The following is a 136,138-nucleotide window of genomic DNA, read 5'->3' as shown; positions in this document are numbered from 1 at the left end:
AACTCTTGAGTGCTGACAAAAAACAGGGGGGTTCTTTTTTTGTTTGGTTGGTTTTTTTTTTTTTTTTTGTTTTTTTTTTTTTTTTTTTTTTGTTTGTTTGTTTGGTTTCTTTTGTGTGTGTGTGTGTGTGGTTTTTTTGGGGGGGTTTGTTTGTTTGGTTTTTTTTTTTTGGTTTTTTTTGTTTTGTTTTGTTTTGTTTTTGGGTTTTTGGGGGGTTTTTTTGGGTTTTTTTGGGTTTTCTTAGTTTGGTTTGGCTTTGTTTCTTTCTTTTTTTTTTTTTTTTTTTTTTTCCTGTTGTTTGTTTGTTTGTTTGTTCATTTGGGGTTTTTTTTTTTGTGTGTGTGTGTAGAATGTCGAAAGTTCCAATAATTTAAAAAGTGTTAGGAAAAGCTGGTTGGTTTTCTTTTAGAAGAATGTCATTTTGATACAAAAGAGTAGCAATTGCTGCACACTTCATTATAATCCCTATGTGTAAGATTTTTCTATTTAGAAAGAAATGTCCACCTCAATTCACAAGCAGTGAGCTCTGAGAAAAGCAGAGAGAGCCTGAACTGGTAGCACAGCGTGCACTAACACCTGGAAAACCTCCCTGGTCCAGCATCTCAGCTGCTTCCTGAGGGGCATCCTCTGTGGGCAGGAATAGGCTGTCAGCGAGCAGGGCCTGCAGCCCCTGGTACCAAAAACGCCACTTCTGAGATAAACAGTGCTGATTTGTAAATACATTCCATGAGAAGTAAAGTGGAGCAGTTTTCCCGGCTGGGAGCGCTCAGAGCAGACTAAGATGGGAATGTGCAAAGATAAAAGGTGAGAAGATGCTGGTGTGGGCAGGGAGAGCTGCACACCCGTGCACGGAGGCACTTCCTCTCCTTCCCTGACATAAGCAATGCTGGATGGGACAGGAGGAGCCCTTATTGCTGGCTGCTGAAGCAGCATGGATATATGTATAACACAGCCATGGAAGGCTGTAATTAACAATAGTGTAGCCATAAATGGTGAGATACCACTCATTGATGCAGTTAAAGTAGCCCTCAGTGCAAGTTGGCTTCCTGAGCAGAGGCAGGTGCTGCAGGATTTAGCACAGGATCCCTGGCAGCACAGTGCCCAGCCTCCCTGGGCACATCCTCATCCTGCAATATAGAAAAGAAAGCTGCTCCTTCTTTCAATGATGTGTTCAGTACTCCATTTGAGTCCTTGCTTTAGTTTTCCCAACACAGGCACTGGGAAAAACAGATTCATCATGAAGCATGTAAAGTGATAAAAGTTATAAAAGTGATCCTTCCTGGCTAGTACCTTTCTGTTTTTAGGGATTATTTTTCTTATGTAGGAACCAAGTATTGCAAAGTGAGAGGGATTACACAGGTCATAGGAATACACAGCAAAACTCCCTTACTCTCACTTCTTACAACAAACAGCCGAGCCTGTCTTTTGAAAACCTGCTGCTGGTATATGCTTTTAGTCCCTTTTCCCTAAGGACATGCAAACTCCATGAGAAGTGGAGCTCTCTCTCATCTTCCATCAGCTTCTGGACTGTTGCCTAATTTCAACCAGAAAGCAAGTGGTTTCAAAGATATCCAAGTTCCTGCTGATCTCAAGGAAAGAGTCAAGAGTATGGCTGTGAGACAGCAGGGATCCTATGAATAAGCTTCCAGAGGAACCTGTAAAGCCCAAGGGACTAACCCTGCTGGTGAACAGGTTTTCCAGCCTAGGTGCTTGCTGTGCTACATGTTTGGGCTTTATATGACCTGTCCCTTGTGAGCTGAGGTAGACATTCCTTTCTAAACAGAAAAAACTTATATAGGAATTGCAGTGAAACATGTAACAATTGTTGCTCTTAAATCTCAAAATTACTTTCTAAAAAAGCCCCAACCAGCCTTTCATGACACTTTTTAGGTTATTTAAACTTTCAACATTCTGCTCAAAAAAAAAGCCATTCTTTTTATCAACACTAAGAGTTTCAACAACAATTGTGATGATTTTTCATTCAAAAAGCCGTGTAGATTTTGAACAAGGTGAAGATTTTCTCCTAAAGCTTTTGTTCTTTTCCATGCTGTTCAAATCAAGACTTCAATGTCATGAGCTAAGTCAGATGATTGACAAATGAGGAGTTGGAGCCCCTGATCTCATGGCTGGGTTTGTACATCAGAAAGCCTCTGTTAGCAAAGGCAGCTAGAAAAATTACCATCAAATTTATAGAAAGAGAATCAGTTTAAAACACTGCCACTTGAAATTCCAAGTATTTCATCCTTCAAAAAGGCCTTTTCAAATTAAAATCTTGTGAGGTTTCCATTGTCGGCAGTCTGTACTGAATACCAAGCCTATTCTCTTACCAAGAAACATGAACCAATATTTCCAGGAGCGTGGTTTTGGTATGCACAGTGTCTAGACGTAACATGATGCTAACTCAGGTGCTATTTGAACTGCCTAGGTAAACCTTAGATCTATGGTGATTATTTTTCTGAAACTGATTCAATTGATTTGCATTTCTGAAATCCATTTCTTCCCAGCTGGCCAGTCAGATGGCAAGGCAGCGTGGGAAGGAAGTGAATTTGCTCTGGAGTGAAAGCTTTTCAAGTCTTTCTGCTTATGTATGGCTAAATCATGACCAAATAGCTGTATGTGCATTGGGAAATACTTGGGCACTATGGGCAGACCTTACTTGGAAACCAAGTTTACAATGGCAAAAACAGGGAGGAGGACCTTTCCTGTAGGAATTTGAGTAGAAACCTGCCGGGCTTTGGTGGTGCTACCAAATTTCACACTTCTGCTGCTTCGTGACCTTTCAGGTGAAAAATAACTTCCCAAGAGAGGAGTTTATTAAATAAAATCCTGTTGTTTTTTTTTTTTTTAGTTCAGTCAGTTCTAGGTGATCTCCAGAGCAGCTGACACGAGACCTGTGTTAACCTGTTTGAAGCCCCAAACAATTTGGAAGCATTGTTTCCCCTTGCCTGTCGCTACAAAACTGGCGCAGAGTAAGCAGTCAGAGTACGCCTCCCGTTCGGGACCTTCCCAAACATGGGCGAAAGCTCTGGATACCCACAGTTATTTGTGCATTGTCTGTGGAGGAGATCAACAGGGTTATTTATGCAAAGGAAGCAGAAATTTGTTTCCATCAGGTTTTTTTTTTTTGCCTAGATGCAATATATTCCGGAGCATATCCTACTGTAGATTTTTATGGGGGAGAAAAAGGAAATTAGGGGAAAATAAGGAATTAGGGGGAAAATGAGATGTAGTGGGATAAGTTAAACCACCTGAAATGTCTGCCAGTCACTCAACGTGCCTCCCCATCACTCCCTTTACACCCCATGGTTGTCACAGCATGAGCCATAATTGATATTGAAGGAAGAAAGAGAACCTGGAGGAATAATAAGGACAACTGATGCAAATGAAGTGCGTATGCAGTCCTCCCCACAGCTTTTCACTCCTCCCTGAGGAGCCTTAGTAGGATGTGCTCTGCAATTAGTATTTCATCAAAATGATACCTTTTTGCTGTGAGATGGTTACAGCTGGTGGTAGCTTCTTAATATAGTGTGAAAGGTCTGGGGGTCTGCAGAGATTTCATGTTCATGCAAATGAATGCAAATGATTTGACAAGGTGTCATGATGTTGCTGTGCTTGTTCTTTCCCTACAATACAGGGACCATGCTGTCCTGCAGAAACTCAGCCTCTTTCCTTGCCCTGCTTGACAGAATAGCCATTAACCCATGCGTTTTGTGGCTTGGCCCCACTGATAACCAGAAGAAATATCCATCATTCATTTTGCAATTCTGTTCTCACATGTTTCCACAAATAGTGCAGTTATTTAGGAGAGGAACTATTAAAGTGGATGAGTCTGTGCATGTATCCACCTGCCTTTTTTTTTTTTTTTTTCTGGTTCTGCTGGATACCAGAGTGAGTTTTGGGCCTGTCCTGGGGTAGCCCTGAGCTCTCCCTGGCTGCTGCACACGCGGTGTGGTTCTGAGATATCACCATGTGGTTAGTGCTGTCTGAGGTCTACAGGTACTCTCATGTGTGACTTCAGCAACTGGTTAATAAATCTGGCCAAATACATTTTGTTTCAAAAGAAAAATGCTGCCTTGTACTGCAAAGACTGTACCTGGCACCCACTGTTTTTATCTCATGTATGAATGTACAGTGGGAACAACTCAATAGTGGGAACAACAAGAAAAATCCCTGTGTGTCAGAAAAAGAAGTTGACCCTAATCACCTTTGTGAAAGTACATTCTAAATTTGTCTTTTTTTTCCTAGGACCTAGTGTTTTACTTCCCTCATTGTAAAACTCTTCTGAATGATAGCAGTTCTCTACTGGTATGACACAAATGATTACAGGAGATTTTCTCAGTCCCTTGATAATGAAATCTCTTAGTTTGCTGTGTCAGGAGGATTTGTCAGTGTGATGTCTCTGTGTCCTGTTGTCTCAGGGTGCATTATCTTTTCCCACCACAGAAGTGATTGCTCCTTCTAGAGAGAAACAGTTCACATTGCCATCTGCCTCTGGCAGGGACTTGTGTCTCACCAAATACCAAACAGGTTTTCTCTCAACTCTGTCAAGTACTTGAGCCTTTTTTCCCATGAAAGTTATGAGTATCAAATACAAACCAGCAGATGAAAAGGGTCTATTCTGTAGCTCTGCTATTTAGTGCTATTTTTACAATATACTTCTGGGTTTGGCTTTTAAAAATTATCTTTAACACTTAGTATTATTTACAGGTTAATGTTAATTTGCTTTATTCCTGTCCTTTTACCTTCTGTAAGTTGAGGGCACTCTTGTTTATTTATTGTTTTATTCTCTTCCGACACAGAAAAATTATCAAATAAAGTCAGTTCCAGATGGTGTTTTCCAGTCCTATATTAACCCTATGGCTTTACAGTTGAACCCTGCAGTGTATTTCACACAAAGTTGATACTTCTCCTTTTGTACTGCCATGTCTGTAATCATTTCTGTGCTGCAAACCTCCAGCCTGCAGAAAACATCACATGGCACCAGCCACGATGCAGGAATGTGTCTCACAGCCACCTCCTTTCCCAGAAGCAACATCTCTGAACTTCTTGAACTCTCGGGGCAACTAGGAGATGTTGGGATGGAGAAAGGCAGTAGCATTTCCCTGTTTGTAAGAGCAGTGCTAGAACAGTTGCAGGAGCATGTGACAGGGCTGTCAAAACAGGCCCTGGTTGTACTGTTCCTCCTGGCTCTGCAAAGACCTCACAAAACACGGTACAGATCCCCAGCGAGTGATTCTGGGCAGAAAAGTAACAATTACTGGTAAATCCAATTCAGTTCTTCCACTGGGCTGGTGGCCTGTGTGGGTGCTTTTGTTGTGGAATAAAGGCAGCACTGTTTTTTCATTTGTTTTAAACTCATTTCAGCATGACATAAGCTAAACCAGAAAAATCCCTGTGTGTCAGAAAAAGACCCTGAGCATTGCATTGGTGGGACAACACAGTTTGAACTCACACTGTGGCTTGCCATTGCTCTGCTCCTCTATGTAAGCAGATTGTTGAACCAGTGACAAGACCTGGTCCAGCTCAGCTGCACAGAACTTGACTGGGGTCAGGGGGTTGGCACTATTCCTTCCCTTCCTCACTTGTTGGAGCAAGCCCGGAGAAGGACCATTAAGATGATTAGAGGAACAGAGCACCCCTTGTATGAGAAAATGCTAAAAGAATTGGGATTGTTCAGCCTGGAGATGAGAATAGTCTGGGGGGACCTTATTGTGGTCTTCCAGTACCTGAAGAAAGTTGACAAGCAAGATGGAGAGAAACTTTATACCAAGGACATGTAGTGACAGGACAAGGGGGATTTGGGTTAGAGTTAGGTTTAGATTAGAAATTAGTAAGAAATTCTTTACTGTTAGGGTGGTGAAACACTGGAGCAGGTTGCTTAGAGAAGTTGTGGATGCCCCATCTCTGGGATTGTTCAATGCCAGGTTGGATGGGGCTTGGAGCTACTTGGTGTAAAGGAAGGTGTCACTGCTCATGGCAAGGGATTGAAACTAGATGATCTTTTAGGTCCTGTCCAACCCAAGCCATTCTAGGATTTGATTATGATGATGATACAATGCAAAACCAAGAGTGGGAGAGAGCAGCAAGTTCTGTATCTCTGGAGACGTTGGGACAAGAATCTTAATGCCCCTCTGCCATCTGTGGGCACACCTCAAGGAGAAACAAGGAGGAGTAAATCCTTTGTCCCTCAAAGCTGTTTTTCTTTCTTTCTTGCACTTCTACATTGTTGCCTTTTAATGACCATATTCTTAGCACTAGTTCCCAGTGATGGAGTACTTTGCCTACCATCTCTCTCCCTTAATTTTGCTCTTTCTTGCACAACCTCTGCCCTTGCACCAGGGATGTAACCGCTGGAGTAGAACAGGAGAAAAAACTTGCTGGTGGGAAGGATGTTGGCACTTTGTTGTTTTCTTCACCAGAAGAACCTTCACCAGAAGAATCTGGGATACATCCAAGATACATTATGTACCATTTCTGTTACCTTGAGGGTCTTTCATGTTAAAAAAGCCATCCTCAGCCTGTACCTGCAGATCCCACTCTTCATTAAAATGGATAGCAGCGTTCACATAAAATCACCTTTTCTCCAGTTGCTGCCTGTGCTGGAGCAGTGCCAGACAGGTGGACATCCCTCTCTGAGTGCAGTTATGGTGCTTGGGAAGGTAACCCTGGCACAAAGGAAAGCCAGCCCTGGTGGCTTCTGTGCTCTGGTAGCAGCTGTAGAATTGCCTCATCTTTGCTATTTTAATTTCTTTGCAGAACAAAAGCTATGGAGAGATGGATTTTGTTTCATGCAGTCCCAGGCCTTGTAGTCTGTTTTCCTAAGGAAGTGCAGCTCATGCTGTCACACTGTGTGCTCACATCACTTTGTGCATCCTTCACTGCCCATTCTGGTGACTGCTGAACACATTGGGCAACTCCTACCAAGCCTGCACACAGGTACCAATCTCTGAGACCATGTGTTCCTATGAATTCCAGGAAAGCTGCAGCTGGGAAAAAAATAAGTCTCAAGCAGGGAAAGGCAGCAGTCTGAGCAAGCTGCTCTTAGACAGCAAATACACTGCCCAGGAGAGAGAGAAGGGCCCAGCTACATAAAAACTTCGAACAAGAGTTGGTTTGTCAGAAAATCCATCAGAATCTGATTTCTAATGAAGCACTCACCCTTCAGTCATACAAAAATCACTCGGCCACAAGATCTGAATACAATGGAAGCAGGTTGTCTTAGGTTTGGTGCTTTGTATGGGTTTGTTTTTCTGTTCATCTCTCAGAAAGATCCCCTCTGCACCAAATATTCAGCTTGCCAGACAAGTTAGCAATGTCAGGAGCAGCCTTGGCAGAAGTTCTGCCTCAGAGCACATCTATTATTCACAGGGTTTGCAGTGTGCAGGGATATACAGAAGTCATGTCCTGCCAAGGCACAGAATGTCTCAATGACAGACAGAAGGAGAATAACAATATTTTCTTCCAAGGCACATGTGGCCCTGAGCATCTCTAGGGATGTGCATTTGGTAGCTGATTGGAAACAGACTGATTTTATTTCTGCCTCCATAGAAAGTCCTCATTTTTTTTTTTTTTTTTTTTTTTTTTTTTTTTAAGAAGCCGGGAAAGAAAAAAAGAAAAACATGTTTTCAGCAAGCTAGGACAGGTCTTCATTCTTTCCTTTCCACTCACATGAACATAATGAGTGGGCAGGGAGGCTCGTGCAGTGGGTGTGTTGTGAAAACAGTTCTACTTGAATGACAAGGGACGTTGGAAAATAATGAGTAACAGGACTAATTGCAGCCAGCGGTTATCACTGATCTAGGTAATCACGACTACTTACCGAGTAGTCCTCCGTAATTTTCATTCTACCAAACATTCAAAAAAATAGTAATAAAAAAATCCGTCTGGCTAGTGAGAGGGCGATGTGACCACCAGGTGCCACTCTGGCTCCACGGGGAATACGAGGAGACTGTAAGGCAGGAAAAGCCAAATCGGGCAGCCATCACTCACTCTGTCTCTGGATTCTCCTACCGGCTGTACGTAGATGGGACAGCAGCTTCTCCCCATCCTTCAGTGAGGAGGATGCTGGAAAACCGTGAGTACCACTCACCCTGGTCTACATTTGTTTGCCAGCAGCGTTTTTGCACAGGGAGGCAGTGCTGGAGATGGAATGTTGAAAAGCTGCTGCTTGAGAAGGCTGCAGCCTCTTTGACCATCTCCTCAGTTTGCCATACATGGGAGAAGTTGGTGCTTCCTCCAGCCCACATCCTGATGAACACCCTGTGGTGTTATTCAGCACTGAAGAAAGATATTGTAGTTGCTTTAAGTGCACAAGTTGCCCCTTCAGTTTTGGCCATGGAATTCAAACCTGAGGTTTCCACCACATAGCTTTCCTAATTTTGCCCATCTTGTGGGCACATTTTTCTATGTCCTAGGGAACAGGGTCCTGCCATTTCCTAGTCCTCAAGTTCACTCCTGAATGAAATCAACCCCTCCTGGAGCTACAGCCACTGCCAGTCTCTTGGGCCCCAAGTACAACGGTTTTCATGGACAGAAGCAGATTTTCCTACCTACTTGGCCCCATGAGAATTGTCCTGAAGGCTAACTGGTTACCAGTGGCTCCAGGGGACATGTGTCTGATGGTGTGCCATAAACAACAACATTTTTCAAGGTGAAGAGGGTGGGAAAGCACAGTTTGCACTTCCACTCTTGATTTTTTTTTGTTTTTGTGATTGGGGCTGATGTTTGAGTTCAGCAGTGTTTGAGAGGCAAAGGGCTTTTAGAGCTCTTAGGATCAGATGGGCACCAAATCTACTCCTGATGTAACCCAAATTCACTTTAATAAGTTCTGTTTTGCCTTCTGCCTGTCTTGCTTCTATCTTTCTGCAGGTCTCCATTCTGTCCTGCCCTTAAATGACTCATTAGACTTGTTTTCTGAGGTAGCCTCTAACATCCCAATTCACTTCTCTAATCAGATCTCTTTCCATTTGAGTTCCCCATGGACTAAACAAGCCTGACATTGCCTTTCTTGTCTACTGGTTTATCCTTTATGTGTTTACCTTTTCTCTTCCTAGTTCATGAATAAAGATGTCAAATACAAGGTCACTGGGGGCTGCTGATTTCCCAACCCAGGAGCTAGTGATATTTCAAGATCAATTCCATTATGTGATTATGTTTCCCTTACTGAGTTTTCTCAGGGAAATCATTTGTCACAGAACAGCAGGCTCCAGCTTCCTGCAACCCTCTTAAATCAATCCCATCATATCGCAGAAACCTTATTTTAATATCTTCTATTGTAATCGTTTAATTGTTTACTTAAAGGACCCTTCCTGGTGTAATTAGTAGCAATCAGGTTTTTAAATAGATTGTTATTTTTAAACAAAAGAGCTAAAAATGCCACCCCCCCATCAGCAAAGAAACACCCAAACAAATCTAGGTTTTCTGGAAAAATGATGAACTGAAAAATCTGTTGAAAACTGTCAGTCTCATGTTGATGCTGGCCAGCTCTTTGGGGTCCTTCAAGTAGTGAGTGAGGTACCTCATTTAGGGTTAATAGGAGTTTACAATATTTTACAGGTTGAAAAGGGGAGAATCCAATGCCCTTATTAGAATCTAGGTTAGTTTTCCCCATGGAGACTTTTGCAAGCATATTTTCATGTTCTTATTCATGTTCTTTGGCAAGCATATTTTCATGTCCCTGGAGAAAACTGGATCAGCTGATCTGCAGAAACCTTAAAAAAGATTTTAATTTTCTGTCTTACATTTTACATGCATGTCCTGCAGAACCTATGCTTCTGTTAGGACAGGGTGATGTGTTTATTGAGTTCAAAGTGGTATTTCCATTGAGTATTGGGAAATAAAGAATCACAGTCTCAAGAAATCTTAGGATCCTGTGTCATATCTGATGTGAAGGATTCATGTCAGGATAGGAAAAAAGCAAGTATGCTGTGGCCTTTTTAACAATGTCCAACTACAGCTGTTTGTACAAGGAGGAGAAGATGCTGCTATTTCTAAAATAGTGGTATTTTGTTGGGCTTAGAGGCTGCTGTTATTCACACACCTGTGCCAGTGATAAGGACTCTATCCTGGCTGTGGCAGTTTTTGGTTAGCTAGATTTCACTCTGGAGTGAACACATCCTGTTAAGTATCTAGCATCAAAATCCTTCTACAGGCCAGCCTACTGGTGTGTCTCAGTGTAGAGAACAATCACCTATAGATCTGTCTGCACCTGCAGACAGACCTACCTGTTCTGCAGAACAAGTTCTTCCTGCAGTGATAAACATCCCAAAAAATTTGCCAAATGCAAAGCTGTTGCTCAAATAATCACACTGACTGATAAAATTTTGCACTGTTTTTCCCTCTCTCCTCTGTTCCCGAAAGAAATGTGCTTGTGCAACTGAGAAAGCAAATATCTCTGATTGTTTTCTGCATGCCTAGTCCAGCTTGCCTCTTTAGAAAAACTCTTTGCCCATTCTGAATCAGGAATCATCTATGGAATTAGTCTTGGATCTCCTGCTCCTTCAGAGGCTTCTGATCTCATCTTCCACCCCTGCTCCCTGCTTTAACAAGCTGGCTGAGCCTGGTATGTGCCATCCGTGTTGGTTTTTCACACATGATCCCTCAGTGTGACAGAAGAATGGCAGTAATGGAAAGAATTCCTCATGCCTCAGTGCTGGGAGAAATGCAGTGTGCCAGCACCAGAAAGACAGCTTGGGTGTTCTTTCTAGTTCTTTTGTCATATGGAGGCAATACAGGGTTGTCAAAAGTATCTTTTTTGTCCAGCTGTGAAACCTAGCTGTGATCACATCATGGGGAAAAACCACAGTGACTGTAACTCCTGAAAGGACAAACAAGCACTGTCTGTAAAAAAAACCAAACAAACCAAAACCAAAACAAACAAATAAACAAACCTGGTATATTTAAATGACCAGCTGTGCATCCAGTGATGCCTTGGCCTGTAGAGTTGAGTGCCTCTCCTAAAGCAGAGCTTTCCCTCATCTATTCTGAATTAACTGCAGCCATTGTTCTTTGCTCTCTTGAGGGCTATACCTATTCCTAGAGCTAATTCAAATTGGCTGTCCCAATTAATTAAAGCATCTTAATTAATGGAAAAATACAGAGTCTTTATCAGGCACTACATGGCTGGAACACAGCCTAAGATACCACAGCTGAGCAGAAGAGAGACATTTTCTTTTATGCTGTAAATAGCTTGCCAATATGAAAATGTGGTTATAACCAAACTCTTATGAGGATGAAGTTGTTTTCCCACAACTATAACCCAAATGTGGATTGTTACTCCATCATCTCCACTCAAACCTTCACTGAAGGCAGGGTGGTGTTGCCCAAGGAAGAGCTGGTTTTGTGTGGGATGACTCGCAGAGGAAATGCAAACAAAGATATAAGCAGGGGACAGTGTGGAAACACTCTTACTCATTCCCTGTGAGAGGGGAGAGGAGGTGACACACTGGAAGTGGCTGGTATTCTCCCCCTCTGCCCTCCCAGCCCTGTAGTCATCACCTGGGCCAAAGGTGGTAAAGAGGAGGACAGGGACAGGGCATGGTCCTCCCTGCTCAGATACCCTGCTCCAGACACAAAGTGTGACAGTCAGTGGAGCCATCCAAACAATCCCACATGCGCCCTGCAGCTGCATGGGCCAGGCAGCCAAAGCCACAAGCTCACCTTCCACCAGGACATACACAGTTGTCTCCTCATGGAGACAATATTCTTCTCTTGCTGTTTCCAGATTAATCAACTGAACAGGAGAATTTTATTTGGCCACTAAGTTCCTTCTCTTCAGGTTTTCTGGGAGTTTCTCCATTCCTGACTGGTGCTTGCAGCTTCTCTGGTCCCCAGGGTCATCTGGCTCCCAGCAGAAAAGGGTCTGAGCAGCAAAGGATGCGAATGTTGGAACCCCCAGGAGTTCCCTCTGAACAACAACAGCAAAAAAGAGAAGCATTTTATAAGCACTCACTAGTATGACAAATACAGTGGTACAATTTTAGAGGACACATTAAAACAAGCAAGGTAATTACTATGCAGTTTAATTAGCTTGGAATTTAATCACCCTTGCACGTGAGCAAAATGACCAAAGTCTGTTTCTAAATTAGGCAGTATAAAATTTCTCAGTGCCTGTCCTGGAACATCAAGTAGGTAAATCTATGTACCTTTTATCTCTCAGGCATGTGACACAATCATCTCTTTTATTCCCCATTCCATCAGTGATTCCAGTGATCCACTGGAACAATCAGTAATAAACAACAGTGATTGTGAAGCCTCCTAAGTTGCAGTTTGTGCAATACTTTTTCCAGTACTTTTTCTCCTGCCACAGATAAAAATGTACTTGGCCGATCAGGACAGGAGAATCCCATTTTTATTCTTGCAATGTTTGCAGGAGAATGCCCCATCCATTCTGGTTTAGAGAGGGAGAGGGATGAGAAGCATTCCCCTTGTGAACACTTTGCTGTGCAAAGGCCATGCGAGATGAATAGTTTCTGGTCTGTTACATCAACAAAGCAGATAATTTCTTCCATTCTTCTTCAAGCTGTTGTGAGCTCCTTTATGCTTGACTCAGACCAGATCCCTCTCTTCCAGTTTGCCTTCATTTTTCTTTCCTGTATTGACTTTTGCTGAGACTGGGAAACTGATAGTCAGATAGTGCCCTGCTCAGGTGCATCAGGAAAAGAGAGAGAAGATTTTTCCAAATAGCTAAAGACATTGTGTTTTGCTGTATTGGATAGAAGGTCCTGGAAGGTAGGAACACAACTGCACTAAGGTGTTGTAGGTCCAGCTACCCTTATGGATAGCTAGGCAAGAGGAGTGCACTGAATGGACCCCAGGGACATGAGAATAGAGGTAAGTTAGAATGCAGATCTGCAGAGTGTAACAGAGGTAGCTGAAGCTGCTCTGAATTAAAAACCACCAGCTGATGAAAGCCATTAATGTAAGGATAAAAAAGTTGTAAGTAGAAGGAAAGTGGACTTTAGCAAAATGCTAAGAAGAATTAAGGATGAAATCAAATCAAAGATGATTCAGTCCAAAGGAGCTGTATGCAATACTCAGCTTGTCAGTATCTGCTTCTCAGTATTGGCCATTGTTTAAGGTGCCTGTAGCTGTACTGTTAATATGTTAATTTGTCCAGTCACTACAATGAAGATTGATGTGCCATGCATGGAATCAAGCACAACACTGTCCTAGAAACCCTACTTGAAAAACGCAGGTGAGGGTACCTGATGTACACAGGAATATATATATATATGAATGTCTGTGAAGAATATACATATATATATAAATATACATATATAAATGTGTGTGTATATGTGCATATAGGTATAAGATATATATGAACTATTCCCTTATATTTCCAAGAAGTGTTGAGAATTGCCTTGTCTCAAGACCAAGTCAAACTGGCACAGCCACTCAGAACTAGTCAGTCTGTGTGAAGGAAGGAAGAACAGGAAATCTCCTTTTCCCAGGCTCTTCCCAGGAAGAATTAATCTTCTTTTCTCTCAATGAATTGTTAGAAGCTCCTTTTACCATCCTGGATTATCTAAAACTTGCTCAATTTTGCAGTGGATTCCCTGGGATTAATATTATAGGTGCTCCCGTAGTGAGCATTAACAAAATTTGGGAGAGGTCATTTCTGTCTTGTTGGATATTGATTTCTGTCTGATAAGGAAGCATTTTAACTGGGTTACACAGTGTTCTTCTCTAAGATGCTTAAAATAGGACCGAGGAACCATTATGATATAAACTAATCTGCTGGACATCAAATTCAGAGATCCTGAAATTGTTTAGACATCGATTCTTTGTTATCTTTTCCTGTGGAGCATATTGCTCAATTCTGTTACCATTGAACTGCTGTCAGAAGGAAATTTCAGTGAGCAGCAGCAATACAGAAAATTTAAAATTTAGCTGCTTTTCTTTTATTTTTTTTTTCTACAGAAGACTTTGGTCTTTCCACAATTTTAACAGTAGTGGTGTGTAATCAGAGAAATTGCAGCTTTTGTATACTTATACTGCCCCTCAATGGAACAAGGTTATTACTTATGGTTACTAAGCCAGTCGAGCATGGGAGAATGGATGTTTTAAATGTGTTACAGTGCTACTCTCAAAACTGTAAAAAAGACATCAAATTAAAGGATATCAGGAAATTACTTAGTCCTACAGAATTGGTCCATGAAAAAATAGGGAAAAACTGGGACCCTTCTTCCCCTTCTAAGTTCATACCTATTAGTTTACTACTTCTGAAAGCCTAGAATGAGAGGAACAATCCACAGCATGTGCAGTGTGGGCCATAGCCAGAACCCCTAGAAATCAATTGAAAAATATCTTTCTTGGGAGATGGACTTAGCTTGGTATTAATCACAAGCTGCCAAACCTTAAGTAGTTGTCTCTGTGCTAATGTAATGTTGTATTGCATAAAAGGCCCTGTTCTGATTTAAATCTCTTTCTTCCTGGAAGGGGTAGGTTTTACAGAGTGCCATTGGCATGAAGTTAACAGAAGCTTCCAAGAGCTGTGGGAAAATGTTTTGGGATCCTTTTTGTATCTGAATATGCCTTCATGAGTTTCTCAGTATTTGTGCATCTGAGAGCAGTTTTACTAGGTGAATTGGAGCCCACCAGTGGTTCAATGCAAGACATGGCAGATCTTTCACCTGTTGGGAATGTATGAAGGATTTTTTTTTTCAAACTGACTCCAACATCTCAGTCTAAATTACATTTTAAAACCAGCAAGGAAACTACCTGGGAAGAAGCAAAATCTTTGTGTTTGTTAGCTTGGCTCACCATCCTGCCTGTTTGTTCTTCCTCCCCTTGAATGCATTAACCTTTTTTGTCCCCCCATTTCCATCCCCAGCCTGGCAGGTCACAATGCAGGCAGTGTTGTGGGTAGCTTGGCTGTATTCTGAGCAAGCTGGAGCTACCATTTTAAAACTGGAGAAACATTTAAAGAATGGAAACAGTCATCAGATTCACAAAGACTATGAAATAACTGGTGCCTCAGGTGTTCACAGAGGCACAGTTCTGTCCTGGCTGCATCTAGTCTTGTATAGAAGGTCTAAATATAGAGCTACTGCATTCATAAAAAGACCCTGGGAAGAAATGCTTGTAATTTTTACGAGACAAAATCTTGCTCACTTTTCTTTTAAATAGGTGTTTTTTCCTCTTTGCTCAGACCACGTTATATTGCCTTTCAGGGTGGGATTAGCTGGGAAAACCAGTCCAACCCAGGAGCCTTGACCACAAACCCTGGGAAGGAAATGAGGTTTTGCCGTGGCTATTTCTTTGCTACCTGTATCCAGAGACAAGATACTGTGGTGAAACCTTTACTGTCTTTGCTCAGTTGGTGGTTAAGGGTAGCAGTCCAGACCTAGCAGAGAAAATAGGTATCTCCCACACATTTATCTCCAAATGAAGAGCACAGCCACCAGCTCGTCCCTGTGGTTCTCTAGATTGTGCATGGAGGCAGAGAAATGCCTCCAAACAGGCAACTCAATGACATCCTTCTCAGAAATGACAGCCACAGAAAACACAGAGGAAAATACAGAGGAGTAAGCCTTAGTTCCTGTTTGTCTCCAGGAGGGAAGAGCCCAAATTTGTGTCACAGAGAACCACCTTGCTCCATTCAGGATGGGTGGCTTGTCCTCCTTTCCTCCAAATGGGTATCAAGGTATTTTTTGCGAACTGGCAAAGGAAAATCACCCTTTGAAGCTAAGTAGATGGCAGGTGTTTTATCCTTTTTGCCAGAAATAATGTCTGTAAAAGGTTCTCTTCCGTGGCACGAGAGACCCAGATCTAGTTATTGTCTCCTTCAGTGAGGATTGACATAGACACTTTCCATTTCCCACAACAATCTTGGGACCAACAGACAATTAATTATTGTGAGGGGAGGGCTGGGTGTTGAGAAAGATGGGACAGGAAGGATTTATGGATATGATTGTCTGGTAAGAAATACTGGAGATGTAAAACCTGTGAGTGAAATAGAAATGAAGGCCAGCTTTGAGATGTAGGCATGCTAGGCAGGAAGACCGTGATTAGCTGGAGTCAGGACAGAAAACAAAAGCACTCAGGAATGTAGCCTCTCCCCACCCTGCCAAGGCATCAGGGAAAAAGTACATAAGAAAGTAGTCTTTAGAGTTTAGAATATAGGATGATATGGTAATATAGTAGCTCTCATAGGCTGCATGCAAAGTTTGTAGGTTTTGTATCTTGCACCGGTTGGTCACTGTAAATTAGAATATTCAACACAAAAAGAGATATAATGTATTGTAACAAGGTCCTCGCTCTCTTACTCTTGCTCCTAGCTCCTCTTCTACCTCTCTTCTACCTCCCTTGCTCCTACCTCTCTTACCCCTCTTACCTCTCTCTCTTGCTTTTACCTTTCTTCTATCTCTCTCTCTCTTACTGCTCAGACCCCTGCGCTCTTGCTTTTGCGCTTGCCCTCTCTCTCTTATCCCTCTTAGCTTTTTTACCTCCCTCACCCCATACTCTCTCTCCTCTCTTTGGGGCTTCCCTTCAGCCAAGGCTGGTGGCTGAAGGCAAAGCCCTCTTTACCCACGACCCTTGTAATAAAACCATGTATTCTAGAATATCTCAGTCTGCCGAGTTCCTTGTCCCTGCTGTCCACGGATGCTCCTACAGCTGGGGAAGCACTTTCAGTCTTTCCTGTTGAACTCAGCCCATTCTTGCATTTCTACCATTGTGTCTGTGGACTGATTTAATGTAATTTTTGCTGAAAAGGGTATTTTCGATTTGGAATGAAAATTTTGATCAAAAAATGTCAATTCTATTGACAAATTTTCACCTTCTAGCAGCAGACTGATTTCTAAAAACACTTATAGATGAAGAGGTTTTTAAAAGTCTCTGCAGACAGCAGAGTCAGTAGTCAGTAATGAAATTTTCATTTTATGAAGAGACATCAATGTCATTTTTATTATGAGTGAAAAGAAGAATACATAAGACTCTTTCTTTTGTGTCTCATTTCCAGCCTTAGAGAGAGAACGTATCCAGAAGCAACTTCAACTATCAGTAAAGAAAAAGAGTTATATGAATTTGTTGCATAAACTAATTACTTCACACTGTTACTTTCTGTGTATGAAAAAATCTGCAAAGAATGGGAGAATTTTGTCTGTGAAGTTTATCTTTGTAAAATTTATGACTACAGAATTCAATAGTCAGTAGAATTGAATCAATAGAGAATTCAACTTCAAAAGAATGAATAACCCATGGTCTCAACAGACCAGTTTGTCTGTGGGTTGTCAGTTCCTAAAAATCAACTGCATTTGCTCTGGAAAACAGGGATAACTGTAAACAATTCTAACAGAAGCTTTAGAAAATATTACATTCTTTCATGTCTGGGTTTTCTGTTTCATGTAGCCAGATCTAAATGAGGCTAAATTGCTACTGACTTGGAAAGTGTATTGGGATGTCTCCAGGTAAAAGGGATGAGACAGGTATTGTTGGGAAGTGGAGTGAAAAATAGCTGTAATAACTGAGAGCAACAAATTTGCTGTGCATTTTCTGTCATTTTTGTCTTTTGGAAATATGAGGCGCTTAATGAGAGCTGCTTCTCATAATACCATGCTTCCATGCCCTTGGCAGCAGTACAGAGGTCATATCTTCACAGAACAACTATTTGGTGATCTGTCTCCTGTGCTGAGCACAAACATGCTTTTCTTTGCCCTGGGCATGCTGTACTACTTCTATTGCCACTTGCTTCTTCAATAAACATGTGCATTGTGTCAGCAATGGAGAGCTGCCACTGGTCTCATTTCTGCAAGCTGCCTCTGAGTCTGACTCAATGTATTTCACTGGGACCCCGGCAATTCAGGAGAGCACTTCTCATTTGAGCAGTTCTTTAGTTTCCAGTCTGTCACCTTTGGTGAATAGTGTCATAAATGTGGATGATCACTGCAGGCACACATGACAGCAGTAGGTGTCATGTTTCTTCATATTTGACTCTTCCCAGGTGACAGCAGCAAGCTCCTTTTCTGAAGGAGACCAGAATGGAAACATTGTGTATGAATGTTTGAACTTCCTTTTTCTATTATTTTTTTTTTGGTTTGTCACTAGGATGAGGTGGCACTACCAGTCTACTTCTCCTGCTAGATTTTTCTTATAACTGTATTCAGGAACAGATGCAATTTCCCTGTAAGATCAGATTGTTCTAAAAGTCTGTGCAGAGTCATGCAAATGTATATAATTTAATGCAAAAGTGAATCTTATGTTTCTCAGAATGCATAGGCTGAGACTTTAACTCTTGTTGGTTGTTAAATTCTGGCCCTGGGAGCCCCTAATTCACACGGTTTTCTCATGTGTTTTATTGTCCAAAAGCTGCAAAATTATACCTCGTGTAAATTAAAGTCTGCTAGAAACATGAAGGAGTGGTCAGAGGTACCTGCAGGAGATGGCATGTCACAGATCAGGCAAAGGGCAAGTGCTGACAGTCAGACTCATAAAAAGATGTGAAGTTTGAAATTCACGTTTGGGTCAGAAAGCTCTGCCCAGGTACGGCTGTAAAAGTGATCCATGTAATTAAGCTGATTATGAGATAATTTAGTACTGATGAAATACAATTTGTGCAGGGAGCCAGCAAAAAGCCTCTTTACCCCACCACACTCCCAATAAGCTCTTTTGCTGCTGTATACACCCCATGAAAAGACATTTCACACACAGCAAAGGCCACATACACACACTGAGATTTTGTCTGTGATGCTGTTGGAGTCCAGTGTTCTCTGACCAGGCTCCTTCAGATAATCCATGAGGGCAGTTTAAAGTTCAATATCAAATTATTAATGTACAGACTTTCTTAGTCTTACTTGGGCTTTCACAAACAGACTTAAGAATTTCAATTTCAAGCAGTGATATTAGAGAAATTCATTATTTAATTTTTCATCTCTACACTAAAATTAATAACCCTTATCATAAGCAGTAGGCAAACACAATTATACCCTAAAAAAAAGCCCCAACATTTAAAAAAAGTGGATAAGCATCTAAGTTTATGAAAGAATTAAGCATGTCTCAGACAATTTAAAAAAATCAATTTTTGGATGTTTCTCTGAGCAAATCTGGAGAGAGAGCCAAGCTGATTAAACCAGATCCCTTCTGGCATTCAAGCTTCATTTGAACCTTTAAGAAATAGACAGGCACCTTGTGAATTTGCCTGCTGCACAAGCATTTGCTCAAAGAGCCATCAAATACATTCAGGGGCAGAGAGGTCCATGAGGTGCTATTAGACCAGATATAACATCTGGCTCAAGCAGTCTCTAAGGCCTAAGATGGCAGCAATTGAGAGGGTATTTCAGAGGAATTATCCACATGTGGTAGCCATGTCCCAATAGCCTTCTCATCAACATCTGCTCCTACTGATGCTTAAAAAGATGCACATCCACCTTCTGTCTGATCTTGTACATCTGTTAGTTCTTTTTGTCTTAGTGTTGGAAAGTGGGGTAAAATTACTGTGTTGAAGAAAGAGAAGCAAACTGAAAAATACAGTATTAAAGTAAGCAGAGACACACTCCTAGAATACAGCTAACCTTGCTCAGCAGATAGAAGTCAAAATGAAAATGCCCGTCTGGCAGCCTCTCACATGTAAAACCTTGCATATACATATTTATGTAAAAAGCTGTATATATAAAGCGTAAAATGAAGCTAATCTGTTCTTGGCAAATAAAATAGATTGGAAACCATAGAGAAGTGATTTGTTTTCCTGTGGGTGATAATTGTTTGCACTGATGTGAACCAACCCCAGGGAAGTCAGCTTTTATGCTTGTGGAGCTTAATCGAAGTCAGCTGGACTAAAAGCATGTGTGGTTTCATGGAGCCCCGTTTCAGGTTTATGATGATTAATTTGTTTTGTCACGGCTCAATCCTGTACCCTGGCCAAATGAGGGCTCCACTGTTCTTGGCACCATGCCTCTGCCACTTCAGAGATAATCCCTCCCTCAGAGAGCTCTCTGGATAGACCATGACTGGGGGAAGATCAGAGGAGAGTGCCCTGTCTGTTGGCACAGATTATTCATATATGTATGCATATGCTTTTTTAAGAAGATTTTTTTTAATCTTGAATTTATTTAAAAGAAACTGCTACCACTGGTAGGTAGGAACACTTTGGAGAGAGGTCTTACATGTGTGAGTCATCCAAGGAGGAAAACCAGAACAGCAAAACCAGTGGGAAGAGCTGAAGAAGCCTGAGCAAGGAGCAAAGGAAGCAAAGATGGTGCAGGATGACTGCCATGCTGAGGGGCCAAACAGTGGATTTGGCTTTGGAGGAAGAATGGTGGGATAAGATACCATCAGGAAACCTAACTGGGGAAGGCAAAGAGAACACCTGAGCAAACTGACACCAACTTTGAAAGCATCCATATGAAATTATCACCCTTCTTATTTTGTGCTTATAGGACTGATATGGCCAAGCAAGAAACTTCAGTGTTGACACTGAAGAGATAGAGACTCTCACGAGGGGCTGGGCAATGCAGCAACTGCCTTTAACGTGCCTGGCTTTACTGTGCATGCACAACAAATCCTGTGGCTGGCAGGGCTGACTGCTCAGGACCACCATAACAGACTGGAGCTGCAGGCAGGACCTCTGTCGTTTAGATGTCAGATTGTTTATGGCACTCACTTTTGCCCAGGGCTGAGTCAAGGCACAAACCCGCCTGAGGCGCTCCCTGGAAGGTTCATAAAGCCATCAGTCAGAGCTAAAATGGTGTGTGTGAAATGCCTTTCTGCCGGTCATAAACACTCAGGGCACCAGAAAGGAGACAAAAGGAATGAAAAAAAGAGAGATTTTCACAGATATACTAAAAACTGGATGCATTTTTCACATCATGTGCATTATTTACTATTAATACCATGAACTTGAGAGATGATACTGTCCTTGTGGCTGCAAAAGTGAATGAAGATAATGAAACACAGTCAAGGTTGTAGGAACATCTCAATAAATGCGCACTTCATGCCCTCCACCAAAGGCAGCCTTGCACTCCATTTAGCAAGACGCTCTCTTCCCCCATGCTGGATAAGAAAAAGCTTTTCAATCTGTTGGAATCAAACCAGGCATCTAATTAAGTGTCTCTGTATTTGTTCAGCTAGTGAGAAAATAAGCTGTTTAGTGCAGGCTATTTTCGAGCAGGAACCACACAAGGGTGAGTCTGCAAATTAGGAATGGTTGTTAGAATCAGTATTATAGGGATCATTCTACTCTTCCGTGTGCTGCTTGTTTTCTCCCACAGGCTTCTTGTTCCATATAACTGACTTTAATGGCTACAGTTGCATTTCTGAGCCTGTGAAGAGTCCCAAACAACTGCAGTTTAATGTTAGTGAATGGAAAGTGAAAAAAGAATTTGTTATATTAGCTTGGACTTAGGGAAACAAAGCAACATGTGAATAACGGTACTGGCAGATGAACTTGGAAAGAGCTGTAATAGAATTTTTTTCATCCACAGATCTACTCAAAGAGATAACCTGACCTGTATGGAGTTGCAGTGGAAAGGATTTTACATAGAATTTTTAGAATTATTCAGCTGATTTGATCCATTCCTGGAAGAGCACACAAAAACATGACAAAAATGTTGCCACAAGGACTACTTCATACTTTTTGAAAACATAGGGGGTGAATCTCTTCTCCTAAACCAGCAATTTGTCAGCAATTACTTCTGAGCCATGGAAAGTGAAACATTCCTTTAGACTTGTCAACTGCACAGAAATCTTCCATATTGAGCAGGTTTCCCCACAGCAATTTTTAAAGTATTAAACCTTAAGGGGTAGTTTCTGTAAATTTATCCCCATTCACTGGAGGGGGGTTCATGTCTTCGAGCCCAATAGTGAATTTCTTGTAAGAGAATGGCATTTCTTTGTCAGATTCCTGTGTCTGGTTTTATGACAATGGGATATATGAGTCGGGGCATAACATATTAATTCACAGGCATGGCTAAAAAAAACCGGGATGAGTTTGCTGAAAAGCTCCATGAGCTTGGCTTGCAGCTGCAGGGCAGGGAGGGAAGGAATGGGAGCAGCCCTGTTACTCCTGGAAAGCAGCACTCCTCTCAGCAGCACAGCCTGGCACACACCCTCCCCTGCCGCTGCAGCTCGTTTGGCTTGCTAAAACTCGGGCATAGCAAAACAGACAAAGGGGCTCTCTTTTTCTGCTGCCCCAGCAAGCTGCTGCCCTAATTACGTGCCTACAACTTGTGCTGGCTCATAACCATGTGATGAAGGCTGTTCCTGAGGGTTTTTAACTGATTGAAGCAGCTCTTGATTCTTAGGACAAGAGAGGCAAGGTATAAAGCTCTAAGCCTCAGGTAGGGAAATAAATGCATTAGAAAATATTTTGCTTCAGCCTCAGAATGAAATTTTTATTTGTTTCAAGGCCTCCCAAGATGATGTGGACCAGAAAACTGTTACTACAATACAGAGTCATACGTATGAGGCAGAAAATTCAGAAAATAAATCTAAGACACATCATTAGCTTTAGCACTCCAGAACAGGAATAAAAGCATAAACCAACGAATAGTTGTCTGAGATATTTCAAAGAAGCCATCAGTGAAATGCTGAAAGAGACAAGGCAATGTCTGTATCCAGCCATTACTCAAAACAATGAGAATATCTCAAGAGCAATGTATGAGAACGTATGAGCACTACACAAACTGAATTTCTCATGCCATAGCTATGAATTTACTTTATGGGATCTTTATGGGGGTATGGTCATGGTGTTTGTCAGTAATGATAGAAAACTATAGGGCAGCAGACACTTTAAGACTATTAAAAATTAGTTTTGCAATGGTGTAAAAAAAAAAAAAGTGTTCATGATCTCTGAAAAGAATTGCATCTAACATTGCATCTAAATGTAGAGTCCAACACGTCGTTTGTGACTTCCTTGCTTGAAAGTCTGGAGAGCTATCTTCCTAAATTTGACAATTCACATGGTATGCTGCTATAATCACAGAATCACTCAGATTGGAAACACCTTTAATATCATTGAGTCCTTCTGCTAACCCAGCACTGCCACATCCACCACTAAACCATGTCCCTAAGCACCACATCTACAGGTTTTTTAAATGCCTCCAGGGATGCTGACTCAACCACTTCCCTGTGCAACCTGTTCCAATGCTTCAATGAAGGAATTTTTCCTGTTATCCAATCTAAACATTCCCTGGCACAACTTGAGATCATTTCTTGTCCTACCACTTGTTCCTTGGGAGAAGAGACCAATCCCCACCTGGCTACATCCTCCTATTTCAGGTAGTTCTAGAGAGCAATAAGGTCTCACCCTCTTTTTCTCCAGGCTAAACAACCCCAGATCCCTCAGCTGCTCCTCACAGGTCTTGTGCTCCAGACCCTTCACCAGCTTTGTTTCAATGCTTTGGAAGCATAATATGTAGAATGTTTGTCTGAAACAAATAGAATAAGTGCTTTTTGGCTTGGAACGACATGTTAGTCACAAAAAAGTGCCTAATTTTAATGTCCTGACTTATGCTGGCCCAGAGGGCTCCAAATTCTTTAGACAGCTCTGCCTACATTGCCATTTGTCACAGATGATCCTGAGGTGAAGAGGTGAACATGAAGGTAGGAGGTCTTTGGGAGCAGAAATTAGGAATGAAGGCTCTTTGTCAACACTGAGGGAAAGTCCCAGGAGGCAATTATCCAGGAAGATTGATGGAAGTGATGAGCTGAGTTGAAGGGCATCACACCAACCTGCTGACAACAGAAATGGTGGAAAATGCTGAGCAAAAAGCAACACAAATGGTGCAAAAAGCTTAGGATGAAGAGGAGAAGCCTTCTGTTTACTGGACCTTGGAAAGAATGCACAGAAATGAGGGATGGATTTTATTCCTATGAACTGGCAAAGTACCATGCAAGAAAGCAAATTTCTCTTATTGGAGCCACCAGTGTCTTCTTACCTCCATTTTTTACATTAAGATTTCTCCCCATTTCACCCTTTGCTGTCTTGTCAGAGGATATTTTGATATTCCAGCATCCAGTGCTGTATGAGCATTACACAAGGAACAGATGCAGTTCCATGGTGTCTTGGGATATATAATCACCTATCCCCTCTCCCGATGTTGCTGATGTCACTCCATAGGGAAATGGGTCAGTATCTGCTGTGGGTCCTGTGTAAGCATAATACCATAAATGCATTGCAGAAATGTGTCTATAACAAATACTTTATTCATATCCATAGTGTTTTAGTTTCTAGAGACTTGCTATTGATCATAGACACTGGTATTCATGTATGAATCTGCCAATATCAGTCATTGTATTTTTACTCCACATATTCATGCTCAATGGCAGCAAAAGCAATAAATTTTTCTTTGACACTGTTGGCAATCCAGCTCATTTGTCATTTTTAAATGGACACCTGGGGTAGATTCTGTCCAAGCAAAACAAATCAATACAGTTAGTTACACTAAGTGCATTTGAACAAGGATATTTGAAGGGGGAGAAGGAAAAAGTGCTGCAGCAAAGAAAATTGTGGAGAGGTGTGTGTGTTGCAGGTTGAGAAAATGGCACCCAGCTTAATCTGTGCCTTGGGATTGGGGAAGGGATGGAGGATCAGGAGAAGAGAACTATAAAAGGGTGGATCAGGCTGAGGAAGAAACTGAAGAGAAGCCAAGGAAGAAGGCTTAGGAAAACAAGAAGACAAAGTAGTGGATCTAAGGTGGGTCCCCTGGGTTGAAGCAGAAGAACCAATGAAACACAGACACTGGGCATGCCTGGAGGGGAATCTTGTTTCTAGTCCATTTGATTTTGGAGCACTGTCCTGGACTTGGAACCAGCTGGGGGATTTTATGGCCCATATCACTTGTGCTGCTATCCTGATTTTAGAGTGGCAGTAATAGGACAAGAAGAGCAGCTTGTGCAACAGCCCAGTTCTTGGAAATGGTGCAGAAAGAAAACAATCTTGTATTTCTGTTTTTATAGAAGTAGATGATAAAGAAGGGAGGGTTTGCTGTCCTTGCAAGCGTTAAGTTTTAGTCACTGGTGTAGGACTGATTGACATTTTACTTTCTATTTCAAAATGTTCATGTTTGATTGTATAAAAATAATAAGCTTTGCCATGGGGTAAGTGATCCAGCTCACTTGTCCTTTTAAAATGACACTGGAGCAGATTCAGGTGACTGACCAATGCAGTCAGTTGGACCAAGGGCCTTAAATACATTTGGATGGAACAAGAAAAATATGGCACATGAATGGAAATAATACAAAAGAAATAAATTACATGCAACAGACAGGCAGTCAGCAGGGATGGGAGGCTTTGTCTTCATGTGCTAGAAATAACTGAACTGATCTCTCAAGATCATCATTAAATCAGCTTTAATAATGTGTTGTCATCAAAAAGAGAAAATTGCCTCCACTCCCAAAATGAGTAAATTATGAAAAGATGCTTACAGATGGTTCACAAGCCTGCAGCTGGTTTCTTGTTCTCCTTCATCCAAAAATCAAACATGCTGTAATTCTTCAAGATCTTTGTGAGAAAAAGAACCAAAGAGGTGCATTTGGGTTTTTACATTATGTGACTCTGAATCCTAGAACGGTGAGCAAACGGTGGCAAAGCAGCTGAAGTGTCTCACTGAGGTTCCTGAGCTCATGTCCCTGGCAGACCCATCCTGCAGGCTGGAGGATGATCCCGGGCTGTGGTTGATCACACAGGCTGGACAGGACAGATCTGTGACGCTGCTTCTAGGAAAGTGCTGGGGCCACTGAGCAACCGAGGTTTGGCAAAAACTCCAGTAAAACTACAAAATCAATGGTGCCTGTGCGCTAAAGCCTGGATGGAAAGGCAGCCCTAAGAGTGGAGGGGCTGCTGATTCCCGGGGTCTGAGGAATGCCTTCCTGAGACAGCCCCTGTTCCTGTTAGAAGACGCGGGGGTTCTTTCACCCACCTCCAGACGAGCCCCGTTCTGCGCTCGCCTTGGGAGGGAACTGAGGAATGTGATTCGGGGGCGCACAGCAACACCCCTGCCGCACCAGCTGCGAATCCCCAGCTGCGATTCCGGGCCAGGGGAGCCGCCGGAGGAGGGGAAGGGAGGGAAGGGGGGAGGCACGGCCGTGCCCGGGGCTTCTGCGGCAGGAACTCGGTGCCCTCCCAGCCCCGCTCCCGGTGCAGCTCCCGCCGCGGGCGCGTCCGCTCGCCGCAGGTCAGATCAGATCTCCTCCCTGCACCGCACTTCAATCAGCTCATCTGGATTTTTTTTTTTTTTTTTTTTTTTTTTTTTTTTTTTTTTTTTTTTTTTTTGCCGCCAACGTGCAAGTTGTGTTTTCGCTTGTTTGTTTTCCATCGATTCGGAAACAGGGGAGCAGAGGGCGGGCACGGAGCCGGTGACTCCCCACAAATCCAGCCGGGAGAGAGGCGCCCGCAGCCGCTCCCTGCACTGCTGCTCACCCCGGCACTGCTCCCATCCCGGCACTGCTGCTCACCCCAGCACTGCTCCCATCCCGGCACTGCTGCTCACCCCGGCACTGCTCCCATCCCGGCACTGCTCCCATCCCGGCACTGCTGCTCACCCCGGCACTGCTCCCATCCCGGCGCTGCTGCTCATCCCGGCGCTGCTGCTCATCCCTGCACTGCTGCTCACCCCGGCACTGCTGCTCACCTTATTTTGGGGGGATAATTGGCTGCTTTCTCGCAAATGGCGTTCATCGTGTGAAGCCGCCTCACCCAGGAGGGCGGTGAGCAGAGGGAAAGCTTCAGCCGCAATTTTGTGTCCATGTGATTGTTTTTACTTAATTTCTCCTGAGAAGGGAGGCGTGTGAAACCTCCTCGCAGGTTTTCATCGTGGGGTTTAAAGGGCTGTGCATGTTGGGGTTTTCCTGCTATGGGATTTGTTTTGCGGGCTTATTGTTTGCTTTTGTTTTTTATTTTTTTTGTTCCCCACAGCACTTTAAGACATTCACCCATGGACCTCGTCTGAAATAAATGGTAACGTGTTTGTATCGCTCAGGTTGTTGTGAGAAGAAAGGTGCATGCTTACCCACCCTTTGAACAAGCAGGTCAGTACCTGAAAGAAGTGGGTTTGGTGTTTCAGGTGACTTGGGAAAAGGAATTTCAGCACAGTCGTTTTTACTGGTGTGCATATAACTTAGTTAAAGTGTTGGCAGCATGAAGAAGTTGAGCGTGTTTTCCTTAGCAGGCAGGAATTCTTTTTGCTGGCAGGTGAGGTGAAGGAAGTGATGCTTCCCCTGTGCACACGTGTGGCCCAGCACGATTAATTTGGTGTGGAAAATATGTATTAATGCTCTTTCTTGCTTCAGGGATGATGTTGTTTTAATAATAGAAAAACTGGGGTTTGACACTCAGTTAACACCTTTTATTCGTCTCTGCCAACAAGTGCACAATGATAGCAAGAGCTCCTCACCTTACAACTGTGTGGAGTGAATGAGCTCCTCTCTGATATCTCTACAGATTTCACTGAATGGGCAAATGTCACTGTATTTCCTGGTGTGTGAGTCTTAGATCTGAGTGTAGCCATAGGTAAACACAGCCCTGTGCTTCTGATCCAGTTATGTGGCAGGACAGCAAAAGTGTCACCACAGCTGTGTGGTGACTTCAGGGGGTCACAGAGTGTAAGGTGCCCTTTGGACACAGAGGCTATTGTGTAAATCAGGATTTTCAGATTATCTCTGATGAGACTGTCCTGCTTGGTGATGGGACAAAATTGTATGAGGAATGTCTTAAGAGATCTGCCCTTACCTTACATGGTCCCTCTTAAAGATTTTTGAAAAGAGAAAGATCACCTTTGATGAAGACAAATCCCAAAAATCATTCAAGACTTAAGTGTTAAGAGTTTAATAGTCTTTATTGCTTTGGTTTTTAGTAATTCTTTGGTTTTTCAATGAGTAATTTGTCCTGCATGTCTTTTCTTTGATGATGACTTGTTTTTTTTTCCAGCACTGAACATCAGTGCTTTGATCCAGGAGTGACTGGTATATATTAGGTTGTGAGCAGATACTTCTCTTTCAGTCACTCTATAATATTATATAGATATATCTGTGTACAATTGAAGCTAAAGAAGATAACTTTTGGTCCCCCTAAAATATTTTATCCAGATGGTGATTCATAAATATGTAGTTAAGAATCTGCTCTCTCCTTTCAAAAAGGAATTGATCTGTATAAATACTTCTAATTAGTATGTCCTGACATTATCTTCAGGTTACAGTATAGGTGTTAACATATTTTGTAATTGTAAAATAAAGATTTCACTTTATCATTTGTGTACTATGTACATGATGTTTCAACATCTCAGGATAGTAAAGCAATGAAGAGAAGTAAATAGATCACCAATGTGGCTGGTAATTTTCTCTTTAAACTGACTGATGATTAAGATGATAACAGCTATTACCAAGCCAAGAAAGAAAGCATTGGAAGAGTAGATAGACAGTAAAAAAGGAGCCCATATGGATTTAGAAAAGGGAGTTGCTGAATGCAAAAAATTATATTTTGGAAGTAAGATTCACAAAAAGAGTTTTCAAAAGCCAATCTGAGATAGTTTTCACAAAGAAATAGCAAGACAAAGAAGGAAAGCAGTAGCCGTAGGCAAAGGTCAGTGTGAAGCTTGTCCCAGGACAAAACAAATTTCTTTCTTCTCTTTTGAATGTGAACGTAGATGTTGGACCATGGGTGCCCAGGCTGAAGAGCCCATGGGGTTTAGAAAAGGGAAACTGTATGAGAAGCATTTATTCTGCTTTCTCCCTCAGCCCTTGGGGTCTGGTTGGAGCTAAGGACTAGACCATGTGTTCCAGGTACAATGGGGCTGACACAGTGTGCTCTGGCACCTTTAAGCTTTAAGCACACTTAAGGTGCTCTGGAACCTTTAAGCTCCTGTCCTCAGCACAGGCTGGCACTGGTGTCTGCTGAAACAGCAGGACAGTCCTGAGCAGCCACTGCTGTGTTTCAACAATCAGTATGGAAGAATAAGGAGATGTGACTCAGGATAGATCATGCCAGGCTACGTGGGTATTTCTGTGCCAAAACAAATGGTTTCTGAAATAAGAAAGGCAGGCAGGTTCTCCCTGTTTTGTTCCTCTGACACTTCTAAGCTTGCCATATCCCTCCAGCTGCCTCTTTCCTCCTCAGCCCCTGGGGAGCACAAGGGTTTTTGATATGTGGATTGATATGTCAGTATTCAGAGGTAGTGAATGGCCTCTTGGGGCTAAGAGATGTCTGGACAGGGACATGGAAAAAGATGAGCAGAAGTTCCAGGAAACCTAAACCACATTTGAATTCTAGGAAACTTTTCTGGATGATATGAATATATAAATAGCCTTATTGTTAGTATGTATGTTTCATGCCACCTTGGGGTTTGTCCAACAAAACATAACATTGCTTAGATTATTAACTTTTCATTGCAAAATCCCTGAGTTAAAGTGTATATTTTGTATTTTATGTGCAGTGCAGAGTGATAATAATAGGAATACACACACACACATATTTCATCAGCAGTTAGTAAAAAGATGCCTACTTTAATGTTCTTAAAACCTCCTTTTTTATTTTTTCTTGCTGAAGAAGCCTGTATCTCTTGTAGACACCAACCTTGCACCTCTGGCAGAAACATCCAGCTGCACTCAGTGGAGCAGCCTCCCTCAGGTGTCTGCGTGGCTGTGGTTGTGTCTGTGTTGTAGGAGCACAGGGGAGCTCTGGGGAGCACCAGTCCCAGCCTGCCTGCCCACAGCCTGCCCTTCCTCAGCTGGGGGAGGTGGGGAGCAGGCACCTACATGTAGGGCACCGTGAGGGTGAACTCTGGCATCGTTAGCATGACAATACAAACACAGCCCTTCCAGACAATAAAGAGTTGGTGGTTGCAAAACACCAAGCAGTTCTTGAAGAGAAGATGGAATTTCCACTAGGTAATCCAGTTCATAAAATTAGATTTTATGAGCTTCACCTGATTCAGGGCTTCAGGCTTTAAGAGAGAATAGCCAAATCCTTTCAAATTCCTTAAGTGTTTCCCATTTTGTCATTTCAGGATGCTCCCCAGAACCTCGAGTGTTGTTGCCCAAGTGTTTCTTCTTCTAAGCATAGTTCTTGTTATTGCTATTGCAGTGATTCAAATAAATCAGCAACAGATCCTCTCCCCAGGGCTTAAGGTAAGTCATAGGATACCTCAGGAGGGAGAACAATGTTTTGAACTTTGATATTTAATAATATGTCTTTCTAAACTCATTTTTATGGGGTGATTCAAATAAGCTTACAGCCATAAATTAATGTTTAATCATATCATCGTGGGAAAACTGAAGCTGAGGGAAAAGGAGAATTAGTCAAGAGTCAGTGGCAAAGCAGGAAAAGTATTTCTTGATTCCCTCTCTGTGGTGGCTATTGCACAATGTCTATGTCTCCTTCAGGACTGAAAGGCCGAATGGAGAGAATATCTCATTCCTTTTTTCTTTTTTTTTTTTTTTTTTTTAGTTTTGCCAGAGATCGGAAGTAATTTTAAAATAATTTTGATGTGGGAAATACCCAGAGTTTAAATTCTGCCCCCAAGCACAGCTGGGAAGTTTATGCTGACATCTTTGCAAACTGTGTCTTGCAAATTGTGCATTCTGTGTATCAAAAGCATTTGGGCTCTAAGTATGCACTTGATCCTTTACCACATGTTGGGACTTGCTGGATATTAACAGAAGCAAACTGACTTCATTAAGAGGGGCAGAGCAAACCGCAAAATACAAACTTAAATACTCTGAAGATCAGGTTTTGCCTTCTGCTGTGGAATATGTGTGCAGGTTCTTCAATGAGAGATATACACAACTGAGAAAAGGCTGTAGAAAATACCCTTCTTAGAAGCTGTGCAGCCTGGCATGTAGAGTTCTAGTTTTTTCCCACGATCCTCTTGTCAGATTTTTCTTTTAAGTCCCTTCTGCCTTTCCACCTGCATGCGTATTTAACTGGATAGTTCACATGCTGATAACGATGTCTAATGCCTCGTTGCACTTCATGGGATTATAAACACCTTTGGCTTTGTCTGAATCATTTGGTGGCGTGTGAGTCAGATAATGGGGTAAAACTGTAATTCTGATACCCATTTGATGTGTTTGTGTGGTGTGCTTGCAGCAGCCTCACATCCCACCAATTTTCATGCAAGGCAAGACTGGACTGACACTATCTCAGCTGAAGCCAGGGCAAGGCTGAAGCCACTATCTAAAAGTCAGCCTACACACCTCTTGTCTTTGTCATTGATTCAGTTTCTCATTCAGAATGACAAAACTGTTTACCTTACTCTTTGAGGAAGCATTGAAACCACCTGGACCATCTGGAGCTGGTTTAAGTGGGGAGGTTTGCATACTGAATCACAGCAGCTTCACAGCTGCTTCTGTAGGAAGGCTGGTATTTCTTCTACTGGGTTGGCTTTGGATTTGAGTTTGGGCTGTAAGCCTGCTAATGCAGGTGATATGGAGGACCCTGAGTTTGATTCCTGAGACTCTGAGCCATCCTCAGTAATTTACATTCACAAGAAATTCACAGGTAGAAGGAGGACCTTGGTATGCCAGTGAAACCCTCCAGTATATGTGATGAAGCCTGAAAATGACAATGTCCTGAACTTAATGGTTGATTAAAATTAATTATGGCAACAACATGATGAAAGCAGATTTATTTTTTGTAAATTGCCTTGTTCTTCTGTTACTACTGTCTGTGTTACCTGTGGCATAAAAGCTCTTTCCCAAGATGTATGTTGAGAGCATCCATTGTGGCACAAGAGATAAATAAATTACATGCTACGCCACCGGTGTTTTAAGATGTTGTTGCAAAATTGAATATTTTGGATCTCTGATGGTTGGATTATCTGAAGATTGAGCCAGTGATTAGTGAAGGAAGGGCCTGCCCATTGCATGAGGTTGGGGCACTGAAAGATCTCATGACTCACTGATACACACCATGAAGTGAGAAGAGTGATGAAGAAAACACAAATGTCCTCAGTGGAGAACTCTGCAAATGTAAACAATGATAGTGTAATAAGCCTTTGTACCAGCTCCAAAAAATAAATCTGTTTGTCTATTGCAGCTTTGTGAGCCCTAGAGAAAAAAGCCTCTCACTTCATTATTGTATTTCTTTAATTTGCCCCTCGAGGTGTTACAGTTTTCAATACCTAAATTTTTCATGTCTCTTTTGGCTCTTAGGAAGTGTTTTGCATTGTTTGTGGATGTTGTACTTGATTAAAAATTGTTGAAGCCTATGTAGCTGAATTGAAGCATGCATCTAGCACAAATCCACTTTTGTGACCTCCATCTTCCCTGTAACTGGTTTAGCTTGCTAACTTCTCTTGGCAGTTTCCAAAGTGACTGGAAGGCAGGTAACCCATCATAACTGCCTGCTTTAAGGGTTTGTGCCTCTCTATGTCCTCCTATTGGAATGATACTCAAGCTGAAAAGGCGATTGATCCTGGGGCTTGTGCTTGCTTATCTGGTGGGATTACTACTCTTCAGGATGTACCTACAAAGCCATATTCCCATGATAAACATTTTCCTTCAAGTCACTTTTTTACCCCCCTTTCTTCTTTCTTTTTTCTTCTGGACAAGAAAACAGAACTCTGAAGCTCTTCTGGGTCAACGTTGTCTCCCTGCCTTGCCTGACTAATCTAGTCCACTGAGTAGATGTGCAGTTCTTGGGTATTAGGAAATTACCAGGCCTTTGAGATGATGGAAATACTCAGTGAGACAGTTGAAGTGGAAAGAAAAGAAGGGAGAAAAAGCAGTTCTGTTCTTTAATAGCTGCTACCCTGGGATAAGGGTTTGCCTTTTCAAAAATGAGCATATCTTTTAAGGAAGGAAGAGGCTGCATAGGAAACACAGAGGAGGAGGAGGGGAAGAAAAAGTAAAAAATTGTCAGTCACACATTGATTTAGATAAGTGTATTGCTACTCTTTGGAATGGAAATCTCTTACTTCCAGAAGGAGGCTGGGAGATGCAGGGGAAGAAGGAAGCAGCTCAAAAAGTCCACAGTTAACTGAGGTAAAAATGCTTCCATTATCCTCCAGCTCTCCTTAGGCATGATAGCTCTAAAAGTAGCCAAGTTAAAAGTTTATGTTTGGTACTTTAAGCTGACTGAGACTAGATTTAATTAGTAGTCCTTGAGAAGATTGACCATTACTGTGTTATGTACCCCTAGAGTACTCATCTCTTCCAAGGAGGAGAAATACACTCAAATTATCTTTGCTAAAGTAGTTACTGAAACAGAACCTGATGATGTAGTGGTTTGATAGTACCTGTGGAGCCTTTAATAGTATAGTGGATCAGGGTAAATATTGTCTACATAAATATAAATGAAATTTTCATTATCTAACACTCCTCTATGAAACAAACTAAACTGGTACTGCTGGTATTCTATGGGGGGTAGATGTTTTTAGGATTCCAGTAGAAGTTGGGAATAATCAGGTGTGGAAGCTGAATGTTTTGCCACCTGAAGCAGTGATCCTTCCCAGTCTGACTTGTTGGTCCTTCAGGGAGGCAGTGGGATGAAATTTACCAGCCTGCAACAGGGACTCTTACTGCTTTGCAGACAGATGAAAGTTCTCATTTTCAGTATTGTCAGGCTCCTGGGCATCTGTCTGTTTCAAAAGAAAAAAAGCTGACAGAAAAATGAACCCTATACTATGTGACTCCTACCAATTAGGTGATTTTGGAAGAGCTAAACATACTTTCAGGGATCATTAAGAGGATACCAAAATTGTATTTTGCTTCCCTTTATGAGATTGTCTTCCCAGTTACTACAGTTTTCTCCTGCCATAAAATATGGGAAAGGGGGAAAGACTGGTCTGGTGAGCAGTGGGGTGGGATGGAGAAACTGGTGCTTTAATGCCCGAGTCCAAGGGACTTGAGGCAAGTAATTTAAATATCTCTCATTTATTTTATAAATAATCATGGGCTAATATTGATTCTCTTTCCCTCTGTGTTGTCTCATACTCTGGCACAGCCTGTTCTCAGAGGCAAACTCTCAGGTGGACTAAACCACTCAGAGGGAGAGGTTTATGGGGCAATTAGGAAAGAACCAGACTTGTTTCATCATTCTTACTGTCGACCATTAGGTACTTTACCTCTTTGCTTATGGCTTTATGGATCCCTTGTGCATCCTTGAATCTAAAGCCTGTGCTTAGATATCAAACCCTTCAGTGTTCAGGGAACGGACTGGGATAAAGGGAAATGAACTTGCTCCAAAATCAGGTCCTAACACAGTGTTATCTATTTGTCAGTGTGGGTTTTGAGCCTGATGCTGAAAGGAGATGAGCATTCTCCATCCCCACTGAATTAATTATTGAAGATATGTAGGATGTTCCTTGGTTCGCAGCCAGATTCATTCTGTGCTTGGTTGTTGGATTCATGCCTAAGAGCCTAACACTCAAATTAATCTCTCTTGTAAATAATACACTGTGCATGCATTTTCTAAATGTCTGGTGGTGCAGTAAAGTGCAGCTGCATATGGGTATTTAAGCTGCCATTGTTTGTTCCTTCATCCAGTGTATTCTTTCTTAATCCTCAGTATGGAATAGTCCTTGATGCCGGATCCTCTCGGACTACAGTCTATGTCTATGAGTGGCCAGCAGAAAAAGAAAACAACACGGGAGTAGTGAGCCAAACCTTCAAGTGCAATGTGAAAGGTGAGCTCAAAGGAAAGTTCCTCAGTTGTTATTAGCCTTGCTTGTACTGCCCCTTCCCTTCCCTTCCCTTCCCATTGCTGTGGAGGCAAGACTGTCAAGACTATGTCTATATCTGTCAGCATTAGTTCTTTTCCTACTGATACAATAAGGTGCTCTAATCATTGCACCAGAGAAAGGAAATTGTAGCAAAATTTGATTTACTCTATGGCAGTGCATGATTGGTGCAGACAGAATTCAATCTAAAGAGAGACAGGACCTGCAAATGTTCAGTCCTTGTGTTTCTTTCAGAATAAAAGTATTCTGTATATTTTAAAATAGCTTGGAATAAAAAGAATTTTAGAAGAATGGGAATCTAGCTCTCGTTAGTTGTTAATTAAGCTTTTCTACACTACAGAACTAGGAAGTAGCTAATAAAATTATTGAGTAAAATAGCTAAATTGGCAGAACTGTTACTGACAGGATGTCATAATTTTATCAAATGGGTAGGTGTGGCCTCTGTGTCAGGAAGACCTGTGTTGTGCACAGCTAGAAGATGTCCCAAAGGTACCACTGGCTACCTGTCCTGCCTTTTGTCTGAGGTTTTGAATTAATTCCTCACAGACAGACAGACTAGGCTGACTTCTGATCCCACTCCAGTATGGTTAGGTGGTTGTGGATTCCTTCATAGAATCTCTTAGTCAACTTCAGTGACATCTGACTCCGCTTTCAAAGTTATGAAAATGCCACACATTTTGTAAAGACAGATGGCCAGGTGGGGGAGGGAAATCAGGTTTTTTGTTCTCTGATAATAACTGTGGTGTTCAAAGAGAATATTTTTCTTTTCTCTCAGCCATGATTTTGCAGAGTCTTGCTTCTCTCTTTGTGTCTGGAAATAGATGCTGGAGGTGTAGCCACAGAGGCCCATGAGTAACAGAGAGTAGAAGGCAATAGTTTCTTAACAGCACCAGCATTTCTATCTTCAGTGTTAAACATGTGTGGACATTCTTAGCAATTCTAGAACAAGGACAGGAAAGCAAGTGTAACATGAACAGAAGCGATGCATTGTCATGTCTCTAATGAAGAAATGTCCTTAAAAACTGCTGTAATGGTAGCCAGCCTGCCAAGGTGAGGGGTACACTCTGCTAATTCATGTCTGGACTCAGGGTCTTTGCCTTTAGGAATTCTTCTGAGAGAAACAGGCACAGAGAAACTGCATTATTCTTTGTCTTGGAAAAAACCAGCAGTGCTTTGTGAATTTGATTGAATTGGTTTAGAATTTGTTTTACCTCTGGGGAATACAAATAAATTACAAAACAGAGGAGTCCAAATTGCTGTGGACAGGGCCATATCCTTAGCCATGGTCAGCCAAGTACTCCTCATCCCTGAGTGTACCAAATCACCAGGGTACACTCTTCTAGTCTTGGATAACTCTGCATTGGAGGAGACAGAGGGCTGGTTCATGGGAGATGTCCCCAGCTAAGCTGTGGGTGACGGTGGTAAACACATCTGTCAGTGTTTCTTTAGTGACCCTTTAACCACAGTCTTAAGCATTTAAATTGGGGGATGGTTCTGGGCCATAATGGGAGGCAGATTTTCAGATTTCTGTTGAACTTGAAGGCCAAATGATCAACTCCTCTGTGAATTCTGTGGTGGTTTTATGATTTCATTTCCACCTTTATTAAGTACATCTGCCCTTGTGTGTAGGAACCAGGCCCAGATCCAGATCCTTTCTGTGTAGTGCAGTTAATCAGTCCTGGTAGAGCTGTAAGCATTGGCAAAACAGGCAGTTGTCCAGACGAAAATGGTCATTGCCTTGTGACCTGCTCTGTCTGAAAACTGGAAGATAGGAACTTGCAGCCACCAAAGGAATGTGAAGCAATGGCAGCTGCTGAGGATGTTGCTGCTCTGTTTTCCTCTGATAGCAGCTTTCCTTCCAGCTTCAGGCAGTTTGTGCTAGACTTAAGACTTTCAGAAAGTCTTATTTCAAAACCCGGGCTGTGAACATCTAATGATGACATGGTAATGTTTATGTTTAAATTCACACAGTCAGAAAAGGAGTTTTGGAGTGTGGAATCTGTAAAGGCTTACATACTTTTTCTTCTGTTTCTATCAGTGCAATGTGACTGAACATAAATGGTTTCTCATTTCAACTCAGTAAGAGCCACCTTTTGCTTAGCTTGGGACTGGGTTGTGCAAGACGTGGCTGTTACAGAGGTAGATGGAGTTCTGGCAGTTGTTCTCTGCGAGGCACTGGCTTCATGGCAGTGCCTGGATTGCTCCCTGTGCAACTTCCTCAGCTAGGGAATTTTAGTAGGGAATGTTTTATTTACACCCAAGTTGAGCCTGAACAAGTTGAGATCCTGATGGTCCTTGGAGTGCTGAGCAAGGCAGGACTTTGATGATAATTGTTCAAATAGCTATGCCTTATGCAGCATGGCGTAACTCTCATTCCTGCTCTTTGAAGACTTTGGAAATTTGGAAAGCTGTTTACTAGTTCATGCACCAGAGCAGACTTGTGCCTGTATGAAGTCAAGAACCATTTCTGTGCATCTTGAAATGCACAGGCACCACATTGTTTATTCCACAAGCACTCCTAGTTTTCAGCCGTCCTACCCTTGTTTGCAGTTATGGTGGTGGGGGGGAAAGGGGGAAATGTCTTTCTCTTAACACCTGTTTGCTAATTGGGCTAATTTGTAGTTGGCAAAGCAGGATGAAATCTATCTCCTTGTTCTTTTTTAGGCCCTGGCATATCCAGCTATGAGAGTAGCCCTGGAGCTCTTGCCAAACCTCTTGATGACTGTCTGAATAAAGTAAAGGAGAGAATACCAGTTCATCTGCATAAAAACACTTCTGTTTATCTGGGGGCTACAGCTGGCATGAGACTGCTGAGGTATGGCAGAAACTTGAACTACTCTGTATGCATACTAGCATAGCACTCTGTGAAAACAGAATGTGAAAAATGTACTGGATGCATTTTTACCCACTGGAAATTGGCCATCTCAAAGAAAATGGAGCCCAGCCAATTTAATTTAATTAACTTTTTTGATAGTGGAAGCGTGTCTGCATAAAACCCCTCTATTATGCTGTATTGAAAAGAAACTTGCTTTATTTTGGAGAAGGCAAGGGTTTGATTTTCTCTTTCACATCTGTCACAAAATACAGTGTTACGTAAACAGATAATGTTTGTGCACATCCATGGGCAGCAAAGGCAGATTGAAGCTAGACACTGCATTCTGAGTGTGGATGTGATCTGATGTGATGTGGCTTTTGCAGTGTGTCTATGGCTTTAGCCTTGGCACAAACTGGCTTTATTATATTTTTTCTGTGGCTAAACAGAGCTGGAAGAGAGATTCCAGGGCTGCTTTAACCAGAAGCTGTCATATATGTCAGTTCATTAAGAATAAAGGTGTATATAAGGAGAAAAAAACCCACCCATGAACTTGCATGATAAAGAGTGAAGTTGGTACATACTGAGGGAATTGTTTGCTGAAACGATGCTGGAACTGGCTGTTCCCTATCATAAGCTTCCCCTTTAGGGAAACAATGTCTATTTCATTTATTAGGTGATTGTAGGAGTTTTCTTGAATTGCTAGTCAGTGAACAATAAACATGAAATTGCCTTTTCAGATGCTCAGTGTCTCATGTTTTGTGAATTGCTTAGGTTGCAAAATGAATCGGCAGCCAATGAAGTCCTTGCAAGCATTCAAAACTACTTCAGAGCACAACCTTTTGAATTTAGGGGTGCGCAGATCATAACTGGGCCAGAGGAAGGGGTGTATGGATGGATAACAGCCAACTATTTAATGGGCAATTTCTTAGAGGTGTGTGGAAAAAACTGCATGATTTTCTTTTCACTGTTTCTCTCTTATAAATGAGAAGTTTGAGAGGACATACCTCTTAAAGTGTCATAGTTGCAACTTCTGTTTTCCTCTAAAGTCTCTAAGAGGGTCTTTTTGTGGCAGTAATAGAGCAAACATAAATCAAAGAATATGTTTTTATGGGAATGGGATATGGCAAAGGTAAAATTGTTGATTCACAAAAAAGAGCTCTTCTCTAAACGACATTGGGTGCCTTACCTTAAACCAAAAAGTTAGATCACTCTTAAAAGCATTGGTATGTTAAGTGTGACAGGTGTTGATTGTCTGGACAGTGGTGCCAACTAAAGATCTTTTCTTCTGCTTATTTGCTGTCCCTGCCACCCTACTGGCAAAGCACCTGCCTGGCTTAGGGGTTTCCAAATTATTTGGCAGCGTTGCTCCCTTGTCTTAAGCAGACAAGACTGTTTGAAGCACTGAAGGTGGTCAAATATGCCTTAGCTGAGCAGAAGTCATTCATACACAGCTCATTCCAAGACTGTTGAAAAGCTGCAGGCTACGAGCAGTAGGCTGTGACACCAACTGTCTTGTGCAGACCAAGTGATACCAATATAGACAAACTCATGCTGTTCTCTAACTTGGAATAGGGTCAGGCAGGAACCTTATAGCAGAGAAGGAGCCAGATGTGTTGGAAGATCCCTTTTTTAGGCACAGGTATTCAATGTGATTTCATTCAGAGTAAAAGCTGAACCAAGATGATCCGCAATCACTAATCTGCATTTGTAGTAGGAGTGTGCTGCACTCAGCATCGACAGCACTTCTGCCAGATTGTCTAACTAGGCTGAAATCAATTTCAGTCTGTACTGCTGAATATTGCTAGCTGTCCTGACTGAGTGGTTCTTATCAGATCATGGCCATTAAATAAGAAGGAATTACTTGTTGGTACTGTGAGTGATAGCTCATGGTGAATGTGTTGATGACTTACAACGTTAAGAAAACAAGTACTGGAATCACCCATTCTGTAGGAGTTTCTCTCATTGTGTGCATTTCATGCAACAAAAATGGCAACATGAACTTCAAAGTGGTGTCAGTCTTCTACCAGATGAATTTTAATAATCCCAATATCAAATTCCATATGGCAAATTCATAAAAATAGACTTCAAGAGGCTGTGAAACCACTTTAGTCTAGAGAGTTCTGTGAAGAAATATGTGTGGAATATCACTAGTAGAAGAGAGAAATTCTGACCTTTCTTGTGACAACAGTCTCAGAGTCACATTCTGTGAGGGATTGTTTATGGGAATTTTTCACTGTAGAATTTTATGGTGAGTGTATTTGCTAGCCTACAAACCCCATCGTTTCCCTCATTGTGTATACATTCATCTCATCATGCTCATTGGGTAAATATTGACATAGATAATCATAGAAAACCTCTATTTGGCACTGTGACTACGTAGATCAAATACAGAATTTGGGGAATATTTTGGGTAATAGGGAAAAATGCCATCTGAATGGATCAGACTGCAGTTTCAGTGGAGAAAATGTGCAGATTAAGGGTCCTTGTTTTTTTGACTTTGATGGAGCTTTCATCTGACTTTTTTTGCATTTTTCACTTTCTTTTCACTCTATCTGTGTGATCTCTTAGTATTCTATTCCTTTAATATTTCTTCTAGCCTTGAAACAAGCAAATCTTGATACCATTTCCATCCAGATTTGTTCAAGTTCTCATGCATATCTGAACTTCAATTCCCTGCATTCTAGGATAGACATTGCTCTGGCTAATCCCATGCTTTGGACATTGTGCTGTACTATTGAGTTGAACACTATGCTTCATTTGTTTTCCCATCTTTAAAGATCTTTTCACTCTCTGAAAGTACATCCCTCTTACATAAAAACATCTGTATGTTTTCCTCATAGTTACTTTTTTTTTTTTTTTAAAGAGTGCAGGACAAAGAAGTGGGAGGGAGGTTTCAATAAGCAAAGAGTAGAAAAGCTTGAGGGGAGAAGAAGCAGATGATATTTCTAATTTGCCTTGTTTTTAATTTTACATGTAGAAAAACCTTTGGAGGACATGGGTCCATCCTTACAGAAAAGAGACTATGGGTGCACTGGACCTTGGAGGAGCTTCCACTCAAATTTCATTTATCCCTGAGGATCCTGAGGAGCACTTCAATAGCACCTTGCAAGTGAAGTTGTATGGTTACAACTACAATGTCTACACTCACAGCTACCAGTGCTATGGGAGAGATGAAGCTGAGAAAAGGCTTTTAGCATTGCTGCTCCAGGTCTGTTTAAGACCCTTTGCTATGTTGCTCTTGCAAGCGTTCAGTAATTGAGCAGGGTCTTAGGCTCATGTTCTCTTCCCTTTGCTGGAATCTGGGGACCCCAGTAAGAGCTCAGTTGTGCTTTGTTGTGGCCAAACACACTTAGGTTTCATACAAAGGACTTCATATTTGTTAAAAATTAGTAAGAGTACTGTGCCATTTGACAAAAAGAGCTTGAAAATATTTTGCTGATCTTGCCAATGAATTCTGGAGAAAGGAGTTTCTATGAATTATAGTGATCAGCAGTGTTGTGCTGACCAGTTATGTCAGTGAACAAAAATACATGCATCTGCAGTTTAAAAATACTCCTGTAGTTCATGCCAAATTTGGTCTTTCTTGCTTTTGACTAGTATTTATTGTTTGGGGTTTCTTGTTTGTTTTCGTTTGTTTCTTTTTCCTCCCAGAAATCAAATGCCAGTGCCAATGTGGATAATCCCTGTTACCCTCAGAACTATAACACAGCATTAACGATGAAGTACTTCTTTGGCAGCCTTTGTACACAGTCTCTGAGACCAGCAAATTACCACCCAAACCAGCTTGTGAATTTCCATGGAACAGGAGACCCAGGTCTGTGCCAGGAGATGGTTTCTTTATTGTTTAACTTCACTGCTTGCAGAGACAGAGAGGACTGTCCATTTAATGGAATACATCAGCCAAAAGCCAAAGGGAATTTTGTGGTAGGTTTGCAAACACAGTGCCTTTCTTTTTGAGATTGCTTGCTTTTGATTTCTGTAGTTCTGAAAGTAACCTGTCATCCACTCCTTTTCTATAGGCTTTTTCTGGATTCTACTATACAATGAATGCTTTGAATTTATCTGGGCACTTTTCCCTAGATGACTTCAATTCAAGTATGTGGTTTTTCTGTTCACAGAGCTGGGCACAGGTAAGTGGGTTGGTTGGTTATTGGTTGGTTGGTTGGTTGTTGGTGTTGTTGTGATTTTTCTTTTCCATTTTAAACCTCTAAAAGAGGGGTATAAAAATAATATGGACGGGTTATGTGTTCAGAACCTTTCAGAAGGTCTGTATGAACCTAGCAATTGTTTTTCCACTGTGCTTCAAACCATGTAGTATTTCTGTCACCCTTAACACTTGGAATAGGTTTCAAAATTTCATTTCACAGTTCTAACCATGCTGTAGAGATGACAGGGAAACTTTAGAAACCATAACATCCTCAATCTTCAATGTGCAGTTTTGTGTTTCTTTTCATTGTGTACTACATAAGCTATGTCACTTTTAGAGTCTTTCTCTTTCTGAATTCCTGTATCTAGTTGTCTACGCCTTTACTTGGCATTTCTGAAAAATGTTACTAACTTCTAATTAGAACCCAAATATTCTCTAGTTATGAAACCCCAAAGCATTTGCTTTTTCTATAATTAACATGTTTTTTTAAAAAAAACCCTTTTGTTTCCAGCTCCCATTTATGCTGCCTAAATTTGAAGAAATATATGCTAGATCCTACTGTTTCTCAGCCAATTTCATTTATTACTTGCTTGTTCATGGTTACAACTTCAATGCAGAAACTTGGCCACAGATACATTTTCAAAAGGAGGTGAGTAATAATAATTTTCTCTTACTGTCATTTTAATCCAAAGAGGTTGAGGAGGAGACAGAAAATGCAGCAGCCTGCAAAAACAGAATGGTTGTGAACAGCCCTAGTAAATGACTGTCAAATGTTTGGCATAAGAAAAAGCCACTTTTCAAACCTCAGGAGCAATCTCAGCCTGTTTTCAGGGGTTGCAGCATTACTTGGAGATGCTACATAGATTCTTTTAAAGAGCTTTAAGCAAAGATCAAACACTTGTGTTTTAAACATTTCCCCAGTATTTTGCTCTAGGCAGTGATCTGCCTAAAACACCTCACCAGTCAAGGTCAGTTTGAGCTAACCCTGCTCAGCCAGAGAGCAGAACTCTGCTTTGCTGTCTCCTGGCAGAGCCTTGGAGGAACTGGCAAAGCAGTCTGTAGTCAGTGAGTGGTGATGAAGCAACTAGGACAGTTTTCATCCTCACCCAGCTCATCCATCTGTACCATAATCTGGCTTTCTGGAATAAGAATGCATTTTGATGGGGTATTGCCTTTCAGTTGACAGAGAGAGAAGGCTTATAATATCTGTGTAAAAGATGCATTTATTTTCCTCTCTGCTACTGCACAAAGCCTTACTCTAAAACCCTATCCCAGACTGTCTCCTAATGTCCATATAGCTTGGAAATGCTTCAGCACTTGCATGCAAAACAAACAAAAAAAAAGGTTGTAGATGTTCATGGTGTATTCTTAAATCCCCTTAGATGCAGGGGATGCTGCCAAGCTGTGAATGAGAAATCAAAAGCAATGTTTTCTGAACAGTCATATCTATTACTCATGCACTAAGGAATCAAGTAGGATTTTCTTGCCTTATTCTGGCAGACAATCACTAGCAGCTCTGAAGGAGTGTCCAAATTTTAGCTGTCCCACCAGGAAAACTGCATAGAGTTTACCTTGAGATCTTAAATCTCCACTGGGCAGGGGGATGGGTGTGGATTTTTCTTGACATTAAATATATATTGTATTGTCCCCAGCAGATAGGAGAAGCCAGAAACAGCAAAATTTTCTTGCATTTATAGGCAGGACTATAAAAATACTGAGCAAAACAAAACCCCAAAAGGCTTATTTAAAATTAATACCTTTGTTGCCTAGATCTTACACTAGGGTAATCATGAAACTCCAAAAGGAAAAACTACATTCCTTTAATTAGATCTGCCCCTACTAAAATAGTAAGGTCTAATGTTGGCTGATCAGCTAAGCTGTCCCAGAGATAACAATCTCACTATGACTGGTGGGTGGGTTTTTTGTCTATGCTAGGAGTATATATTTCCTTTTAATTAGTGAACACGAGCAATGAAAAGAACCTTGGCCTAATGCTAAGATCTGAGCGAGATCCAGAGCTAGATGATTTGCAAAAATGAGAAGTTTTAAACCTAATGATGAGAGAGACAAAGGATAACTTAATGAAAAGAGTGGAAAAATGGTAAACTCTGTTGCTCAAACTAGAAGTAGGCTAAGACAGCAAAGCAGGAGGACCATGGAGCAAATATAAACATACTCCCTTTGCCACTGTCTCACCCATTCTGAAGTAGTTTCTCATTTATGTTTATTTTTTAAATGGAGGAGCCTAGTTTTGGTTCATTTGCTGGCACAAATACGGAACAAAAGATGATAAATAGAGTTCCTGCTTTGGGGACTTTATCTTGGCTTCCTCTTTGTCCATGTTGGTGAGATTCTGTGGGGGTTTTTTGTTTGCTTGAACTCAAATGGCACCTTGGGATTTGGCTAAGGTGAGGGGCTAATTTTAGGAATTAGCATAGTAGTCATGGGGTTTTTTATTTGTTTGTTTAAAATGTGTTTCCTGCACAGAAAATTGCATAAATGGCTGTCTGCATATAGACCACACATCTGTCTACCCATGCAATACCTGTGTATCACTTCTTTAAGCCCAGTGACCAATTTTATTACCATCCTCTAGAATGACAGAAAAAGGGTATTTTAAAATGGTTCTGTATCTCCTTTGTATATTTCACTAAAGATTTCTCCTTGCTAATTTAAAGGACAGGTGCCATTAACAGCAGTTGAGGTTTTGGAGTCTATTCCCTCTGACTGAAAATTCCATGGGAAAAGGACTCTTCTGTCTTTATTTCAGGTTGGTAACAGCAGCATAGCGTGGTCACTCGGTTACATGCTAAGCCTCACAAACATGATTCCAGCAGAAGGCAAGCTGATCCAGTTACCTCTGAAACCTTCTCTATTTGCTGGGCTCCTCGTGTTCCTCACAGCTACGGCACTGCTGTGTCTCCTCTTCCTCGTCTACCTGTGTGTTGTGTCGTATCGTCGGAAGAACATCCCTCACATTGAACACGTGTTTATTCCAGAATGAATGAACTCTGCTGAAGACAAAACAAAAAATTTATAGTGCTGTTAATCAGAACTTTAGTTTGTGCCCCATTTTTCAAAAATAAAGACAGCAAAAATTACTTCTGGGCCAGAAGCATAAATAGAGAAGATGCACAAAGGAATCCGTGATATGGTGAATTGGAATGCTTTTGAAATATTTTGGTAATTGTTTCTGTAAACCTAATTTGTCCAGTGTGCGGTAGAGAAAACATGGGCAGATACGTCACTTTGCTTTATAAGGGATTACTTGCATTTTCCTGCCAGGTATGGTGGAGGTTTTTTTTTCTTTCTTTTTTGTTCATTAACTCTGTGCTAACTGGTAAGCTCAAGTTTGGATGTAGTGATGGATTTGATCACAGTGGCAGTTGTTTAAGATAAAATTAAACAAGCCAGTAGCACCTGTGGGAGGTGGGAAGATGATAGCTGTCCTTGTGTGCAGTGCTGACACTAAAAGCCCTGAAGTAATCTAATTTCTGAAACTGAAACAAGCACTGGATAATGACAAGAACTGAAAGGAAGAGCTGTGATAGAATTGTTTCTATTGCTGTTCCAAATGGATTGATCCCCACCACAAAAAAGTGTGATAAACTGTCAACACCTCTCAGGACTCTCGTGCCTGTCTTAAACAGAGCTGTATCTTTTGGTACCATGGAGAGCCCAAAATGCCTCTGGTCTGGTACATTTGCTTTGGAGGTGGAACACAATGCTTTCATACTTCAGTGACTGAATCTAAATTTAAATATCTCATAGTTGCCTCCAGAAGATACTGGAGTTTTCAGTGTCCTTTTCTAACTTTCAGAGGAATGCTTTTTGTAGGCTCTCATACTGAAACCCTGACCTCTATACCCCACATATTGTTGGTCTCAGACAGTGGCAGTCTGTACTGATTTGACATGTATGTATTATTTCAGCTGTCTGCATAGAGTCTCAGATCTGAATATTCCATTAACATGTTAAGCCCTTCTTTCAAGGCCAAGAGGAACAGGAGCCAGTCTCCAGGCCAGCAAAACACCTTTTCTCTGTGGGTTCAGGAACGTATTGCTGGAGTTGCACTCATGGCTCTAGTGCCTTGGTCAGCCTTTCCACTGTCCTTCAGCAGCACTGGGATCCACCTGGCAGATGCTTCTGTCAAACATTTTGACTCCAGAGCTTTCCTACAAGTGCTGCTGCCTTCATGCAACAAACAGCTGGCTTCCTTGAAAGCCTAGGCATTCTTCACCAAACCTCACACTCCTTTAAATCATAGGACTATCTCAGCTTCATCTATTCCCAGTACTGATTAGGGGATAGATAGCAGAACAGTGGCCAGTATTTTTACCTATAAATAATGTTTTTAATTTCAGTCTTTTGTTTCTCTATCACCTTCTTACTTATGTTTGGTTGTGGGGTTGGTGTTTCATTTTCTTTTGTGTTTTTTTCATAGGTTGACAGGTGATTTGAAGGGAGCTAAATATCTTTTTAAATGAAAAAAAGAAAAAAGTGATTTTTCAAGCAGATCAATAGGGCTTTGTTCCTTCTCTATTGATACACTGCTAAGTCTTGTCAGTCTTACTGGAGCACAATAAAGTATAAGATATTATAAGATGATGAAGAGTTCTGTGCCATCAAAGTTATATCTGATAAAGTATAAAATTACTTCAGAGTGCATGGATATTACAGAGGCTGGCATGAGATGTTTTGTGTGATGGATCTGTAATTGCAGTTATGGGTGGAAAAAAACCCAGACAGCTGGATGAGAGCATTAAAATGTTTTCTTTAGTTGCCAAATTTCTGTGGAAAATTGTATTCTGGAATATTTACTTGCCCTACAAAACACTTGTTTTGTGAGTGGCAGAGCCATTCTGATGTGGTTTTACACAAATGGAACACACTCAGTCTCTACAGAACTGGCAGCTAAAGAACAAGTAAATTTGTTCAAAAACCATTTGGACTTCCAGATGTACTGGAACAGTATCTGTTCAAAGAATCAAATTCTCCCTGTGAATCATGTGTTTTGCTTTTTAGTGGTTCCCTCTTGTCCTTATGTATATAGTCTCCCACAGTGTCACCAGGACACCCCCCTGCTCAGCCGTACCTCTCCTGGCAGTTTCAGATGGGAAAGGTGAGGGTGTTGAACTTCCAGCCAAGCAGCTCCAGTGACCACAGCCAACTCCTCCCCAAAGTGTGAGCTGGAAACAGATCAACAGGCCAGATCCCTGTCCTGCTGTCTAGAACCAGAAAGGATCTCTGGGAGAGACAGGGAAGATGACAACACTTGGGAATATGTACAAACCAGAGGTTATTTCTCTTTTTATACTCTTCAGTGCCTGCTCATGAAGATTAATAAAATTATGAAAAGTTAAGCCAAGTGTACTTTTTATTTTTAGCGTGTTTTTTCCCCCTCTACCAGTATTTTCATGCTGGTAGAAAAGCTATTGCTAATAGAGGAGTAAGAGATCTCTGAAATGCTGTTCTAGGGGGTGGAAATTTGCAAGCTGCAAAACTGATCCAGGTTCTGAAGTGGACAGGACTCATTATCTCTTGAATGCCACATTCTCAGCAAGGAAATCCTGATGGTTAAAAGCAAGCCATTATTTTTTTTTTCTTTATATATATATATATATATACACATATATATATATAAAAGCTACTTGTTCACTGATAAGGTCTCCTTTCCTGCTGATTAGGCTTGAAAGTTGTGGTAGTGTCACCCCAGCCAGCAACCAAGCCCCAGGCAGCTGCCTGCTCACTCCCCCACCACAGGATCAGGGTGAGAATGGATGGGTAAGAGCTGGAAAACTCATGAGTTAAGATGACAACAATTTAGTAGGAAAAGTAAAAACCACACACACAAATAAATAAAAACAATTAATTCATTGTTCCTCATGGGCAGGCTGCTGTTCAGCCATCTCCAGGAGAGCAGGGCTCCATCATAGGTAGTGGCGACTTGGGAACACAAACATCATCACTCCAAATGTCACCCCGCTTCCTCCTTCTCCCACCTTATAAACTTATGGTGTTGTAAAGTCTGGAATATGCCTTAGGTCAGTTTGGGTCACCTGTCCCAGCGGTGTCTCCTCTCACCCTCCCATGCACTCCCCAATTCCTTGCCAGTGTGGCAGTGCGGAGAGCAGAGGCGGCCTTGGCTCTCTGCGAGCCCTGCTCAGCAACAACAAACACATCTCCGTATTAACAACTGTGTTCAGCACAAATGCAAAACACAGCCCCACACAAGCCACTGTGAAGAAAGTTAACTCTACCAGCCGATTGCGGCACTAAATATAACTGTAACCTCTTACATCAAAGACGATTCTGACTTAAGCCAGTCTCGGGGTATTCCAGGCCCTGCAGGACAGGGCGGGCTCCTGGCGGGCACTGGAGGACCGCAGAGAGGGACAGGATAATGCAGTGCTTATGGAGGAGGGTGGGACCTGCAGGTTGTTAGAGAAGAACTGATCCTTATGGAAAAGGCCTCCTGCCGCCGGGGAGCCCGACAGGGGGATACAGGGAGAGCAAAGCACGAGCAGGATTGCGCGGGACACCACAGCGCATGCGCGCGGCGGAGCCACGGCCACGGCGCGCGTTCCCGCGGCCGCCCCGCCCCGCGCAGGCGCAGCGGCGGGGCCGAGGCGATTTCCGGGGCCCGGCGGGGCCACCCCGCCCTCTCTGCTGCCGCCGCCATCATGGTACGTGCGGCCGGGCCCCGCTCCGCCGGCCCGCCGGGCCCGCCGCGCTCCCGCCGCCTCCCGCCCGCCGCCACGGCGCTCCCGACCGCGCCTCCCTGCCCCGGCACCCGCGGCGGCGGCGGGGAGGCCGCGCCCGCCTCACCCATGCCCTCCTCACCCGCGCCCGCCTCACCCGCGCCGGGCCGCGGCCGCGCTCCGCGTGTTGTGCGGGCTCGGGCAGGGCTCGGCCCGGAGCGCGGCGGGACCGTGGCCCCTTTGCTCGAGTGTAGGGGTTTCGTGCAGTTGGAAAGCTTTCCAGGAGCTATGGGGAACTTATAGGAAAGATGGGGTAGGACTGTTCACAGGAGCATGTGGTGGCGGGGTAGGGGGAATGGCTTCAAAGCGAAAGAGTAGGTTTAGATTAGATAGTAGGAAAAAATGCTTTACTGAGGGGGTGTTGAGGCACTAGAACAGGTTGTCCAGAGAAGTTGTGGATGCCCCATCCCTGGAAGTGTTAAAGACTTGTTTGGATGGGGCTCTGAGCAGGCTGCTGAAGTGGGAGATGTCCCTGCCTGCGGCGGGGCAGTCGGGACTGGGCGATCTTTTAAGATTTCTGTCCGACCCAAACCATTCTGTGATTTTTTGGGGGAGCTCTTTTAAAGGTTCTCAGAGCCACGAATCTGAAAATGGCCTTGAGTGCGTTCTTGCCTAACTCTGTCCATTCCTGCTTGCTCTCTCAGGTGTTCAAGCGCTTTGTGGAGATCGGCAGAGTTGCCTTCATCTCCTTCGGGCCACATGCTGGCAAACTGGTGGCCATCGTGGATGTTATTGACCAAAACAGGGTAAGTCGTGAGTGCTCCACCTGTATCTCCTCCTTTCTGCCTTAACAGAAGCTTGTGTTTTCAAATGAGTAACTGATAAAGGGATAGGATCTAACAGCTATTGTATTTGAAACGTTTAGGAGCATGATTTTTCCTGCCAGCAAGTGATACATCCCCCTCTTTGCTGTGTTTCCTTGGTGTAGAAGTGGACAAGGGATGTCATTTGGAGTCTAAAGTTTATGAATGGAATGGCATTATTGTATGTGTAAAGTGAATATTTGGCCTAGGGGACTCTTCCTGTGCACATCTTAGTTTTGTGGGCCTTTTTTTTTAATTCAGTTTGATTTTATGTCAGAGGCAGGCCTTTAAAATTCTTTCTGTAAAGCTTTGGTTGTGCAGGCAAGACTTAACAATCTGCACTTTTGTCTGCATAATATGCGTTTCAATTTTGGATCCGGGTTGTCAAGATACTGTTCACACATTATTAGAAAGCACCTGTCCAAATCAAATGCAGTGGTAAACCTGCTGCAAACCCCCACCTTTGTTTCCCTTTTTCAGGCACTGGTGGATGGCCCCTGCAGTGGTGTCAGGAGGCAGGCCATGCCCTTCAAGTGCATGCAGCTGACTGACTTTGTCCTCAAGTTCCCACACAGGTGAGTTGGCATTTTTCTTGACCTCTATACAAAACACTAGTGCTGTCACTTGATGACTGATCCTTGCTAAGTCTAGAAAGTTCAAACAGTAGTGGAGTAACAGCAAAAATTTGGCAGACTGTGATATCACTAAGTTTTCATTGCCAGTGTTGGCTGATAGCTGCTGTTCAGGAGCAAAGGAAGTCTCACAGCATCTCACAGGTAGTTCTGTGGTGGATTGTGTGGAAAAAGCAAAGAAGTGCTGCTGCAGCTTTGCTTTTGCTACTGTTTAAGTCACCTTCAGGCATTAAATAGATTGACTGCCTACAGAACTACACTGGAATTGCAGGAGGCTGAACTCATTCTGTTCTTTTAGCTCAGTTAGTGTATGAATTTCTGTAATTTAGAATCAAAAGGACAATGATTCTGATGCTGAAGCAATGCTAGAAAGAGCTGCTCATTTGAGCAGTGAGGTGGATTGGGAGCAGGTCCCAGAGATCCATGATCAGTGGCACAGGGTCTGGTTGGAGGCCTGTCACTTGTGGTGTCCCCCAAGGTTCAGTACTGGGCCCAGTGTTGTTTAACTTACTCATCAGTGCTTGGATGAAGGGGCAGATTGCTCAGCAAGTTCATTGATGACACAAATTTGGGAGGAGTGGCTGATATCCCAGAGTGCTGTGCTGCCATTCAGAAGGATCTTGGGCTGGAGAGACAGCCAAAGAGGAAACTTTAGAAGTTAAACAAGGGCAGGTGCAGGGTCCTGCAGCTGGAACAATAATCCTGAGCACCTGTACAGGCTTGAGGCCACTTGCTGGAAAGCAGCTCTGCAGAGAAGAGCCTGAGGGTCCTGGAGGACAACAGGCTGTCCCTGACCCAGCAGTGTCCTTGTGGCCAAGAAGTCCAGTAGTATCCTGGGGGCATTAGGAAGAGTGCAGCCAGCAGGGTGAGGGAGGTGATCCTGCCCTGGTGAGGCCACACCTGGAGTGCTGTGTCCAGTTCTGGGCTCCTCAGGACAGGAGAGATGTGGATCTCCTGGAGCTCAGGTGACCGAGCACTGGAAGAGGTTGCCCAGAGAGGTGGTGGAGTCTCCCTTGCTGTAAATACTCCAGAACCCGCTGGACAATCCTGTGCCATGTGCTCTGGGATGGCCCTGCTTGAGCAGGGAGGTTGGACCTGGTGACCCCAGTGTGGTCCCTTCCAACCTGACCTATTCTGGGATTCTGTCAGTTCTAGCAAAGCATTTATTCAACAGAACGTTAATTAGGCCACAGAGATGTATGTGACATTGACTTGAAGTAAGGTGTCTGAAGTAACATGGTACAGTCATCTCCCCTTGAATGAAATTTGGGAGGCCAGCATCAGGGAGAACCTTTTTTTAATAAAGACTGTGAATATGATTTCGTGACTGTTCCAATGCAGCGCCCGTCAGAAGTGTGTGAGACTTGCCTGGGAGAAGGAAAATATAAATGAAAAATGGTCAGCGACAAGATGGGCAAAGAAGATTGAAGCCCGAGAAAAGGTAACAGTGTTTCACTGGATGAGGAGTACGTGTCCTGCTCCCGCTTTGTAAAATTAGGTGCAGTCTGAAGGCTGCATGTTTTCAATAGTAAGCTAGGATTAAAGATAGACAAGGCATAGGCTTTTAACTTACCAGCTTAAACTAATTGTATTTTAACAATGAATGTCGTTTTGTTCAGTTATTTCTGTAAGAGTCTCTTTCCCTGCTCCTCTGTTCCTGCATCCTGGGATGGCGCAAAGGCCTTAACTTGTGAGCTACTTCCAGAAATGCAGCTAAACCTCATTTGGAGATGATCAGTTACTTTTGGAATGCTGGGTTTTATTACCTGTATATATCAGAGTTTCATGACTGATTCCTTTCACACAGAAAGCCAAAATGACTGACTTTGATCGCTACAAGGTGATGAAAGCGAAGAAAATGGTAAGTGTTTGAGTGCTGCTTCTTTATGGGGTTAATGCTTGTAGCGTTCACTTCAGAGTCACTTTCTAACACATCCAGTGCTAGTAGCCTTACTTTCACAACTGGCTTGGGTTATGGGTGACACCATGGGTGTGAATGCCTTGAATTTTCCCTGCTTCTTTGTGTGTCACCACTTTCTCGTCTGTAATTGGTCAGACTTGAACTTGTATAATCCATCTGTGAATCCTCCCAAGTTGCAGCTGAGGAAGGAATTGCCTTGCTGATAAAATCAAATATTCTGGATGGGTTGCTGTTAATATTTCACTCTCTAATGAAAATCATTACACATGAAATATTGAGATGTCTTAGCTACCAGCCAGAATGATAATGTCCACTTGGTAGATTGGAACAGTTTTAGGTGGAATTTGACATTTCAAATATTATGCATGGTAAAGAATGATAATGAAGAGGCAGAATCTGAAAGCTTAGAATTTGAATTAAGGCACAGTATTTGAACTCATGCTCTTTTCATTCTGATAAATTTGTAAACATTTTCTTTTTTTTTAACAGAGGAACAGAATCATCAAGCATGAAATGAAGAAGCTCCAGAGGTTGGCTTCTAAAAAAGGCAAGAAGCCAGGGAAGCCAGTGAAGGCGACAAAGGGCAAAAAGCCAGAGAAGGCACCCAAGGCTAAGAAGCCCGAGAAGGCACCGGCCCCGAAGGCACAGAAGGCACAGAAATAAAATGAACTTCTCATTATGTGTAACTCTGTGTCCTTGTTCTGATTTTAAAATTACAAACATTTGATTTAAATTGTCATCATACGTTTGTTTTTATTTCTGACCAAGAGTTGCTGTCTGTCTCATTTTTTTATGTCCAGGTGTTGGATTCTAGTATTCCCCAGGAACATGCAGAAATGGTTTTGCCATGCTATGCCCATTACACTATACCCAGTGGCAGCTGAAATAATTGCATTCCCAGTTATTTGAAGTAGGTCAGATCCTGACATTTAAAAGCAGTCCATTATTGGAATTGGTTGGGAATGTACAAAGTTACTTGCACAGTCTTGAGTGTAAAATACTTGAAAAAATTACACTAATAGTTCTGTATAAATTCAGGCATATGCTGAAAGGATGTGTTCTGTTTAGAAAACAAGAATGTCAGTATTTGAAAGACTTGACAAATTGTTCAAATACTAAATTATTTTCTAAAAAACTTCCACAATTTTTTAAGTAGTGACCTGGAATACTTGGATGCTTCATATATTAGACACCATCATTGTCCTGTAAGCAGTTACAGTAATTTGTGGTGTATTAAGATGGAAATTGTTGGCATGTATTTCAGTATGTTTTCTTTTTGGAAAGTTAAAGGGTAAGGTTTTGTGTCAAGACCTGAGATTAACTCCCAATTCCTTAAACTATGCAGCATATAATTTCCACTAATCAAACCCATCAAGTATAAGGGACCTAAAAATGAGTTTGTCTGAAACACCGAACTGCTCAATTTATCTTTGCATTATAAAATAATGTTTACAAATCTCAGTGTCGGCATCCATGTAATTTCCTGTGTTTCCTCCTGTAGTTTCTTGGCAGGAGATACATTTTCTTCACATTGAATGGAGAAATCTTGTAAGTCTGAAGTATCCAGTAATTTGAAAGCAAATTACTTTTTCAGTCAAATATAAATTGGAGGAGGAAGTCTGTATTTTAAAGAATGAGGGTTGTGAGACCTTCATATTGTCATCTACATACTCAAATCTATGTTGCCAAATACACTGATAAGCAGATGTTGTTAAAAAGTTGTGCTTTAACTCTACATGGTTAGTGCTGCTTATTTCAGCCAGCATTAGGCATACCCAAGCACTTAGAAGTACACAGTGTTGTCTTGAGCTATTTATGTACTCTTGGAAATGAGTTGAAACACATGGTTGATAGGAAGGGATATAACTGCTAAAGGAAAAAAAATCAGAAATTATGCAAATTGGGACTAAGCGCCATGTTCAAGTGTCTGGAGACCTTGATTTTAAATTGGATTTTGAAGTGATAAAATCCACCTACTCTGAAACTCTTGAAAGTAGCTTCAAAGTTCTGTCAACCTGGAGGTCCTTTAAGGTGAAAGATGTGTCCCTTACTGATTTTTTTATGTACTATACTGTTAAGCTTAGTTATATAAGAGTGAGGGGAAAAGATGGTAAAAGTGCCTGTAGAGAAAATAGACGTGCCTTCGATCATAAGGAGCTCAGAAACATTTTTTTCTACACCATTTACTCATTTTTAAAGGTACTGTCTTCCCCAGAACATCTTGGCTATGACTGCAGTTTAACCAGTGTTTTTACTCCTACCACTCGGATTGTCCTGAAGAGGTTTTATATGTGGTGTATAAAACACGTGTAGAGGGTTGTGTCTGCCTTAGCACTGTGCCACAAGAGCAGGGCTTTAAAGATGTCGGCACTGATGGGGGCAGAGAGTGTCCTGTGCCTTAAAAGAAAGCTGGGCTCTGTAACACCACACCTGACAAGCAGGACTTCTGCCAAAGTACTGTATTTACTATTTGGCCAAGAGGGGAAAAGAGCAATAACAGAATATATTGGAGTTTGGTGCCTGCACTGAGCATTTTCTGCCCTGGTGTTCCATCTCAGCGGCATTTGGTGCTCCTTTCAGCAACTCATGAAACCTCTCTGAAACCTGCAGGTCTGTACTGTGGGCAGGCAGTACACCTTCCTTTTAGTCCACGGGCATTGTCCAGGCTGGTTCTTCCTTTTTGTAAAGCTATGGGGAGAACGAAAAGCTACAGGAGTGCAGTTTATTTCTGAGGGTTACCACACGATGGCAACGTTTGCTCTTCAGAAGGTTCTTCCTAAGGCCAGGCAGTTGTGCCGCCTTCCCGTGCGAGGAATGGTGCCAAACAAAAGGGATGGCACAAACACTTGAGAGCAGTGGACGTTTTTAGCCAATTCTTTATTTTGCCTTTATAGTTGACTAAGGTGTGCTTTGCTGGACTATGGATATGCTTTTTAACTTGGTGGAGCTGAGCATAAAGAAATGGGGTCTGCTGTTTAGAAAGAGCTTGAGGTGAAGTCCCCTGTGTTTGTTGTCTCACATCACTTCATGCAGAATGTGTAGTGGGCTTGCTGGGGGCAGAGCAGGACATTTACCCCAGCCTTGAGATCAGCAGGTAACTGCTGTATTTCCTAAACTGATACCAGTAGTTGGCAAACCCAGTCCTGATCTCTGTGCTGCAAAGTCTGGAAGGCATGAGCAATTCTAGGAGTAGGATTGGACTCCTTGGCGTGATCTGTAGTTAAAAGGTGTTAAATCTGCTATTACCATAGATCAGACACAGTTCTGGGCCAACTGATTTGCTGGTGATGCATATTTCTTCTTGGAAAATGCTGTATTTGCATGATTTTGGCTCTTGACTAGCATGCCTGTTACTGGGTTTGGCATCTGAATGTGTTTCAATTTTTTCATTGAGATGTAATAGACTTGAAAGAGAAATCTCTGCATTTACTGATGGACTTGTGACAAATCTGGTCTAATTTATAGCTCTATTTTATCTTGCTTCAATTATAGTGCCCCTTAAATGTTTCCAGCCCCTTAAGGTTTATCTGCTTTTCTCCTGCACACACTGATAAAGTGTCTCTGAAAGCTCCACGTGCCTGCCTTTTATCAAGATGAAGGGGTGCTAATTTCTATTCACAGCATTATTGGTATATAAGTAAGTACAGCTTGCAAGGAAGTGGTAAGTGGAGCAAATTACAGGGATGACTGTGCGGTCTACTCATTTCAGGTCGTCAGCTTTTTGTTATTTCATTCTATAATTCTGGGGGGACAGAGGGGGGCTGGGTTGGTTTGTTTGGGGATTTAATTTGGGAATTTTTTATGTTGTTTTGAGTTTGAAGTTGCATATACTATTGTCACAAGTATTGATACACTTGAGTTTGTACTGGCATTTCCTTCACTGAAGCAAAAAGATCATCTTTCACGAGTTTAGACAACCCCTGGTTGTCCTGCAGTCCTTGTCCCTGCCTTGACACAGGTTCTGTGGGTACTGGTTATGTACCCACATGCTTTTCCCTGCACAAGCTTCATTCCTGGGGGGTGTGCAACTTTCATGGTGTCCTTAAGTGGGAATGTGTCCCAACCTTCACTTTGTGTAACTGTCCCTGTATTATATTCTTGTTTTTAATAAACAATGAGTTGGTCATCTCTTCCTCACCTCCCTTTAAGTAATGATAAAACTGAGTGGGCTCCAGGCAAACTCTTCACCTTTCTGACAAACTCTCCACCTCCTCCATAAACTTTCAGACCACTATATGCATCCAAATTAGAGAAGTCTTCCACCTGCAGTCAGCTATTTGTGCTGGTCACCAACATAAAAATTATGCCATTGCCACCAGCACAGAGCCACCTCCTCCTTCCTAAAGTGCATTGAGCCAGTTCTTGTTACAGAGGAAGTACTTTTTAACATTTCCCTGGTGATCCCTGGTTGGAGGGTATTTTTCAAGATTATTTAGTTCTGGAAGTGTTCCTCACACATAGTGAGGAGAGGCCCTGACCTGCTCATCACAGCCCTCAGCAGAGCCGAGCTCTTCCCTCACATCTGTTTTGGGCTGCTGGGGGAGCCACAGGTGATGTTTCAGAGCACTGTGCCGTGATAAAGGTTTATGTGGCAGGATCTTATTAGGAAGCTCTGATGAAGATGAGAGATGCTTCAAAAAAGTCATGGTGTGCATATTTAAATAGCATGAAAGAATATTATCTTTGAGATCTGCTGGAGCTTTACCTAAGGACACAGTGGGAGAGCACAACATCTGAGTATTTTTCACAGTAACTCACCAGTCAAGACTTTTTATAGCCACTGTTTGAGCCTCCTATTTACAAAAGAAGGGGCCACTTCTAGCTGTGTTATTGCCACAGTCAGGTGCTATGTAAAAATGTTTAAAGAAGAGATGGAAAATAGGCTTGAGGGCTTTTTCCTTCTTCCTTCTTTTCCTCCCTGGAATCCTTGAATAACTTTACAGGGAGGGGTTTCTTCTTTGTTTATCTTTTATTTCTACTGCTTGTCTCATTCACATTGCACATGTGAGTCTTAGCTCATCCTGAAAGTCTCTGTGGATAATGCAAAAATAATCAAAGTTCACGGCATAATGAAATAAATTAAGTCTGACTAGCTGAAAGTGGCATCATTTTTGCTTGCTTAAAGCATTTTTCAAGGTCCAGGGAGAGGCTGACAAGCTGCTGCTATTGGTGATGCATGCAGATCCTCATCCCAGATGTGAACAGGCTTCCTCAACTCCTAGACACCTGAATGTGACCTTGGAAGGAAGGGTGTTCACACTGAACATGCCAGCTCTCTGCTGGCAGTGCAGCAGGTCTAGATGGGAGGCAGAGTTGCATTTAAATGTCAATGCAGGCAATTGTGGCACAGGACAATTATTCCAACAGGAGACTGAAAAGCATCCACATAGTCCATAGTGCAAAATAATTTCTAGCATCCTATAGAAAATTTGAGGTTGTGGTCAGAAGAACGTCCTGGTGCCATGCCACAGGATGAGAATGCTCAGGGTCACAGGCACTGCCTAACAGCCCTGGGTGGTCACTGCTCAGACAGGAAATTCAGTGTCTTCATGGTCCTTGGAAGGAGAATATGCCCAACAAGCTGGACCCTGATAATCTGACCTTTATTTCTGGCCACTCTACTCAAAACTTTCAACAGATTTGGCTCCAGGGCTATTGCTTTGTGCCATTAGCAGTTGATACGATGCCATCCCTGAGGTCAAGGACAGGATGAATTCTCCATGGGTTCAGTTCCCTCCTCTCTTCTCCTGTGCTGCTCTACTGAGAGTGACAAAGGTTCACTGCCTACTCACTCTCCTGTCTGAAAGTTTCCAGAACCTAATCCTCTAATTATTAGAAACCTTCCAATTGTCAACCTAAATTTATTCATGACCAATTTATAACCAGGAGGCTCCACTTCTTGCTTCTGTAACTGCAGGGCTGTCAGGAAAGATTCATGAGCCCATATGTTGGTCAGACCCTATTTTCAGCAGCCACAATTCAAAGCTCTCAGATTAAATACTGCCTGATTGCTCCATGTGTTAATGCATACGCTTTCCCCCATCCTGGCATCACAGTGACAGAGGACTTTCCCTAGTGCAAAGGTATGTACACAGCCAATAGAGTGTCTTTGTGGTCCCAACTCAAGCATATGCCAAGAACTCCTTCCAGGAAAAGAAACAGATTGCTTCTGTCTTGTTTTCTCTCTTTTTTGGGGGGTGGAAATGTTCCATGCATCAGTCTGTATTCATTTTCCCTTGTTTCTGTGTGATCCTGTAGGTTAGAGCTGGAGGTTTGCTGAGGAAAACAAGGTTATGCTCTAAGGAAAACAAAGTCATATGCTAGCTTGATATCCCCTGGGCTTGGGACACTGGCACACAGCCAACCCAGGAGGGCAGGCTCTGCCCTCAGGATCTGGCCTGTTCACATGCAGAGGTAGGAATTGACCTCTGGCCGGGTCTGGGAGAGCCACAGTCACACTCTGTGGGGAGGCAGAGCATGCAGCACCCATAGCTGCTAACATGAATCTCAGGCAGCAATGCTCTGTGCTCCCACCTGGCATTGTCTGTGCTCTCTTTCAGGCTTCCTGCAGCTGCCTGCAGATTTAAGCCATGCAGGGAGCTCTGGATGGTGCAGGAGAACTTGTGTCCACATTGGCCCTGTCTGTGAGGTATAAGAGCAGGCAGGGATGAGCTGAGCTACTCCCTGCAGAGCCCCACCACACCTCCTTTTCTCTCCCCAGGCGCCTCCAGAGTAAGATGAGCTTGAACAATTCCTATTCAGGAGGCCAAGGGAATCAGCCATGCAGCTCTCTGAATCCCCAATACTAAATCTTAGCCCCTCTAAGCCCAAATAACTTGTGCACTAATTTTGCAACTCTTCAGGAATTATTTTCTGTGGTGATACAGAGTTTCCAGTGACTTTTCCTGAGCACCAGGAAAACACCTGAGCACCATAAGTGTGGTAGCACTGATGCCTTAAGTTTTAGCTTTCATATTTTCCAGATTCCGTACTGCATTAGTTTGTAACTCTGAACTTCTTATAAAGTGTTAGCAACTTCTCTTCACAGTTTAGTTAAACAAAACAATCCCTTTCCAGCCTGAGAACCAATGACACCATTGCGACTTCAGGCCCAAAATGTGTAAACAACAGTGAATTGAGGAGAGCAAACTGTAAGCATGGAACTTCATAACCTGAAGCTGTAATTGGACAATTAACTCCAATATGTAAATGGACTAAAGCTTATAAAAGTGTGAAAATGTGTGACCCATTGTCCATCTTGTGTATAGCCTCAGCCAGGCTCTTGCATTGCCCAAGGTATATTCTTTGAAGGCCTTTTTAATAAATACCTACTTTATCCCTTTAATACTGTTCTAAGTAGCCTCTCAAGGCATCAGCACAAGTGGATGGCTAGGCAAAGCCTTTGTTAAGACGAAGTGAGGAGCTGTAAGTGTAAGGATTGCCAGCTAATGTGGTTTCATGGTCAGTCACACTCATCACCTTCCCGAGGAGACCATGGCATCTGTGCTGGCAGGGCACATCTGCCTTTGGGTGTCTCCAAAGCAACGGACACAGCACCATACACCCTGTTTATTTTGCAAGCAATATAATTTACAGGGACTGCTTTACATATTAAATGAGAAACTGTCTCAACAACAGATCTCAAAATGAGACATCAGTGCTAAAGCTTTTGTCTGCAGTGGGGTGGAATTGTTCTTCATCCAACAGCCTGTATTTTCAAACAGTGATCAAGTTAAGGATACACAGACACACACGCATTTATTTGCTAGTGAAGACTGCAGATGGTGCAGGATTAGTGGGATACTAAATAACAGAGATCTGAATCTCTTGATTTACATGGTGACAGTCCAAAAAAACCCCAAACCTGGTGTTTCAGAGTCATTGGAGTGCTGGGGTTTGTATCTAGAAAGGAGAAAGAGAGAGGATGAAAAGATAAGGCTTAAGAAAGGGGGATCCCTGCCTTGGGAAGGACTGAGTGAAGAGGACAGAGGAGTCTGGGTTGAAATACAGGTAGAAAGTCAGTGTTGAAGTTCAAGTTGTTACATCAGCTGCCAGGAGCAATGGAACACAGTGGGATGGAACCCTGTTGGGACACCCATGTTGTGCCACCTGGAAGGTTCACCCTCTCCCATGGACTTGGGATGCCACAACATGGCTGGACTGTCAGTGACTATTTTCTCATGGGGCTGAAGTTCAATTGTTTTCAAAAGCTGGTGGAGGGTGGAGGCTGAGACCCTTGGTGATGCAGAGTGGTTGGCTTTTCTTGCAGGAACAGGCTAGGAAAAAGTTTCTTCTCTAATAACACAGCAAATGTCTTTGACACAGAGGTGGTAAGATTTTTCTTCTAGCTGAACACAGGAGAGCTTTAAAAGTAGCCCTTAGAAATTAAAAAATGAAAAGAGAACTCTAACTCATTTGACCTCATGTTCTGTAAAAACAATACTGTGTTCTGAGAAGCGATTCAGAGTTTGTAGCATTTATCTAAAATGTTAAGTTGGAGGAATGAGTAATCACCTCTGAAGGACTTAATAACTCTTTGTCCCTTCTTCCATGTGCTTGTGCTTGAGTCATGACAACAAGGAGGATACAATAGGTATTTGTGGGAAGTATAAAGCCTGTGCACTGAGGGAACGTGTGGTTCTCCACAGATGTTATTGTTTTCTCTGGCATCTTAAACACTGCTTATAAAGGATTACTCTCCCTTCAGGATGTGACCTCTCTGCCTTTTGTCTTGAGTCAGACAAATGGTGACAAAGGCATCCCAGCAGCATTAATTTACTCTAATTACTGCATTGGGGGTGTGCAGCTTCTTCAGCATATTTATGAAAATTCAGTGCATTCCATAAATGACTTGGGTGGGCTTATTTCCATGTGAACAATGAGGAAAACCTGAGATGCACGAGTCGTTCCCACACACAGTGAACTGAAAGAAATCAGCCACATCCAGGTTTTTCCTCTGAATTAGGGATTCTGTAGGGATACTGATTGGGGAAGTGGGGCGTGGGTTCATGTCACACTTTGAAACCAGATGCAAAACTCACTTTTGCATCTTGCACGTTTCTCAGCATCTTCTGTGTCCCAGTGCCAGACCCAGTCTGAGCCCAAATATTTCTTCACTCTGCTTGATCCCTATAGCCTTAATTTCCCATCTCTTTCACACCTCCTGCAAAGAAAGGGTGAAGTGCTAGGGTTTCCTCTACAGTTCCTTAGTAAAGCACTGAGACCCATTATCAACAGATACAGGAGACAGTGGGGTGGGAAGGGAAGAGAAATTTGAAGGCTTTCTGAATAGCTTGTTTTTAATCAGTGCTTGATAGGTATGATTTATCTGGACAGGGTTTGGGTATCAGAAATTCATTCAAGCTTATAATTATCTTGGCAGATGTGAAAAGTCATATTCATAGCCCCTCAAACCCATTAGAGCCTCACACTTTTCTAAAAGGAAGAAAAAAACCCTTCAGCTTTACTTTCTGAGAGGCAGAATAACTTTCCTTGACAGCTCTTGAAATCTGTCCCCTTTCCACTGCCTGTGTTTAGTTCTCAAGGGAGAAATGAATGCAGGTCCACTGGGACAGAAAGGGAAAGAAAGAAATATTTCTGGGAAAGAAGAAGAAGAAGAAATCAGCCTATTTTCATCCCTCTGCAGCAGACATTTCTTTATGAGGACAAGCAAGTGGAAAGGCAAGTCAGTCTGTATGAAATGGAGTCAGGGTTATACTAGAAGATTTTGCTAGTGCCTACAGTCATCTGAGGGAGCACAGAGATGCTGCTGTGGGTGCAGTAGCACCCATGGCCTTCTTTGCTCTCCATTGGTTTCCTGGGGTTTTGGCCTGCTTAAAGAACCTTAGGGAAAAGTCTCAGCTTTCCTGTTTCAAAGTACTTGCTCCTGGCTAAGCTGGTGGTCAGGGGATAGCAAAGAAAAAGGAGAGAAGAAAAGCAGTTTCCACTATTCAGATAGTCACTGTTTTTCCAGAATGCAGTAGCAGAAATGCTATATATGGGATCTGGGGGCTGCAGTGGTGGGCTTAGGACTACCCAGCTCAGGTACAAGGCGGTCACAGTCCTATGGATTTGGGGAGTCCTCCTCAGGAAACTGGTTTACAATGCACTTGATTCTTTGGTCTGCTTTTAAAATCTGATTTTTGCATGGTGAATGTCATTAAAAAGCAGAGGAAGGAGGGGGAAAATAAATTTCTGAAATTTCATAATGCCAAGATTGGAGGGTTTGTTTCAAGGCCCACTAGGCTTACCTTACTGGTTTGGCCACTAAAGTCTGTCTGTTACAGGAGCCATCCAAGCCTGTTTGTGATGTCAAATTCCTCAAATGTCAGGGGTGCATTTTGAGCAGTTATTTGCAGGGAGAGGCAATCCGGGGAGACCAGCCGGAGCGCTCGGCACGTCAGTCAAGGTTCGCAGTGCCGCCGCGCTGACAGGAATCATTTTGACAGAAAATTGCATATAAATTGAATCATTTCAAAATTAAGAAAGGGAGATGAAAGCAAATGCTTCCGAAATGAGGTGCCACCGATGAGTTGTGATGCACAGGGTTCAGCCCCTGGAGCCCTGCAGATCCCTTTCCTGGCACTCACTCTGTCTTCGGACAGGCCATCTCTGTGCCAAGGCCAATAGTAGGTTATTGCTAATTACTGCGTTTTACTAATTGTATTAGAAGTATTAGGCTATTCTCTGCCCCAGGGAACTGCCCTCAAGGGAAGTGTTTCAGGATGTTCAATGCTGCAGTGTCCAGGACAGGTGGGGTCAGTAAGGTTGGTGGTGGCAGCAAGGAGGGGATGCAGAGCTTGGTTTCTGCACCTCCTCCTCATGCCCAAGGATGGCATGGAGTGGGGTGTGCTGAAGCCAAAAGTGGGCACACTGCTTTGGTGTGTAACCTTCAAACCACTTCTTTTCTTAGCTATAGTTTTGAGTAGCAGTGGAAGTAGTGGGGAGATGTACCATATTAAAATAAGATGTATTCAGTGAACCAAGAGGGCATGAAGGTCCTGGGGCACTGGGACTGGCACAAGAGCACACTGGGCAAGAGCCTGAGTTGCCATCATTGTTTACACCCAATGTGTTGCACCACCTTGTGAAATGAATGTGTAATGTGGACTGTGCATGATTAGTGAGCTAGGATGGGGCTTGGGGACACAGGAGACTTCTCCTGGTTCTGTCACCATCCTCCTGTGCTACCTTGGTCAATTAACTTGGCATAGTTTCCCTCAGCCTCATCCTCTTCTCTTTTTAGACCACCATATCTTCATTATACCTCACAAAAGCTTGTACTGTGCCTGTATCAGATTTTTAAAACTACAAATACCAGTAAAGAACAAAGCTGATCAACCTGGTTTGTTTTATGGTTTCCTAGAGGAGGTAGTTACACAGGTCAGGGATCTGGAAAGCCCCCCACTGGAGACAGAGGGTTTCCTCCTGTGCCCAAGCTGGGCTCACAGGCTGAAGCCTGTGCAGGGCTGGAGCAGTTGGCAGAGTCACCTGCCATGGTGAGGGACTTGCTTGGCCACAGCCCAAGGCTGGAAGGGGAAAGTTACATGAAACAAAAATGGCTTGCAGCCTGGCAGCTGCCAGTGTATCCTGCTTGGCCATGGAGGGCTCTTGAAACAACACTCTGCTTTCCAAAGCAAAGCCTCCAGAAGCTCTTCTCCCAGAGGCCTGAGGAAATGGCACCTGGGATGCAGCCACCCTACCCCAGGTGCTGGGTGGGGGAGCAGCACTGGGCACTGCAGGGCTCAGCATGCTGCAGTCTGCACTGCTGGGTGTGGTGAGGGTCCTCTTCCCCTGTGCCCCTCTCCTGGCTGCCTGCAGGCATTGTGTTCCCCAGAAAAACAGGTGCCTGAGCACCCTAAAAGTAGGTTTAATGCATTAATACCTTTTAGGCAGATAAGAAATCTCGTACATCTGTATCCACTCCAGGCACTGATGTGGCACAGCTTTTTGCTGGACCATTACTGAAAGGCAAATAAATGCTAAAAAGACCTACAAAGAGCATTTTCTTGGGCACTCATGAACAGACATCTGCTTTGCTTTCCTGGCTCTGGGCTGCAGCCCCTGGGGCTGTAGTGGTCCCTCTACTTGGCTGGTACTGGGGTCACTGGGAACAAATGGGCTTGGGAGGAGCATGTGTAACTTCATCTCCTTCTGGCTCAAATTGGCCCCTGGTACTGAAAAAAAAAAAAAAAAAAAAGAAAAAAAAAGAAAAAACAAGCCAGAAAAAAAGCATCAAGAAGGGCTTTTATTGTGAAAAAGAGACTTTTCAAATGCCCGTTCCCCCTTCCCAGCCTCTCCACTCCCCTCCCCACAGGGAGGTGGGTCTGGGATGAGGCAGAGTTTGAAAACTCGCAGCTGAAGTTTGAAGGGTGTCCTCCCGCCCAGGGGGAAGCGCAGGCACCCGCTGGCGTGTGGTGACAGGAGCCCTGCAGCCCCTGGAATGCAGAGCCAGGCAGCGGGGACTGTGCATAGCCCGGAGGGGACCCCTGGGTGACAGCCCCCGGCCGTGATTGATGTCCTGGGGAGAGGAAGCGGGACGATTAGTTGCTGGATTTTTTTTTTTTTTTTTTTTTTTTTTTTTTTTTTTTTTGTGATCTGTGTGGGTTCCTGGCGTCGCAGGGAAGTGCCAGAGGCGGCCGGCACCGGGCTGAGGAGGTGACCGTGTGCCGTGTCCCGCACAGGGAGTGAAGCACACGAGGAGCGCGCCAGCTGCTGCTGCTGCTGCTGCTGCTGCGAGACATGGTAGGATTTAGTTTTCTTGCTGTGCTGATGGTGGGAAGCAATGCTGGGTTTGCCCCATGGGATGAGGTCCAACGGCGTGTCCTGGGTGTCTCCATCCTGGGGGCAGCTTGTGTGGGACCCCTCGGAGGGTCAGAGCATGGTCAGGCAAGCAAGGCAGGGAACACTACAGTGCTTTTCTGTCCTTAAAAGCATTAGGGATGGAGCAAGCAGATTGTAAGAATGCCCTAGGGATGGACCGAGCAGATTGTCAGGGTGCCCCCGAAGGCAGTTCCTGGGGCTGCTGTAGTCAAAGTGCTGCTGTCAGCCAGGGGGTGATTACACTCCCTCAGCCAAAACCCACCTCTTTTAAGTGGCCAGGTGGCTTCACTGCTTCAGGCAGAACAGCCAGGGGTGCAGGCAGCAAAGTGCACATAGAGATCACGGAGAGCCGCTCTGTGCTTTCTCTTTAGTCCAGACAAAACACAGCACTTCCATCAAAAAGCCACAAAATCGGCCAGTTTGGCAAGGGAGAACTTCACGTCCCTCCCAAGAAATGTGCTTCCTCAGCATCAGAAGGTTTATCCACGTATGTAGCGTATTCCAAACCCTTAGGGTGGTGTTTCATGTCATCTAGTTTTAGTGCTCCAGTTTGGAACAGCCCTTGGCAGACCCATCTGAGCAAGTACACATCAGCTGAGCTGGGATGGGCCCCCATGCCCCATTACCTCTGTCCCACTGGGGGGAAGGGGATGTCATACCAGGGAGTTTGCACTGGGGCGGGGGGATCTGTCCCTGCTTCACCACCTCAGCCCTTGCCAAGTTTGTGTTGGGCAGGGGTTGCAAATCTGTGATGGATGAGCTGAGGAGATACCTGGTGTTGCTGCCAGAAACTGGTTTTTTTGTGTTACTGAAGCATTTTTATGTCCTCGAGAGTGTGCTGATGACTCAGAGCTTCTCTGGGGACAATGGTGCTGTGCCAGCCTTTGCTGGAGTGTGTGTTTGTGTACGTGGGACGCTAGTGTCATGCTTTACACTTTCCATCCTTCTGTTTGGATAGGCTGCTTTGGGTTTCTTAATGAACTTCAGCAGCAGGAAAAAATTACAAGACTGGGGCTCATGTTACCCATTTTGGGTTTGGAGATAACTCTTCCCTGTAAAAGGGAAAAGCAAGGCTACTCTCCCCATAGCAGCCTTTTGTCTGCAGTAACATTTTTCTGTACAAGCCTTCACTGTGAAGCCTTTCAAAGCCTGTACAGCCTGAGCCAGCTACCTGGTGTAGTCTCCCATGTGAGAGTGGGGTATTCACTTTTTGCCAGGATTTACATTTTGCCTTGGCAAGGGAAGGTCTGCTTCTGCAATTGCTTCCCCTTTGTGAGCTCTTGCATTGACTGCTTTGATTTTGCCCATAACCTGGGTTTGCTCTGGGTACCTGTAGGCAGGGCAGTAGTGATCATGAGGAATAGATCCAGGCTAGGCCCTCAGCCGATAATCTTGTTGCTTCATTTGCAACAAAACCTCTAACAAAATGCTCAAGATGATTTTTGCCTCCTTTCGAAATCACCAGGAGGATGACCCCTTGCAGGAAGGCAGAGGGATGCCAGCTGTGAGCTCCCCTGTTGGTATGGAGAGCACGCCTGCAGCGGCTCCTTGTTGGATCCGGCCGCTGCACATGCCCGACCTGCCGCAGCAGAGTGTGCTGGGGATGACTGCATCACAGAAACATCTTCTTTCTTCTGCCTTCAAAGTCTGCCAGCGAGTAGTTTCCAGTTGCTGTTGTTTGCCTAGTATGAGGCACTCTAAATACAAGGGGTTGATTACACTGTATTAATCCTCTGGCATAGATTCCAGATGCCTCAATTACCTCTTCCATTTCCAGTGCTCAGTAACTCCAGTCCACCTGCAGCTACTTGCCTTGCCCTGAAGGAAAAGCCCCTTTTCTGTGAGCCTGGCTGCAGCAGTTCTTATACCACATTTGCTTTTCTTGCTCACCCCATGGATTTTGCTAGGAGAAGAAGTGGGATGGGGGTGGCTGCCAGCAGGTTTTGCCCACGTTGGGGTCTGCAGGACACAGGCAGCACTCAGAGCCAAGTGGCAAGCAGTTTTCCTCCCCTTTTTTTCTCTTTCAGAGGTAATGGCTTAACAGGAGGAAAATAGGGTTACCTTTCTGCAGCTGAGGCCAGGCTTGGTATGAACAATTCTGTTTTGAAGAAAGCCCACAGGGCTGAAAGGCCCCGCTGTCCTCCTCCTTCTCCCTCCCCTTTGGAATCCCACGAATGCACTTTTCTGCTCTCCAGGAAGGGAAAAACCTGACAGTCAGTTCAGGGAAACCCAACTGTCTGACTTGGGCAACCTACACTGAAACTCCCACAAGGGAATCCAGTGCAACTCCTTGCCAACACCCCAAAGAGGGTTTTGTCAGCCCCCAGTGGGCACCAAGCAAGCATTCCTGTTCCCTGGTGCTGGTCCACCAGTTAGAAATGAAAACTGAAAATATGTGGATCAAAATCCCTCCTCCCCAAAATGCAGAAAAAACATGACCCCTGGTAAAATAAATAAAACTGAACCAAATGCCAAAATGTGTGAGAGTTTTAGCAGCATTCCAGGCATTCACAAGCAGGATTGGCAAACTCATCAAGAGCAGGAGGAAATAAGATATGATTTTATTGTAATGTGTTCCTCTCCATATTAAATACAGTGCAGAACATATGCAAGAGGGACACGGCTTTCTAGAACCTCTGCTCCTTGCCTCTGTTATGTACAGAGGAACTGCAGCAGCACAGCCTCTTTGGGGATGCCAAACCAGAGCTGGTGAGCAGCCCTGAGGTGCAGCAAGAGAAGCTACCAGGGTGAGGGGAGTTGTGAGGAAGGGGGTCCAGGGCTCCCAGATTCCAGTTCTTATGTCCCTGGGTTTGGAAATCCCAAAGGAGTCAGCTCTGAAGCTATAGTCTGTGGCTGGAACCTGCTGAGGAGCAGGACTGTCAGTTCCAGAATGCCACAGGAACAAAGCATATTCTTCTTCCCCAGAAGAAGCTCAGGGTTGGAGGCAGTTTGTGTGTGGGACTTGAGGGGAAGGAGTCCAGCCCACGGGCCACAGGCTGCTGCCCTCCTCCAAAGCATCCCCTGTACAACCCCTCAGAAACAAAGGCAAGACTGTTCAAAATGAGCAGGGCATGAGGCGCAGATGTTGCACAAAGGCAAGCCACATCTGTTTCACTGGGGAAGGGGCCCCCTACTTGCTGGTTCAGCAGGCAGATGGGAAAGCTGCTCTGAAAACTTACGGAACTGAGTCCAACAGGCTGGCCGGGAAACTGGGACGAGGGGAGGGGGAAAAGGGAAACCTGGCAGGAGCCTGCACGGCAGTGGTGGAGTGACGGAGCTACAGCCTCCCAAAAGTGCTGCCTTCCCTCCTTGACATCCCTGCCAGGAATTTCTAGGTTGTGCTGCTCTCATGTAAGTGTGAGGGTTATGTTAGGGGAATGAGCAGAGGGAGAGGAGGGAAGATGAGGAGGACCTCCCTTCTCCTGTGAGGACAGCAGGACAGTCGTGCATTCAGGGCTGCCCAGGTCCTCACTATGAACACGGGATGCTGTTTCAGGTCCTCAGAGATCTGGATGATTTGGGTGCAGGTCAATATCACTTTTAGTGGTGAAAAGAAAGGGAGGTGTTTGCACATGGGAATGACAGCAGACCTGTGCATCTCAGTGACGTGTCCTGAAAGACTGCCATCAATCTCTTGGGAGATGTGTCTCCAAGAAGTAGAAGATCCAGCTAAGCGCAAGAATCTGCAGTAACAGCCCTGACTGAACTTAAATAGGAGAAAGATAAGGCATCTGAAAGCTTTTAGTTTGCTTACTTTAAGCAGAAGTGTGGCATCCTGGACACTGTTTATTTTTGTGGTGCTTCATGTTGACTTCTGGGATTAAACCAGAGTGGTCCTGAGCTGCAGTGTACATAGCACCGGGATGAAAAACTCCCTGTCCATCCCACACAGAGCTGAGTATTAACTGTCTGCACACCGAGATTTACACAGTGAGTGTGAGGAGAATTACAAATCTTTCCTTTTGCTCAGTGAAAATCACATGATTTTGGGGCAAGGACAGTGTCATCACAGGACAAGCAAGTCCTTGCTGGTACCCTGCAGGGCTTTAGTCCACACCAGGTGCAGGACAAGGTGTGTGTCCCCTCTGGGTCCCCCCAAGCAGCAGCCCTGACCTTGACTGCATCAGCTGTACCCCATGGTATGGTGTCCTCCAGCCAGGTGCCAGCCATCTGTTTCCTTCAAGGTGTGTCCTCTGTCTCCTGCTCCAGGTATTCCTTCTTCAGAGATAATGAACAGGATATTTGAGGTGGTGGGAGTCTTGCTACTCTTGTAAACTACTCCTGGAGAGGGCAAGGAGTTTACAAGCCTGTGTTTCTGCTGTACTCCTTTGGCACATAACTCAGCTGAGGGCAGACAGTGCAATGGGAATAGCACTGTTAAACAGAACATTTTACAGCTATGGCTGAAGATTTTGTTCAAAATGGGCCTTTAGAAGATGGATGTGTGAGAAGGGGCTGTGCTCAGCCTATGGCTGTGCAGAGAAGAATCTCCAGGGAAAGGCACCTCCCAAAAACCAGAAACGGTCAGTCTGGGTGGGAGGTTAAGAGGAAAAAACAGGACATTTCATCCCTGGGAAGCAAAAAGCTGCAGGGGCTGATGTAGGGCCTGGAGCCAAGGATATGCCAGGTTATCACTAGAGAGAGGCTGTGGAGCTTGAAGGTTCCCAGGTTTTTATAATTCACTGCCCCAAGGCCGTAGTGATAACTGGGAAGAACTGTGAAGGCAACATTTTTTGAGTTAAAGGTGGTGTGTTGGCACCATCTCTTCAATGTCAGTGCTTAGACTGAATGGTGGCAACACTGTTCCATCTGTTTATGCTGCTGCCAGAGTGCTGCCCTCTGCTAGTGCAAAGCACGCTTGTCTCCCACTTAGGTGATAAATGATCCCAGAAACTTTGCAGACTGTCCAAAATTTAGCAAAGTACAGCGTGCTTTAAGGTTTCATCCCAGGCAATTTAACTCAGTCATTTTCTGGTTTGGTTTTGGACATGTTGGTGGGGAAGATTGTGTGCCAGCTCTGAGGACTTTGCTGATTCTGCAGGGAAGGTCCCAGCACCATGTGGTGATGTGTCACATTTCCATGTCCCCAGCTTCAGCTGACCCAATGTTTGCTGTGACTCGGTTTCATAGGATTTATGGAAGCAATCCTCTTTCCCATCTTCTGAGTGCCTGGCTTGGCTGGGGCTGGAGGAGTGGGGCTGAAGGAGCACCTTGAGCAGACAGACACGGTCTACCTGCAACATCCCTGTCCTGGAACCAAGAGGGATGGTTTTCAGGATGTCTGCAGAGTGCCAAAGTAATAGTGGGGTCATGGTTCTCCCCTCTGGAAGGGCATTTTTGAGGAAAAAAACTCTTCATCTCTGGAGGGAAAAAAGCCCAGACACAAAGCTGGTGTGGGTCTGCTAGGAATTTCAGCCACTGTAATGGATCATGAGGCCAGATGAAGGGCTGTCTTATTCTTCATGCCCCATGGCAATGTGAGTGTTGGTGGAGCTGTCCCCATGTGCTGGGGAAACACAGCAGACCTGCCCTCCTGGGGAGCCGCTCTGAGCCAGAGCTACCTTTGGGACTGACAATCATCATTTAATAGCTGTCTTTAGTAAATTCCCACTCTGCCAGCCATCTATCTTCCCTGAGCAGGATAATATAGGAAGGCACTTAAGTACTTGAATGATGGGCAATGGACCCTGCCAAGCATTTCCCTCTGCTCAGACTTGCCCCAGAGTCACTCCGGGGATGGAGAGGTTTTGTCTCCTTCCATGTCCTCAGCATGATTATGGGTCTCCAGCCCACACACCATGCCCTTAACAAACCAAGAAAACTTCCTGCACAATATGAAAAAGAGAAGGCTGATCCAATCCTGGATCTGATTGACATGCCCGCTCTCCCAATCCACCAGGAGCTGCTGCAAGCACTGTGTGTGGGTGCAAGGCTCTGGAGACATTCCCAGAGGTGGGGGGCAGGCAGAGAAGGTTTCCCACTTGTTTTCCAAGCAGTCTTTGTTAAAACTGGTCACGGCAGGCTGCACCTCCTGCTGCCCAGGCGGTTTTGCGGTTCATTGGGCGGGCAGGGAGCACGGAGCTGGGAGGGTGAGCACAGCCCTGTGCGTTGCACCCCCCATGCAGAATGCACCCAGATAAATCATGAGCCTGCCTCTAACCTGCTCATCAGCATCAGCAGGTTGCCTTTGGCAAAGTCCTCTGAGCTTGAGAGTTTAGGGCAGGCAGGTGGCCAAGAGTGACATGGCCATGGCTGAGCCATCCTGGCTCCTTTGGGCACCTCTTTGGGATAGTGGGATTTACTGCTGAAGGGATCTTGCAGTGCCGGTGCAGGGGTGGGAGGACTCTTTTGAAAGCCAGAGGAAAGCAGGAATCAATCCAGTTTTCAACAGCCACGTATTTCCGTGGCATCTTTCTAGTCTCAGGGCTGTTTCTTACATTCTTGGATAATGAAGTTTGGGGTTTGTTTTTCTTTTCTTTCAAGCTCCACAAAGCCAATTTGATGGACTTTGAAAAGAAATTGAAAACAGGCTTCTCTGCTTCAAATTCTGCCAAGGTTCAAGCATCCTGGGAATACAATGTCAAGGATAACCCTCCCCCACCTCACCCCCAACTAGACTATAGAAAGTTTTATCTCCTAGCATCAAAGCTACACAGCTCTCCACTGTGCCTTCAGAGCCTGGGCTGTGCTGTGTGTCCCTCTGATGAGTGAGAATATATATTATTTACTTATTGGCATCCTGAAACAAGTATTATCTTTCTTAAGCCTTTTTATGGGTTTTGCCTGCTGGGAAAAGGACCTAATTTCTGGCAAAGACATGCTGTACTGTCAGTATGTCAGCCTGGCAAAGCAGAGCTGTACGTATGGTTTGCATTTTGGGCTGAATTGAAGCCATAGCTTAAACTGCAGCATTTTTTTACAGCATGGGCTCAGAGAAGGACTCTTTGGAAAAGTACTTACCCAGGGCTTGTAAATACAGTATTATTTCTGCAATGTTTTATCACCTAGGTTATTATTAAATCTGTAATATCCACTGCCAGAAATAACACAGAGGCTGTACTTACACATTTTTTGTTTCTTTTTGTTGTTGATGTGGCAGGGAGACCCTGAACGGTTCTGGGAAAGGGAGCCTGAACTGGCCCTTGCCCAACTTCACAGCCCAGGGTTTCAAGTTCAGGGTGGGAAAGCGATGGGGCTCTAACTTGTGATGCCCAAACCTGAGCTCACTGACAAGGAAGACAAAGTAGGTTTGGACAATAGTGATTCCTTAACCACTTGGACTGTAAACTGACTTGACATTAAAAACCCAGCAGTTGTTGGCATCCATTTGGCATACTCTGTTCTCTGGCTGTGGGTTAAAAAGTATTTTTCCTGCAGTGTTTTGAAGATTCTCCATGTGGCTCCCACATGCATTCTCCCCCCAGGATACTGGAAGTTTTGGCAGACAGGCTTTTTAGATACCCAGAGATGGTATAAGCAACCAGAGGGTTATTATCAGCTGGATAACAAAAACAATCACCCTGAAAATCCTCTGTGCTGAAGAAAAGGCTTACGGGGGTTTTTGGTCAGAGTGGGATGGGCTGTGTCTCTCCAGAAGGGTGGGACAGGGGAGGTGCTAGGAAAACATGCCCAAGAAAGCACAGATTGGGAAGGGACTTGGCTGGATGCAGATGGGAATACTGAGATTTACAGTTAGCCCTATAGTTTGGGATTGATTCTATAGATATCACTGCTGCTAATTCAGCATACTTTGAGGCCAGAGGAACAGATTGTTAGGCACTTGCAGTGATGATTTGAAATGAATGTGGGTATCAGGATACCAGGATCAGCCCTTTATATGCCACAGAGTTATTTTACTACGGTTTAACTAGGATTTAGACATTGCAATTCCCCTAAACTCTTGCTCAGGAGGTCAGACATGGATTGCAGGTGTTTGGGACAGAATGTGTGTCTGCACTCTACAGAATTTGCAGAATTTGAAATCCAGGGCGTGGAGGTTTTGAGTAGCTGAGTTTGGGTGTTGTCTGTGTCACTTGGCGTTGGCTGTGGTTCTAACAGCAATTCATTATCCCATCCAAGTGGGAGAGAGCTGGGGAGGCATCACAACCAGCCTCTTGACAGAACTCCTGCTGCACCTCAAGGTGCTTAGAAGTGCTCATACTCATGCCCTCCCCAAAAAGGCACCTAAGACAATGATTTAGCCATGTAGTTTCATGCCTGGGACAGTTAATGCCAAGCCTTGAATAACCCTGCTGGTGATCTAGGACAGGACATCCCTCTCTGAACAATCTCACCCTGGACTAGGTCCTTTCCACTCTGGGAAGAGATAAAGCAGCAGGTCCCAAAGCCTTGTACCAGACAGGCCCTGGTTCCTGGCAGAGGCTGGTGTAAACCTCTGCCAGGTTGTGCAACCCTGTCTGAAAAAAGGATTCGGCCTAGCAGATATATTTTGCTGCACTACATTGTATTTCTGGGAGAGAAGCAATTAAGTGAGAGCTATAAAGCTGAATCACTCCAAGTGCACCATCAATAGCTCTTATAAACAGCATTAAATCTGCTCAGTCCTTGAAAGGGAGGCATGGAAGGAACACCCCTATGGTTGAGGCCAGTGAGTTGGTGGCTCCTCTTACCCACCTCAACTGATATAGTGTCTTTGCAAGGGATGTGGCTCCTCACCAGGGGGCTGTCTGAAGCAGTCTCCCCAAGCTGAGGACATGAAACCTGGTAGATTTCAGGACAGGGCTGTGTAAGCTCGTAAGCTCATGCACTGGGGTCGCCTGGGCCAGCTGCTCGTGGGGCTGGAGTTGTGCTGGTGGTGGGTCCCTGTGGTCAGTGGGAGCCTGTGGTCCTAAAAGCCCTGGGGCTGGAAATGCTTTTGCTTGTCCAACTGCTTTCTGGAAGTAATTCTGGCTTCTGGCTCTCACCTCCCCAGCTTTTTAGCTCTTTTTTTCAAACTTTTCCTTTTATAAACAGTCTTTTATCCCTTCTTTGGCAATATATTGTCCTGCTGTGTCTGCCATGGATATGCTTGTGCTTCCAAAATAAATAATTGGAAAAAAATGTATCCACTTGACCATCGCCTCGACTTCCGGTGTGGGTTTGAGCTGCTTGGAAATGCCTGCTGAAAGCAGAGAAACAGTGCCAAGGTGCTTTTTGTGGCTCTGGCCTCCTGAAGTGTGTGAGGCTGCCCAGACCCAAGTGAATGAGGCACGGGTGCAGTGTGATCCAGGGACTGGATTGGCTTGGAGAGTGTCACAGTGCTGCCCCACCACTGCCCTCTACCTCAGCCTAAAGGGGAATGTCCTGTGCTTAGGGCAGCCCCAGGTGTTTAAAGAAGTTCCTTAGTGCTGGGAATCAGAATACTTTAGGTTTCACATATAGCATAGATTGTATCATGGACTCATAGACAGGTTTGGGTTGGAGTGAACCTTAAAGATATCTAATTTGAACCCACCTGTCATGGGCAAGGACACTTTCCACTAGACCAGGTTGCTCTGAATTTCATCCAATCTGGCCTTGAACACTGCACAGATGGGGCCTCCACAGCTTATCTGAGCAACCTGTTCCAATGCCTTAGCACTCTCACAGTTAAGAATTTTTTCCTAATATACAATCCAAACCTCTCTTTCAGTTTAAAGTCCTTTTCCCTTGTCCTGTTACTCCACATCCTTGTAAAAAATCCCTCTCCAGCTCTCTGGTAGGTACAGCTCCCTTTAGGCACAGGAAGGTGCTGTAAATTCTCCCAGAGCCTTCTCCAGTCTTAACAACCCCAATTCTTTCAGCCTGTCTTCACAGGGGAGGTGTTCCTGCCCTCCAGGAGTTTGCACCCTTTTTAAACATAGCCAGTCGCAGGTCTTTACTGACACTTGGAGCTGCCTTGCTTTTGCCAGATACAGCGATGGGCAGAGCTCCAGAGTCCTTGTCTCAGCAGACATTGAGATATCCAAGTTATGGGTTCAGTGTGCAACCAGAATAGGAACCAGTGAGGGTGCCCAGAGTTATGTCTGAAAAATAAAACCTCTTAGGAACTGGAAAGTGCTCACATCTAGACAGAAATTTGCTCTGGTTTGGTCTCTCTTTTTTTTTTTTTTTTCGTTTCTTGAGTCTTTAAAGCAAAATATTTGACCATGAAAAGTTCATTGCCCATAAGGTCATCCTGTACCTCAGCACTGCAGATATGGCAACCTCTGTGTGGGGAGTGAACCCTTGCTCTGGTCTGCTTCTGAAGGGACTGCAGCTAATTTCTGGCATAAATCATGGCACCAGCCATAACCCTCCTGCTGCAGTGCTGTGGAACACTCTTGCAGGGATCACACAATCAGAGAGGCTGCTCCTCTGAAGCAAACCCTACCGAGGGCTCTGCCTGCAGTAACCCTCCAGCATCATTCCACCTTTCTGTCCCCGCAGACGCAGCGACCATGGCGAAGGACGGGGATGAAGCCGCCAGCCCCAGCAGCTGTCGGGGTGCTGCTGGCCCTGGCCCTGCTGGCTCTCATCCACCTGCCCCCAGCACCGCACCGCTCCCTGCTCCTGCTGCCGGCCTCATCCCCGCCAGGGGCCTCCAGGGAGGTGGCTGTACCCCTGTCCAGAGGACAGCCCTACAGAAGAAGGGTCCTTCACCCTCACCTGCGGCAGGAGCAGGCCCCTGGCCGGAGCAGGAGGCGGCGGGGGGTGGACAGGGACGCTCCCCCATGGCTCTCTGCTGACGACCTCCAGAAGATGTGGCTGCTGTCCAGGGGTCAGGTGGTCTCCAAAACCCGTGTCCCTGCCCATGGGCAAGTCATGCGAGTGGGGCTGCGTGCCGTGGGGGATGCCAAGGGGGATGTCTCCCCAGCCAGCCCAGAAGGAGACTGCCAGGATGGGCGCTGTGGGCTCATCAAGCGCCCTGGGGACCTGTATGAGGTGCTGGCCTTCCACCTGGACAGGGTGCTGGGGCTGAACCGCAGCCTGCCCGCCGTGGCCCGGCGCTTCTCCAGCCGCCTCCTGCCCTACAGCTACACCAACGGCGCCCCGCGCCCCATCATCTGGTGGGCTCCTGACCTCCAGCACCTGGAGGATGCCAACAATGACCAGAACTCCTGTGCCCTGGGATGGCTGCAGTACCAGGAGATGCTGCAGCAACACAGACCGATGCTGGTGGCCAGGGATGCTCCCTGCTCCAGCATCCCACACAGCGAATGGAGCCGCCTGGCCCTCTTTGACTTTCTTCTCCAGGTAGGGTTGTGATGATTGAGGCCACCTGTCCCATCAGCTGTGGCACTCGGGTTCCCCTGCACCTGCAGCTGTATGGTCTGACCATGGTCTCCTTCTGAGGGTTCACATAGGCTGTGGTTTCTTGGGATGTATTTTCACTCATCAGCTGATGGGGAGCAGCAGAACTTTGTGCAAGAAGCACTTTGGCCTGAGTATGGTCCATGTTTGGGACTTGCAGGGGAACCACAGGCGGGTTGTGGTGAGTCTGTCCTCATGTGAGCGAGCTTTCTGCTGTTCATTTTGTGCTGGCAGAGGCTTGGAACATCCCTAGAGACATCCCTAGGGCACACCTAGGGATAAGCAGCATGTCTTGCATCAGCCCCATCGCATCCAACTCAGGGATGTGCTGCTGGCATTGGAAATAAGGAGCCCTGCCTTGGACAGCACCGCCTTCCTCCTCCTCAGCATTAATAGCACTTAATCTTCTGTCTGGAAAATCATACCCTGCTGCTACAAGGGATTACAACAATATCCCAGAGAGTTATCAGGTCTTGGAGGGCAGCTGTGAGGAGGCAAAAGTGATTTCTGTGGAGAAAAAGAAAGCCTGTTTAGGCACCTGGGGGCTAGTTATCAGACAGGAGAAAACTGCCTGAAAGGACAAGTATTAATACAAAAAAAAAAAAAAAAAAAAAGGAGAAGAAAGAAAAAAATCCCAAACTACTAAAATATGTTTTCCTTATTCTTGCTCTTTTTTTACAATTATGGCTGGCAGAGGTGGAGCAGTTCTGGCTGCATTTGGAAATATTTTAGCTGAAACAACCAGAGAAATGAGAAGATTAACCAGTCCCCTTCCCTTCCCCAGGCCAAAATACCACTAAATGCAGTGGAAAGGCTGAGACTGCAGGAGAAAGTATCTAGTTCTAAGGAGAGTTCCTCCTCAAGGGCTGAAGCAATGGTAAACGCAATGATAAATTCAAGGGCAATCCACAGGTTCTCCTTAATAATTCTAATGGAATCCTCCCATGCAGAATAGTGAAATAAAGGTAAAAAGGATATTACAGAAGTGGAGTAGCATCTTTCAAAAATGGCTTTAGCATCACACACCTTTGCTGGGGAAGAAGAAGTTGTGAGATTTGAGCCCTGTTGTACATTAGCATTGAAATCTTGGTAGTTTTCTTCAATTGCTCTAAAAAGTTGGCTTCTTCTATGTTGATTTATCTTGGTATTTGCCATAAGGGAACCCCCCACTACCCCTGAGTTTTTACTGAGGGCAAAATGCAGAACCTGGTAGAAAAGGAGCAGCTGCTGATGGCTTTGTCCTGCACTTTAAAGAGGGCCAAAATCAAATCAACTCTGGGACACCCAGAGGTGTCCCTGCCCTGGGACACCCTCTTCCCAGCTAGAGGGAGAGCAAGGAAACTTAGGGGAAGCCATCTCAGGCTGAATAAGAACTGGAAAAACCTATCAGATGCAAGGGGATGCCCCAGGATGGGCATAAGAGGGGCTGAAGGTGAGCTTCTGGTAGGGTTTGAGCTTAGATGGGAGGTGTGGCTCATGTATTTGTGTTCTAGCAATAATACCAAAATTCCCATGAATTAGAGCTCTTTAAGCTCTGGAAACAAGAAATTAATACCAAAAAATCAGGAGAGGGCCAGGAGAGGGAGGGCTTGTCAGCGTGTCAGGGCACTCTCAGCATCTCCACAGCCATCTGGTCCCTCTCCTGGGGCTCTGCTTGGACACCTCACACCTCTGCGGGTTTAGCACCAATCCACCTTGGTTTCACAGGTGCTTGTGGGCGGGTGAGTGGAGGGCTGAGCCTATTTAATGTCTCTGTAAGTTCTCTCAGGATGTCTTCACCTTCTGTACAGTCTGCAAAATAACATAGCAGGTGACAGAAACTGGCATGCTGAGCTCTCCAGTAGGCAGACCGAGGAGATTTGTGAAGGAAATGTGATATTTCATTCTGTTTCCATGTGTTTTGTGACAAGATGCTCAAGCACTTTTAACCAGAGTGTCTCCCAATGGAGAAATAGTGACCTGAGTGCTCCATTAAACCTCAGGAAACAGAGAGGTTTAAGGGGCTCCAGTGTGGGATTAATCCTTCTTCTCAAAGAGTTATTAATGGAAGGGCCAGGGAGATCACAATTCATGTTTCCCCTGTAGCATCTTCTCCAGTGTTTGGTCAGTCTTTGGGTTCAGACTGAACTCTCTGTCAAAGCACAGCCTGTAAGTGGTAACTTGTGCTAATTACCAGCATGAAGGGAGCCACTGTGGGTCACTTGGCTTCTGTCTTGTCACCTCTAGATCCCTTCTGGCTCACCTGAGATCTGTTCCAGCCCTCCCAGTGGCTCCAGGAGCCTCTCTGTACCCTGAGCGCTGCCTCCAGGGCTGGCGCTAGCAATGCCAAGCAAATCAGCGAGTCAGACATTTTCATGCTGCAACCAGAAAATGTATTTATTTTATATTTTATATATATTTCATATATATTCAAAGGAGCATATATATATGGGGTTTTTTTGTAAACAGGCCTGGAGATCAGGAGGAGGTGAGGTGGCTCCCCTGCAGGGTCATGTCAACACTCAGGCATGGGAGGTCTGTTGACAACCAATGAGGTCCTTGTCTGCCCCACAAATCACCCTAGAGGATGTACCAGCTGCTCCTGACAAAGCTGAGGAAGCTCCATAAATACTGAGGCTGAGTCTGACAGAGATTTATGTATTTTAGAAGTCCTTCATTCCTCCAAGGGTGTGGAAACACTGGAAGTTGTCAAGCAGCTCCAGGATTTCTGCAGGGAACTGGGATGGGAAGCAGGAGGTTTGACAGCCTGGATGACATGGAGCCTTAGCAGCACCTGCAAATGATTAAACACAAATGTAGCTAAAAGAAGTCACCATGGCCCAACTTAAATGTCAGGCATGCTCTGCATATGCACAGACTGCTTTTTCCCTTGCCAATACTTTTCCATTAATCTTTCCATTGAGAGCTGCTCAGGTTACCGTAGGGATGGATGAAAGGTTGCATATGTGACAGGAACCAGATGAAACCATCATACAGAACACCAGGACTCGGAAAAATAAATTCTTTTTGAGGTTTCAAAGTCTAGGTTTCCTTGGATGCTTTGTTGGGTTTTTTTATTCATTCATCATCGTGTGCGTCTTCCCTTCATTTCAGCTGGAAGCACAACCCTTTGTCTCTGGGCAGATTCAGAATGTGGAGGTACCAGGTATCTGAACTCTATCAGAAAAGCCTGTCACCATCACCTTTGTCGTCACCTTCTTCATGCCAAAGGGGTTTTGCATGTGTGCTTCTATTCCTCTCACTCACCAGCGTATGCAGCTTTTCCATTGCACGTCTCCTGAGGATCCTTAGATACGTTTTATTTTCCTCTGTACAAGAACAGCTCACAACAGGACTTCCCTATCCCAGGCACATGTCACTGCTAAGGTCCCCAACTGTCTCCTGCAGGTTCATGACCGTCTGGACCGCTACTGCTGTGGGTTTCAGCCTGATCCCTCTGAGCCCTGCGTGGAGGAGATGCTTCACGAGAAGTGCCGGAATCCAGCAGAGCTGGTCCTGGTCCACATCCTGGTATGTCTCCCTGCTGTCCAAGGGCTGCTCTGGGGCTAACATGAGGGTGCCTGGGAGGCACTTGCAGGGCTAAGGTGGTAGCAAAGGGAATGTAGGTCCCATGGTGATGCTGGGTCCCTGGTGGGAAGTATGCCCAGGCATGGAGGGACACAGACAATGGCATCTGCTTTCCCCCAAATACTCTCAGGTTTTCTCTATGCATTAAAAATCAGCCTAAACCCCCACGGTGGTGACTCTGCACTGAATGAACTTCTCCCTCCCATCCTGCTGGCAGGTCCGGAGGAGCGCTCCGTCCCGCCTGGTGTTCATCGACAACGCGGGCAGGCCACAGCACCCTGAGGAGAACCTCAACTTCAGGCTCCTGCAAGGCATAGGCAGGTAGGAATGTGCTCGTGCTGGGTGAGGGCTGAGCTGGCACACTGGGGATGTCCAGCAGCCCTGTGTGCGCCCACCTTCCTGCTGCTCCTGGCCTCCCTGATGGGGCATCCCTCTGAATCAGGGCCATCTCCCACCCAGAAGAGGGCAGGCAGCTAGGCTCATAAAAACATCATCTCACGTGCCCCTGCCCTGAAACTAACTCTTTATTCTGCTCTGGGTGGCTGATGGCAGGCTCCAAAGCCTATTTCCCCTCTTTAATTGGCAGCTGCACAAAAATAATGAATAATCAGGTATTTCAGCATTTCTTGCGCCATTACCCATGAGGCATTTTGGCATGCCAGAGGCCTCTTGATTTGGAATTTGTTTGGGTCTGTGTCTGATGGAGCTGTCCCGCATGCTCACCGTGGGGAGAGTTTTAAGTAGAAGGCTCCTCGTCCTGTCTTTCTCTGGGTAGATGTGCATTTCCGCTTGAAACTTGAGTGTGCTCCAGTTTGCCCTGCTGCTCCCTTGCTCTCTGCTCAGCCTTCCCTGGACAAGCCCTTTCCTCCCTGTCTCTTCTGCTCCTCTCCTGCAGCTTCCCGGCAGCAGCGGTGGCCCGGCTGCGGTCGGGCAGGTGGCAGGGCCTGCTGCTGGAGTCCCTGCGCCTGGACCAGGAGCTCTGGGAGAGCCAGGGCGGTGCTGAGGGGCTCAGACCCCTGCTCCAGACCATCGACAGGCGGGCACAAATCCTGCTCCGCCACATCCAGCAGCACAACCTGACGGTGTTTGAGGACTCGCCGCGCTGAAGTGACCTCCGGCAGTGCCTGCCCTGCACATCCCAGCAGCCATGGAGGTTCCTCCTGCCCTCGGCATGGACAGCGTGAGGCTCTGCGCTGGTGCTGGGCTCTCCACCAGGTGTTTCCCCTCGTCTTGTAGGATGATCCGGAGAAGCAGATGGAACCACAGGGAGTAGGAAAGACGGGGAGGAGATGTCTCCTTAGACAACCCACAGCTGTTTGGGAAAGCCAACAGCCATCAAGTTATGGTCTCAGCATGGGTTTGCAAAGGAAGGGCACGTCCATGAGGATTTTTGGGTGCCTTTACTCACATGCACACAAACACACACACAGCAACTATGAAAACTGGAGGCTTGGACAGTTGAACAGTTGACAGGGACCCTGGAAAGAGTTAAAGAAGCAATGGAAGAAGTCACTGACAGCCTTTCCATGGCTTATACTGGGCTTTTTGATGATGCCTTCACTATTGCCAAAAATTCTGGACAGAGAGTCAGGGGAAAGCAGGGGGGAGCTTTCTAAGTAGATTAAACAAAGACAAGAAATTAGAGGTAAGCTCTGCCTTTTCCCCTGCAGAAGAGGTGACACCTGTGCCTGGGAGTGAATGTGAGCCTCTGCCTGAAGCTGAGACTAGGCAGGACCTTGGAGTTCAGCAGCACTGGGCAGCAGCTGCCCTCACATAGCCCATGGTACCATCCCCAGTGAGAGCCACGTGCTGTGTGCCATGTGCCATGATCCATGCATGTGCCTTGGTGGGCCTGGGCTGCTGCCAATGCTCTCAATGACAGATCTGAAGATGTAAATCTCTCGTTCACTCTTTTCCTTCACTGTCAGGGAAATAAAGGCAAAAGTAAGGCTTCTGAAAAGCACTCCTGGCTGCTCTCTTGGGCATGACTACATGTAACTCTTCCCCAGGCTTGCAGAAATATGTTTTAACAAAAATGCCAGGCTATTTTAGCAGAAGGCAGTCGAGCGCAAAATGCTTTCTGAACATGCTGGCACCTCCGGCAGAGCCCATCCTGTTCCTGTCACCCCTCAGGCTCTTGCCCAGCAGCCCACCCTGATGAAGAACAGCAGCATCCCAGCTAGGCAAGTCCTCAAGTGTCAGGGTTGAGAGATAATTCAAAATCAAAATGAACAGGAGGAAAAAAGATGCAGGGATGGGCTCCATCTTTCCCTGCAGTGTGTTTCCCAGCCGAGGCATGCAGTCAGTGTTTGCCTGGACCAGTCAGTTCCTGGCCTGTGGGTTTATGATTCACCACCAGAAGGCTTTTTAAAGGCCTCCATTTCTCCAGTGTTACGGGCAGAGCATCCATGCTTCAGGCACTCCATTTGTGCCTTGGAAAAGCTCAGTGAGACTGGCATGGGTACCCAGCTGCACCATGGTGCCACTGTCCCATTGCAATAGCTTTGGAGAACTGGCCACCCATGCAGTGGGAAAAGAAAAGCTGGGTATGGATACTTTCCCTGGTCCATCCTTCTCAGCATAATGTCAGTTTGAGAGCCTGCAAGGGGATGCTTTAACACCCATGCTGATAAGCACAGGCAATTACCTTTTTTCCCCTTTTCCCTCTTGCTGAAGAGAGGATAAAGCGAGACGTGGGTGACATGAATCAACAAGCAAGCATGAGTGCTCTCAGGAAGCCTCAGCACTCAGCATCTCAGGCACAGCAGCATCCAAAGTGCCATCAGCTTGTTCCTGGAGTCCTGCCCTCCAATTAGCCAGGGAGAGCCTTTCCCCCAGCACTCTCTCCACCCTGTGAATTATCACCCCGTTTGCTGTGCCATGAGATGGATGACAGTCATGGAAACCCTGCTAAAGCCTGAATCATGGGGATTTATTACTGGGAGGTGAGCTTAGCTTGTGAGCTTGAAAGAACAAAATAACTCATCCTGGGTCCTATGAAAAGTCATACCCAGGCATGGCTGTGTAAGAGTAAAGGATACTAAATGTAACATAATTAATCCAAAAAGTATACTGGGAAAAACTATGAGGTAACAAGAGAATAAGTTATGATGTACAGCATCAATCAGAGTCTTGCTTTTTCTCATTAAAGTGAGAAATTTCATTAAAGGAGAGGTTTTCTTCCCACGTAAGCCAATTCTCAGTAAGAATCAAGAGACAGGTGGGGGCTCTGTGCAAGTGGCCCAATGTCGACATTGCTGAGCTGGACCAGCAGCTTTTGCCTTGCCTCTGGTTGCATCTGCTAGACCTTAACATTGCATAAGGTAGTGGGGTTTTTTTGCATTTCTTTGGTTGTAATGTGAGTTTGCTGGCTAAACACATGTGGGAACATCTGTAAGCAGTTATACACGTGAATAAAAATCCCTCATGATTTAACAAAGAGCCATGTGTGGATAAATGAGAGAAGCAAAAGCCAAGATCTTGCTGAGACTGATCATTAATCTTCTCTAATTAGTCCGTTTTTCCATGGGCTTGCCTATGTAGCCAGCACAGGCTCTGAGCTGTGGTCACGGCTGTTCAGAGGAATCCTGTGGACTGCTTGCGTCAGCCTTTACCATGTTGTGTTGGGTTTGGTTTGCTCCAGCTATCAATGTCGTATTTCCTATCATAAACTATGTTTTATGGTTATAACTACTATACAGTTATAAATATTCATGTGGGGCCATGCTTGACAAACTAGGTTTCATCTGAGCAGGGATGCTATTTTACCAGATTTTACTGCACATCACCAGCACTGCAGATCGTGTTGCGGTGTGGTCACAAAAAAAGATGGTCCAAGCTGGCTGCAGATGGCTTTGTCTAAGAAAGCAGTAGCAACAGCTAAGCAAAGGGAAAAAACAAAACAAAACAAAAAAACCAACCAACCAACCAAACAAAAAACAACAGTGGAGAGACAAGGGCTCCTTGACTGGGGGAATCCCTGCGGCCCCCTCCTGCTCACCCTTAGCACCTTGGAATGTGCTCCGAGAACAGCACGGAGCATGCAGCTCCACGGAGCTCCACCAGGAGGGAGCTGCTTCATTCCGCAGTGATTCCAGTGATATGATCCGTGTTTAACAGCTCTGGCTGTGCACAGCCTTCCAGCTGGCAGAAAATAGGACTAGGGATTGGAAGGCAGGAGCCAGAGTGGACACAGGACACTAAGTAGTCTTTTCTGCAGCCCCATATGGACCTCGCAGGGCAGCCCCAACACTCACTGCACCCACCCAGTGGCCAGGGGTGACACCAGTGGGGTGGCACTCAGGCATAACATGATGACCCACCTTTGTGCTCCCTTCCCCTTAGGAGTGGGTTGTCACAGATGCCCCTCAGAGACCCCACAGGGTGCTCTGCAAAACCCACCCAAGCATCCCCATGCAGCACAGGGGAAGCGTGGGCTGACTGCTGCCTGAAAGGCAAGAGCTAGCAAGTAAATCCAAATTCATTGTTAAATCTCTGGATATAAAAATAATCTGGCTTTTAGAAAGCAATTTATTAATGCTTTCAGTACTTACTTAAATATTTATGCGAAAAAGGGGAAAAAAGTCTGCTCTGACATAGGACTATTGTTGTAGCAATGGTCTTTGAGATTAATGGAAGTAAATTAGCCTGATGTTTTATTTACATCCAGAAAAGCAATAGATAAACTCTCCTTGTGATGGATTTTCTTCATTAGCTGGGCGAACGCCTAAGGTACAGCTCTTGACATTGTTTCTTCCATGCAGTTAGACAAACAGTTTATCAAAAGAGTATAAAATTGTCAGGAAAAGAAGCAGATTAATGGCCAGTAAAGTGAAGATCATTGAATTTATGATATAAGTAGCAGTATCAGTGGAGCTCAAGAAATGGCTTATTAGATAACCACCATGTACACACACAAGGAAGTGCTTGAGCCCCCCCGGATCTGCTGCATTGTTGGCGGCTGGTTCTCAAATCCCAGTGGAGTGGTCACACTGAAGCATCACCTCCCTTCTCCTTCCCTCCAAACCCCTTCAGGTCTGTGTTTATTATGTAACTCATTTGAGCTTGTGAACATGTGATTTCCTCCCAATTAAAAACCCCTAAGACTTCAGAGAGAGTAACCTTGTCTTCCTGTCTGTGCTGCTGTAACCATTTCTGCAACCTGTTTTGTCAATTTCGGCTGCTTTAACACTAGGAGTAATCATGCCAATATCAACAACAATAATGTACAGGTCTTATGATTCTTTGTAAAAAATCCCCCAGCATTAGCAGCTTATGGATCCCATATGGCTCTTGCAGCAATTATCTCTGGAAGGATAATTACCTGCCAGATAAGGCAAATGGAAGAAAGGAGACGGGGAACCTGGGAGAAACTAAACATTCCTGGGGATGGCACAGGGGCCATGTTTGTGGGTTCCCGAGGTCTCTGCCCTGCCAGACATGGGCCCAGGTTTTCAAGCTTCAGAAAAGGGATTTTGTGTACAAGGACAACTAAAACCCATGAATTTAACTGGTGCCATGAATCTTGGTGTCCGAGTGCTGTCTCCAGCAGGTGGCATTGGCTTGACAGGCTGTCCTTTCCCAGAGCTTGCCAAGAGCGTCTTAAAAGTTTCATCTCTGAACTGGTAGATTTCAAGCTGCTAAAGCATCATTAAGTCCCTAATTCTTTTGCAGCCTAATCCGCCCAGCTGTACTTTATATCTCTTCACCAGCACCACCTTCCTCCCTCCCTATTACTCTCTTTCTAACAAAAATCTAGATTTATGGGAGCAGAGAATTGCTCCATGCTGGGAGCAAGACAGAGCAAGTGGCTGCTTGAAGAACAAAATGCCACAGCACCCAGGGCTCCTCCCACCCTAGTGTGGACCCAAATGTGGACCCAGGTGCAACAGCACCCACAGGATTTTTGGACTGAAGATCTCAAATGGCAGTCAAGTTCAGGAGTTCTTCCCTAGAGCTGTTTTGGATAGCTGTTGCTTTGGTAGGATTGTCTCTGTTCCAGAGAACTCATAAAGTTCAGGACATTTTGAACAGGCCCAGCAGCTGTCCCTGGGATAGATTTTAAAAAGATGCATCTCTTAGAGCTACATGCATCCAACCTGCAGATATCACAAATCCAGCCATGCTCTGGGGCTTTGAAATCCAGTTTGTATGAAATGTGTGTCCAGTTTGCACAAATGAATTTTGTAAGCAAGGCAAGCCAAAGATGGGAACAGCCTCTCCCAAACAGGAGTAGTTTTCTACCCCCAGACTATCACCATGTGGTCCTTGGGAATTTCCCTGGGTTTTTGCTTCACTCCTGACTGAAGGACCTGCCTTGCTCTCCTCCTCTTCTGAGCTGAGCCAGTTTTTATTCCCCTGGGCCACACCCACCATCACTAATCCAAGAGATGATGTGGGTGCAAAGGGATTTCTTGCATCTGGCACCTTGGGGGCCCTCCTGGGACCCCCTGCTGCCAGCCACAGGCAGGGTGCTGCTTGTGCCCCCATGCAAGGAGTGGTGAGGCAGTGCATGTCCCTCCAACTTTTGACTGGGTCTTAGGCTTGGATACCACATGAGCTTTTTTCCCCTCCTCAGTCCCTGTTCAAGTTCCAGGTTAGGCAATCAGACTCACCATTTTACTTCCTTTTGGGATGGGAGGATGTAGTTGGTGGTAGAAGGGAGACTCATTTGCCAGGAGAGGTGAGGAGAGGCAAGGACTGAGACATCAGCACTTTTCTTTCAATCTGTGAGATGTCTTGCCAATGCCAGGAACTAATATGTCAGTCTGCAGAGGTATTAACACCGCAAATGGGCTGCCTGGCCTTTCCCCAGCTGTCTGGAGGATGCAGCTTGTGGTGATGCCTTCAGGAAGCACCTGAAAGGGGTGGGTGAACATTTTTTCCCACTAGGTTCTCAGTGCTGGGAAAGCAAACAGAAATTCTCCAGGGACAGTGGTTCAATCCTGTCTCCAGTCAAGCCAGATGAATATGGTGGTATTCATCTTCATTGATGTTTCAAACCAGGTACAGGGAAGAGCCCAAGGAAAACCTGAGCCCTGACTCTGCATAGAAATGGAACAGGATGTGCCCATGCAGGGGTATTTCCCTGGCAAGAGGTGAGCATGACTCCATGGTGCTGCTGGCCAGGCTCTGTGCTTGAGCAGGTATGGTACCACCTCTTCCAGTCCTGCTTTTGAGTGAGTTTTGCTCCCTTGGATTTAATGTTTGGCTGTATCTAAGCAGGGATGGAGTTTTTATTGAGGATGGGGTGAGTGGATAGAGTGGCGCAGGCTACACTGTAAATGTTGCTGTATTTTTGCATGTGTTTGGTTTTAATTGCCCATTCTGGGCATTTGGGAAAGCTTGGAGTAAGCAGAGCATGTTACATCCCAGGGCTCTTTATGTACATAAACACTTGGAGGTTTATTGCCTTGACCTTCCCTGAAACAAGTTCTTGGCTCCTCTGAGTTAAATCTTGGGGAAAAAAACAGGATCTAATAAGCTGAGCTGCAGATTTGGGCTTCTAGGAAGCATGTCTAGGTGCCAAGAAGATACCAGGAGGCTGAGATTTGCCACAATTGGGACAAATCTTTTTTAATGGCTTTTGTTCAGTTCACTGGGGTCTGCCAGCTCTGCTCCTTGCCAACAGTAAATAGTCTGAGAGCAGGGAATTGGTGATTATATTAAATTTAAGGCAATTCAAGATGGTTTTACTTGATTTGGAGTGTGGGAGAGAGGTGGCACAACATCTATGCACAGAATGGACAGGTTAGGTCAGACACTTCCTGCTCTATTATCTGAGCATGAAACATGGCATCACATGGAAAGAGCCACAATTAGGTGCTCAGGAAGAGCCCATCCTACCCATTTGAGTTGAAGTTGTAAACTAAGAGAGCAGAGATCAAAGGCTTCTACCCAAGGCCAGAGCAATTTGTTGAGGAGCTTAACTGGAGGGTAGCACTCAGTGCCCATGTGGGGGCATCATGTCAGCTGCAGCCTCTTCCTTGCCTTTATTTTTACTCCTCTTCCAGAAATGGGAAACAACCAAAGTGTGGGAGATATCTCTACTTCTGCTGGGCATGTCCTTTTCAAGCCTGATCACAGTTCAAGAGGTGGGGGGAAAAAAGCTCCAAAAAGGCACAGACATGGTTCTGTGGTGACAGCCCCTGGGTGGACTATGTGGCTTCACATCCTGGGGCTCCACTCCACTCCACTCTCTCCAGTGCAAAGAGAAAATCTGCTCAGCCCTTTCCTGCCTCTCCCACCTGGTGATGCTTTTGCACTTACCCTTCTAAAAAAACTCATCTTCCTGGGGCATTTTGATTGCTTTAGGTAGACCTGCCCTTTTTATGCCTGCAGCATTATCCCTTCCCTGCCCATGCCTGCTGGAGCTGCCTCTTCCATGCTCCACAAAGCAGCCAGGCACTGTCTTCTGTTTTAATTGTTTTTGCCCATAGCTTGCCCTCACATTAGCTTTAGGGGATGGGGGGCAGGGGAAGGGCTTGGAAATAGGGAACTGAGAGGCAGGGGAAAGAGGGTAAGCAGGTACCTGCTGGCTTGGTGGATTCAAGCCCTGGCATGGTGGGAGCAGATGTGTCAGTGCAGGCACCTGCATGGATATGGGCAATAATTTCTCTGTCTTTGCAGAGCTACAGCCTTGAAGTTTGCCTCTTTTATTCTGTAGGGACCACTGACTGCAGAAAACAGATGCCATCTGTCCACCGTGCCTTGTAAATCAGATTTTAATCATCTCAGGGAGAGGTCTGTCTCCAGCTGAGTGCTGCAAACCAGGTCTGCAGGAGTTACTCTGCAAAATTTACATTTCTGAGATAGGTTAGTGATTAGGGCCCCAGCTTCATACCAGGGAGGCTGAAATCCAATTTCTCCCCCTCTCACAGATTTCCTGGCTGATGGTGGAAAATAGCTTAGGCCATGCCTGAATTGATCAGGTAAGTGCAGATCTGTTTCTCACCTTCCAGCTGACCTCCTTCCCCAGCATGCTCACTCTGCAGCATATCTGCATCCAGCCTGGGCAGAGAGGCTCCCAAAATGAAGGACACCACTGAGTCAGGATCAAGAGAGGCACCTCTAAGATGCAGTTTTGCTCCATGAAAACTGAAGCCACAGATTGCAGAGATGCTGGTGTTGGAGTTCTGTCTCCTCCAGTGCTGCCAGTGCCTGATTCACTGCAGCTACAGGCTTGCCTGGTGGATAAGAAATTTGTTCCAAGAGCTGCTGCAATAGGTTGCAGTGGGCAGCCAGGGAGAGAGCCAGGGGGGGAAATGGCACAAGATCTGACTGTCTGGTCTTGTACAGCCCTTACACAGGTCTGTAAGGCAAATGGTGTATTCTTACAACAATAATAATGTGCTGCTGAGGATGGCCACAAGCACAGGTGAATTGTCCTTGTCCCTTTTTTCAAATCATTATATATTGCAAAATCATTGCAAGTATTACAGGGAGGCTGCAAAGCAACCTCTTTGTGAGTTAAGAATCAATAATTTATTTTCTTCTTCCTTATATGAAAACAATACCATAAAATCATCTTGGTTTATTAAAAAGGCAATACCCTCCAAGCACAAATGGCGAAGCTGATCACAGCCTGTCTGTGGGGTGATACAGCTCTTTTATCCACAGCCCCTGTGGACTTATTTTTCAAAAAAGAGCTTAGCAAAGCCTCTAAAAACATGGTTATTTGTCAGTTGGCATTGCCAAATTTTGACCTCCATCAGAGGAACTTGCAGGGGCAGAGCAGATGAAGCCTAGCATTACCTGCTGGAAGCTTTGAAACAAATCTCCTCTCCTTCTCCTCCATCCTCAGAAAGGAGATTTGCCAGTCAGAATGGCTCCTCACAGCTGTCCCAGGTCACTCACCTCTGCCATTTTACACAAAAGAAGTGCATCCTCCCAGACTGCATATCTTCACATCACAAGAGGGTGGTTACAGCAGTCATATCCTGGGACAAGTCAAGTCCTGTCAGCTCATCAAAACCCAAATCTAATGATTATAATGATCATACCATTAATATTTTGAATGGGATGCCATTAGAGTTTAAGCTCTTGCAAGGGTACAGGAGAAGAAAGGGGCCTGCTGTCAACATCTTCTGACACACTGCAGAAGAAAACCTGCATCCTTGGTTCACACGAGTTGGGGCAGCCATCATTCATTCTGCACAAAGTCTTTTTCCCCCACGTCTGCAGTGCAGTGGAGATTGCAGCTGGGCCACACAGTCATGAACTGGATGGGGTGAGAGCACAAAGGCAGCATGGCTTGTGTGGAAACCATTTAATGGGGACTCAGTAAAGGAAATGTCTCCTTGTCCCCCACCTTCCTGCCCCTTACACACCCTCAGGGAGTGCCTCTGTACCATATCTCCATGGAGGTGCTTAGGCTGGAGCTCTCTTAAAATTTGGGTAGGGCTCATGAGGCTGGTATGAGGTGTCTGATGAGGAAATTTTAGAACTAAGGGCATAAAAGCTTATTTTTAAAAATGGGCTAATAAGGGGTAGTTTGGTACCCAGCTAATGGGCAGAGCCCAGACTCCACTGCATAAGCCCCCCCACAGTGCTGGGATTCATTTTAATCAGCACTTAGACAGGAAGAGAAAATATTCCCCATCTTTTTTCCTTAAAGATTAAATCATTCATTCAACCAACACCCTAATGAGGCACCAACAGACGTGTAATGAATAAATATTTTAAAAACAGTTAACTTAAACATTAAAAAACACCCTCATCACTGTTCTGTAGGTAGTGTTTGGGGAACTAGGCTGGGGTGGGGAGAAGATGGAACAGCCCCTTTCCAGAAAAGCAAGGGAGACTGCAGATTAAACCAATTCTTGAGCTGGTTTCTAATGAGGCTGCTGCAGCTTTTCCATGTGAATCAAAGAAATGAAAATCCTTGGGTGAAACAAATATTTCCATTCAAATCCTGTTGTCTTGCTATTCCCTAATCTTCTCTCCAAATCCTTATTGCTGACCCAGATGCTCAGCCCAGTCTCAGTTATGAGGATGCTGGGACTGGAGGGGTCACCCCTATTTCCAGGTGAGGCTGTGTTGTCTGGAGGCTGTTGGAACCATCACCTTACTAGAGCCCAGGGAGCCCTCACCAAGGCTGGCTTTGTCTTATATCCCTCCAAGAGATCCTTCACTCGTGGTCCCTCTCACAAGCACCATGATTTCTCCTTTCTTTCTTCCTCTGCAAAGGAAGAGAATTTAAAGATTAAATCCTGCTGAGAAATTAAAAAAACATAGGTCCCTTGAGACACAAAGTACAGCTAAACCAAACTGCATGAGCAGAGAAACAGCTTTTCTACATGTTGTGGAAGTTTGGCAGGTAGGAAAATATTTCTCAGCGGAACACTCTCCCTCTGGTTTGGATTAATAGCTGGGGTCCAACTTCACTACTCCCATAAAAAATAATCTTAAACCGTAACTAGCCCAAGAGAAGAAGTATCTGCTGGATGTCTTTTCAATGCCATAATTTTTCCTCTGTAAAACATTCCTCTTTTAAAAGCTCTCTGGCTCTTCACAGGTTATTTTTCTTGGATTTTATAGAGATGTCGGTACCAAACACATGCAGACAACTAAGCTTCCAGGTAGCAACATAAGATACACGTGACAAAAAGTGCAAGGCAAGATGTTTCCTGCAAAACAATGTTTAATTTACTACTTGTGAATTATCCATGAGGAGACCCAGACATATATATATATATATATATATTTTTACATATTCAGCTATTAGTCAACATTATTTGACACTCTGCAAGACCCCACCACCAGTGCCCACAGCTCCTCTGCAACCATCTCTGTCACAGACCTCTCCTGCCCAAGGGGATGGAGGTTTACATGGTTGTTTCCCATGGTTTAGGAATCTTCTCCGGCTCCAGAGAGGATCCTGTGCTGAGATTAAGTTGCCATTGTGTTGGAGCACTGGGGGAAGTTATTCAAGAAGAACTCAATGTGTTGCTTGTACTTCTCTTAAACTAATAAACAATAGATGTTCTCTTCAAAGGTAAAGGAACAGCTAATTAAACACTCAAAAGCTCTTTTAACCCCAATAAAATCCTAGTCAGATGCCAAAGAAATCCTTAAACCCAAGTATTGAACTCAATGTTGAAATGTCACTCCTCCAGACAAACATGAGTTGAGTATGTCCATTTCTGCAGTGTGCCTGGGAAGAGCCACAGTTTGGAGGCCTTAACCTTTCACTTTTGCCATCAGGTGGAACAAAATATTTCACCTAAAACCTGGTAGTCATAAATAATTTGAATGCCTGCAGAGAAGTCCTCGAGTAGTTCTCAGGTGCAGGCGTGGAATGAGTTTGGATAGACTTTTATCTCCATTTTAGCAAAACAGAGTAAAATGTTCTACTCCGCAAGTTTTTTTACAGTCCTCTCAAATGAAACCCTTAATCAGGTGTCTTTTTTTATTCATTGCACTGTTTCTGAAGATGGGAGGAAGAAAGTAAATGTGGAGAATAAAGAACATAAGTGTCTGCACTGAGATAACCTTCTTGCATGGCAGAGGTCCTCTGTCTGGGTAGAGAGCTTGAAACACCTCAAGGAGGAAACAATTCTGATAAATGATGGGGAGCAAGGCCAACACACCCACAAGTTCTCCACAGTCCTTTGACTTGGCCAGGAAACAGTGGAAGAGGACAGGGAAACTGCCACCAAATGCAGAGAGGCTTTAATCCCACTTTTGCAAAGAGTCCAAGAGTAAATTCTGAAGTGGGAGGTGACGCACCAGTCCCATCCAGACCTGGCAAAGCCTGGCCTTGCACCACTGGTGCAAGCCCACTTAGTCCTTTCCCTGGCTTGCTGCTACTCTGCTGGCACCAGGGGAATGGCTGATGAGAGCTGGCAGGAGCCTGGGCACGTGTTGGAAAGCCAGAGAGAAACAGGAAACATGTGGCATTAATTACGATGGCTTGGGACCAGCTGGAACTGTCAAACTGAGTTAACTGAGGAGAAAATGGCCCACAGCTCAGAGACAAGGAGACCTGGGGGGCTTGGCAGGGGCCACCAGATGAAAACCACCACTATGTGCCAACCCCCTGCTCTTTCCCAGTCTTGGCCCTGGAGCATCACCCTGGTGTCACCACGGATGCAGCTTGGATAATGGGAAAACAGGATGAGCCCGCTGTCAGCATTATTTTTGTTTTGAAGCCCTGCCATCACATGTGGGATCTCACTCTGGCAGAGTTTGAGCTGCCTTCTTAGCTGAACTGGGAAATTATTTACCCCGAGCCACACCTCCAAGTGAACAATGGCAACTTGGTCTTGGGGATGCCTGGTCTCAAGCAACTAAATCAAGCTCAGTGAAGCAGTTCCAAGCTTCATGACTTGGTGTGCTGTAGGACCACGGCTTCCAGTAGGCAGGATGTTGAGAGAAATGCTGTACATCAAGGTCTGAAATATCTGGAGCTCTTGCCAGCTGGAGAGCTGGGCTGGGGTAGCAGCAGGTGCACATCAGGTGGGCATAGAGGTACCAGTGTGGTTATTTAAATGCTTTAAATGAAAATGGACAAAACCTATTAAAATGTATTACACTGGGTTATGCTTCTTGTTGCCTCTGCTTCAAGCTGTAGATTTGCAATTAGTTGGCATTTATGGATAGTTTTACATTTTTAAAGTGTTTCAAAACACTTCAGCCTAAAAACATGCATTTCCAATCTGTTTAGATTTCATGGAAAGAAACAGAGGTTCCCCTATGAGCCAGGCAGCTTCAGAGTTAAACAATAAACAGATCCCTTTTACAGTCACTGTCAGATTTCCCCTCCTGCTGTGCATCCATGCAAAGGGAAGTAGGATCCCAAGGCAGTGCGGGTGGCTGGAACCCCCCACTACAGCAGAGCCCCAGCAAAGGTGTCTGTGCCTGCAGCACTGCACACATGTTTCATAGAGCTCCACATTGGTCTCTTTCTTGGGAAGCAATGACATTCAAGGGTCTGATTTTTGTTTATTCCACTGCAACTCGTGTGGTTGTTTAAATAACAGCAAAGAGTATGGAAAAAACTATCAGACTAGAACAGGGATAAAAAGGGAAAAGCTCCACACAGCTACAGCTGGATGCACTGACTGCACCTGGCTGTGTTCAGGCATGTTTGCTTGCTCCTGAAGTTGTTGATCACCTAATGGTGATCTGATTTTCCTACAGATTATGTGAGATTGGCTGTAAGACACTCTAATTCCAGAAAGGGTTTCCAGATAAATGGCTTGTCTGGCCTTGAGTAGCACAAACCAAGGTGCACTACTGCTCCACATGGGTCATTTTGTGGGTCTCTTTTCCCCCTGAAATGTTACTGTTTTGAAACAGAACTGAGAAAGCAGAGCCAAAATCCTTGCCTAGAACTGTGCAGCTTACTTGTGTGTGATGCTCTTGTAGGTGGCCCTCACCTGAGCTACTGGTGAGGACGCATCAAACTGGCCACCAATATGCTCTTGCTTTTTATGGGATAAGGATTAACTCAGCAGGAGCAGGGTAAGGGCAGCGGTGCTCACCCTGGGACAAACCACATCAGCAGCTGTGTCCATCACAGCCTGGGGTTACATACCTGCCACCCTTCCCCACAGCACTGCTGTGGTAAGTGTACTCTGCTGGTCAGAGATTTCCCAAACCTCGCCTGTAAGAAATACGGGTTTTTTTTCTGAGAATGCTCAAATTAGGTACTTGCTCAGAAAGGTGATGACACCTAGAAGGGAAATGTGCAATATAGAGAATGAAGCTAATTGCTCTTTGGTAGTTTTCTTTCTGCCTATCAGCTTTACAGCACAGTTTTGAGAGAAAAAGGCTGCCCTGAGACTTCCACTGAAAATTCTGCACTGCAGACAGGCACTATCAGGTCAGCCCCACCAATTTCCCATCCCTTCCTCTAGCCTGGAAAAAGGAAAATGGTATAAATAAACCACTGTTTAATCAGAACCGCCCTCCCCAGACCCTAATGAGTTGTTGAAAATTGTTTCAAAACCAGTTTTGAGTGGAAAGATAGCTCTGGAATTTAGGTATTTCATCAAAAATTCTTCCCAATAGAGTTTGGTTCTTTTGTTTTGCTTGGTTTGGTTTTATTTGTTCGGGGTTTTTTTGTGGAGGAAGGAAAAGTTGTCAGAGAAACGAAATGTTTCTCACAGGAGCAGCTGGGACATGTGACTGGTGTTTGACCCTTTGGAGCTGCAGCAGCAATGTCTCTTTGTCACCTTTCTCCAAGGACACAGCATCTTCCAGGGATCAGCATTAACCAGAGGATGTCCTACAGAGTCACCTCCTGCCCAAAATCTAGCAAGTGAGAGGTGGGAAAAGAACAAGAATCCAAAGCATCTGAAGCCCTCTCTCCCAGACACCTGAATCCCCTTAAGCAAAGGCATTAAGAAATTCTTCCCCTTAAGCAAAAGACATTTCAAATTGCTCCTCTGAAGCACCATCACCATCCTGAGAATTTGGAGGAAGAAGAAAGGAAAGAGATTTTTCACAGCTGTCTGGCTCTGAAACTGAAAAGTATTCATGTGTGGAGGAAACCACCTTTCTCTGTCAGAAGGAAATTAAAAAAAAATTCATTACATATGGAGGGCAGCACTCATCTTCCATTGTCCTGCAGAAGCGCTGCTGTCAGGGGCTTCCTGGCCACAGCTGGAGATACAGGTATCTTCTCATGGAGCTCTTCCCCTGCTCCTCTCTGCCTAAAGTCCAGCTCAAATTTTTCATCTTCTAATGGCAAAACAGAAGATAGAATCTGGAGAAGAGCAAACAAAAAGGACAAACTAATAGAGAATGATATAAATCTTGAAACAGAGGAGCAGGATTGGGATGAGGACTTGTACAAACAGCATGGGTGAAATCACCCCAAAGCAGGAGATCCATTGGAGCCCACACAGCATCTGCTGCTCCATCACCTATTCATGGATAGCAACAGGGACCTGGCAGGTTTTTGCCAGGCAGACTGAAGAAGCAGGAGGAATTGACTCATCACAGAAACATCACACCACTAAGAACATCCACAGGATAATACTGCTGGAAACCCACAGCGGGAAAACAACATCGCTGCTGGGGATGGAGTGCCTGCAGACTGTCCCACCTCCATCCACCTTAGCCACAGGCTGGCTGGCTATTGCTAGAGTCCAGGATAATATTAAAGCAAGGAGGGCCAAAGGAGCAGGGAGTCTCCAGGGCATGAAACAGAGATGTTACCCTGAGTGGATCTCTCAGTGAGTGCTACATTATGCATACAGGGACACGGCTAACCCAGAAGGTAAATCAGGCAATTGGAGCGAGCTGTTTGAATACACACCCAACCAAGGGAAACTCAATTAAATTTTAAAGGCAAGACATTTGGAAGTGGCAGGACTAAGCGGCATTTAAAGGTGGCAATCGCTGCCAAGTTATTTCGAGCAAACAGGAGGCTATTCCATGCATCTGTTTGAATGTGCCAGCAATTAATTTAGTAATCAGCATGTTCTGAAGGGATGACTTGAGAAGGTGACAAGCAGGGCTAGGCCCTCGATCAGTGTAAATTCACCACGGCTCTCTATGTTGCAGCCAGCCCTATGCTAGCAGAGGGTTTGGCTGAAAGCCCCTCGGGAGGGACATGCTGGGGGAGGTGACTTCACTTACATAAGGACGGTGATGTGCCTCACACACGTGCAGATGGTGATGCTTCTCATACCACCCACAGCACAGATGGACTGTCAGTCATCACATTGAAAGCCATTCCAAGAGTATGCCTACCCCAAGTCCAGCAGGGAAAAATTAAGTGCTCTTTTATCCACTAAACCTATGCTGCCTTACACCAGCATAGACACCAGAAGCAAAAATATTATAGAAATAAGTCTATTTATACAGCTCAGCAGAAGAAATACAGGAACAAAGATGCTGAAGTCACTATTTTGTTCAATGCAAATTAAATGATAGTGTGCTTATAGAGTTCCTTTCACCCAGAGAGCAACAACATTCCTGCTGTGGACTTGGATCAGCTCCTGCCCTGAGGAGGCTAAAGGCTCATATCAGGGCCCTTGCCAGTCCACCTGCAGTAAATGGGCCTCTGCCTCAGAGCCATCTGCACCAACAGCCTACAGGGTGTTGAAATGAATAATGTCCTGTCTTCACTTAATCTGGGTCCTGTGAGGTGTTGGTGTCTTGGGACAAGGGGCATCCACAAATCCCAGAGTGCTGGATATGCAAAGAAAGCCCTAAGAGATGGAGGCAAAAAAAGTGGCTTGAAATACAAGAAAGAATAAAAATTTTAAAAATCAATATAATGAATAATCCTGTCACACATTTACCTTGAGTAATGTATTTAGCTCTTAGAGATTGAGGTGATAAAGCCAAAAAGGGTACTTAACAAAGGCTCCCGAGTTACTGCTCTTAAGAGTTGTAATTTCCTTAAGAAAAGGATCTGTCAAAAAAGAATCAGGAGAGGGAAGAGGAAGAAGACAGAAACATCTCTATTTGAACCCTGCAGACCCAAGTATTTTGATTAACTATCTCCAGTCACCTTCTGGAGCTGTAAGACCCACCCTGGGTTACCAGCCTGGGCTGCAATTAGCCCATCACTGCCTGCCTCTACCACCCATGGAGGTATTAGCATCAACCTGCAGCTCCTGCTCCAACACCTCCATTCAGTTCCTCTTCATCCTCACACATGTCAGTAAGAGTCCTCCCACAACCACTGGCTGGTCCTTGCTCTTGGGTATTTAGAAGGAGATGTGAAATTGCAGCCAGAGGAAATCCTCCTGGCTGATCAATCTCTGCAAGCGCGGACAAGCTCAGCAGCAGTGAGTTCAAGACCAGCACCCTGCACTGCCCCAAAAGGGTTCTGGATTTAATCCCAGCTACTTCTCTTCTTCCAGGACAGCGTGGACAGATAGCACCAGAGAGTGTAATGTATTTCCTTTGGGAACAGAAACAAATGATGCAGTGATAGAACTTCCAAGTCTCTTGCACAAAGCAACTTGTCAAAAGGAGCCCCATAAGCTCATCCAATGAAAACGCTCTCCTAGAAACAGACTAATCCAGCTCCAGTGCCTGCCTTCCTGCACACGTGAGAGATGCAGCCTCAGCCCCTGTGCACAGAGTCTGCATTCACTATAGGACAGAACTTTAAATGATGCCAGGCAAACATTCCTTCTGATCCATCAAGAAGTGGCACTGACAGAGAGAAGCAAGGGAAACAAAGAGCCCACGGGACAGGGGAGGTCTGGGGCTGAGAAATGGAATGGGCCTGCAAAGCACTGATGGCAAAGTTATTAAAAGAAAGAAAATTTACTATGGAAAGATGCCAGCACTCCAGAGCAGTTCTTGAGGTAGTATAAATCAGCAGAAAATTACTGTGCCCAATTTGTGACAACTACAGGCTGCACCAGGAGCTCTCACTGTTGTGTGCTCTGGCAGAGGAGAAATTCAGGTATAGCAGCGAGGTGCCAGCATAGACACTTTACACTGGACAGGTGTTGGAGACAAATGGCAACATCACCAGCACAGCTTCAGTGTTCAGCTATCTCAGAATCTGAAAAGGAAAAAAGCCTTCTTTTTTTCCACCTCATAAAGTACTCATAGCACTGATGAGGAAGACAGAACCTGAATGCACATTTTTGGAAAGCACATTTGATTATCTTCTGGAAAAAACTACTCTCTCTCTGAACACGAGAGACTGCTTCACACCAGAGTTAAGAGCACAGAAATCCACATATATGATACTTCATTGCTCTGTAGCCAATTTTGTTGATTAGTCATTAGGATATACAAGAAAATAGTTAATGTGCTGTAACCAATCTGCAAATGTTATAAAATCTGCAATCATATGGAACTAATTTTAAGTGAAATGGGATGATCTAAAAATTACAGGCAAAGGACTACTACAAAAGGCATGGAGAAAAGCAGGCAGGAAGGCAACAAGCAGATCAATATCCTGCTGAGGATGAACAATGGTTAAGCGAACACAGGCGGTTCACACACTCAAAGAAAATTATTTTTAAGAACTGATACAAAATGAATGCTGACTAAATTTCAGATGTCTGAAGATACATTCACTACCAAATAGGACACCAACAATAGCACCTTTGCAACAGCCAGCAGGATGGCCACTGGCCACAGGGCTACCTTCAGCTTGAATGGATGTGGGGCTGCAGGACTGCTGCAAACCCTTCTGTGAGCAGGAGCTCATCAGACAGTGAGTTCCTGGGGAGCCACAGGTCCTGGAGGCTCCCCTGAAGTGCTTGCTTTCACTGTCATCTTTGAGGAAGCTTTTCTCACCTCAACTCTGACATATATGGCCTGGAATATGCAGCAGCTACATGGAGACTGTGGGGCACAGTTCGAATACTCACTTCAGCAAGAAGCCCATTTTGTCATAAGAAAATAACAATAGGAATGTTCCTGTGCCCCTTTAAAATATCAAGGCAAAAACCATTAGTTGGCAAGGTTACAATTGCAAAGCAAATGCAGACTTTGGGACTAATGTTCTGTTTCTTCCCCTCCTTTAAATCATAAATACGTTTGAAAACAAAGCAAGACATAATGAAAATGAATATACAGAAGCAGCACTCGCCTGAAGGTCCAATGTTGTGCTGTGGTGTTTTGCTCATTTTTCAATCCTTCTGTTTCTTGTCCAAATTTGTACAGCCATTTGTACTCCCCCTCTCCTTAGAACTTGTATTTATAATCCTGCCATGAGATGCTCATCTATCAGCCCAGAAAGCAAGACATTTATCCTACTCTTCAAATATCCATCCAGACCCTGGGAGGAAGGTGTGGACTGGGAGGGAGAGGAAAAGAAAGCACTTTTCATTTTGCTTCAACACTGGTTATAAACTACAGAGGATGCTAATATCTATGAGGGAAACCTCTCTCACTCCTGCCCCTTTCCTTCTCCCCATGAGCTGCACTTGTGACTCAGAGCCATTTTTCAAAGACAGTGCCATTTAGGGTCTCCAGCTAAAGCAGATCTGAGCAGGATCAGGTCCAAAGTAGTCAGGGCGTTACCCTGGCAATGAAGCCAGATCTGATCTTAGGGAAAATGAATTTAAGTCTAGACTAAACTACTCCCTCCACTGGAGTAACAGAGGTGTGAGTGTCATCAGCCTGATCCCTGCCACATGCTCTGGACAGCCCAATGCCCTGGAACACCCACCTGTTTCCTGCCTGACTCTGCTTCCTTCCACCAGCATCCAGGAAAGCTTCCCTTTGCCACCACCTGCCTATTCCCTAGCAAAACATGTACCTGTTAGTAGCTATTATCAACAGATTATTCTGATCAAACACCAAAAAAAGGATTTTCTTGAGCAGATTGCTGTAAATGCAATCTCTTCCCCATCAGCTCTCCCAAATCACCCCACTCCTTTCTCACACATTTGCACGTAACTCACAAAATGAAAACTCCTAAAACACAGTAAATTATTTTATCCACTCCATCCCTTCTACCTCTTATCTGTTACTACAACCTTTTGCAATAGGGGTGCAGTAAAATCTGATTTTAAACATGAAGCTGTAGTCTGTAGTCATTCTCTTCAGTCAAAATATAAAGATAAGAAGCTACAGATGCACATTTTATGACAGCAATGGACAAATCTATCACAGTAATGCTTTTGACAAATAATAAAATGCAGAAAAGTCTTGAGGAGATTTACAGCAGTTTAATGAAGGCTCTCATACAAAATCTTGAACTTAAAGTTACAGTCAAGAGTTACTGAAAAATATAACTTACAATGAAAAAGCTGATGAGAATTGCCGACTTAGCCATGGAATTAACTGCGCTTTAATGTTGTGCTTAAATAGCCACCACACAATAGAAACAAATTTAAATCACGACCAAGGTACACACAATTCACTTCCATTCTGTTTTCAATTACATGTATTCAGCAAGTAACCTCTGGAAGTTACTCTGACGAATCCAGAGGTTTTTCTTTTTTTTTTTTTTTTTTTTTTTTTTTTTCCAAACACTCACTGGAAATAAATACAATTGAAAGGATACATGTGGAATGCAATAAAATGGACACTTAGGCACTGGTACAGTCTAGTCTTCTTCAGCCCTCTACAAACTACAAGACGAGAAGTTTTAAACCACAGATGGAGTGGAGAGCAGGTTAGAGCTGTACAGGTAGTGCAGCAGGTTATGTACTACACAAGAGCACATCTGCAAAAGGTCCCAGGAGATTCTTGTTGAAGATGCAGCGTATCCACACCAGGTATATCGTGAAGGGCTTAATGTTTTCTGAGAAGGTGTGATTCTGATGAGACAATATATAAGGCATGTAAGTGTTTTCCCCTTGCTCTTGTATCCACACTTCGTATTTTACTTCTCTGACCTTGAGATACCTCAAATTCCAGGGGATCTGCCAGGACACAGCAAGTTTAGCTTCACTCGTGCCCTGGACAGAGGCCTGACACTTGGCATCCCTCACTTTGCCAGGGTAGAGGCTACCAGACCACTTCTGCTTCTTGGGTCCGGGCTTAGACTTCACAGTCTGCCTAATCACTTGTATGAGAGATGGGATGTTCACCTTTGTGTCCTGGTAGGCACGGAACAGCCACTCTGGGTTGCGGCAGCAGAGGTGCCGCGGCACCTCCGTGCTCTTAATGATGCGCTCCTGCTCAGCTTTGTCCAGATGAGCAATCCCACCCTGATCCCAAGGTCTGTCCGGGTAGGTGACGGTGTCTTCCCTGTCCGTGTTCTGCCAGGCAATGTACTGCAGGTCCATGCCAGGAAGGGTTGCCAGGGTTTTGTAAGGGGTGTAGTGCTCGGGGTTGATAGCATATGGGAAGAGCTCCACCACGGTGGCCCCTCTTGGCAGGAAGAGCGACATGACTAATTGGGCCCCGTGCATGCTGACCAGCATGGACGCATTGCTGATCAACCGGACGATGTCAGAAAATGAATGCTCCTCCAGAGAGACGGAAATGGTTTTCATCTGAAACTCCTGAGCAAGAGCCAGGATTAGTTCTGCCTCATTTAGGATAAGTCTGTTGATTGTCCGACTGAACACTATGATGTACTCCTCATTGGAGCTTTCCTCCAAGCTGATGTTCAGTTTCTGCATCATGAATTTGGTGAACTGCCTGATCTCATTACCAGAAACCAAGATGTTAGCCTTTGGCCCCTGTGGCTGGACAAATCCGTACTGGTACCAGGTGGTGATTTTGGATAGTCCCACATAGGACTTGGTGAAGCAGAGGAGCCTGCCCAGGGTTTTAAGCTCCTCCCTGAGGAGCGGCTGCTTGTTACTCAGTAACTTGTAGAGGTCAAAGTGAACACCTTCACTCCACCCTTCCATGAAGAAGAGTCGTGCCTCCAGATCTAAGTCAGAGAACTGCTGCATGGTGTAATAGATGGGGAGGAGGTCATCATGAAAGACGTGCATCAGGTTATCTGGGTTGAACCTGTTGGCAATCAGCGCCACATCAGGCACGAAGACCGGCTTTGGCATAAATTTCAGTGCAGCAGCTGGCAGCTCCACAAAGTTGAAGTACTGGGTGTTGTGATCTTCCACAGAGGAAAGGTCGAGCAGAGCCGGCTGGAACCTCCGGGAGCCGAGGTTGGGCAGCATGACGGAGGAGTTGCTGTGAAAGTAGACAAACTCCTCAGCCTCGGTAGAGTAGCAGAGGGACTCAAAGCGGCAGATGCGGTCGGTGTGCATCCTGCCAGTGCACACCATCTTGGTACCGTTCTCCACCAGGGCCTGCAGAGCTGCGTGGTAGTCAATCTGAGCCTCAGAAAGTTCCTGAGCCTGGCGCATGAGGACCAGCTCCTCCTCCACCGTGGCGGCATGATCGCACAGTCTGATGTATTTCCACAGCACGGCAGCGAGGATGGACACGAGCAGGGCATTGAACACGGCTGCTATGTTCATTCTGTAGTTAGATCCTAGCAGGATGACAGGTGGGGAATGCAATGGAGAGGGAACACATCATTAACACTCTTTGACATGGTGAGGGCAAAGACCTGTGGAAAATAAAACAAGAGAGGAACCATTTAAACATCAGGTTTACAGCTCCACCATAAATCGTATTTTATGGACTACTCAAGAGAGTTTAGGCCTCTTTTGGTAATTTTTCCCTCTTCCAGGGAACGAGGGGGAAGAAGAAAAAAGTGCTGAAGCTCTCCCCAAAACTGTAAAAAAATATAAAGCAAACAGAACTGGGAGCTGCTCTACAGGAAGGCTCCTCTCTCATTTTCATTTCTGTGCTTTGGAAGAAGAAAATATGAAAGAGTTTAAGGATGAGCTCTATGAAGATCTGTTAGAAAGAAAAGTGTGTTCTCTGGGACTCTGGATCACTCTGCTCTTTGCAGACCACTCCCACGGTGTGAGGAAATAGAGCACTGCAGTCATTGGGCCACCTGCAGAGGACTCCACCGAGTTCCTCCTCCCCCTCGGTATGGCTGAGTGCACTCAGCCGTGCCCTCACCTTCACTGTGCAGGTAGCAATAGCTCGAGAAGTATTGCCAGGACAGATTTCGCTACACTCCAGTGTGCAATGTGAACTAGTGAGCATCACATTCAATTTCATTTTATCCAGGGGTGGGGGAAGGACTTGCAGGTCTGTGGACTGCCCTGAGGGAGAATCCTGAGTCACTAGGGTGTTGCTCTGGCTGCAATCCAGGATCAAAGGCTAGGAACCACCATCCTGTTCCTAAAGAAATACTGACATGGGAAAGAGGAGAGCTCTGCTCTTTATGAGAGGAACTGATGTGCTATTAAAGCAATCAAACCTTAATTTAGTGAAGAGTCTGGCTTGCACAGCACAGCTAGCCATTTTACAAATGATAACCTAATGCATTTGAAGGGTTTCACTATTGGCATTTTCCCATCCCAACCTGAGAACCTTTTCTGTGCTACTCCAAAGCCTTCCTGATTCTTTTTCTGTTAGAGCCTGTGACTGTTTTCCTTCTGTGCAGAAACACTACTAGCTTGTATCAGAGTATTGATTATAACTTCAACTGTGAACTTCAATTGAGGTATTGATTCACCTACAGAATTTATGGGCTTCAATTTTCATTATGCATCAAGATTCACTGCTAGTCAGGCTGTAAATAATTGCACCCGTGACTCATGGGGAACTTTAGGAAGGGAAATTTCTGATTAGTATTTACCCCACTAGATTGTTTCTAGCTGCCATTTTTAAAGGTAGCAATTTTAAATTTCCTTTAGTGCAAGTTTGCCATGGAGGAGAAAAAATGCACATGTTCTGACATCCCAAGCAGCCTTTAGAGACACTTTTTAATCAAGAGACATTTCTTATATGGCAATGTGGAGGAAGTTCGCCAGGTATATTTGGGACCAAAGCAAACATCTCTATTGCCAAAGGAGTTCCTTTGAAATGAGCTACTGCAACTTAAAAGCTTGATCCTGCAACTTGGAATTGAATGGAGAATCATTCATGGAATTCAATGAAATCAGAAGGGATTCCTACACCTCATGAGATCCCAACAGCCTGGGAGATCTGTCTTAGGAGGAACTGAAGGTACGTAGGAGTTTGAATAATGCCAAAGAAATGAGTGCTAGCCGTAAGCCACACAAACTCAAGAGATGAGCCCTGGGGACCTGAGCAGCAAATTCATTTCAATTTCTAGCTACTCAAACAAAACAGAAATGAAGTCCACCTCCTTTGGCAAGTGGTCTGAAAAACTGCTTCATTTAGAAACTCCCTAAAAGCAAAGCAAGCAAATTAAAAATGTGTTGCTTTGATTTCAACCATGGGAAAAAAGGGACCTAGAGTGGTCATCTGATTATCAGGGCAGGATCAACTCTCCGCAAACCACGCCCCAAAGATGCTTCTCTCTCATTCTTAGTACTCATTCATCTCTTCAGCCAGTCTCTATCAAGAGAGGCATGAAGGAACATGATATACTCTTTTCTAACACTTAGTCTTTGTTTCCACCACAGCAATTTTAACTGGGTCTTGTCCCAGGTGCCACAGATATCATGCACAGAAAAAATGATGGCTGTCACATCACATCTCAATCTGACCTCTGCTGTCAACAGGGGATGACTGCTGCTCCTCATGGCTGTGCAAACTCTCAACCATGGCTATTCCATGGACAGCCTGGAATGGAAACCCACTGGGGACAGAAGTATATCACTCAGGTTCTGCTAATGCAATCAAACCAGTTTTCAGGAAGAGAAAGTTTTGATGGGGACAAATCCTGAATTGTTTTATTGGTACTGACTTTCAAAGCTTTATTTTACTTCTTCACTGTTTTTGAAAAATGTCTAATGATATCATCCAATTCTGTACATAACCTCTCCACTACAAACTTATCATCTTATGAGCATGGCTTTAAGTGACTTCAACAGCATCATCAAGGAAAGGATCAAGCCCCTGCAGCCATGTGCAAAGCCTGATAATCAGTACATGGAGGAGACCTTTAACAAGCAAATCCTCTGCTGCAAGCACACACTTAAAGGAAGGCCAGTCCGCAGGCATTGTGAAAGTTCACTTCTGTGGGTCAGAAGAACAAAGCACCTACAAGTTCAATGGAGTCAAAACAACTTGGCAGAGGAGGGAAAACCACAAGGCTTCTTTATTATTCCATTATGGCAAGGCGAGTGTGTATGTGTGGGTGTTTCAAAGGCATAAGAAGCCCACAGTCCATAAAAACACCACTGATATCACCTGCATTTCATGGGCATTTTGGTGGTGGAGAACTCTGCCAACCATTAAAAACCCCTTGAGCCAGAACAGGCCTCCTTGAAACAGCCTGTTCAAATGTTCCATCCCTGATGTGTTCTCTCCCCTCCAGCCGCAAGGGAAGGGCATAAGAGGCACTTCAGAGATGCAGCCAATGTTCACAGGTTAGCAATTCTCATTTCAGACTCTGCTACAGCCATACCTGCTAAATGGCTAGGAATGAACAACTCAGCTTTTTAGTAAAAATCATCTGCAAGGCCCTCTTCTACCTCGTCTCTCATTGCAGCTCTTTCACTTCCCTGCACTTAGCTGAAGTGAGTGTATGTGCTTTAGCCAACCAGGTGTCAGGAATATGTTAAATGTTAGCAATGCTAAAGTAATCCGTCTTCATTTCTGTTCCTCACTGCCAGTTCCTAAATCCTGGTTCATGCTGCTTGGGAGAAAGCTGCTTTTGATGGAAGTGAACATCGGGATGTGGATAGGAAGGGGTGTTGCAGGCAGAAATGAAAGGAGAATTTCACAGGTACTCAGAGAACTGTCTTAATTTTTTGCCTGTTTTCCCACATTTTATCATCCACCTTTTTTTCAATCTGACACTTTCAGTGAAAACAGACCTTCAGGAACTATAGTTTTTGGTCCCTCAGGGAACGATAAAGTATAAATAGTAACAATCCTACTGTTTGCTTTTACATACCCAAGAGAGGCTGCATTGAGGGAGTAAAGGCAAACAATCACTCTCCATGTCCCCTGGTTCCTCAGTTCCCCAAGCTGAGATCAGTCATTAAGTGCTGTCAGCAGCAGCAGACCCAGGATAAGAAACTTTCCCACAAGGCAGAGGGTAACACTGAAACAGGTGAAAGCATTTAGTTTTCTACCCGAAGAGAGCTGCTTCACAATAAAAGAAACTTTCATTACTAAGTCTCCCTCATAAAGTGGGTCTAGAGCTGCCACTCCCACAGCGTCATCAGAGAACACCCTAAGAACTGAAAGGCACTTGCAGAAGTGGCAGGCCAGACACACTGCTACTTTTTTTAAGAGCAGAGTGCTCTGTCCTGATTCTTTCTGCATAGAGGGCAGCCTCTAGGCCAGTCAACCCCGAAGGTGCCCATAGACTCCCTCCTCCCCATCTCCACCACGTTCATCCACTCTCTTGCTTCCTAGTGACACTGGAATAACCAGGGCTCTGCTCCACATGAGTAATATGCCCCAGTTACCAAGGAAATCGATTGGACTGAGATTTTTTCACTCTCTGCTTTGAAATGCTAAAGCACCATCAGCCACGACAACTGATAGACCAGAGCCAAGCCAGAAGAGACATGCATGTAAAAGCTCACAGAGCTTCTTGCTGCCAAGATGGGCAAGAGGGCAATGATGTCCCATGGGAGGAGATGGGATGTGCCCTTGAGGACTCCTGAGAGGAGTGGACTGCAGCAGGTGTGAGAGAGGGAGGTAGAAGAGGCAGATTTCCCTGGCAGTGATGCTGACAGGGCAGGGGGCAGCATACTTAGAGCCAGACATAGGGAGCTGAACAAAAACACAGGTGTGGGGGCAGCTCAAGACTGTGCAGTGGAATTAAGAGCATATCCTGAGGCTTGCAGCTCAGCCACAATGGATGCCGCTCCAGCAGCTAAGAGCCTGTGGGAGGCACTCTATTTTTGGTCAGCTCATCTTTACTCTTTTTCTAAGAGTTCACAGGCATGAAGAGCTTACCCCATTTTCTTCCTCCACCCCCACTCACTTAGCAAAAGCATCACAGTTTCATTCTCACAGCCCAGCTACTTCTCCTCTAACTAGCACTGGCTGCTGGTGAGCAGGTAAAGTCTTCAGGAATATTCATTTGGTGTGTTCAGCAGGCACTTCTGGCAGAGCCCTCCAGTGTCTTGCTGTGTCAAAACTCATGCAAGTTTTGACTTAGCAGCACCTTCTGCCTGTTAGCTACAGGTTATCTGATGTATTAAACATCCTCAGGAAGTGGCAAGGACACAGGAAGCATAGATGGAGACACTGTTCTCCATCTCCTGTTAACATGCCTAGGAGATCAGAGTGGGTGGGATGAGAGAGGAATTTCCACTAATAGGCAGTTGGCATAAAGAACTGTTTGGATTCATTTAGGAGACGAGTTCTGTTGTTCTTTTTTTAATTGTGAAGCTACAGTAGGATGAATCACTAAAGCTATTAATATGATGGACAATGTTCCAAATCTCCTCTTCATTTTAAAAATTGCAATCTAGGTAAGAAATAGGGAAAAAAGCTACAAAATCCACATTAAAAAAATCCCAACTACAAAAAACCAAACATACACTACTAAGACCCCCAAAGGGAAAAAAACAAGAGCTTGTTTAGGGAGAATAAGAGTGAACAGGGTGACCAGCATGCCTAAAGAGGGGTCACTTATTCCTGCAGGTATTAACAAAATGAGAAGTGCTGCTTTTGTCTATTTAGGCCTTGATGAACTTTGTTACCAACGGCCCAAACATTTTCCAGGCCAATGTTCAGCTTACCATAGCTACAGCAGGCTAAAAAGCCTCATAAAATGGAAAACCAAAAAGCATGAAGGAGACCCATTTCCAGAGAGCATCACCACTCTGTGCACAGAGGGAAATGCCTCTTCATGGAGGCCAAGTCGGCTCTGACCCAGCTGGTCAGCTCCTGTGCACAGCCTGCCAGTGGTGGCAGGGTGTCCAAACAGAACCATCTCCACAATTCCCAGAAACAACCCAACTGGAAGAGGACTGGGGCTGCCCTTGCCATAGGACAGCAAAGGAGTTAGAGCAGAGCTGCATGGGCAGGAAATGGGCTTCCTGTTCCGGTAACACAGTGGGAGGGGTAGGAGCAGATATTCCCTCCTCAAGGACATTTTCCCCATCAGCAGTCTCTACCCCTGGATCCATCTCTTGCCAGGCTTTCCAGGACCAGTACAGGAAAAGAAAAGCATGCAAACATGGCATTTTGCACTCCCCCTGCAAAATGTCTTCTTTCTCCTATCCCTGATGCAAGAGGCTTAGCTAAGGATTCAGTGTATATAACACATGCAGTTTTAAATACCTACTTCATTCATCCTTAAAGCAGAAGTTGCTAGAAGGCAACTTTCCCAGTTGGAAGGAGGGGGAGTTGGGATTCAGCAGCCAAGAATTTGCTTATATTCTCATCTCTGTTACAGATTCCCACAGAACTACAAGCAAGTCAATCCCCACAGCCCAAAAAGCTGTTATCATCTTATTCACTCTATTTATTTAATGAGATACATATATCTTTCACAGTACATAGCACATTAAAGAAAGGATGGTACACTGAATGATTGATATACTGGAACATTTTCTTTGTAAAAAGCAGCCAACTGTAGAAGTGCTGACTTTTTAAACAGGAAAAGAGCAGATTCTTGTAGAGGGAGTAAGCCCAGCAGTTAAAGATAAAAATATCATTACTGAAGCCTGATACAAAGAGGGGACCTAAAAAACAAGAATATCTTGACTATTTAGTCTCAAGAAGAATTTTAAAAATAGAGCTTTATTTTAAAAAAAGCAACCAAAATATAACAATGTATTTTTAAATCCCCCGTCTTATGAAAACCTTATAGATAGTTGTAATGAAAATTACGTCCATCTTCAGTTTTTATGGTTCAGCATAAGTGAGGAATAGAAAGCAAAACTGTAAATCTTTCTATACAAGACTCCAACCAAGGAAACTGAGGCTCTGGGCAATCATCCCTACCTTCCATATGAACAGGAGAAGACTGGTGGCTGTAGGACACCTCCCATCTGCACTTATTGATAGAAAACCTAAGTTTTCTTACATTTAATTTCAGAGTCTGTGAGAGCTGGGACAGGAAGAGATCCAACCTGACTTTCACATTGACTAGCAGCCATTGATTTAATATTTCTTGATACTCTTGTCTTGATGTACAAAATAACAGGTTAAAAAAATTCCAACACTAAGCAGTCAATGCATAGAAGCAGGCCATAAAGCTGAGATAAAAGTATAAATCTAAAAAGAATACTTCTTGGGCTTTTAAGATCTGCATTTTCAAGTTTTCTATCCATAATGGAGTATGAAATCCTTTCCCCAAACGAACTCTCCAGAAAATTCCCCTAAAAAGATGCATTTCTGACAAACAAGCTTGAGGAGAGAGATGTAAGAAAAACAAGCTAAAAAGGTGAAGAAAAAAAAAAAAAAAAAGGTATTTCTCTCAGCCTTCAAGTCTTGTTCACCTTCTGAGAGTCCCAAGCCTAAACATGGAAATCCAAGTTACTCAAAATAACCATGGCTAGACAGAGGGGAAAGCTTATCAGGCAGAGTTCATTCCAGCTGATCTTTGTTCATCCGAGTATCCCATTGAAACCTATCTGGTTACATTGTCATTAAGAACCCTGTCACACAAGTAAAAAAAAACCCTCTGGTTTTGCCTGGTCTCTTGCTTTTAGTCTGTAAACAAGATACTTTCATAAGAAAAAAAATGTCAAGAGAGCAGCAGGTTTATCTTACTTCAGTGGTCTGCCTAAAGCAAAGACGGACTGGGGGCGGCTGAAGGGAAAATTTACTAATGCTGCAAAACTGAATTTAAAAGAATATGATGCGAAATCCCAAAGTACTGAACAAGATGATCTTCAGCTACCCCAACTGTGCCTCTGGGCTTTAGCTGCCATTTGTTATTCTCTGTATTTTATCTATCCTTTCTTTCTGTGTTCTCCAGTGGGCAGAGTACCTGTGTTATTCGGGTACTGGGACTGCTCAGCAGCATTTACAGCCCGAGCTCTCCCCGCTGTCCACCAGCATGGTGTCCAGGACCATTCCTGCGCCTGCAAATCCTAACCAAGAGCCAAAATTGTTTGGAGCACAGCACAGCCAATAAGAACAGTGAAAATCCCTCCTTGGTTAGCACAAGCTACACATTAGCATGTTTTTAGGGAAAAAAAAAAAAAAAAAGTAATCCCATAGCAGCACGTGTCTGGCAAGAAATACATTTCTGCAAACCTACAGAATTTAGTCCTTATTAGAGATGTTTTCCCCATGAGACTTTAGTTTAAAAATGATAAAGCAAATCACAAGTCAAACAAAGAGGGAGTACAAAGATGTGGGATTACAAATGGACTGCTGACTCCCTTCCCACATGTGCACACACACAGAGGAGGGATTCAGTGTGAACTTGCATGGAAGGGGGGAGCGAGGAGATATCATCAAAAACATGCCAACCTCCCCCCTCTCCTCAGTACACTGCAACCAGGACTGCCAACAAAACTGAATTCAGAGCCGTATGTGATCAGCACAGCAAACACAGCACAGTTACAATGACACCCGGCAAAGAAATGCAGTAATTCAGAGCATCTGCAACCTTTTTAGTCTTGGAAGTACTATCACTGGTAGATCAGTGTTTCAGCACATGCACGCATACCTGGTGTTGCTAAATAACAGGAAATGCTATCCGGTGCCTCTCTTTCACAGGAGAAAGAAAAAAGAAGACACCTTAAAGCTATGCTTTGCAGGGGAACGAGCACTCTCCAGTCCTCTTCTTTCCTCACCACCACAAAGAAAAAAGCAAAAATCCCATCTAAAAGCTCTCGGCACCGTAACCCGTGCACCATCTGCAGCCTGAGCTACCTTTTTTCCCCAGGTCTGAGCATGCTCTGTCTGCCGGCAGTGTCCTATCGCTCCAGCTGGCTCACCTCAATTTGTTAGCCTCCCAGAGGTCAGCCTTGCATGCAGGATGATTTGCTGCAGTATTCCTGCAAATCCCCGACGGGCGGCCACACTGAAACAAACACCACCGTGCTGTTTCACGGAGCTGAGCGTGTCTTGGGAGACAGGCGGCAAACTGCTTTGGGGAGGGGGACACACACACGGCAGAAATCCTGCTTTTGAGGATCATTAACGCCACTGCTACTCCAGACACTTCACACAAAAGAAGAAAACAATAGGAGAGAAAGGGAAAAAAATGCCCCTTGCTTGAGGACGTGAAAGCCTTTCGTCATGCTTTCTAATAATTCCCTTGGCACTGGGAAAGCAATTTCCCAGCTGTGATGGTCAGCAAACGGCTTAGAATTCAACAAGGCTGTGATTGCCCTCCTTCAGAGATCCAGGGAACAGTATTTTCACACTAAAGTTATGTTTTATGGTGGAAACAAGTAATTCCTAAACACAAAGGCACAGAAATTATCCAGGAGTTTAAGAGAGAATCTCGTGCTGCACACAAGCTCACACAGGAGGTGAGTGCCTTACACCAACCTTCACAGCAGAGCTTGAACCTGTGGAGACTAAGCAGCTTCATGAAGATGGCAAACCAGATAGAACTGACTGGGAACACTTCCAGTTCTTATCCCACAGTGGGATCTGCATGCATATCATAGCCCTCCAAAAGGGTCATGGGACAAAGTCACATCTCTAAACACAGGAGTGAAATCCCAGTCCTGCAGGGACACCCCTGCAGGCAGATCACAAGCAAACATATGAGGCTCTGCAAGGGTGTTGATTGTATATTTGCAGGACATATCTTGAATATCTTGAAAAGGGTGAGGATTTTCCCTCTGAGACCTAACAGGTAAAATAAAGAAGGATGAAAAAGTAGAAAAGTTCTCTAACACCTCCTCCCACATGCTCAGGTGGACTCTGAACTACAGCATGAGCCTATGCCTATCCTGAGAGGATCTCAGAGAGACACTGGTCAGTCACATCTGCCTGGGGGAAATAAATAATAAAAAAGAGCAAAGAGAAGCGAGCCCACCCAGTGCCCTCAGCCTGTCCTATTGGGACTAAGGAAATCCAGAGTCACCCTTCCCCTTTTCAAGACTATCTCATTGTCCTGTTGCCCCTCTGAATACAAGGCTGTTACCTTGTGTGGAACAGGTCTGATATTTTTCCTCTAAATTCTGAAACTCTAGGAGTGGAGTTAGATTTGGAGCTGACCTCACTTGAGAAAACACATCTTGCCTTTGTGTTTTCCACACTTCAGAAAGCTCCACAGCATGACCTACCTCCCACTGATGCTAACAGGAGCCTTTCCACTGACCCCACAGATCTTAGTTAGTGACTTTATCAGCAGGACCCCAGATAACCCAGACACACCATGTTGGTCTCTTTCTCTTAGACCAGCTTTTATTTTACTGTAAGAAAAATAATTCTGGAAAAAAATTTCTTCTGGAGAAGAAATGACAACATATACAGACTGGTCTTCTATTTATGAATAAGCATCTTCTCTACCCCTGGAATGAGTTATATTAAAGGATTTCTTAGGAACAAGCTTCACAGTGCATAGAGTTAGAGAGTTTAACCCCAGTCCTGGAGAGGGTCCTGGTTGTCAATCTGCCACACCAGAAAGTACAAAAGTACATCATTAAGGGGTGGGGGAGGAACCATAATCAAATAATTCCAGCAACTGTGAAATAATAACTGTCCATTACTACTGCACCATAAGGCACTAAGTGTGGTAGTCCCAAGCTCTTCACAGCCAGCACCTACTACCAGCTGGTAAGGTTTGAATAGGAGGTCTTAGCTCAGAACTAAGAATTTGATGAATATTTAATACCCCTCAGAAAGTTGCAGCCTTCAAAAAACAGTCCACATTTTAGAAACCCTAAAAAGCAGTACAGCACTAACAAAACTCATTAAGCTACCAAGGAAGTCTGAATAGATCCCTCTTGTTTTAGGGCTTACAAAGAGCAGGTAAATCATTATTTACTGAATCTTTGCAGTGCACATATATGTTGCAGGGGTGCCTGCATCAGTCTGAGTCACAGCATTTATTATTTATAGTCCCAGAAGGACTCTCTATAAGAAATTGTTCTTCTTGCAGTGCTTTTGAACCAGAAGTGCATTTCAGTTTGAGAGCACAAAAAAAAAAAAATTATGCCTGAACTAACAAAAAAAGTCTTTGTACTGATAAATACAAAAAGGACACAAAGGAAGCATTTGGTTTCTGGACACCGAGACTGGGACTTCACACAGAGAAGATGACTTTTTGATTCTGTAGAAGCTAAAATTAAAACTCATGCCAAAAGGACCAGGACTTCAGCCAAATATTGGAAATTCCTAAGCAAGAATATTCTTTGATAGAATAAAAGGTATTTTTCTGAAGAATATCTCAGGGGCCACTTTGCTCGAATGCCTCAAGAATGACATGCTCCCAGGCTTAAGAGATGTAAGATGCAAGTTTTACATAAATATTAGATTTAAAAAGGTTTAGTATGATCAAACATATTTTACACACACACTCTTAGGTTACGTCTTGACATCAACTCGACAAATTCATAGGTATTTATTCTCCTCTTCAGATATGTGCAGAGTTTATACATACAAAACATATACTTGCCTGCCATCTGAATTTGTCATATGCTAAACTACTTAGTCTGATAAATCCCTCCATCCCTACTAGGAACCACCCTAGCAGCATTGGCCTGCTCCTGCAGCTGTGTGCAGTGTGTGTGGACAAGTCACCTGCCCGTTCCCAAGGCAGGAGATGGCTTTGGTAGCTGTTCTGATTCAATTCAGGTGTCACTTGTGCTCTTTCCAGTTCCCATTTTGCCATCAGTAATGACAGGTCAGCAGGGTGACAGAGATAAATCAATTCCCTCTCCTACAGCTTTGCCAACTGCGCACCTGCAACTGTAATTAGTGCCAATGTGTCTGCAAGGGAATCTGAGATAATTCAGGCTCGTAAGAGCAGTTTGGTAAGTCAATGATGTTCAGCAAGACTGACATGAGAAACCAAGGGTAGGTAACACATTGCCTGTGAGATCCCACTCACCCTGGTGCTTCCCAAAGTTGCCATTTGTTAACTGTTTTTGCACAGGCAGCAGGAAGATCATCTGCCCTCTCTCAATATTAAGCCACAACCTCACCTGAAGAAACATATCTCCCATTTTACAGACAAGAAGACTGAACCTGTCAATGGGATTTGGGTGGGATGCACCACACCAGTATCCATTAATATGGGAGTAGCTTCCTGCCAAAAATCTACCAAGAATCAAAACCTCTTGTGTATTCCAAGGTTGTATTCATGGGCTTCAGGGCTCAAGACAGAAGCTGGGGCCTCCAAGACCACAGGTGACAGAGTCGACATGGTAAAGGACAGAAAGGAATAAGTTACCAGCTCAGTCACTGTTGCTCTCAAAGATCTGCTGGAGGAATAGCCACAAGCCTGACATGCTCTGCTCCCCACACACCTTCCTCCCATCTTTTATTCCCACCACACTTGCTGTGCAGAAGGTCCAGGGGCTTCCTGCATGCCTGGGAAACCCCTCCTGGACCCACAATTTAGCCTCAAGTTGGAGGTCTGTCAGAATGACTTGTCCTGGGAATTTTGGAGGAAAAGGAAGAGAACCTCTTTTCCTGTCTGTTGAGACAAACAGTGTAGTCACAACCAGCAAGGATCACAGATGTCTTAGGAAATTAAGATGCTAATATCACAGCAAAACACAGCCATTGAAAGGAAAAACACCCCTGAGTGTGAACATCATAGGGGTGCCAAGGTATGGAAGAGACATAATAGAAATACAAAACTTGCTTTTCAGGAACTGACAGGCTCTTAGACAGATCTATAGGGGTGAACAGATAACAACTGTGTGGAAGTATCCAAAGGATAGGGCTCAAGATGTCCAAGAATTTGACTGCCTTCGCTGGATTATGCAACTGGTCTGCAAGCGGGCTGTTCCAGAACTGATGAGAACATCTCAGTCCACAAGCAGAATTACAGGAGGGCTTCAAGGATCAAAGTCCAGGACTTGGATGGTCTTTATGGGTGCCTTCCAACTCAGAATATTCTATGATAGGACTGTTGCCTAAAGCTGCCTTTGTTTTTACCTTCCACTTTTTTATGTTCAGAGACTTTGTGCTTTCTTAAAAACCTTGAGAATCCAAACCTACAAACCAAAGTCCTAGTACTTCATGGAAAGAACTCCACAAGGAAGCAGTAACAGCATCTACAGTCTTGATCAAAACAGCAGTTTCGATCCAAGCTGGAGCATGTGCTTCAATTAGCCAGTCTCTGACAAGTGCCTGGAAGTAGCTAGAACAGCAGCATGACAGGAAAATAGTTCAGAGCCAAGCTAAAAGAGAATCTAAATCAAATCAGGGGAAATAAAAAGGTTTACTGCCATTTTGAGTCCCATAATTGCAAACTGATTGTTTTGCCTCCAACGCCCCCTTCAGCCACACTTGTACAACACATCCCCACATTTTAAAGGATGCAGCCAGCATCCAACCCAACCCTGTTCCTAGGACAGCAGTGTAATATTAACAACAGACAGGAGTGCAGTATCACAGGATACCCTCCCTGCAGTGTAACCTTTTAGACTAATGCTAAAGGAGAACAAAACATCCATGTTCTGGGTGGGGAGCACATCCCAGGGGTGCTGACAGACACATGAAATTTCAGAGCAGAGCATTAGGTCTCACACATCATAAAATAACTTACACAGGAGGTTAAAAAAAAAAAAAGAAAAAAAAGAAAGAAGATGTTTCCTGACAGCATAAGCCATAGGACTGAAGAAGGACTGAAGAATATCTGCTGGCCAATTAAACAAAAATCCTAACAACTGGATTTTGATTAGTACTTAAAAATCTCAGTCTAATGTTCCCCATGGAAAAGATGAATTCTTACCTCCTCCCTCATCTGATTACAGTATCATCAGAAGGCCCAGAAGAGAAGTAGTAACACACGGCTGCTGGCCAGGCATTTACTGTTGCTCTGAGGGCTACTGCTGCTACTGACAGGAGGGAGAAGAAAGCAAATGAATCATCTTTCTCAGCTTCAACATGAACCACTGCACACAATAGGGAAAGTGTGATGAATACACTGAATTAATTGTAAAAGCCCATTTCAACTCCTCCAGGTGTCATATGCAACCATTTACAGTTCAATACCTAAGAAGAGCTTCTGCATGCCCTCAGCAGCTTGAAAATTCATGGAAAGACTATCGAATCTAGGCATATTTATCACAGCCACAGCAGCAAGAGGAAGAAGTCCAAGCCTGGTCTGATGGGAAATTTTTGTATTAGACTTGCTGTTGTATTTATCTGAATAGTAATAAAAACCAAGGTGGTTAATTTTGCCCCATTTTACCCTACCAATAAATCAATGTACCATTTCTCTACAAGCCCTCCTTGTGACCCACTTGTGTGGAGGTTTTAACACCCCCATAAATAGACAATATGACATTCAATACACACAAGAAGGTGAAAGTTTCAGAGAAAAAGCAGGAAGTATCTGTTGAAAGAGGAACATCTGCAAAACTACTGACACAGTTGTTATTCACTTGTGGCCCTTCGATTATGGGAGATTCCTTACCCAACCCTGCCACAGCAGCTCATTTCTGTTCCCTTCCTTCCTACCAGCAAGATCTGCTGCCTCTGTTCCACCAAATGCTGAGTCAAGCCTTTGGCAATGAGAATCCCTTCAAATAACTGAAGTGTAACCTGACTGTCACTGAGAGAAGAGCAGCATCAGCCCCATGAACCAACTGCTGTTTAAGACAGCTCCAGTTAAAAACATCTGCCCTCATTCATTTTCTACAGCTCTGGATCCACGTGCTGGTATTTGCAATGCCAAGAATAGAGTGGTCTTTCAGCAACTTACAGAGTATTTCAAGACATCAAGGGCTCTCCAGACAGCTTCCTATATCAGGATGTGCTTTTCCATCTCTAGGCTCCTGCTGGCATTGATGCAGCCGTTCCCCAGAGAAGCCACCTAACACAGGGAGGGTTGGAGCAGGGCTGAACCCTCTCACTAGCCAAGCAATCCCAAGGTAAGTGCTGTCACACCCAACAACCTCAAAGAGGAAGGTCCTGTGATCTTGAACACAAGACTAAAATATACGTATGTATTGGCCATAGGCAGCGAATCCTATCCCAAGTCTGGAGAGGTCAGAGATAGAGAACATTTACAACCTTCCTGCCTTGGCTCATCCTGCTTGACCCCTTCTGTGGCAGAAGGATGTGCTTATAATCTAACCTGGAGGCTGGCAGGAACGATCTGCTGAGGTAGCCAACCCTTCTTTCCAGGCAGAGGGATTAAAGCTACAGCACAAAAAGCTTCTCTTGCAACTATGAAGACCCAAATCTGCACTTGTGTTACTGCAGCAAGCGTGTGAAACATGGAAGTCAGGGACTAAGGACTGACTGGAAAACAACCATCTTGCTGAGCGACTTAGAGCAAAATAACCACCTTTTCTTTACCATCGAGGTGATGAACCGAACAAAAGCCCAAAATATACTGAAATAAACCCCCTCTTCTCTCATTTAATATATTTAAGACTTAAAATTAAGCATGTATGCAAGAGTCCTGTGTTCCAGTGGGACAATACATGCACATAAATCAAGCAAGGACTAGAGAACTTTGTGTATAATAGCTTGCCTTGTGACCTTTGTGCTAAGTATATATATATTTATATATAATACATATGTATGGCTATTGTAAAATTCATATAAAAGATTAAAATTAAAACAGAGACTACACATTAAAAGATGATTAATCAGTGATTTTAGAAATCCTAAGAAATTAATTTCAATGAGTTGCTACCTTCCCAGCTTTAGCTTTATACTTTGACACAATGATAATAGAGTCAGAAGCCAAGATACTGCAAAGTCATATATAAATGTGTGTGGAACTGTCCCAAGCAACCTTACAGGAGAAGGGAAGGTGAGAGCAACTCCAGTCTTCATTTTCTATTAACTTTCAGGTCTCTACATGAACATGAGTAACAACCTAAGTAGTAAAGAACAAACAGCCAGAAGCAAGGAGCAGAGGTAAGAACAAATCATTAAAAAGTGATAAGCACCAAGGGCCCTAACTTAGCTAAAGGCAGTAAAAATGCAGACACAGAGAAAACCACATCATGCCTCCTCAAAATGAATCTGGTCATATAGTTTTAGTGCTGACTAAGTGACTGCCTCAGTGGAACACCACAGTGTCTCCCAGAAAGGATAGTATTTCATCTGCGTGCTTAGAGGTCTGATAACCTATTTTCCCAGGTGTCTCTCCCTTCTTCTAAGAGAATATTACACAGAAAATTAATCTTTGTGAACCTTTTTATTTTTCACCGCTCCTCCTCTTCCCTCCCGCCACTCCTCCTATCCATTGTGAAAGGTAAGCAGGAATATATTGAAATTAAAATTGAAATAAATGACAACAGCAGAAGCAGCCTGAGTCTGGTTTGGCTCACAAAACTGAGTTTATGATATGGTTGAGTCAGTGCAAAAAAACAGGTCATGAAAGTGCTGTCACACACCTTTCTGGAGAGAGCTTTTTGTCCACATAGCTACAGATGAAAGCCTCATCTGCTCAGGGAAACTAATTTTCCAGTGCAAAGGGATTTCAATTCTCAATCCACCACCATCCCACTCAATTTACATTACATGTGGCCAGCTGGGAGAGGGGAAAACAACAGCAAAGTAAGACACAAAACAATTCACAACTCACTCATTTGCAATGCATCAAAGGCTTACCAGTGAGTGTTCTGTGTGATGGACTGTGGTCATTCCCTAACTACATCTGCTTGCCAGAAGCACATGCAAAACCTCATCACATTCAGGGAATCATGGACAATACACAGTGCATTCCTCTTCTGTGGGGGGAGTGCAGTCCCTACACACAAAATCGGAAGAGTTTTTTTTCCCTGGGACAGAAGAAGGGACAGAGGCAGTTGATTTCAACTCCTTCAAGGCATTTCCAAGGTATGTTACATAGACTGTGCTTAAGTATTTCATTGGTCAAAATGTGATTCAAAAGTCACAAACAGCTTAAAACTACACAAGTCTCTGAGCTTAAGGTCTAAACTCTCAGTTGAAACCCACTCTTGGAACAAAACATTCACATTAGTACACCAGTGAAGAGAACTGAACTGCCAAGAGTAAGTGTTATTCAGCGAAGAGTTTGCAAAATTGAGCCCTAAAACATAATGGGCAAAATTTTAGCACCAAAAGACATTAAAAGCTCATAGCATGGCTTTGAGAAGAATGTTGCAGAAACATCCCAAACTCAAAACAGTTTAGAAGCTCTGAGAAGGGAGAGCAATGGTTACTTTTCAGTATTAGCCATAAGACTTCACAAGAGGAATTTTTAAAAAACTATATGGTTTACTATCAGAGAATATAACTTGATGAATAAGAAAGATCTGTGTGCAAGCCCACTTTATACAAGGGGTACATAGAGCATAACCAAGAAACCCATCAAAATTTCTTGATGTCATTAAAGCATGGTCCTAATACACAGCTTTAAGCTGAAGAAAGAGATGGTTCTCTGAAATAGAAGTAGCCTACGCCAAATTTACACAAGGACTTCCAGTCAAGGACTCAAATCCCCTAATTCAGCTGCTCTTTGCTTCTTGAGCAACAAAGAAGCCAGTAGATCAAACTCTAGAGACATCTTTCCCTGCTAATGCAAGATAACAGTTTAAAACAGAGATTGTATCTCACCCACTGTCTCTCGAGGGCAGAAATACATGTGTAATCAAATTGCTAAGGTAAAACAGTAAAAAGATGGAAAGGCAATTAACACCATATACAAAGAAATCTTTGCACTGAAAACACATGATCTGTTTTCACTGAGAATAACATTTTCTCAGCTGAACTTTGGCAAGTAAGCGGTGTGGTACAAAACCCACTTCTTCATAAATACGAGAAACCCCTTCTGTTATCAAATAAACTCTTATTCCTCTCATCTTTAGCCCCAAGCTCCATATCTGCCACCTCCACACAAGAACCAAGAAATCCTTATTTAACATCAAAATGCCCCTCAGCCCATTTTTATGCACACGTGGCTTTCAGAACATCTAGCAGCTGAAGAAGGGGCTCCTGGATCCAATTGAGCAGAGAAGTCCAGCTGCCAGCGAAGACCTAGATCTCTGTTGTGGTTTTATAAGGCAGAGTCAAAGGCCAGAGGAGAAAAGAACACCTGCATGTGTGTTTTGAAAGGAAAAGGTGAAACATTTTACAATGGAAAAGGGAAACATCAGTTGGTTTGGATGAGAGAATTGTGCAGCACAGCCTCTCACACGTATGACAAAGCAAGCTTTGCAGCACAGGATGGGCAAAAGGCAATGAAAGCTGGAGGCAGGATGGGAAAAGTTTGTGAAACTTTTCAGTTGACACTGGAAAAAACTTGAAGAGACAAAGGGGCAAATTACTGCACTCTTTGCTTACATGGCAGCTGTAAGGAAAACTTCCAAGTTAACTCCAAATAGCCAACTATACTTGAACTCAGGTGTGCCTCTTCTCAAAACTAAACAAAACAACCCAAAAGAATAAAGAAGACCTAGGACTAAAATAAAGGGAAGGAAGAGAAGAAACAAGTAGGAGGGGAATAGAGAACAAAAGGGACACACCTGGACAAAGGATGTACAACAGAAGAATGTGCAACCTTCAAAGACAACTTTAGAAGAGAAAAAAAAAAATTGACAGGAAAATTATCTTTGTGATCTATATTTATCAATAAAACACCAAGAAATTTCCAGTCATGAGCTTGAGACCTCATTGTACTGTATGAAGTAAATAAAATCTCTTAAAACACAGGAGAAGAATGTGAGAATTTCAGTGCCAGCTGCAATGCTACTGGATCAGCTGGTGGTAATTCAGTGAAACCGATGCTATAAAATCAGTGCATCAGGAAAACTCAGCCTCCATCTCTCTTTTAGAGTCTCAAGGATGCAAGAGGTATGACAACTAATTCAGTACCAAAAAACCCAAATAAAAACATTTCCATCTGTACACAAAATGATACATCACCTCCTAGTTAGAAAACTAGCTCAAATCCATGAGAAAAGAAATAGATGACTTCACACTATCAGAAATATGTGGACAGCAACCAGAGCAGAGAATACACTGCATTCTCAGAAAGCACACATAACATCAAATACAAAGAAGCAAGAAACATGGCATGAAAATGAACTACAGGAAAGAAAATAGAGGTAAAAAGAGTACTTCCACTAAAGGACAACCAGAAAAAGAACCAGATAGAGAAAGCATCAGAGAATCATAGAATATGGTGAGTTGGAAGGGATCCATCAGGATCAAGTCCAACTCCTGGTCCCATGTAGAACAACTCAAGAATCAACATATACTCCCAATGCTTCTTGAACTCTGTCAGGCTTGGTGCTGTGACTACTTCCCTGCAGAGCCTCTTCCAGTGTTCAGCCACCATTTGGGTGAAAACCTTTTCCTGATATCCAAATTATCTCTGAATCAGTTTCATTCCTCCAGGAGAACAGACCAAGTGACCTCAGCCACTCCTCACCAGGCTTCCTCTCCAGACCCTTCACCATCCTTGTTGCCCTCCTTTAGACACCTTCTAAACAGTTTAATGTTTTCTTTACACTGTGGCTCCCAAACTGCCCCCAGCACTCGAGGTGAGGCCACTCCAGTGCAGAGCAGAGGGGACAATCCCATCCCTGGCCCGGCTGGCGATGCTGTCCCTGATGCCCCTCAGGACATGCTTGGCCCTCCTGGCTGAGTTGTGAATTATTGAAAACTTCTGCATATTTCCCTGTTTTCTAGGAAGGAAAAGTTGTGCACTCCCATGTAACATCTACAGTCTCTTCCAGTGCTTCCACCTTCTAGGCTGAGGTGCTGCAGTGCTGCATGACCTGCTACCAACACGGCTCTCTGCTCATGGTTAGCAGACACAGGCAGAGTGTTAAAAATTGAGAAGTGGAGAGATGCACTCTAAGGTATCAAACAATCAGGGTTTACATCTACGTCAGTTCACACTGTTGAGTCAAGGACAGTAACACAGAACAGCTAAACCTGCACTACTCTCAGACCACTCTTCAAGGCGACAGGAAAAGGCCCATTTTCTTATCCCACTTCAAGCCACTCAAACAAGTCAAACCTCCTTTCACAGAATGAGCTTTGCTTACCCCACACAGCCTGGTGCCAGGAATATACACCCAATGGAAGCAATGCTTCTGCTTCGCTTTAAGGATGTGCCTGACTCCTGGCCGGATCAGCACTTTCAAACACACATCCTTGTGGGCCAAGGATTTGCATTCTTACACATCTTTAAACTTTCCAGAACATGTCATTTATCATTCTGACTGTGATAAGGGATGGCAACACCCTGCTCATTTATCTTGCTCTCAATACACTGCAGAAAACAAAAATATAGATTTTTTTACAACAAGGCGGAGGACACTGATATCACTCTCCCTCTCTGTTAATTTAACTATAGCATAACATCAGGTTTAAATCAGAATAAGGAAGAAAAGACTTGAAGAAAAGAAAAAAGGGGGGGGAGGGAAGCAATATTTACTGCAAAAGAAAGAAACAAAAAAATCTGTTTACAGATCACATCTGAGAAGAACATCTCTATTAAATGTGATTTCAGAAGAACTGACAGGGATAAATCTGTGTGCAGCTCCAGGTATTTCAGCCTAAATGTGGAAAATACACATTATTCTGAGTTTATGAAGGGCTTAGTTTCATCAGTACTATTTATACACACTTTCATGGTTCATTTTAGACATATTGCAAGATTTTAAACCAACAGACTTGAGTGGTCATTGATTTTAAAAGACAACAGCTCCCTATTTTTTAATGTGTTTCTGAATTATATATGGGCTGTGTAATCCTTCAGACAAAGGAACTCTGATAAATTACATTCTGCCTCTAGCCAGGTGCTTCAAGTAATCTCCACCCTCCCACCTCTTCATCGCATGAAGTAAAGATGAAGACTGCACAACGTCAGTCACGCTGCAGACCCATTCAGATGCTGCCTCTACCTGAAATAACACAATCCACGTGTTGAGATCCTCATCAGTCTCCATTATCAAGGCAAAATGTTTGCTGCAGTGGGCTCAGGCAGGTCCTGAGAGGGTGACTGGCACACATCCTCCACAGCCAGCATTATGCCAGACTGCATCTAGCTCCTCTCATAAGTTTCTCCTGATGGCATTGCTCCCCCTCCTAACTGACTTTCTCTTTTATGCCTGGCTAAGTGATTTTGGCTGCACCTGTGGTCTGCAATCATTTCACAAACAGCACAGTGTGCTCCGTGACCCGGCTGCCCCTGAGCCACATGCCTGCAGGAATGCTGCCTAGAGCATTAAGCCCGTTGTATGTGCTCGAGTGCACACACCCCATTTTGGACCTGCTTCATTACCCTTTTCTCAGCAAGCTTGCACAGAGTTAATTTAATGCATTTAAGGACTGAAGACTAGCTTTGTCACTCTGCATTGCTATCAAACATGTTACAAGCAGAGGATTTGGCCATATTCCATCTATGGGGTTTCCTTCAAAGTCCACTTCTTCTGAAAATAGCTGAGCTGATGCTTGAGCAGTACAAGAACAGTGCTCCATCCAACACAGACCACCACCACAGAGAGCTGCTGCATCTTTACACTGACCCTTGCACACCCAATCCCTCCCCCATGACAGCACATGAGTGGGATGACTTCCAAGTCTCCTTATCTGATACTCTAAAAGGATGGCACAAGACTGGAGTACACAACAGCCATCCCTTTATTCAGGTTCTACTGGCCTGGTCAGCTTAATACAACATCTCTCTCTACTGCTACAGACAGGCACTCACAGTGCCCAGACCAGAAAGTCTGGGCTCACAGGAGTAACTAGAGGCAAGTAAATGCTTCCCAGCTTCTTCCTCAGCAAGAGCCCCCTGAGCCTGGGGACTGTCATCTTAATATTCAAATTCCCACGGAAGAAAGCTTTTTCCTTTTCAAGGGTGACTTCCAGCTTCAACAACATTTAGGCAGGATGCAATGAGCAGGAGGCTTGGTGTAACCAGGACAGCTTTGAGAGAGAATGGAGGGGAGTCTTTGTGTAGAGCTACACCTGGACATGCATTTACAGTGCAATCCCACCTCTGTCTACAAACAGGCTTCCTCCCAACTCATTCAGAAATACCTGTACTATGCTTTCTACTAGTACTATATAAACTAAAACCTTTTAAAGTTCAAACACAAATCATTTATTTTCTGATCTAGCCAACTGAAAAATGATGAATGACAACAAGTTGTAAAATTTATCTTGTCACCAGCCTGTAATTGCTACTATTGGAGCTTCAAATTGCGGCAGAAAAAAAAATGAAGAACAAAATGGAAGTGCTTATGGTTTGTTTGGATTCTGGTTTACAAAGCAGAGCATTATCTTTGTCAGCGTGTGAGGAAATGCAATTGCACTATGGACCTCTACATCAAAACCCATGTACTTCAATTAATTATTTGAGTATTATACCAGCAAGAAAAGAACTACTGTAGTTATTTTGGAGTTGCTTATTATGTTTATGCATATGTTCTGTCTGCAAAGGTTAATATGAATTTGTCAAAAATCTAAGTTCATTTTACTACAGAATTATCATCATATTAGGATTTAGGATTAACACAATGAGATAGTATGATTATTAGGATACCTAATGGTATCTTAACAAATACAAAAATATTTTGAGATTTTTATAAAGAGGAATTGGATAAGGACTGAGGAGTAAAGGATAAAGAAAAGACTGCAATTTAAGTAGGTGTGAGATTGTCTACAGATGGAGATTTAAGGAAAGAGAAAGACTAAGCAGCCCAATGTCAAAGAAAAAAAAATCAACAACAAAACTACAGGCAGACTTCCAAGACCTTCCAAGTAAAATTAAAGTATTTTAGGAGCAGTTGGTTTAAAGTTCACTCATTCACCTTTCTTCACAAAAAAAGTCACCATAAATACCAGAAATAAAAGCCCACCAATCAAAAGCAAGCAAAGTTACATTTTTAAACCTAGCTCTGCCCCTCTGTTTTTCCCCCCAGGCTTCCAATTTCCCATCTCAGGGCTGTCAGTAGCTGTCAGCAGATCATATAAGAAATTCATCTGAACATACAACATAACTTGACAGGCAATACATCAGAAAACCTAGATATGACAACAGCAAATTCCACCAGATGGTCCTGGATCATATCAATCTATTAAAAAAATTCTGACAGAAAAGAAGTCCTAACCACACATAAGCAGAGCTTCCGAGGAATGGAAAAAAAAAAATCTGGTATATTCAGTGTTTCACCCTTTGTCCTAACCATGGCAGAAAAGGAGATACACAACAGCTCCAGCTTGTCCTCAACAGTTTGTCCTGTCATTAATATCTATATGCATACTTCATCCTCCTCCCCAAAGAAAAGACTTCTAAATAAAGATGCCTCTCCATCAGAGGCAGTATGTACCACTAACAATGCTGCTTTTCAATTGAGAAAATTCTGTCAATGACTCTGGAGCCCGGTCTTGCTCCAGCACCAGCCTGGTCTCCAGCAATTCCAAAACCATGTGGTTAGCCCTGGGAGTAGCTGCAAACTCGAAGCACATTCAAGACTGCCTGTTTACCACCCTTCCCATCTCCCTGTTGCTCTGGCAGGCAGCAGATTCTGTTTGGGTTCAGGCTGCCTACAAACCTCATCAGCCTCTGCAACCTCATCAACTCTTTTAGGAGAGACCTTGGATTGCCTTGTCCACTGTCAGTCATGCAGGTCAAACACTGACTGTACAGACCTACCCTCAATCCAGGTAAAATTGCCTTTGATACATGTGAAGTACAAATCCCATTCCAGGAGGCACGACCTGCTCCAGCCTCAGGCCCACAAGAAACAGTGCTGTGCTAGGTCAGGGACACTGTGCCACCCTCTGAGAGGTGAGCACAGGCCCACAGCAGAAAACACCAGGTTCAGAAGCAGCTCTTTAGCTATTTCACTGACGCCGTCACTGTTCTTCAGGTCAGCACCACCGGCCTGGCCACAGCAGCAGCTCAGCTGTGACAAAAGTGACAGGCCTATGAAATGTAAATCAAACTGGAGCAGGCTGTCACTGCTCAAGTGAGACCCTCAGGGACACAATTCCTTGCTCCAGTTCTGTCCTGCCTTCTACAGCTGTGTGCAGATATATCTTTTGCTCTGTGAGAAGTAGTTGTGTGTAACTGCAAAAAAATACGTGTCCTTGTCCTGCCAATTACCTACACTTGGAAGAAAAAGGTATTTAGTCAAATATATTTTTAATTGGTAAAGCAAACAGACATGAATCTGAATGCACAAAGGGAAGGAAGACAGTGAAGGATGTAGTGTTATTTTATCATTGTTTAATAGGACAGGAGAGTGCTCCAAGTCCTTTGGAAATCTGACAGTTGCTTTGAATACAAAGGTGTGATTGTGGTAGAAAGCAGATCTACTCCCCATCAGTGCACAAGCTGCACTCCACAGCTCAGAGCTGAGGAAATCTCTCTTCAGGCCAGTTTCCACCAAGAAACCAGACTGATCCTTTAACCAAGGAGGAGTTCTGTATATCACATATACCTTTTTTCCTTCCCCTAAAGACAGCTCATTCCATTATAGACTCTCCTCTGGTGTTAATCCAAGTGCACCCGTTTCCTGAGTGAGAAACACCCGTGTGTGGGATTACTCCAGTGCGCTGTTTATTGTCTCCATCCAATCCATTTTACAATTGTCACCTTTAGCACAGAGGGAAAGTTACTTTTCCATCATAGGCCTGAGAACAAAAGGCTTATGAAAAAGCCAATTCTCCCCTCCTCCTCGAACTTCTACAAGGAATATATGATTTTTCACCGTGCCTTTGTCATTTTGACATAAAAGAAAAAGTCAGTGACATTTTCAAGTTTGTTGTTGTGCACCAGTGGGGTTTCAAATACTGCAAAAGAACATAATTACATTTATAGGTACTTTTGACTGGAACTTAAATGTTGCAACAGCTATAATGGTCTCTCAGAGATAAGAAAAATAAGCATTTAGCTCAAAATATATGTTCTGATTAAAGTGAAAATGGACACCACCTTTTTACTGGAGCACCTTTTGGCATCTAAAAGTTTTTTCTGTAAACAGTAGACTATGATTTTTCAAACCATCAACTTCCTATAGAGAGAAAAACACACATCTTACTATTTAATCATTCTAAGCTGAAATACTGTAAAAGAGAAGGCATAACATGTATTTAATAAAATTGATAGAAAGTCACTTCTTCCCATTCTGATATTTAATTATATCTCATTAGAAAAGCAAAAAATAGTGTAAATCAAAGTCCATGAATCAGCTGTTTACTTTATTTATTTATAGGCATTTATATAGCGCTCATCACCATAGCAACCAGAAACCTTTTTTTCTTCTTGTTCAAAGGAAAAGTTGTAATTTCAAAATGTGATCCTTTGACGTCACAGTGCAAATAGGTACTTAGGTTCTGTGCTGTGAACACTTTGGGCAGCTGCCTGAAGTACATGAACCAATTCAAAGGTGTGATGAAAGAGAAAGAAACAGAGAAAGGAAAAATTAAAGGAAAGGAACCATGAAACAAATGAGAAAAAGGCAAACAGTAAAAGGCTTTCCTATGAAAATCCACAGTGCAGCGTGTCCCACAATAAGCCATGATCGCCCCAGTATCTTTTACCTGTAATAACAAATGACTGGTTCATGGAGAACAGTCCAATTCACAAAGACCAATCAACAAGTTCCAAATTTATGCTGAGGGCACTGGTGAATATTCTTAAGCAAGGATTTCTAAAAAGATAGTAGCTTAAAAATGAGGCTGCAGAGGGCTGTCTCCCTTTTGAGAGCAGAGAAGTCAGGAGTCTCACTTTGACTACTACCCTTTTCTGATCCCCCAGCAATCAGGCATTACCAAATTCCCAGAGAATTAATAGACCTTTTTAAAAGTACCATCTGCTCACAAAACATCAAAGAAATGTGTAAATTAGAACACTACTCCTGCATACACCATTATAGAATGAATTACTAGGTATGTCCTGCAAGTGCAGTTTCCTCATGATACTGCTGGGAACCTCTTTTCAGACCCCCAAAAGAAACTGAAATTGGTTTTACACTATTTCATCTGGTTCCTTCCCACCATTGTATAGATGACACACATACATGAACAGTATTGTATTTCAGATTCTTTTTAAAGCTAATGAATCACTAATTGGGACAGAATGGGGAAAAAAAGGTATCTTTGGCCTGTTGTCATTTTGTTATATAAGAGACATTATCATGAAGATTTCCTCGAGACACTGGTATGTGAAATTATTATCTTCAAATCTGTATTTGCTCGACCCTAACTTCCTCATGAGCCAATACTGTCCACAGCAGTTAAGTAAGGTGTGTTCAGTTGGTCCTAAACTAAACACATAAATCTTTACTTAAGACTGGTGGTTATTTTGTAGTCTTTTTTTTATACTGTATTCTAAATAGGGCAGAAGCTGCATGTATGACAGCAGGAAAAGTGACAAGTTCCTTATCTGGAAAAGAACCAGCAGGCACTGTTATCAGAGCAGACCAGCTCTTTTAAAGTGGATTGATGAAGCTATTTTTAAAAACACCTAATAACATCACAGAGGAGACTCTGATCTCTGCAAAGGTGAGCCGCACAGCTCGATACTCCTGGGAGGCAGCTAATGAAACTGAAGCTCGTCAGACACAGACTGCGTCCGGTAATTGGCTTTGAACGCCCGCAGCTGAGCCTCCCCCGTGCCGAGCCCGATGCCGGGCACTGTCCGGCTGTGAGCAGCCCTCTCTCCCCTGCCCGCGCCACCAGGCACAACCTGCGTACTTGGAAGGCAAAGAAAGAAACCTGCCTTCTTCCAGCCCCTCACACCTACCAGCTGGCTTCCAGGACAAGGAGAGATGCTTGTGTAGGGAAGGTGGCAAAGTGGTGCTGGAGTAGGTGGAGTGCTGATGGAGAAGAAGGGAACACGTTCTACCACAGAAAGTGAAGGAAAGGTGGGGAAGGAAAGGAGAAGGAAGAGGGTCCCATGTCATGCCTTCATCCGGAACAGCTGAACCACCAGCAAATGCTAACCCTCAGTCAGTGCTCTGTGCCAATGGTGCCAAGTCCCTTAGGGACAGCCACTGCCTTCTTCAGGAAGGCAGCCAGCAAAACAGGGAAGCATCTCTCATCTTCCCCAAAACTCCCCTGACCCTTCCTAGCCCACTCTTCCCTGACCTTTGTGGAGCCACAGACCCACCCCACCTCTCAATTGTAAACACTGAATTCTGCAACCACCCTGGAACACACCTAAGAAAATACTGTCCCACAGTGTGAGAAGACTCTTTGTCCTCTTGAAGGAATTTTATCTGCATAGCTGAGGACCTCTGATCTGGTTCTGGCTCTGTGATTTAATGCTCTTCTTTGCGCCACCTTCTTTTTCATGATTCTTCCTGCCTCCCACTACTTCCTAGAAAAATCCACTCCTTCACAGCCTAGATACACTCTGACTGGAAAAGCCATTTTAAATAGAAAGCAGTTTCTTCTGCTGACAAAAGTCATCTATGGCTATGATCATTTGATAGTTTTATTCGTGGAAGATCTCTAAGTCTAATGTGTGTTTTAAATCTCCTAAAGACCTTGCTATGTTAGAGCACAGACCAAATACATTAAAAAGTCTGGGGAGCAGCAGCTGAATGTGGGCTGATATAACAGGGAACCATTTAAACCCACAGAATTCATGGAACATTTTAAAGCAACATTTTTTAAGAGAAAGGGGGTGAGAAAAAGGGGAATGAGAATATTCAATTTCCAGATGATTGAAGCAAACCTCAGTAAGTTCACAATGAGATGCAACTCAGGAGACTGGAAATTTAACTGGAAAGATATTTCCATATAGTCAATCCATTTTGCACATTGCTTAAAAAAAGTGTGGGCTCTAAGTAATTAGTCCCAAAACATGACCCCAGGCACCTAGAGTGCATGTTCATGGCACACTTCACAAGTGTTGGAAGCTGAAATCCAGCTCTGATGACAGCAAATTAAAACACAAATGTGAGACTCCGAGTAAAGCTGCCGCCTTGCAATCATAAACCGTTCAAAATGCACTCTGGCAGAAAAGCAGGCTGCAAGGCAGCTTTCCCGTATCTAGTTCACGCATTTGGTATCTACCACGGTTTTGAAAATGACATTGCAAAATAAACACCCTGTCATGTGTTTAGCTGATGTGTTTAGCATAAGTCAGATTTGTTTCAGGGAGAACGTCCTTGCGGAGAATAAGAGCTCTTCTGGTTCCCAGCTAAGTCAAGGCTTCAGCTAACAAGCCAATCAATCAGTTCAAGCGTTTTGAGATTGCTCTTAAAAGGAGCCGTTTCTGTTTTATTACTAAAGTCAGCAGTCACCGTTTAAAAGACAGCATTTGTCAATAGTTACCCAACTATGGCACTGGTGTGAAAACACTGATACGTTTCCTTGGCTTGAGCAGTTGTTCAGATACAGCCCCTATTCTCATCACCAGAGAAGTGTGTGCCTCTCCTATTTATTTATTTCTCCAAACATGGAGCCTTTATCTTCACAGCCTACTTGAACACTGGGTTAATTGAGGGGGGCTGGAAGGAAGCAGGGGGACCCAGCAGAGAGCGGTGAGCCCACCCTGGGAACGTGCCTGTGCAATAATGCACCCAGAGCTGACACAGGCGAGAGAAACTTTCCCACCTGCTTAGTCAGCACGCGGTAATTAAAAAGGCGCAGGGTGCGATAAACCCGGCATCCCTATCCTTCGGGGCCAAACTCGCGAATTCATTACTGAGCTTTCAGAGCCGAAGACAGGTGTCGGGGGGCTCGGGGGGTGGTGTCCCAAGGCACTCAGCCATCAAGGAAAACTGTCAGGAGAACATAATTACATCTTTACCTGCCCCAGTAGGCTTTGAACTGCGGCGCCTTTGACCTCTGGGGAGGTTATCGGAGTTGTAATGGAGCAGCAGGAGCGGGCACCGCTCCCCTCCCCGCGGCCGCTGGGCCCGGGCCGCCCTCGCTGCCCTGCCCGGCCCTGCAGAAGAGCCCACGGTGCCAGCCCCGCCCCGGGGGTTCCCCCGCCCGTCCGCCTCCCCGCCCTGGGGTCACCGCCGGCCCGCGAGGGGCACGGCCCCGCTTCCCCATCACCCGCTTTCCCTTCGGGAAGGAGGCGGCAGTCACCGCGACCCCGCACGAACCGCCCCCCTGCGAGAGCCCGGGCCGGCCCCCGCCCCGCGGCCGCCCCGCACCGCCTCACCTGCCGCCCGCGGCAGCGACCGCCCCTCGGCCCGGCCCGGCCCGGCCCCGCCGCCCCCTGCTCACCGTGTCCCCGCCCGGCGGCGGGAACGGGGCGGCGGCCGCGCATGCGCGGTGTGGGAGAGGGGCCTTGTGGAGGCTGCAGTTCGGGGGCCCTCAGGTCGGGCGTCCTCAGGTCGGGCGTTCTCACGCCGCGTCCAGCGCACAGCCCGGCCCTGCTCTTGTCCCCGCATTCAGCGCACACCCTGCCCCCGGCCCTGTTCGGGGTGTTCGCGCACACCCTGCCCCAAGTGCCAGCTCCCACCCCTGCTCCCACCGCAGCCCGGCGTGTTCCCCACCCGGCTCTCTTCCCAGGCTGCCCAGCCTCCTCGGCTGATGGGTTTCCTGCAGCCCTCTGCTCTTCCCAGCCGTCTGCGTTGCCCACCTGCAGCTCCTTGTCTTTCTCCCAAATCTCCTCCATTCTCCATACAATCATAGAATCATAGTGTCATCAGTGCTGGGAGAGGCCTTTCGGATCATCCAGTCCAAGTGTCCACCCAGCCCTACCGCTGTAACCCCTAAAACACCCAGCACCAGGTCCAAGTGTCTCTTGAGCCTCCAGAGATGGTGACTTCAACACTCCCCTGGGCCACCTGTTCCCATGCCTGACCACCCTAACCGTGAAAAATTTGTTTCTAATAGCTTACAGGAATCTTTCCCTGTCCCAGTAAAGGCCATTTCCTTTAGTCCTCTCATGCTAGGCATGGCAAAAGAGACCTGCCCCCGCCTCACTGCAACCTCCTTCAGGTGATTGTGGAGGGCAGTGAAGTCTCCCCCGAGACTCCTATTCTGCTGTACCTCCCACCACCTCCCCACACTGTCCTACCCCTGTCCCTCTGGGGCCCTTTCTCACTCCCCCTGCCCGACAGGCTTCTTCCTTGCTGCCCACACTCCTTGCCCTCTTCCAGTCAGGAAGAGGTGCTAAAGCAGAGGGCAGCCGTCCTTATGATGAGTACACGGCTCCAAATCCGCCAGGAAAACCTGGCACATCACAGGCACCTGCATCCTTAGTGCGGGAAGGTTCTTTCCCAGCAGGAAAATTGTGACAGTGGTGGCAGGTGACTTTCACATGGTGGTGAAACGTAGCAAATACTGTGATCAGGTTTCACCAGAGCAACCCAGAGACCATTACAGCTTGAATAAACCACCGAGAACATGCTGAGCCTGCAACTAGGTAGAATCGCCTGAGCAGGTGGACACGTCTGTGTACAGCACCTCTGCTCCCAGCCTCTCCCAAAGTCAATGGGGCTTTTGTCATTCACTTCACCGAGGCTTTTGTTTCTCATGGGAGCTTCCCATTTCCAAGCCCATACAGAGCTCTCACTCAATGGGAAGGACAGATAGAGGTTTGGTAGCATCTTTCACATTAGCTGGTGTTTGTATGCATAGTTAAATGCTCCCAGAGTGACAGGACTGCTAAACATGCATGCTGGAATTTAATATAAAAGTTTAACCGTTGAAAAGTTTGCTCCTGAAAAGCTGATAATCATTTGGGGGAAATCAAATCTAAAGGCTTAGTGCTCCTTCCTCCGGCCTCTCTTTTCTGCCTAACAGATTTTGCAGCAAATAATCTGAAGAATTAACTTGTGTTTAAAGAGATCAAACAGTAACTGAGGGTTTTCAGGAATGCTTGTTGCTACTTAAAGTTTAATTTCATTACGGTCTCTATGAATTCTGGTGTTGAGTTCCCATGGACTGACAAGACAAATGTCAAGTTTCTGAGATTTGTTTTTCAGTTTTTTCAAAACTGTTAGACTAATGAAATCCATTGCAAGAAATCCCACCTACTCTGTTTCTCATTAAGTTTCTGAATTATAGTCCAGTGGAGAGACTTCAGAATGTTGGACCCACATCCCTTTAACTAGAGCAGCAGTGCCAAATAATCATTATCATCACAATTTTCATTATTTCATTGGAATTTTCACTGGAATAAAAAGTCACTATTTCAACAATATTTAGAGAGATCTATTAATCTTCCCAAAACATTTATGAGTAGAAATCTTGACTAAGATTTCACAAATACCTGGTTGCATATTCATGTAAGTGTCACCTGCGGCGCTACTTTTCCTCCTTGTTATGAAATATTTAATGAACCAGTCAAAAGCCAGACACTCCAGTAATTTGAATCAAGTGGCCAGTCACGTATCGCAGACAATGAATGGCCAAAGACACAGACATAATCATTCTAGAAAAAAAGAACACCCATAAGCTGAAATGTGTTTCTATGAAATATTCATAGGCTTGTGGTGATTTATTGTCATGTCTGCTTCAGAATAACCTGCAATGGGAAAAATAGCATAATCTGATAAACTTTTCATGCAAACCAGTTCATTTCTTATTCCTGGAGTAAGAAGTTTGTAGTCCCACATCTGTTTAAGCACATCATCTATACAGGGTAGGGATGTGTTTTCCTTAATGGAAGGTTTTACAGGGGATACCTGTTGGAAGCAGTGTGAATGTGCTAATGGCAGAGACAGTCCCTTCAGGTGCCCAGGCATAGGTGCCTAGTGCAATTTTGGACAGTTTAGGTTGCCCAAGACATCTGCACAAGGCTGGTAGGTACAGCATGGGACCTAGAAGAAGACACTGCATGGTCTGAACTTGAGCTTCAACGTAGTGTCTCTCCGTTATATTGCCCAAATCACTTCTGATGTGACCATTCAGGGAATAAATCAGCTTTTACAGGCACAGGCAGAGGATAGGCTCACAGCTGGGAACTAGAACTGTTGAGCCACTCTTTACAGTTCAATAGACAGAGCTGTATCTCGAACCTGAAACAAACTTTGGAATATTTCTAACTCATACATCTTCTCTTCACATCACCTTCTACACTTGGGCTATAGCTCTCTCTGTATGTGCAGCCTCTTTGAATGAGAAAATACCAGAGGGTTGGGCCCTGGAACCTGACTCCACCCAGCAGAGTCACTGATGTTTCTACTCATGAACATCAACACATGGGACTGCAGCACTTCAAGCCTTGCTCAGCTGAAGTCAACTAGATCCACTGGCTTCTTTCTTGTGTGTCTCTGTGTGAAGCTGCCTCAGCTTTTTTGGCCATTTACCCAATGCCTCTGCTCTCCCTTGCTTTTCCCTACCTCTGTGTGCTGCAGAAAGTGTGGGCACTTGTGCTCTTATCCTTTCCACAGCAGGACAGAGAGAAGGATCTACACAAGCAGTTGGTAGGATCTTGCTGGGGTTTAGCCACTCAGATTTTTTAAATGTCAGCTTTGTGAAATGCATTTGGTGGGGGTAGTGGGACACACAATCCCAAAGGATGTGGCAGTGTGCCTGTGGTATAATCACAGCTCAGCAGAGCCTGCGGGCCAACTAGCCAGTATGAAAAACTGGATGAGCACCAGTGATTCCAGTCTTGTAAGAGGTAATAAGCAATATCCGTGGAGTGTGCTGCTGCCTAATCATCCTGGCAAGGAAAACCATTTCAGCCAAAAACATCAGTGAAGCCATTTGGGACTGAAGGCACCATGGAACTCTCTGCACATCCGCTCAGCATATGCAAAAGAGCTGAATGAGGGACTTTGAAAGTGCTATGTGCCTCAAACCTCTCTTACAAATTCATGTAATTCACTAAAGAAATTATACATATTCATGTCATTTTACCTCAGGACTATGAATTTGTTTGGAGGGGATAAATGATTTCTTGCCTCCAAAGAGCAAGATTTCATTAAACTATCTCTCTTTTGGAAAAAGCAAGCAGTGACCCCAATCTCTGTAGTACCTGGCAGCCAGTAATAGCTGTATCACGATCAGTATCTGCCCTCTAGTAGCAATTTTTCACACACTGATGTCAAACACATGCAGGAGTAAAAAAAAAAAGAAATAAATCTGCTGCTGAGCAATGCTGCCACTGAAATGACTTGTGCCTGTGAGGTGGTGAGGACACTGGGTGTTCTGAAAGCACAGCTCTGATCCCAGTGTTTCACTCTTTAAGCCCAAGGGCTGGGTAATTCCTAGTGTTGCCAAAGAAGGTTAAGGCTTTGTTTATCTTGTTTCAGGTAAAATGAGGTGAAATGAGCACCTGTGCTGTTAAGCAGGTAAGCACACATGACTATTCTATACAAAGAATGATCAAAAAAACACTTCTAAGAATGACACTTTAAGTTACCCACTAGTTCCATGGTGATACTAAGAGAACAAGAAGACTTCCCAGTCCCACAAGCAGGGCACCAACCCCTGCTTCTGCTGCTAGCAGTTGGATCCCACTTAGCACAGAAGTGAGCAGCATGTGGCAATCCACACTAGCATGACAGCAAAGCAACGGAGAGAGTAGCTCTTTCCTAGCTCCTCCTGGAGTGCTGACAGCTTCTGCTTGGTTTTTGGAGTGGTCTGCTTAGTTTGGAATGCAGGACAGTTAGATAAGCAAACGCCTGATTTATTTAGCCATTCGCTTATTTAACAACATGATACAGGCAAGCTATTAAGCAATAAGAATTTTTTCATTATAATAGGACATCCATTCATATATGAACCTGAAATAGATGTTTCTGCTAAATGTAGAAAAACACTTGCACTAATCTAAATTCAACTAAATATAAATCTCCAAAATACAAAAAAGGAATAGATGGGTACTAGTGGCAATGAATAAAAAAGACAGGAAAATTGAGAAATCCAATGACAGTCGGCATCAACAGATGTGCCAAAAGCTCCCTTGTATGACAAAATGACTGTCTTATGAAATATTAGCAACTATCCAAAACTGGGAAAGTGTGAAAATCTTGTTGCTGTATAAATTATCTAAGACACTCCTGCCAATTATAGACTTGCTGTGAGGAAGAGAGATATTGGTAATCATGACAGTGACTGTGTTCGAGTGTCATGTGAATATTCTTGGGCAATTATTCAAATCAATCATTTCTTGTCTGTGTAGGAAAGATTAATCACTCTTTGTACTTCGTGTCACTCAGTGACTGAATTGATGGTGCTCTGCTGTATGTGGTGTTCTGTAGTCTGCCTGTTTAAGGTGACAGCACTGTCACATATTTAACTGCTGAGGTGAAGAGCTGTCCAGCAGAAAGCAGGAGAGCATGGGCCCAGAATCCATGAGAAACATTACACAGGTTGTAGGAGTCCAGCTCCCTTCTGCACAGAGCAGTGTCCCATCCAGAGGCATTTTTGGAAGTGGCAGTAGCAATGCTGTCTGTTGCCACTGTGGCAGGGCATAAGAGGGTCTAGATGCAGTAGGAATGCCATCCTTTTAATCACTC

General features: G+C 44.4%; 4 protein-coding genes across 9 annotated transcripts; 3 read left to right on the top strand and 1 right to left on the bottom strand.

Annotated features, from left to right (window-relative positions):
- Positions 1-28,687: 28,687 nt before the first annotated feature.
- Positions 28,688-44,576, top strand: ENTPD3 (ectonucleoside triphosphate diphosphohydrolase 3; the record flags this gene model as incomplete). The annotated part of the gene is made up of 10 exons (XM_083875846.1): positions 28,688-28,713; positions 29,937-30,057; positions 34,439-34,556; positions 37,275-37,425; positions 38,197-38,356; positions 40,403-40,633; positions 41,077-41,349; positions 41,445-41,555; positions 42,084-42,221; positions 44,343-44,576. The coding sequence occupies exons 1-10, from the start codon at positions 28,703-28,705 to the stop codon at positions 44,574-44,576; spliced, it is 1,548 nt and encodes a 515-aa protein (XP_083731972.1). The 5' UTR covers positions 28,688-28,702.
- Positions 44,577-48,189: 3,613 nt separating this feature from the next.
- RPL14 (ribosomal protein L14) lies at positions 48,190-52,422 on the top strand. Its single transcript, XM_083875762.1, has 6 exons — positions 48,190-48,258; positions 48,978-49,079; positions 49,617-49,711; positions 51,110-51,209; positions 51,576-51,629; positions 52,179-52,422. The coding sequence occupies exons 1-6, from the start codon at positions 48,256-48,258 to the stop codon at positions 52,350-52,352; spliced, it is 528 nt and encodes a 175-aa protein (XP_083731888.1). The 5' UTR covers positions 48,190-48,255; the 3' UTR covers positions 52,353-52,422.
- Positions 52,423-74,929: 22,507 nt separating this feature from the next.
- GASK1A (golgi associated kinase 1A) lies at positions 74,930-80,455 on the top strand (the record flags this gene model as incomplete). The annotated part of the gene is made up of 5 exons (XM_083881374.1): positions 74,930-74,975; positions 75,022-75,725; positions 79,170-79,292; positions 79,567-79,670; positions 80,245-80,455. 5 exons carry the CDS (start codon positions 74,930-74,932, stop codon positions 80,453-80,455), a joined length of 1,188 nt encoding a protein of 395 aa, XP_083737500.1.
- A 19,485-nt stretch (positions 80,456-99,940) lies between these two features.
- Positions 99,941-130,926, bottom strand: POMGNT2 (protein O-linked mannose N-acetylglucosaminyltransferase 2 (beta 1,4-)). 6 transcript variants are annotated; one of them, XM_083857507.1, is made up of 3 exons: positions 130,879-130,914; positions 115,537-115,642; positions 99,941-102,261 (listed from the first exon to the last, which is right to left on the bottom strand). In XM_083857507.1, the coding sequence occupies exon 3, from the start codon at positions 102,167-102,169 to the stop codon at positions 100,433-100,435; it is 1,737 nt and encodes a 578-aa protein (XP_083713633.1). In that variant the 5' UTR covers positions 102,170-102,261; positions 115,537-115,642; positions 130,879-130,914; the 3' UTR covers positions 99,941-100,432. The 6 variants fall into 6 exon arrangements, with proteins under 6 accessions (XP_083713633.1, XP_083713634.1, XP_083713632.1 ...); XM_083857508.1 differs by having other exon boundaries at positions 115,537-115,639; positions 130,879-130,904; XM_083857506.1 differs by lacking the exon at positions 115,537-115,642 and having other exon boundaries at positions 130,879-130,926.
- Between the last annotated feature and the right edge of the window lie 5,212 nt (positions 130,927-136,138).

The sequence above is a fragment of the Zosterops lateralis genome (assembly GCF_965231275.1).
Source record: "Zosterops lateralis genome assembly, chromosome: 1".
Lineage (NCBI taxonomy): Eukaryota > Metazoa > Chordata > Aves > Passeriformes > Zosteropidae > Zosterops > Zosterops lateralis.
The sequence above is the reverse complement of the archived record's forward strand: the minus strand, read 5'-3'. Positions and strand labels throughout refer to the sequence as shown.

Coding starts and splice junctions, on each gene's coding strand:
- POMGNT2 (XM_083857506.1), bottom strand. CDS start 102,169: ATGAACATAGCAGCCGTGTTCAATGCCCTGCTCGTGTCCATCCTCGCT.
- RPL14 (XM_083875762.1), top strand. Junction 49,080..49,616: donor ATGTTATTGACCAAAACAGG/GTAAGTCGTGAG, acceptor TCCCTTTTTCAG/GCACTGGTGGATGGCCCCTG. Junction 51,210..51,575: donor AGATTGAAGCCCGAGAAAAG/GTAACAGTGTTT, acceptor CCTTTCACACAG/AAAGCCAAAATGACTGACTT.